We start from the raw sequence: 133,424 nt of genomic DNA, 5'->3' as shown, positions 1-133,424 counted from the left end.
CTTCTTTTCATCTTATTTTCTGCTTTTCCCTGTCTATGTTATTTTATTTTCAATATGAAGAATAAGGTCCATTTGCAAGCACATTGAATACTCCAAAATGCATTAAGAGCTATGGGATTGTCTCTGCCCCAAATGAACTCAGACACCAGATCCTGAATTTCTCAGGGAATAAAAGGGGCCTGAGCCACTTCAACTTTTTTCATATTTCTGAGGATATTTTTTAAAAATGAAGACACACTGAAACAGAATTTAGGAAAATTAAGATACATTTTAAACATTCGCATTTAACAAATTTATGCTTTCAACACCAAAAAAATTACAGAGCGATATAATTATGCTATTCACAAGATAATTACAGGATTCATTAAAAATATTAATTCATAACACAGGCAGAGTTGTCCAGTAATGAGACACAAGCTTAAGTCAGTGTGGTGAATATCAGCTTTGGCTTCTATCGCAACACAGCTGGAGATAACCTCAGGCTTCTAAAGCCTAGGATTTCTGTGGGTATGGTGGTCATGGCATCTGCTTCCATCCTCCATGCGCTCCCGCTTCCGTCCAGAACACCCAGCTGTGATGAGATGCTCCCTGGAACGGCAGTCCCAGCAAAAGCAGTGAGGGCAAAGTGGGGGGAGTAGTAGGCAAACACGTGCCCCATACTCGCCCCTGCCCCGTGGGCCAGCTGGGCTGGCGTGGGCAGCATTGCACTGCACCACAGCAGAGACTCCTCACTCCTGGTGCTAATCACAGGCCCAGGTCTTGCACATGATCGTCTCTGTGGAGCCAAATGTCCCCTGAGCCCTGAAAGGTAAACAGAAAAGGAGTTAACTGACCGACATGGTTTGCCTCCATTTAAGATATTCAGGGTCCCTGGACTCAACCCCAGAAGGGCTCGGATCCTAGTTGGAGTCCTCTCTTCAGCCCACCCTAACACTTAGAGAAATCGTATACAAAGCAGGAAAAAATCACCCACTATCACACTCCTCACCAGCCAGGTCAATCCTCCACATTTACTTTTCCACGTTTCCTTCTTGTCTGTCTGTATCATCATAGGTGGACACACACACCACACTCGTGTCTCTTGAAATAAACACAACCCTGGCTTGGCCATCAGAGCTGGATTGAAATCTTGTCTCCCCTCTTCACCAAATGCACTGTCTTGGGTATGTGACCACTTCTCTGAGCTCTAGTTTCTCACCTGTACAAAGAGGATAATAATAGTATTAACATTATAGGGTTATTTCAGAATAAAATCATGTGAAATAATTTTAGGGGAGGAAGACATTTCCTCTACATGCTGTGGGTTCTTCTGGCCGGAGAGCAAATTAAATTCACATGAGACAGAATAACAGGAGAAAATTAAACAAAGCTTTATAACGTGTATACGTGGGAGAGGCTCAGGCAAGCTGAGTAACTCGCCAAAATGGCTGAAGCCACCATCTTAAAAATCATCCTCAGCTCAAGACAAAGGAGGATGTTAGGTGTGGGGGGAGTCAGTTACGGGAGGTTACCAGACAAGTACAGTAAACAAGATTCAGATTTAAGCCCATGCCTTTGGCATAGATTAAGAGTTTCTAGAGATAAGGTCATCCCTCCTTCTTCCTGGTACAGAGAGGGAGACACCTTTAAAGATGGAGATTTCCTTTAAAATGTAAATGCCTCTTAACAAAGGGTGAGTAAATTCTACTTTTCAGAGTTGCTTTCCTGTCTGCAGTTTTTAAAAGTTACCAGCCCAAAATAATCCTCATGCCAAAGAGACATATCCTGTGGTGGCCAATTCCAGTCCCCCACATAATATATGGGAAGTGTCAGTCACCACATCTGCCACATGGTAGGTGCTCAATAAACAGCAGCCAAAATTATTGTCATTGACTCTTTAATTCAATAAACATTTATCAAGCATTTATTAAGTGCCAGGCAGCAGGGAGAAAGGAAACAGAGAGCCTGTCCTCCCAGAATGCACTATGTAGGGCTAGAGGCGGACATGCAGACAGACAAGGAGTGTCTGTGTGCTAAGACCTTCCATCGCCTGTGTGCTGACAATGAAGAGGCCTGAACTGGGCTGCACTGGGAAGACGGGGAGGAAAGGCCAACCGGTCAGGATTCGGGTGACACAGGCTTTGGGGGGGTCTGGGACAACTTGCAGAGAGACAATTTGGTGTTCTGCCTTTTTCTACTGAACATCAAATTACTAGCATTTTGATGTTGCTACATAATCTTCCCATCATTTTTAATGACTGCATAACATTACACTGCTTCGAGGTGTTGCATTTTCCTTCCCCTTTCCCCTGTCATTTGGTTTTGAGGTTACCAATTTGGAGCTCTTCGAAATATCACCACAACGAACATGCATGTGACAGTTTTTCCTTTCAGGAATTATTTCTGTAGGATAAATTCTAGGTCAAGGGGTATGAACATTTTTTAACAGCTCTTGCAACTCACTGCCAAGTTGCTGTCAAGTGGTTCATACACTGGATCTTGTCACAACTTCCTCTGTTTTGTCGGAATAGGTAAAATTGGGGCTTCAGTGCTGTTTTCATTTCCATTTGTCTGATGTGTTGTTTGGTGGAGGAAGTTGAATCGAAAGGAGTGTCTAGGATGGAAATAAGGGAAGGAGAGGGCAGGAAATTGTGACGGCAGGTCCAGGTCTGGGAGGCGGACTTCCGCCACGCCTCAGCAAGGACGGGAGTGGGGGAGGCTCCCACGCTGACACGAATCGTTTTTCTTAATTGCATTGCTTGTATTTTGCCTCTCTTCCATGGCTGACTAAATGAATAATTAACATCCTAATAACCACCACTGAATGTCTGTAACAGGGGAAGAAATTGTCATGTCTAACCCTGACTGCCTTTTCAGGAGGATGCTGACTCTTAAATAAGGATCCTTTGTTCTGCTGAGCACCTTTCTGTTGAGAGGTTTGGTAAAGCGATTGAAACCAGGATGATATTTGTGGACCTTCCATTATTGATTGCAAGTTGTCAGGTTTGTTGTTGTCTGCCTGTCTGTTGCCTGTCTATTGTGGCCTCAGGGAAGGGCAGGGTGAAGCCCACCCCAGGAGGGAGGAGACGATTAGACTTCTACGAAGTCCAGAGCTGAAGGAGGTGTTCCTTCTGCTCCCTGAGATTGTTCCGCGGAGAAGACGGTGGTGGAGGGATGAAGAGGACAGATGGATGTGTATATGGTTCCCCAGATCAGAGAAGATCCCCAAAGGAGGGCATGGGGGAAACATCCAGGTGGCGTGGAGGACCCTGAGAACACGGGATGGGGCTGGTGAGGAGGGAAGCTTGTGGCTTGCTTCCCCGGGTGTGGTGAGCAGGTGCATAGCTGAAAGGGGAACCCAAGCAAGGCCAGGTCCAGCTGTGAGGGCTAACAGGGCAGCCTACGCAGAAGTGAGCAGCCGGATAAATGAGGCAGCACCGGGTTTGCAAGGTTTCTGCGAGTTCCCAGGGCCCACAGCAAGGGATGCTGAGACCCCGAGAAGGGCTAGTATGAGTGGACTTCAGAACCAGAGGCAAAAGGCTGGACCACGAATTTCAGCGATAGGTGGCCACAGCACCCTTGGCAGGCTCAACTGTCTGTCCCAGGATGCCATACAAGCATGAGCATTTCCGACGTGCAATGTGACTTGACAACGTTTGGAAGCCCTCTAGAGCTGCTGTCCAATTTGGTGGCCACCAGAAACCAGCAGTTAGTACAAACTGAGGCGTGCTGTAAGCGCAAAATACATCCCAGACTGCAAAAACTTAGAACAAAAACAAGAAATTTGTTAATGATTTATTTTATATTGAGTACATGCTGAAATTTTAATATTTTGAATATATTAAATATGATACTAAAATTATTTTCCCTAGTTTCTTTTTACTTTTTTAATGTGGCCACCAAAAACCAAAATTATGTATGCGGCTCTCATTATATATATGCACAGTGCTGCCCCAGAAAGAAAGCTACTATTTTGCAGAACCAAGGGTGGTTTGGTCTGGTCTGCAAGGGTGGTGTGTGTGAGTGTCTATGTGTGTGTCTGTGTGTGTTTCTGTCTGTAAGTGTCTGTGTGTATCTGTGTCTGTGTCGTGTGTGTGTGTGTGTGTGTGTGTGCGTAGTTGAGCCATTGAGGGCAGGCACAGCAGATGCAGTGGTAGGCCAAGGCCCTGAACTTGATCTTATAGGAGACAGAGTGATTCAGAAGCTTTGAGAGGCAGGTTGACCCCACTAGAATGTTTAGAATGACACCAGAGCAGAAGGGACGAGGAACTGGGAGTCTCATGAAAAACGAAGCCCTGAGCAGCAGTGCAGGGGAGTTGAAAGAGAAGGAGCCCATCGACGGTCCCACAGCCTGAGTTCACAGGCAGAGGTAGTCAGGCCCAGGCTAGCCTAGTGCTTAGAGTATGGCCTTTGGACCCAGACTACTCACTTTGAATCCTAGCCCTCCCACTAACTGCCTGTGTGACCCTGAACGAGTTACTTAACTTCGCTGTGCCTCAGTTTGTTCATCGGTAAAATGGAGATCTACATCATTTCTAACTATATCATTGGGTTGTTGTGAGGCACGAATGTGTTCCTAGATGCCAAGTACTTACCACAGTGTGTGAGGGTCCTGCTCGCTCACGTGCTCCTCTCTGATTTTGTCAGGAGGATGTGGTCTTCTGATTCAGTTAGCCTGGGTCTCGTGCTCCCCAGATGGACAGGCCTCTGGGTTTGTTACCCCAAGAAAGGCCAGAGGAAAGAAGTGTGCCAGCAGACGCAAACAGCAGCTCCACCCTCCTGGCTCTGTGACCTCGGGCAAGTGGCTCCATGGATCAGAAGCCCAACTTCCACTTGTGTAAAAGCTTCCTGGAGAAATTGTAAGGACTGCAGCACCCCTGCCCCACAGAAGGTGACCAGCAAATGTCCGTCCCTCCACAGGGCAAACCCCTGAAGGCAATGCTGCCCTTGTCCGCAGGAAAGACCCGGTTCTCCCCGGGGATAGACAATTATCCCCTCTGGGGGTCAGATCACACCTCAAACTCTCAAATCAGTGTCAACAGAAAGGTCAGCTGGGACTTTGGGGCTGAGACCTCCTGTGTAGGCCCTGGCCCGGTGTCATTTAATGAACATCCCCCAGCCTCCCGGAAGCCTTCCTTCATGCACCAAGCAGTCTTGGTCCAACCTGTTCTCCTTTTGTAGCTGGGGTTTTGTAAGAGCCCAAATTCCAGGCTGGGGCAGAATAAACAAGATCGCGTGGCTAATGATTGGTGAGTCGGCCTGGAATGCGATTTACTGCAAATGTCAGTGGAGGAGAGTTTGTCATCCCTGGACAGTTGGCAGGGAGGTTGTTAAAACAGGAAGGGGTTCTAGGCTCTACAGGCTGGGTGCCTGGCATCTTTCTCTACCTGTTTTTTTAAGGAATGGGGACACCTGCTACCAGCTGGGAGGTCTCTGCCTCAATTTGCTTTACAAAGAAATCAAAGCCTTACATTTGTCTAATATTCTGCAGCTTACAAAAGATTCTCAATTCTAACGCCTCTCCAGTTTTGCAGGTGGGGAAATTGGAGCTCAGAGAGGGGAAGTGACTTGCCCAGGACACACAGCCAGGAAAGGGCAGGGCCAGGATTCGAAAATTTCCACAAAGCAAATCAGCCAAAAACAGTGTTTGTGCTCAGTCTTCCGGACCTGCAGCTAACCCTTCGCTCCAGGTGGGGACACTTGACTTGAATACAACCTAGCGGGGAGTGAGAAGGAGGGCCCTGTGTCCCGATGCGGGTAGCAACTCGATGGGGAAAGATTTTTCCTTTTACCTAGCTCAGAATTTTAGAAATCTGCTCTCTTGAGCCTCTGTCCCCCTTTGCTCAAAACACAGCCCCAGCCTCCCCAACTCGACCGTGGTGTGTGCCCATTGCCAAAGGGATTTCAAGGCGGGCAGGTCGGCAGGAAGAAATCTGAGTCCAGTTCCTAGCCTACCCACAACCCCGCTGCCTGACCTTAGGCAACCCACTAACTCTCTCTGGCCCTCAGTTTGCTCATCCATAAAAGGGGTGCGTAGCTCTAGATGAGCTCTGAGAGCCCAGCCATGCTTCTAAAACTTCTAGTCTGACCCCTGCTTGCAGCTCCACCAGGGAAGAGCTGGGGCCTGGGGCAATGTCCGGCCCTTCCCTGCACCTCAGGTGCCCCGTCCTGCTGGGGACATCTGCAAGTCTCCCCAGGCCTCTGACGGATGGCCCCGGCTGCCCTCTCTGGTGAGCTAAGCAGAGTGTTCGTGAGAACCGATGGTGGAGATAAAGATAGACATGCTGACACGAGGCACCTCTCCCTCTGCCCCCACGCAGCCTTCCTCCCTCGAGGCAGCTGGGACAGGCCTGGGGGAGGACTGGTTGCCATCCCAGGACGCACAGAGCTGGGGTGGGCTGGTTCCGTTAGCTCCTTCTCCTAATTGCTCTGGCTGGTTATTGTTTCTCCTGATTAACTTCCAGTTAGCACGGGGGAGCCCAGCTTGGGTTTGATTCTGCAGGTTTTCTGGAGCCAGTTCTCAGCTATTTCTGGCTCGGCCAGAGCCAGGGCCTTCCTGCATCCACGCTAGTGGCCATTCGGGGCCCACCTTCTAGGCACTTGTACCACGTTGCCACCCTCACGACAACACTGGGAAACTGGTCTCATTGTCGCCATTTTATAGACGTGGAAACTGGGCTCAGTGAGGAGAAGCGACTTGCCCAGGGTTCCAGAGGCAGGAGGCGAGTGGTGAAGATGAACATTGCCTTACAGATTTTCTAACGCACGGGCACTCGAGTGGAACTGTGGTCTCTGTGTTCTTCTTTCATTTCACCTCACTCGCTGCCTTGCCGTCGCAGCGCTCGAATCATTTAGAAGCAATTAATCCACAAATAAACCTCGGACCTCGTCTTCCCAATTGGAAACCCAGATCCTGTGACATTCGGGCCATTTCTAAGCTAGCCAGGAAATCTCTTGGTCATATTAGGAATAAACAAAGCCATTTGGGTTTTAATAACATGGTGAGAAAATAGTGTGACTTCAAAGTCTTTATTAGCCCTGGAATGCATTTTCCAAAGCAGGAATTAGCTGACACAGGCAGAGTGTCAGCTGGAAAAACAAGGTCTGGGTTAGGTGGCCCAGAAAAAACCCTGCTTTGGTGCCCAGAGCCTCCCATTGATTTCAATTGCTGGTTAGCACAGGCCAGCAGAACAATTGTCCCATCAGTGAATGTGCCATTAGAAATGACCCCACACAGCTAATGGGGATTTAATACTGGCTTGCTTGGCCCTTGGTATGGTTCCTATTCTCATTTTTAGTAAGAAAATTACCTGTCTGTCATTCCCTTTAAACTTGTATGGCAATAATTAGCCAGGCCCCAAAGAGAAGCTGGTTACCCTTAACCTTGGCTGGATGAAAGCTCAGTGACCCATTAAAGTCTGGGAAGTCATCTGACCGTGGCTGCCGAGGGAGGCAACGTCGTAGCAGACGCTTGGTAGAAAATTGTTATAATAACTCACATTTGTTCATCATTTCACAATCTTCCGAGCACAGGGTAACCTTGAAGTTGTGAGCAAGGACAAACCATGGCCTCCTGGCCAAATCTGGCCCACCCCATATTTTTTCAAATAAAATGTCATTGGCATACCTCTATGCCCATTCATTTATGCATTGTCCACGGCCTCTTTTGCGCTACAGCAGATGAGTTGAGTAGTTTCACAAAGACCTGATGGCCTGCAAGGCCTGAAATATTCACTATCTGACCCTTGACAGGAAAAGTTAGCTGACCTCGGCTCTAACTCACAAAGGCCAAGTTACGGTCCTGGATCAACTGCTTACCAGCTGTGTGATCTTGGCCAAATTCTTTCACCTCCATTCTCTGCTTCAGTTTCCTCACCTGTTAGTTAAAGGTGATAATAGCATCTAGGTGGTAGTTGCTCCACTCCCTTGAACTTAGGCATGACTTGCCTTGAGCAATAAAATGTGAGCGGAAGTGATGTGCATGACTTCTAGACAGAAGCACATAGAGCTGGTATGGGTTTTCCATGCTCTCCTTCTCTGCCACACTCACCAGGCAGGCCACATGCCCTGAACACTGCAACTACAAGATGGTCAGCTGGGTTCCCGAATGATTAAAATGAAGAGAGATCCCGTCGACTCACAAAGACATCTAGCATGAGTGAGAAATAAATCTTTGGTGTGTAAGCCACTGAGATTTGAGCAGTGTTTGTTACTTCAGCCAAACCTGGCTTATGCTAACTAACTGACCAACTTTGGAGGGTTTTTGTTAGGATTAGATGAGTTACATGTGTAAGATCTTTGGAATGGTGGGGGCCATATAGTAATAAATGCTAACTGAGATTACTAATATTATTGCGTCAATTATTATTAATAAAAATGCACACTATTTTTCATAACACCTCATTTTCAACTTCACAATGACTACGAGGTGGTGACTAGTATCTTCATTTACGTATTTATAAGCATTCAATGGGGACCTGTTTTCTGCTGGGTAATATGGTAGACTCTAGGATACAGAAGTAACTCAGAGACACTTTTGGTTCGAATAGGGGAGGTCCACCTAACCCAGACTTTACAGTGGAAGTGATGTTAAAGGAAGGCGTCACAGAGCTGAACCTTGGAATATAAGTAGGGGTTTACCAGCCAGAGGAGGGAAGGAAGGGCATTCCAGGCAGAGGGAGCCAGCATATGCACTGACATAGCAGTGGAAAGTATATACTTTGGGGGAGGAACATTCATGGAATTGGTGTGTTAGAGGGACAAAGCTTTGGTTGGGGACGTAGCAGACAATGTTGCCCTCCGCTCAACAGACATTTGCAACCCACTTCTCTCCCACCAGCTTTACACTTCAGAGAGAAGCAAGATACGTGCTTTACCAGCCTCCCTTGCAGCTGGAGATGGCCATGTGACACAGTCTCATCCAAAAAGATGTCCAGAGGAGTCTCCTGGGGAACTTCAGATTAAAACAAAGAAGCCAATGAAGAGAGCTCTTCACTGTTGTGTGTGAGTGCAATGCCTGGAACTGTGGCAGCCATCTTGTGATAATAAGGGGAAGGCCAAGAGAATTGGGGAGACATGGAACAGATAGCTGGACCTTGAGCTGCTACTGAAGCAACTCTGGAAGCATGCACCCCTAGACTTCTTGATAACAATATACATCCTGGTGATTTAAGTGACTGCTCATCTGCTGTTTGCAGCCAAAAGTGTATTAATTAATGGAGAGTTGTGAGAAATGAGGCTGGAGAGGTTAGCAGGGCCTAGATCATACAGAGTCCCTAAAGGCAAAGGGGGCAAGTGAAGGATTTTGCATAGGGAAGGGACACTCAGGCTTAAAGAGGGTCAGTCGCTACCCAGGACTCCACTGCTAATAGGTGTCAGAGCTGGGATTTGCACTGAGATCTTCCAAGCCAGGACCAAGTGTCTTTTCCACTGTCGCGTAGGGCATTTTACCTCTTCAACTGAATCGTCCTAGCCAACTCCCGCAGGAGAGGCTTGCTCATGGCTTGTTTTGGCCATGGGCCATTTCTAACCACATGCTGGATAAGTTGAGATTTCGCCAAAGCTTCTTCCTAATTTGGGAGCAGATCTGAGAACTTCATAAGTGAGACTGGAGGAGGTGTGTGGAAAAATTGGAGAAGGTGAGAAGGTAAAGCAGTTGACGTGTGAACTGGACTTAGGGGAAAGACTCACAAAGATCCAGGACATGGAGGAAATTAGACAAAAAGGATGGTGCCAACCTTTCTGCCATCTTGGTTTCATCGGCTGAGAAGAAAATTACAGCCACAGTATCCTCTCCTGCCTCTCCATGATTTACACCTCTCTGACACATGTTACTGCAACAGGCTTCTATGAGACTCCAAGCTCCCCAAGGCCAAAATAGTGTCTGACCCATGGTGTTGCCCAGAGACTGGCTCAGTGTGTGACCCACAATGGGTACTTTTCAGCGTCTGCCCGTGTGGACTGAAACTTGAGACAAAGTGAAATTAGGGGTAACCTTATCTCTAGGGTGGCCACCTCCTCAAAAGACAGGGCCACAGCTCATCCCAATTTTTCTTCCTCAGGCTTCTTAAGCCAAGTAAACCCAACTCATGTATCAGCCCCACCCCTCTCACCCCCTCCCTCCGCCGCAGCAAAAAATAGCATCAAAGACCAGCTGATATTCAGTCTAGTTTAATAGTTAAGAGGGCCAGTTCTGAGAACCAAATGGCCTGGCTGTGCCACTTACTAGCTGTGTGCTTATGGGCAAATCGTTCACCGAGTCTACTTCTCGGTTCTCTCATATGTTTAAGAAAGTATTGATTTCATACACTTGTGAGGATGAAGCGAATTAATACATAGAAAACGCTGACATGTACTTAGCCCTTGATAAATTTTATTATTAGGTCAGTTGTTACTATTATTATTGTCATGATTCAAGGCAGCCCTCAGGACCCTGACCCTCCCTTTGACTCCACTCTCACTCGTAGTGCCATGGCACACGGATCTCAAGTCTTCCCCAGTGTACCCGTGACTGCTGACATCTATCCTGCCATTACCCACTCTGGACTGGGAATCCATTTTCTTGCCCCCAGGACTTAGAGCCCAGCATTCTCCTATAGAGCCTGGCATAAGCAGCCCCTCAGTCCCCAGTGTCCCCTGTTGCCCCATAGGACCAGCCCTCACCCCCTACTGCCCCCTCCCCCTCGGGCTTGCCCCCAGCCTGCCTCTTCCTCTGCAGTCTCATCATGGGGGATGCGGGAGGGGAAGTGTGCCCGCAGGCCGGGCTGCCCTGAGCCTGTCTGTGTATTTCCACCTTCACGCTTCGGTTGCATTCCCCCTGACTTATCAGTTAGTTAACCAGCACCAGAGCCATTCCTCGTGCCTGTGGCACCTCATCAAACAGCCCATCCAGCCTGCGAGAGCGCCGGCTCCACGGGCTGTTTCCATGGGAGAAGTTTGCTTGTCTTTTTCTGACATCTGACCTCCCTTTCTCGTTGCTCCAGAGCATCTCAAGGGCAAAGGCTCTGTCTGTTCTTTCTTTCGCGTCTTGTGAGTATGTGCGAAAATTTTGCTTTTCACAGCGGGGAATCATGGGCCATCTGGCAGGTTGATCAGGAAGGTTATTATTTTTAACAGTAATAATAGTAGCTCACATTTACTGAGCACTTACTATAAGCCAGGCAGTCTGTGGAGCACTTATATGAACTACCCTGTAGAAGGTCCACAATAACCTGGGGAGGGCAGGGGCTTCTTGCAATCACTATTCTATAGATAAAGAGACTGCAGCCTAGAGAATTGGTTGCCCAAGTCATGCAGCTAGTAAGCGACAAAGACAGGATTTGATCTCAGCCTGTCTGACTCCAAAACTGTGTCCTAAATCCGTGCTTCTCAAGCTTTGGGGGACATACAAATCACTCAGAGACCTCGCTAAAATGCAGGTCCTGACTCAGGGCCTAAGATTTAGCATTCTTAGAAGCTCTCACACAATGCTGCTGCTGCTGCTGATCCGAGCATGCGCTTTAGGTGGTGGAGGTGTAAACTACCCTGTACTTCCGCCCGCTACGTCAGACTGACTGCAGGACGTCCAATTCAGCTCTTTCCTGGAAGGAATTCCCTGAAATAGAATTATGGAAAAGGTTCATGGCTAGGAGTCCTGGGTTTCAATTCCAGCAGATATTGAGTTATCATGACCCTGGGCAACTTCCAGTCTTGGAAACTCAGTTTCCTCGTCTGCAGGATGAGGCTAATAGTACCACCTGATGGATGATTGTAGCAGACCAGATGTAATGGTGCCCCTGAAAGGGCTCTGTAGACTACACAGAAAGTACGGTTATCACAGTAATTTTTTATTAAAGTAATAAAACCCAAAATAATATTATTATTAATAACAACTCCCGATTGAATGGACCATGGGTAGAGTCCTACATCGCAGTCATTCAATTTTTCATTCGTTCCCCAAAGTGTTTAAGTTTTTTACCATTTGCTGATCAAGGGTTAAAAGGCTCATTGGCGTTTTATTGCACTAATTAGGATCCCTTGCTACCTCAGCATCTGAGTCCCATAGACCTCTCTGTGAAGTGTTGTTTTATACTCACGAACCAATTTTCCCAAGTCCTCTCCATCTGTGGCATAATAGATGAAACAGGAAGAAAGTTTGGGCCCAAAAAAAATGAGATCACAGGGAGAGCTTGACTGAGCAGGAACGCTGAGCAAAGCTGATGCCCACCACGGAATCCAACCATGGAGGTCCAGTGTGAAGAGCGAGAGATGACTACCACAGACACTGCTAGTGGGACCAACTGACAGATTAATGGGATTTTATGTATTTCTCATTGGGTGCCTTAATTTGTCCTTTGTAATAGATTAGATATGGTGGGTTAATGATGGCTACAAATCCTGGGCTGCTTCTCACATTGAGGTGAAGTCTAGTCCCCTCTCCTTGAATCTAAGCCGGCCTAAGTTGGCTTTGAGACTCAAGTTATATTAATAGGACGTGGCAAAAGTGACATTCTGGGGCTTCCAAGCTCAGGCCTTAAAAGGAAGACAGACAGCTTCTGTGTCTTCTCTCTTGGAAGCCAGTGGCATGCTCTAAAGAAGCTTGGGACTGACTACTGAGGGGTAGGAGCCGTGGCATGGAAAGAGGCCTTGAAGGTGAGAGTCCCTTCTCTCTTGGGCACTGCAGCTCCAGCCAAGCTCCCAGGGGAAGGCGGCCTCCTGAGTGCCCTCAGCCACACCATGGGGAGTGAAAGAACTACCTAGCTGAGACGAGCCAACACAGGATTGTGAAAAATCGTACATTATTGTTGTTTTAAGTCCCATGTTTGGGGAGGGCTAGTTACACAACAATTGACAACTAAAACACTAGACGTTTCTTGAATCTACATTTTTTTTCAGATCTTCCCTTCTATTTATACATCCAACTAATATTTCCTTTGAGTTAAGCCAATAGCTGATGGCGTGGTCCAACACCAGCAGTATCAGCATCACTGGGAAACTTGTTAGAAATGCAAATCCTGAGACCCGCCTCAGATCTGCTGCATCAGAAATTCCGGGGAGGGACCCAGGAACATGTGTTAACAAGCTCCTGGGAAATTCTGATACGACACTCAGGTTTAAGAACCACTGGGCCAAGCCAATGGTTCTCTATCCCACCTGTGCGCCGCAACCACCTGTGGACTTTAAAAATATACTCTTGCTCAGGGCTCACCCCAGACCGACCGAGTCAGGTCAGGCCTAGCTGTGTGTGACATTTAAAGAGTTCCATACTGATCCTTCCGTGGAACCACGTACCGTGGAGGAGTTAAAGATGACCCTCATGAAGTTGGGCCCTCTAGACCAGGGCTTCTCAAATTTTAATGCATAATGACTTACCGGAAGCGTTGGCAAAAATGCAGATTCTGATTCAGAATGTCTGGGGTGGGGCCTGAGATTATGCGTTTCTAATAAACTCCCGTGCGAGGCTGATGCTGCAAACCTCACCTGGAGTAGCAAAGCTCCAGGCAGTCACTGTCTCTTCTGGAGGGCAAATGGCTTAAAAGGCAGTTTTATATTACACACACACGCGTGGAAACCCACACACACCCTTCTATAAATGCTTCAGGAGGGAGGCATACAGAGTGCTGCTGAGGCAGCCTCACCGTCCCCACTGCACAGTCTTTAAGCCCCTACAGGAGATGCCGCTTGGACTTTGCCTCGAAAGATGAAAGATGAAAAAGATTTTGTCCAAAAGACATGGAGAAGGACATTTTTTATTTTTCCAATTTTTTTATTGTGGTGAAATACACATAATATAAAATTTACCATCTTAACCAGTTTTGAGTGTAAAGCATAGTTCAATGGTATTAAATACACTTGTAATGTTGTACAACCATCACCACCACCCATCTTTTCATTCTTTTAATTCTTTTCATTTTTTTAAGCTGAGCCTCTACAGCCATTGAACACTAACTCCCCATTCCCGACTCCCAGGCCCTGGCAACCACCATTCTACTTTCTGTCTCTATGATTTAGATTTCTCATATAAATACAATATTTCTTTTTCTGTGACTGGCTTATTTCACTTAGCATAACGTCCTCAAGGTTCATCCATGTTGTAGTATATTGCAGAATCTCCTTCTTTTTTAAAGGTGTATAATGTTCCATTGTATCTTTACACTACATTTTGCTTATCCATTCATCCATTGATGGACACTTGGGTTGCTTCCATATTTTGGCTACTGTGAAAAATGCTTCTATGAATATGGTGTACAAATATCTCTTTAAGACCTTGTTTTCAATTCTTTTGGGTATATACTCAGAAGTGGATTTGCTGGATCATATGGTAATTCTATTTTTAACTTTCTGAGGAACTGACAAATTATTTTCCACAGTGGCTGCCCCATTTTATATTCCTATAAGCAACGCACAAGCATTCTGACTTCTCCACCTGGAGTAGCCATCCTAGTAAGTGTGAGGTTAAGAGAGGGGCATTCTAAGGCCAAGAGAAGAACCCTGTTAAGGAAACTCAAAAAGCGACTCAGCGTGGCTGTGGTCTAGCTGGGGCAGCATGGAGAAAAGGAAATGAAGCCAGAAATGGTTTGTGGCTAGATTATGACCACCCTTGAACATCAGGCTAAAAAGTCTGAATTTTGTCCCATGGGCCATAGGGAGCCATGGAAGCTTCTTCAGCAGGAGAGGGTGACATCTCTGTGCAACAAGAACCCGGTTCTCACACAAGGTGGAAGGGCCGCCCTGATTGTTGTCATGACCGTGAGATTTGTGATGAGGCAGAGAGACACGAGAATGACTTGGGGGCTTGGAATTAAATGCAACAGACCAATATTTTGAAACCGTGGTGGTTCGTCTTCCTTTAGAAAGAACAGTTCTCCAGTCTCTTTGAGGAATTATCCCAAGGAGGAGGAACAGCAAGGTTTCCACTCCCAGAGAGCAGAACTCTGCTCACGTGTTCCAGTAAGTAATGTTCTCCTTACCACGATGGACAGAAAAATGTGCGTGAAGGAATGAAAATCCCCGCTGCCTGGCTCCCCGTGGGCAGCCCCAGTTACTATGGAAAATTCCTGATTAAAGTCAGCAGAAGAATTTCCTAGCTGGTGACTATTATTAATAGGAGCTTCAGCCTTGCGCTGACATTCAAGACTGGGTTCTTTCATACGTCATTGCACAAGCAGATGATTAAACCCCCATGTTTCTTAAAAACAAAGAGAATGCACCCACCTTTGCCAGGCTGACTATCCTTTTTCATAACCCACGCGGTCCTGCTCAGTTAGCATGAGAACAAAACTGCAACCATGAAATTATTTTAACAAGACCATAAAAAAAACAATTTGCTTGAGTGATGTTTAGGGAGAAGGGGGGGGCCACCCTCTCTCTAAACTAATTAAACTGTACTATATGTCCTTGTGTAGTTCCTGACATTTTTCTGGTTCACTCAGTTTGAATAGTTGCACAAGGATCGGCGCCAGGCTCCCAAATGGCTAACTCAAGACAAAAGCAGGGTCTCCAGAGTATTCTCGAGCATCCAGCAAATTGAGGGGAGTTATTTTGGGTTAATCAATGTGCTCCCGTTGCAATCACATCTTGCCTCACAGAAAAGGCTGAAAACAAAGAATCACTGTTTGAAGTCCAACTCAGGATGAACTAGGAAGTGACATTGACCTTACTATGTTCTTTTTTATTATTTTATTTTATTTTTTCTGAAAATCATATCCTGCTTTAGATGAAACCAATGACAGCGGTCCTTCATTTTCTATCCACTCAACCCCACCCCCTGATAATTTATGTCTTTCTCACTCACACTGGCTATTACTGGAAGCCACTGGCAGTTTCCTTGAACATCTTTACAGGCAACTGGTTTATTCTCAGCCTGGTAGGGACTAGACATTGATTAATGGCTGGGAACTTTGGTTTCTGGCAAGACAAGCCTTAGTTTATGCTGTAGAGGCGTCTGGGCGTTGGTCAGACTCTCGTCAAAGCCAAACTGAAAAGCATAATAAGTGTCTTGGACCCAGCACAATTGTGTATGTGTTAGACACGAAACCCCTTCTGAAAATTGAGCCCAAATATCATGCCTTTATACTCCTTCAAACTAATGTTTACCGCCCCCTTTGGAGTTTCAAGGAAATATTCCCTTTTGAAAAGGTCTTTAACATTAACGAGGCAATAAAATTTGCAGAGTATCAGCTCCCTTCGAATTCCAAAGAACTGTGAAGCGCAGATAAAACATATAATTCAATTCATCTCCAGTTAAGCAATTTACAGGGAGCATCTGCCATATGTGAGATACAGATGGGGTACTATTCTTTGGGTGAATAAGATGAAACTGATAGAAGTGCTTCCTGACTTCAAGGAAATTACCATGTCCTAATTTAAGAGCGGAATCAGTACGATAAACGCAGAGCTGCTCCGAGTGATAAGCTCTAACGTTTTCACTACCCTCTATAATATGCAAAGTGCACGCATGTGTGTGTACATGTACACAATTCTACCAGGCTGTTCTTATCTCCTGGCAGTAGATGCGGGTGGTTTCTGACTGCTCTCCTACTGGTTCATCCAGATCAGTAGAGGAAAAAGTCAACTGGAGTCATGGGGTCACTGTGGAGGCGAAAACAACCAGGTGATTGACTAAGAAAGTATGGGCTTTAGGAATGACAGAGATATGAATTCTGGCCATGCCACTCACTAACTCTGAGCTTGTCAAAGAAGAGACACAGGCCCACCTCTTGGGGCCATTGAGAGATCTCCAAAATAAAATATCTAACCATAGTGGCCCAAATGCCTAGTGCATGACCACCAGCTCTCAATGGCTGTCATGTCCCTTCCCCTCTTGCATAATTCTTGGTTTATCAATCCCCAGTGTGCCTTGTACAGAAGCGGTGGGCCATCTGGAAGCTCTGCCATGCTGTCCCTTCCCAGAAGCCCTGTCCAGTGCCATGGCACATCCTGTCTCCTGCCCTAGAGCTCCACAAAGGGTGTTGTCTCACTCTTTGCAGAACAGCTGCATCGCCTCTTTCTCTGAAGGAGGAGCTGCTTGGAAGGGAAGCTGCCAGGAAGAGCAGCAACCCAAGTTGGGCTACTTCCTGTTTTGAAACCCAGGGACCTGCATGCAATCGAGGATGAGTAGTAGAGGTATGGGGAAGACAGTGCCCAGCATGCATTGAGTCTGCTCTGGCTTAACAGTTCACCCTCCCTCTATGGGGTACGTTTTCTTAGAAATCCAAGATGCCGAGAAGGGCAGTATGTGGTGGCCGATCTGGTGTAGGGAAGAGAGCCTGTTAACTCAGCCTTCTGCATGAGCCCATGTAGAGGTTACTCCCCTCTGGCTGTCTGGTGCGCTCCTTCCCTATCCACTTGGATAAGAAGCAGCAGAGCTCCTAGTCCAGCCGGGGGGACTCATTCCTCCCCACCCACAGTTTGCCAGAAGCACAAGGCCTGTTCCTCAACTCCAGTGCCACGGTCCTCACCATCATTTCTTGCCTAGTTACCTGCAATAGTCTCCTCATCTCTGCTTCTCACGCTCTCATCCTGGCCTTCCTGCAACCCCTACTCCGTGTATCTGTCAACATTATCTCTCAGAGTGTAACTGTGACCCAGCCCTGGCCAATTGGAATACAACATCCCCCCGGACAGCGTGATGGGTTCAGGGGTGGGCTGTAGTCCAAGCTAGTGAATAATTGTAACTCTCATCTAGTAAGCACTTGCTGTGTGCCAGACGTGGGAACACTTAACCTCAAGCATCTCACTTCTTCACCCTCACAATAATCCTGTGGGGTCAGTGTTATTATTATCAGAGGGGGTAACTAACTTGCCAAAGGAATCCAGTGAGGGCACAGCCAAAGAGTTGAACTCAACTCTTTCTGACTCCGGAAGCCAGGCTGACACCTAACGTGTTCTCTGGATGTTTTCTCCAAACAGCAGTATTTTTAATTTTCAGTATTTGTCTTCTGGTGAGGCAGGCATTATGATGCAAAATAGACAAAATTGAGGAAAATGTGGTCCCACTGAACAGCCTGGCTGCCTGGGGCTTGTCCCCCTCTCTGTCCTACCAACAATGTGAAGTTGACATATGTGCTGCCTTACTAAAATGGGTATTGTATTCTTTCTGGATAAAATGCTACCACATTATAGGTAATCTGCTGCGTCCAGGCGGAGTGATCAGTTTCTCTCTCTGAAACTGATGTGGACATTCTTGTGCCTTCATCCTGGGATAAAATCTCCTGCAAAATTCTTCCTTTTTGGTTGGATATGAAATAAATTGGCCTTGTGAGCATCACCCACATCCTCAGTACATTTAACAGACTGCCTAGAGAGAGGAAGAGCCTGTCCTCTGGGGCAGGGGTCTGCGGGCAGAAGGGCCAGCATAAGAGCTCTCTGCTGTCCAGCAAGGGATGGCAATGAGCTCAAGCCATCCATCGACGGGATGATAATCCTATCTCCCAGGTCTGGTGGAGGATTGAACTCATTTGGGTCACCTGCTTAACATGGTGCCTGGCACATAATAAAGGCTCAATAAATTGGAGCTCTTTTCATTCATTTCTCTGCTGAGAGGAAATGTTAATTTCAAAACCTATTATTGGATTAATTCATACCCCCCAAATCCAAGCACACGTTGCTGATACATAAGCAGCCCAGTCCTTCTTTGTCCTTATGTCTCCCTTTCTTAATCAAAGTATTCCTCTCATAAAATGATTGCTCATACAACTCGTATCTATTTTTAACTGGAAAAATGCACATGACATCACTTAGTTCTCTCTCTATAAAAACCCATGTAAGACACTTCTTTCCAATTTAGGTGCCAAGAAAAGTTTTTCTCCTGAGATATTGGTGTACCTTTCCTTATTTGATGCAAATAATGTAGCTGGTGATGTTTTCATTTTTGTTTTGGCCACTAGGAAGCTCAAAGCCAAATTTATGGCTCAACTTTGAAAAATACCTAGAAATTTTCGTTTGCTTATTTATGTTCTAACTTCCTATCTAGTTTTATCTGTTAAATCTTTCTTTCCCTAATCTTGATTTGGTCTCTATTTACAGTTTTCTACTTTGTTGTATTATTGCACATACATAATATTGTATGTATTATTGTAAGCTGCATGTAGAAAGGGGTCAATTATATATAAATAGTCATTGGGAAGCTGATTTATCAAAATATTAAATAAATTTTTTTAACCTGCCGTACTCATATAATCTGGTAAACCCAGGCGATAACGGAGTGGGGTGGAGGAGGTGTTTGTGTGTGTGTTTGTGTATGAGAGAGAGAGAGAGGCAGAGACAGAAGGCTCAGCCACAGCATTTATAACTCTACCGAAGACTTGGGTGCCTGGTGACAGTTTGTCACTGGAGAGTGTTGTGAGCTCTGTCTGCTGTCTTCTGAGAAGCCTGAGTGACTCATTCCTCTCTGGCCTGTACTTCTGTCACAGCCTCCCAGCCACTCCCTGGACTCCAGAATGGGCACCTCTGATTCACTTTCTGCTGGATCCCAGAGTGCTTTTCTTCTTGTTTTTAATGCAGATAAGAGCATGTGACTCTTCTGCTTAAACACTTCAGTGTCACCCACAAAGTAAACCTTAAAACATCCTAATTTAGGGCAATCCCCTCATTCTGTAATTGAGAAGAATGAGAGCTACAGAGGTAAACGGACTTTCCTGAAGTCACACAGAGAGTGAGTGGCACAGTCTCGATCAGGACTGAGGCTCCATTCCTTTGTTCATTCATTCCTACGTGCATACATTTATTTATTCAAAAGACATTTTTGAGGACGAATAGGCATCAGGCATAATGCAGGCTGCAGAGAGACAGCGGTGGGCGAGACTGACACAGTGCCCATGGTCTTCAGGCTCTAGAGGGACAGTAGGAGAGAAACAGATTAACACAGCAATGGACAACGTGATTTCAGATCGCGCTAAGCGCTCTGCAGACTACAAAGGGGCGCCGTGCTAGAGAGTAAGTGGGTTGGCTTGGGGAGGTGGCAGAGGCCACTTTGGGCAGGGTGGCAGGCAAGGGCTGCCTTGATTGGGACATCTGAGCCAGCAGCCAGCCCTGGGAAGATCTGAGTCTGGGCGTGTGCATGAAGTCCCAAAGATGGCACCCACTGGCTTGGCTTGTTCTAGGACCAGAGATGACCTCCCTGGGGCTGGAGCACAGGGAGCCAGCTGGAGGGAGGCAGCAGGAGAGGAGGCCAAAGAGGATGCAGGGCCATGGCAAGGTCTCCTGCTCTGTCATCACAACGCTGGTTTCAGAAGCCCATCACAGGCTCAGGTGTGTTTTCAGACCGAAGGCCTTTGATTGAAAAAATGAGGAGACGGAGCGGAGCCTTTCCTTCCATGTCCAGCCCAACCAGGCTTGTCCCTTCTCGCTGGATGGGATTTACACCCGGTGGTATTTTTAGCCTCCTCTCTCCAGCTCAGCAAATGCACCCCGCATGAAAGAGGAGACGAATTTATCTTTGTGGTTGAGAAATGCTCCCATGTGAGAGGCAGCGTGACAGCGGGAAAGACCACGGGCTTTAGAATGTAGGCAAGCTGGGTTTGAACCTCAGCTCTGGCACTAAGCCAGTGTGACCCTTAAGCAAGATTACCTCACCTCTCCACACCTTAGTGTCCCATCTGTAAGATGGAGTTAGTAAGAACCGGTGATGTACAGCACTTCTGCAGATCCAGGCATTGTTTCAGGTCCTTCATAAATAGTATCTCGATTCATCTTCCTACGAACCTCTTATGGTACTGTTACTATTGAGCCCATTTTACCGATGGGAAAACTGAGACCCAGAGAGGGAGACTTGGAATTCAAATCTAGGCAGTCTTGCATCTTATGTGTGCTGCTGCTGTTGGGAGGCTTAAATGAACTAGGGCCCAGCCTGGGTCCTCACAGGATTTAATCCATCTTCTGTTGTTTACCTGAAGGAAGCAGATGGATAGTGTCACAACCAGACGCTCCATGGTTGCAAACGTGAGGCAGGGGAGGGAGGCAAAGCTGGGTGGCTGCATTGCTCACCACTATCCCCAACCCAGCAGCTAGATGCCCAGGACAGTCCTCCTGCCTGTCTGTGCCAGTGGTCCCTCAGCTAGGACCCTTTCCTCGGGATTTCAATATTATTCAAAGACCACTGTGTCACAGGCAGAGCGTGCCCCTCCTCGGGGCTCCCACTGCACCATGTACATCCCATAACACGGCCCTTATAAAGGTGGATGGTAATTGCCTTACTTGCCCAGGGCAAGAGCACAATTAGAGGCCCACATATCATGTGTTTAAATATTAAAAGTGATAAATCAAGCTAACAAATTATTAAATAAAATATGTTCTCTCTGCATACCTTGACAAATATATCTCCCTAACAATCCGGAAGGCCAAGATGGAATTTAGAAATCTCTGATGCCTCTGTGCCTAAGTCTTGGGACATAGGAGAGCTGGTCCCCAGCCCCAGCCCTGGCCCCTGTCCCCACCTTGGTCCCTGTCCTGTACTGAGATGGGCCTGTGTAGGCAAACAGCTGAGAGCACCCTGGCCTCACGGCCAAGCCCCCTCATCCACTCCCTCTCCCCACCAACAGCTGCCCTTTGGCCTCCAGTGGGCTCTGAAGTTTGCACAAGGGCAGCCTGCCTCGGCATCCGGGAAGACAGACCTGGGGGAGGAGTTTATGCAGCCTCCAGAAACAGGCTCTTGGCCGTTTGGGCAAGGCATCCATGGTCTCCATTATGTGTGCATTCAGCATGATCTAGAACAGTGGTATCCAATAGAAACGTAATGTGAGCCACAAAGCCAGCCACACATGCCATTTACAATTCACTCTTAGCACATGTTAAAAAAAGAAAAAAGAAACAAGCGAAATTAATTTTAGCAATATACTTTATTTAACCCACTATATCCAAAATACTACCATTTTAACATATAATCAATTATAACAAAATTATTCATGAGAAATTTTACATTGTTTTTTTGAAATCCAGCACTATCTTTGAAATCCAGTATGTACTCTGCTTTGCCAGCACGTCTCAGTTAGGTACAGTCACATTTCAGGGGCTCAATAGCCCCTCAACAGCTAGTGGCTGCCTTTTTGGCAGTTCAGGTCTAGAACCTTGCCACTCCAGTGCGGTCTGTGGACCAGCAGCACCTCCAGCACCTGCAGAATCTCAGCCCCTCCCCTGACACAGTCAGCACTTTCGCCAGATCAGCCAGTGATGGGTATGAACATTAAAGATTAACAGGGTGGCTGTACAGAGACTCCTTGACCCGCTGACTCCTCTGAGAAAGGGCCAGAGCTGGACTGGGAGCAGACGGGGCGCCATGTAAGGGTGGCTTCACCCGACCATTCCCACTGATCCACAGTGCCTCCCTTTGAGGCCCTTCCAATGGGGCAGAAAAAGACCAGCACAGCCTGAAAAAGGAAAACGTGGAGGCCTTGGGAATAGGAAAAGGATTCATAAGAATCAGAAGTGGAGACAACTGTGAAAAGGATAAAGAGGAGAAAGGGCATGGTCACAGGGGGACAGCAGGCCAAGAGTTCCTGAGGCAGATTGGGGAGGGAGGATCTGAGGAGACTCCGACTATGATGGGAGATAATGGTAAACAGTTTGTGCTGGTTTCTGGGCATGACTAGGTAGGTGTCTAGTAAACGAGAGGAGTCCAGGTGACCCCAGGAAGGACGAGGTGATGGCAGAAAGGGGGCTCTTCTTCCTCAACGCTTTCTTTTTTATCAAGGAGGAAAACATATCTCAGGAACCTCCTCAGCAGATGTCCCTTCTCAACTCATTGCCCAAACCTGGGTCTCTGCCCATCCTAAGCAAATCATTGGCAAAGTGGAATAGGGTCCCCCCAATGACTTCAGCTGAGCACAATTCATGCCTGGATCTCACCACTGCTCCTCCAAAGCCTGAACAAAATTATTTTCTGTTAGTGAGAACCAACCAGGGGCTGGGAGTAGGGAATGGCTGCCTGCAGGCAAACAATAGTGTCTGTTACAATTAGTGTCCCCATTTAACAGATGTGAAGGGTAAGGCTCAGTGAAGACCACATAACTGGGAAATGGTAGAGCTAAGATTCAAGCTCATTTTTTCCTGACTCGCCAAATCCGCCGCTACCTCCTTTCACCCGCGGATTTATTAATTATCCAGAACAGGTAAGGTGTAAAAGTTTGACTCTGTGACCTTCTGCAGTAGCAAACATTCAGATTTGGGTTATAATTTGAAATACATGATGTCAGTAGGAGAGAGGCCACCCACTGGACACCCGTGGGCCTGTGCTTTGCTTGGCAAGAGATGTTTAAAATTTTATAAATTCATGTTCAATATTTAATATTGGGAGATTTCACATTAAAATTCCGATTTCTAGGTCCAGCTGAAGAAACATGAGAAGATCTGGTCACCCCGGCCCGACATTCTCTCGTGGCAAGAATCGGTGGGAACGCCGTGGCGGCTGCTCCATTTAGATGGAGCGGGGCATCCCACTTTTCCTCCTTCCCCATGATTCTCTACCACCTTACGCACAGTTCTCCTGTTTGCATCCCTGGCCTTGTCCCTGTTGGCATTTTACCCCCTCCCCGCACCCCCAGCCCTGTTCCCATGGGTCCAATGCCTGCAATGCTGATGGTGGCATCCAGTAGCATCTATTCCCTGCTCCAGTCCCCTAGACCTGCAGCCAGGAGTCTTGGAGGAGAGGCAGGGAGGGGCCGGTGGGAGCTTTTGGAGGAATCTGAGTTTTCCTACAGGGCTAACAGTGGCGACTCCGTAGGACTTCCCTGCCATCATTGCTCTACAGCAGAGACACTGCCGGCGGTGAGGCCTTGGGCACACCTCACTGGGTGTACAGGGCAGGTGTGGACCCTGAGCCTCCGAGCGTTTTGGGCAAGGGGTCTGGAACTGAGGAGGTAGGGACAAGCTGGCTGCCTTACCTCCCAGAAGCTGGTTTCTGCTGAAGCTCCCCAGCTTTCCCGTGCAATTTCCTCCCCCTCTGAGTCTCCATATGTCCCCTGGGACTTGTTTTAGTGGTACAACACTACCTGGGGACTAATTCTCCTCTCACTTAAACCACTACCAGAGGAAGTTGTGTATAAACGTTGGGCCTGTTCCTTTATTTTGTCTTTCAGTTCGGAAACACTGTTTGTTTGTTTTGAAGCACTTTTATGAATTCATTTGGATAGTGTTGCCCCAGGAGCAGTCTGTTACAAAAGGGGAAGCAATGACAACAGCAAAAATGCCGATGCTCACAGTATAGCTAAGAAATGAGGTAATGCAAGGAAAAGCCCAGCCCAGCTCTGCGCCAGCTCTGAGGACACAAATACTCGGGGAATTCTCCATCTGTCCAGTGGGAGAGCCAGTCACGTAAACAGGCCATTACAAAGGAGTCTGATCAGGGCAGCTCCGGAAGTAAATAGACGGTGTTCCCGGATCTTGGAAGACCTGCACCTACCCTGAGATAGGAAAGCTTCTGGACGGGGTGACCACTGAATCTGGACATAAAAAGGGCTGTCCTTGCAAAAGGAGCCGTGGTAGCAAAGGCCTGGAAAGAGGCAAGAGCGTGCATGGTGCCTGGTGGGACTGCACGTTCCTGGAACTCACAGAGACAGGTTACGGAGGGAGGGAAGGGAGGTGGCTGGAGGAGTACGGAGCACGTCACTGAGAACTGTGGATTCATCCTGGAAGAATGGAGATGCCATGAAGGGTCTTCAGTAGAAGTGTGACATAATCAGACATGCTTATTGGAATAATCACACAGGCTTCAGATGTCGCAAGGGTGGTGGACAGATTGGAGGGTGGATGTGAGCTCATCAACTGCTCAGCACTATTGCCCACTAAGGAAAGAAGGAAGCTAATATTTGCCCTCTGTCTCCAGGGTTCTCTGTCTCCGTAACTGGCACTTCCATCCACCCAGCTGATCAAGTCAGAAACTTAGACAGCCTCCTTAACTCCTATCTCTCTTACCCCCCATCACTAAGATGTAGAGTCTATATCCTCAATATCTCCCCAATGTGCTCACGGTCCTCCTGCCACTGAAAGTTGACACCGTCATCCCCAGTGGCCTCCTAATTGGCCTCCCTGCCTCTTGCTTCTCCCTCTCACAGCTTTTCTTCAAGTCACAGCCAAAGTGGTCTTTCTAAAATGCAGACTTATTCTGATACTCCTCAGCAACGAACACCTCCAGAGGCTCCCGTCAGTCAGGGTTCCTACTGCAATAAGAACTCTAGCCTATTTAAACAGAAAACAAATTTATGAAAGAGTATAAAGCAGCACATGGAATCATCAGAAGTTTGTTGGTAAGCTATTGTGGGGCAAAGGATGTGCCTTATGTTTCGGTCATCTGACGCTACATAATAAACCATCCCAAAACGTAGTGGCGTAAAACCACCACCACCACAGACTACCTCTCCTGACTCTGTGGGTTGACTGGGCTGTGCAGGGCAGTTCTTCTGCTCCACAGGGTGATCACTGGGGCTGCTGTCATCTAGAGGCTCAACTTGGCTGAGATGGCTCTCTCATGGCTGGTCGTTGGTCCTGGCTGTCAGCTGGGAGTTCAGCTGGGCTGCCAACCAGAGCTTCTCAGCTCTCTCTGTGCTCTCTCCATGTGGCATTGGCAGCTGGATTCCAAAAGGGAGTATTCTGGTGTGAAAGTGGGAGCTGCAGATCTCCTAAGGCCCAGGCTCTGGAGTTACACAGCATCACTTCCGCTGAACGCTGGTAATCAGAGCAAGTCACAGGCTGGTCCAGATGTGAAACAGACTCTTCATAGGAGAAGAGGCAAAAAATATGCAGCCATCTTTGTATGCACCATCCCTTATTTACGTATCCTCCTAAATCATCTAGTACAGAGTAGGAGACATAAGAGGTGCTCAATAAATATTTGTTGGGGATTGACTGATCAATCAATTGAGTCAATCATTTACTTATTCATTTCTTTGGGATTCACTGACCATGAAGCAGATCAATAGTTTTCTTGGACCAAGGGAGAAGGCAGGTCCATGCACTGAAGAGAGCCAGCCAGATCCGTGGTCAGACCTGGTCTCCCTTATGACCTCAGGTAAGTCACATGGTCTTTTTGGAACTCAGTTTGCTCATCAGTAAAATGGGGCTAACTATACCTATAGAGAGAGTAACACCACAACGTCACAAAGTATTTCCAGGTTTAGTTGGTCACATGTCGTGGCCCTCCTGGTAACCTGGAGGTGGTATGAAGAAGAAAAGCTTAGTCAGGCCCCAGAGAAACAAGTTTTTTTTGGGGCGGGGGTGTGGGGAAACACACCAATTTCTCATGTTACTTTAGATTTTCATTTGGATCAATGAGAACACTATCAGCCAAGAAGATATTGATGTTTTGTTTTATAAAGATAGTTCATTGAAGAAAACTCGTAAGAGGTTGCCTCTGGGGGACCAGGAATTAGAGATGGAGGGGAAATCTATGCTTTACAGCTAACTTTTTGGCACTGTCTGAATATTCTTCTGACATACCTGTATTCTTTTTCTCTAAAAAAAACCCCCCAAAAACACCCAAGAATTTAAATGTGAGAAATTCACATATGGTTGAAAAAATTTCTTCCTGTTCACAATTACTTGGGTGAGTACATAGTTGGTCTTTAAAATAATTCAGTTAAAAAGGAAAGTGTCAGTCCCATTTTTCCTGTAACAGGAAGTCTTCAGAAGAGCACACGGGCAGGGTCCCAGGGTCCTTCTTCTCTCTCCACCCATGACTCAGTTTCCTCCAGGACCCTCAACGCTTGGAACGCTTTTGCATTTGTTCATTAAATGCTCACTCAGGCTGGAGACAGGCAACGTGGTCATTGCTGAACACGACACATTCTGTGCATGGTTACAGCCTCCTCGCCACACCCCACCTTGGTGGCCCCTGCTTCTGCTTGGCTAAATCATTTCACCTGTGACTTCCAGGCAGCCTAATGCCTAACCTTTTTTTAGCGAGATCACGATATGAGATAGATTGGGAGCCAGCTGAGGAGGGAAGAGGAAGCCTGGAAGAGGACTAGATGGAAGGGAGGCAGGGGGAGGGAGGGAGGAGCTGATTCTTGTGTTTTTGTAGAATGCCTCCAGACCCCTTCCACCTTGCCCCCAGCTTTCCTTATCCGCTCTACCCCTGCAGTCTCCTGCTCTTTCATATTACACACACTGGTGCAGATGAATAAATGTTACTCTGAAAGAGAAAAAAAGGGGATAAAAAAAAAAGCCTACATCATCCCCCAGTCGCGAACACACATGTGCACACACTGAATGCATCCGCAGGTCCCAATAGTTCTGTGAACACGACAATCGTCCAACTGCCGCTTCTCTAAGTCTCCATCCCACTATCCTCGTCACTCCAAATGGGAACATGAGTTGATGACAGCCGATGTGTGTAAACATTTCCTATGGTCATTAAAAAAAAAAAGAAAATGCTGCCCTTAAATGTTTACTGCAGCTCCTGATTGTTTTCTTTTCTTAAATCTTTTTTGCTAAACCAGTCTCCGAGCGGCAGTCAGACCCCCACCAAGTTGATCCCCAGTCTTCAGTGATAGCTCTGTTACAGGTTAAATTGTGTCCCTCAAAGAGACATGTTCAAGTCCTGACCCCCACCCAATACCTTAGAAAGTGACCTTGTTGGGAAATAGGGCTGTTGAAGATGTGATTAGTTAAGATGAGGTCAAACTGGAATGGGGTGGGCCCTAGGTACAACAGGACTGGTGCTCTATAAGAAGAAGAGAAGACACATGGACCCAGAGAGGAGGAGGCCATGTGATGATGGAGGCAGAGGTTGGAGTGATGCAGCTGCGAGCCAAGGGACACCAAAGATTGCCAGCCACCACCAGAAGCTAGTAAGAGGCCAGGAAGGATTCTACCCAGAGCCTCAGAGGGAACATGGCCCTACTGACACCGTGACTTTGGACTTCTGGCTTTTAAGCGCCCATTGTATGTATTACGTTATGGCGTCCCTGGGAAGCTTAACACAGCTCACCGTGGTCATCTTTGAATCTTCAGCTGGACAAGATTCTTTCAAAAGGAATCAGGTGATTGATTTCAGTTGGGTTAACTTGAATAGAGGTTTGGAAGTGAAACGCACATGTTCTCACTGGATTCCACAAAGGCCTGCCTTCTAACGTCCTGTCAGAAACGCAGAGACATTCGAAGATACAATGCAGCTCTCTTTGTCTTATCCTCAAAAAAATAAGCTTCTCAGGATAACAGGGGTGGGAGGGAAGGATGACAGAGACAGTGGACAGATGGAGAGTGTGGAATCTCAGAGCCACCACTCTGTTATCAGCTGCATGCTCTTGGACAAGTGGCTCCATCCCCGTCCTGGAGGAAAGCCATCCACCGCACGGGGTTCTGATGAAGAGACCTCCATTAAGGGACCACATACAGAGGTGCAGAGAGGGTGAGGGGACACGCCAGGGACGTGAGGCAACAGAGGGAAGCAGGGACCAGGCTAGGGTGGAGAGGACACAGGGAAGAAACCGTTTATTGGAGTCTATTGGGAATTGCCGTGATGGAGGGACACAACTCTGTGTAGACACGTGGCGTCCAAGCAGGTAGGGGTGGGGACGAAAGATTTGAACCTCTCTCTTCACTCTGAACTTCGTGTTTTCATCTGTCAAATGGGGATAAGACTACTGCCCTGATAGCCCTGTGAGAAGTTAACCTGGGGAGAGATTAGAAGGGACCCAGCGCCACGCTTGGCACAGAGGCGTGGCCTCGATAAACATCTCGTGAATAAACAATGAATATTTTTATAAGGCACACACACAATCATTTTCTTTTGGTAAAAAAAAGTCTCAAATGATACATTTGGCTAAATTATGCCTCCACTCCACGTGATAAAAGGTACAGAGGGAATTGTACAGCATATTAGAGATAATTAACTCCGAGGTGAATCAGGGCTGCCAGAATTCAGGAAGGATTCCTCTAGTCAATCTTGCCCTAAAAAGGCGCCGAGGCACACATACAGGAAAGAAAATAGAAGCCAATTAATTCAAAACATTTGGTACCTTGTAGCCTCAAGAGGTTCGGACGGAAGCACTTGGTGACTGTGGCTGAAATAGCGAGCGCACTGGGGCGCGTGGAGGCGGCGAAAGCTCACTCGGCCACCGTCCAGAGCAGGCCAACATCATGTCCACTTCTAGAGACTGTTGACGCAAACGCAAAATGCAGGATGGGGCTTCATTAGGGCCTGTGGGTTTGGAAGGGGAGGTGAGACCAGAGGCTCTTTCTCTCCCTGGGGAACTATGTTCGCGTCTTTCCCCAATTAAAAGGGAGATAGGAATGGGACTGACTGGGCACCTATTAACACATTGGGTGAGGGGCTAGAAGGTTCCTGCTCATTGCTTCTGTGAATCCTCCTAGCATCCAGGAGAGGAAGAAGAGGAAGCATGCTCAGAGAGGGCAGGTGTCTTGTCCAGAGTCCCATCACAGCCGAGTGGCTCAAGAGGAATTCAAACTTGGGTTGCTTTCACTCTACGCCATGAATGTTTTCCACCCTACCAGGGGCCAAACATGTCGGCCCTACTCTTAAGTTCTGGTCATAACAAACCCCACAGAACCTTTCTCTCCATACTGGAAGAAAAAGAGACATCAAACAACAACCTAGGGGCTAGGGTGGAAATTCCGGTTCTAGCTCTGTGCCAGAGGTTGCTACCACTGCATTTCAATGATTCTAACATGCGCATTTTTTTTTCACATTTTAACATCTCAGAAATCAGAGTATAATTTATAATCGATAGCATGTCATGGCTTGACAGTGGTTATTCTTTCTTAGTGGTTCAAAAAATAATGGTGTGCCTTATAATTGTTGGTGTCTTATATTTACAAAATACATTCTTATTGTCTTCATTTCTTGTGGATGAGTAACTCGGCCTCTTCTTAAGCGAATCAGGGGTCTCCTGCCCATCTCCCCATCTCACCTCCTCCTAGGACACCTTCCCCTTGCCACATTGGCCTGCCCTTCTCAGCTCTGACTACCAGCTTGTTCCTGTTTATACTGGGTACTGTTGGCTGCCCTGTTCACACTCTCTCCTCTCTTCCTCTGGCTAACGCAACTCCGATTTGATAGGCATGGCCACCCCTGGGGGGTGGGGGGTGGAGGGGTGGAGGGGTTATCCTACCCTGTCCTAATTAGGTGCCCTGTCCAATCATGGATAATGCCATTCTCTCACTTGTGATTGGTTTGGGGCTGGGCTTGTGAGCCAGTTCTGGTCTAAGGAAAATTGTGCTAGGGGCTCCTGGGGAAAGCTTCCTCTCTTTTGAAAAAGACACAAGAGAAGTTTTCTTTCTTCCCCTAGTCACAGGTCTGAATGTGCTTGGAACTATAGGCAGACATCCTAGGACCACAAGGTGATCCAGTCTTGGGATGCTGGGACTGGCAGAGCAGTGACACATGCAAGGTCCCCAGGCCCTGATGACATGGTGAGCACTGCTGTATCTCCCACTTTCTGCCCTTCTACTTGAGAACTCCCAGCTCAGAGGAACCAGAAATTTCCTCATCATTTAACCTCCCTTTGGTTTGGGTCTTCTGTTGCTCTCAGCTGGAGGCCTCCTAAGTTAAGTACACAGCCTTCTCTGCCTGACCCTCTCCCCCTGGCTGGCTGCACCTCATCCGTCAGGCCCAGCTCTGAGGCTCTCTCCATCACCTCCATGTTGGACGTGCCTCCTGCTAGCTGTCCATCCCAGCCTGTGCTGTTTCCTGCAGAACCCTTGGGACTCATTGAACTTCTCTTGTTTAGGGACAGTACCCTCCTCCCCTCCACTAGAATGTAGGCCCCAAGAGGGCAGGGATGTGTCTGTCCTATTCACCTCATGTCCCCAGGACTTAGCTCAGTGCTGGCCTATAGTAGGCACTCAAGAAATCATTTCTGGGTGAGTGAGAAGTGGAGAGCTGGCATTCTAAATGGAAGCACTTCCCACCTTGCTAGAAACTGCCTTTCAGAACCTTTCCCCTCCCTCTTTTCAGATTCAAGCTTCTTGTTTCCCTAGCAGCACAGACTTCATAGCTCACAGATTCAACTTCCAGTCAATTAACCTCCCTGGCATTTCCCCCTAACAAGCATTCTCTCTTTGCCCTTGAACTCTTAAAAAACAGAGAGCCAATACATTAGCAGCTTCCTGGTCTGCAATTCATCTCTCTGCCCAGGATTGATGACTATGTTCTCTAGGCCGAGATCCTGGGCACAGAACTGGAACGGCTTTATCATCCCCCTGGTCCACTCCCTGCTTTCTCTGCCAGTAGCCCCCACCTAATCTGCTGCTGGGGAAACAAAGTCATGTTGGTGATGGCATCGTGGATCCCAAGAATTCCTCAGAAGCTGGAAATGGCAGCTCAGACAGGGAAAGCGATCCAGTTACAGGCAGTAAGTGGAAGACACGGGAAGGGAACCTAGGTTTCCTTTCTCTCCAGGTTCCAAGATCTTTTCAATAATCTGTTACTTTTCTTAGATGGAGAGAGAGAAAACTGGGAAAAATGGAAACCAGAATTTCCATTACCTCCAGGGTAATCCAGAGTACATCAGTTAAGTTATGTGAGCCTCAATTTACCCATTGTGGTGCTCAGCCAGCCCCCTCCCAGTGTGCATGCTTGTACTTCTTAGAAGATCACGCAAGGGCTGATAGAAGGGTTATGAAAACACTAAAGTGGCTTCTCTGCGAAGTCCAGGTTTGAGGGTCCATCTAAATCAGGCACTTAAAAATTTGACCTCTTACAAACATGCGGCCCTGTCCTTAGCAAGAAGCTTAACCTGACGCATGCGTCGTCTGCTTGCCTCGTCTCCCGGGCCATCTCTCCCCAACCCCAGGACATCTGGCGCCTGCGGCTGACCCATGAGTTGCCTCTCCTGCCCCCAGAGCAGAGCGATCTGTCCTCCGCCTCGATTCAGGCCACCATGAAATATTTAAGCAGCCCTGACAGCACATAACTTACTTTGACTGGATTCTGCTAGGATCGCATGTTGGGTTACAGATGAGAGGCCTGACCATCTAAGGCACAGAAGTCAGAGGTCTGGTGCGGAGCCACCTGCAAAATGGGGACCGAACACTAAAAAATAAATCATAACTTAGGATGCCACTTTTTAAACGAATGCAAACTTGGCAAGCTCAAACTTGCTGCAGGCTCCTAAAGAAGTAGCCAAGATCTGAGAATCCATTCCAGGCCGCGGAGGATTGCAGTCTTTAGAGTCATAAAGACCTGGATTCACATGCAGGCTGGCCACTTTCTCGCTGAGTGCCTCCGGTGAGACTCACTTTCTCTATCTGTAAGTTGGGGAAAACAAGCCCTCCTCCCCAGGTTGCCGCGAGGCTTAAAGGCATTAACGTATTTGGAGGTGTCCGGTAGGTGTTTACTTTATGTGAGTTTCCTCCTCCCATCCACCTGGGGGCTTCTCATCTGGATCAGCTTTTGGAGCGAGAGACAGCCAGGCATCGCCTGATGGATACCAGTGGCGTGTTAAAGGTCACCTGGCACTGGAACCAAATTCACTCCATCCAGGCAATTAGATGGTACTCTGGATCCTAGAATTCCTTCACCTCTCACCTCATTCCAAAAAAAGGATCTGAGGCTGTTTACTACGAAGTGTGTTTATATATGCTACTGCTAATAAAACAAGAGTGGGAACAATGACAGCTCCTGTTTGCAGAGAGCTTCCTATATACCAGGCACTGAGTTAAGTGCCTTGCCTACATTAATGTTTTCTCAAAGATTAAGAAAAATGCAACATCCTGGCAAGCAGGTGGAAGCACATCTGCTAAGCACTGACGGCCCTTTCTGGCTTTAAGGCGGCACAACTCCGAGTTCTGGGTCATGGTTATAACATAAATTGTTTCGATGGGAGCCAAAAATAAAAGCATTTGGACTAGAGAGCTCTAGAGTCACAATAACAAAAATAATTTTTCCTACAGGAGTCTCAGCAGTAAAGGTACTTCTGTAGCTAGGAGTTTGTAGCCATAAAACCTAAATGTCAGTCGCTCCCCCAGTGTCACATTACATGCCACCCTCCCCCTACTTATGGCCTCCAGCTCTGACCTTGGTGGATGGCATCTTACATATTTTTTCACCCTCTTTACTATCTTTTCCAGCCAGTGTTATGATAAAGTCAAAGCAAATGTTCCAACTTCAAAGCCTTTCCCCTATTGTCCTCGTGGTCCCTCAGGGGATCCTGTAAGGCCAACTGTATACCATAAACAATCCATTGGGTTATATCCAGTTTGCATAATGGACACTCACACCACAGGAGGAAAGCCTGTGGTTGAGGGTCCGAGGTCTCTCTGAGCTCTCTGGCAGCCCGTTCCCAAAGGGAAACTCAGCGAAGGCTGGAGGGAGGAAGCCCACACTTTGGCTGGTGTCGCTTTGGCTTGGCTCCTTTGAAGGCAGCACCATCTAATAGGCTTTGGGCTGGATAGCTGCTTTTCGCCTCTTTGGCTGTGGCTTCTGCGGGGTGAACACGGGATGTGTCTGCCCCGCTCAGTGCAGAATGCCCGTAGGATCTGGCAGGTCCTAAGCACCCCCCCATCACCCCCAGAATGTGCCGTGCTCTCTCTACATGCATGGACTCCACAAGCTCCATTTCACGGAATCTTGTGTCTACCTCAGTCTCCTGTGAGGTAGGCAGTCCTCCCCCTTTGACAGATGAGGAAAAGGAGGCTCAAAGGGACAAGGCGAGCTGCCTGCAAGTGGCAGAGCCTGGGCTAGCCCCCAGGTCTCCTGAGTCTACATGCACCTTCAGAGAGGCACCTGAGAGGTCACAGTGCCGGGACTCAAACCCAGGACTCTAGACTCTGAGTTCAGCACTCACCAAAGTCTACCACACAACCCCCGGCTTCCAGCCATCCATTCGATCAATATTTACTGCCCACCTTCCAGGGACCAGGAGCTACTGGAGGCCCTGAGGACAGAGCTGTGAGCAAGACAGACAGGATCTGTGTCCCCGTGGGCTCACCTTCTAGTGGAGGAGACAGACTATAAATAAGGAAGCCGATAGGTTGACAAAATCATTCCGGTTGGGACAAGTCTCACGGTGGAAATACGCAGGGGCCATGGAGGGAAGAAGGGCTGAGGCTGTGGGGTCGTTGCTTTAGGCAGGAGGGTCCAGGGAGGCTTCTCTGAGGAGGCGACGCATCTGAGAACTGATAAGCCTCATAAGTAGGAGGCAGAGATGGAAGAGAGAACAAGCAGACGGCAGCCTGGAGGTGAGAAGTCTCTGTGACAGGGACCAGTACAAGGGTGGTTGTGGCCAGGAGGTCATGAATGAAGACAAGAAGGGCTTGGTGAAGTTGGACACGGGTTAGCCATGGGCTTGAGGACATGGAGGCTGAATATCTCCCTAAGAGCAAGGCAGAGGCAAGGAAGGGTTGGGGCCTGGAGGGGACTGGACCAGATTTGCATTAAAAAGATTACTCTTGGCTGCTGGGGGTGTGTGTGTGTGTGTTTGGGGGTTGGGGGAGGGGGGTGCAGGTGGGGATCCGGGAAGCCAGTGAGATGCAGCTGTGGGGGCCCAGCACGCCTGCCCTAGGGTTGTGGTAATGAAAATGGACAAAAGGGGCAGATTTGGGTCATGGTTAAAAACAACATCATCAGGACTTATGGGTGGCGTAAAGGTGAGCAGGGAGGGAGTGGGAGGTGTTCAGGACGACTTCCCAGCTCTTGGCTGAGCACACTGTGTGAAGAACAGGGCGTCTATTTGGGGCAGCTGGAACAGGGCTGTGAGGGCAGGACCTGGGGGAAGATGGAGAGCCCTGTGGCAGGCTCAGGTCTGGAGTCCCACCCTGCAGCAGGGGCCTTTCTAGAAGCAACCAGACCCCTCCACCCACGGAACGGGCAGATAACAATCCCCACCATGCCCCGAGCCTTCCAGGAGCCCCAGCCAGCCAGGCCCTGCTGCAGCCAGGGCCCTGCACTCTCTAGATTGGGTTCCTGGAAAAACTGTTCAATTATTGATAAGGAGCCCTCCTGACATCACTGAAAGATGACGAGGCTCTCCTCACTTAAGAAACGCCTCTCCGTCCTGCAGATCTGGGTCCTCCAGCTCAGCAGCTGGAACACGGGGGAACCGGGGGAGGGAACAGTGCAGCAGTGGAGATGCAGCCATAAGAAAACACTGTGCACACAACAACAATAAGGACACGCTGAAACAGCTGACACTTTCTGAACACGTGCTCTGTGCCAGGCAGGGGTCCAGGCTTCCAGGAGGTTTTTTCAGAAGATGAATGGGAAGATCCCATCCAGAAGACTAATACCTTCCTCTAAGTTCTTCTTCAGAACTCAAAGAGGGATGTCCTATAATGATTCCCACTTTACAGGAGAGAAAATGGAGGCAAAAGGACGTTAAGTAAGTTGCCCCAGGTCACCCAGCTTGGAAATAGCAAAGCCAGGTTTCAAACCCAACAGCTTGGCTCCAGAGTCCCTGGAAAGCCCCACTCCTCAGGATGGTCCGCATGTGCTAGCCCAGCGGGGAGTGGGAGCTAGCAGCAGACGGGCTCCCCGGCCTGTCCTCATTAGAAAGAATTAATGAGATGGAACGACGTGGGGAACTTTTAACTGAGGCCCTGTTAGGGGCTTATATTCACTCCTTTGCTTAATTTGATTTACTAACCCCTTGTGAAGTGAGAAATCTTGTCCTGCCTATTTTACAGATGAGAAAACTGAGGTTAAGAGAGAGGAGCGGTTTTAGCCAAGACTCAGAAGCCAGGAAAGGACAGACCTGGAATGAGAACTTTGGTCGTTTAACTCCAAGGGCAGTGACTTCTCTAATTTTGCAGCACATACACATATATGAATACTATATATATAAATTTCTCAAGTTCATTGAAAAGAATATTCCTGTTTCAGCACAGAGCACACAGCTCTATGCTCCACAGAGCATTCTGATGCCTGATGTTGGGACTACCTCTGAGTGTGTCCATGACCACAGAAAGCCCAGAGAAACATCCACTCTGAAGCTAACATTCGAGCTGCTTCTGTGTGTCTTTCTCTGATCTTGCGTGTGTGCTTTTCTTTTTGTGACCTTAGAAGAAAGTTATACACTACACCCATTCCTCTAATCTTCCACCAATTTACTGCTTTGAAATATTCTACTGTTTCTCTTTACTTGGCTGTCTTGGAACTTTTTTTCAATATTCCTCCTTCTTCCTCTTCCTTGCTTCTTTCCTTTGTCATTCAACCATTGTTGACTGAGCACTTGCTTGCAGCTGCGATGTTGCAGAAAGAACATTGAGTGGGGCAAAAGAAATCCCATCGCTGCCCTTTCCTAGCTCTGTAGCCTTGGCTCTTTCACCTCTCCCAGCCTCGGTCTCCTCATCTGTAAAATGGGCTAATCCTACAATGTATGCCACATGGGTTGCCACAAAGAAGAAACATGGTCACAGCTGTGAATGCGTCTGATATAAAACTTGGCGTGCAATCGGTGCGTGGTAAATGTTGACAGACACTAAGACTCTGGGTGTGAGAGGAGACCGGAGGATCAGACGCAGACCCTGCCCTTGTGGAGCTCCCTGCCTAGAAGGGGAGATACGGCAGAAATAAACAAGGCAGACTGTGACAAGGAAGGGGCAGATAAAGTGTTCTGAGGACTGGCAGGAGGGAGAAAGCTTGTCAACTAAGTGCCTTAGGTTCTCCAGAACAGCCTAGAAACACATTCCTACCTCTCTCTCTCTGACGGGTCAGGAAGATGTTTTTCTAGGCCAGATCCAAATCTGCCCTGAATCCTCAGTAAAATAGGGCAGAAGGTAATGAGAAGGAATCGAGGCGACACTATGTGATTGAGGCCAGCAGGCTTAGAAGCAGCAGAAAGCTCCCTCGGGCTGGACCCACCCATGGGCAAGAGCCAGAAGTCCAGGTCTGCCCTGAGGCCTGGCTCTGCCACCTCCTGGCTGCGTGGCTTTGGACAAGGGTCCCACCACCCTAAAGCCTCAGGCACATCACCTTATAAAATACAGCTAACAATAGTTCCTATCCTCAGGGATGTGATGAAGACTGAGAGAACCATATGCGAGTTCAGGACACATGCAGTTTGCATAATAAGGACCAGCTTCTAACTTTTGTTCTCTTTCTGGTAAGCGGGGGTTTGAGGCTTGTCTGAAGCAGGTGGATTTTACTGGCTGATTAGAATTTTGGTCGCTCTATTGTAGGACAACCAAAGGGTGCGCATGTGACAATTTTCTGTTTTCATTATTCAACAGAGGAAGCTGTCAGAAATATGTGTGTTTTGACTCAACGGGAGCAAACCAAGTATGAGAGAGCCAGGCTCCTGCTTCCAGCTCAGAGCCGAGTTCAGGGGCAGCATCCATCCTACTGGACCTCACGCTTATGTCACAGGGCGGGTTTAAGGCGGACTTCATGGGGAGGATACCCATGAGTGCTCTAGCTGGCAGTGGCCATCAAACAGGGACACGCACTGTGAGAGGCAAACACCGTCAATGATGTCCAGGGCTTCACAAAGCACGCAGACACACAGAGGCTCCGCGGGCTCATTCATGCAGTGAGCTCATGCATATGCATGAAGGAACTGTTCAATGACCAGTCAAGGGACACTTTCTGAGCAGGAAAGGAAAGAGCATCAGACCTGGGATGTAGAACTCTGTGCAAATCCAGGTTTTGCCTCTTCATTTCTCTGAGCCTCAGTTTCCTCATTTGTGAAAATGAGGATAATAACCGAGGCTGCTGGGAATATTAAATTAAAGAATTCATATGAAAATGAAGTGCTCGGAAGGTAGCAGGGCTTAATAAATGCTGGTTAAATTGGAATCTGCCGAGGACTACAGGGACATCAAGATTGAACGAATATTTATTGGGATCCTACAGTATGTCAGCCCCATGTCAGGTTCTGGGCATATGGAGATGAATAAAACATGCCATTGTGGGGTCCCTATTTTAGACAGTAGGACAGATATACACAAATGTCAGGAAAGACATCACAGCAGAAGCGAAATTTATGCCAGGTTTGAAGGGCATGAGTGAGTTTGCAGTCAGAGACACTCCTGAGCTTGCGAAGTCCTCTTTAGCTATTTCTGGCTTTGAAGAGTATACCCATGGAGAAAAATGAGATTCAATTCCAACTGGTTAAGAGACCCCAACCAAAGGGCAGAGGGACAGAAGGTGATGTCAGACTCCTAGCTTGGCCAGCACAAGTCTAGTCATGTACCAGCCATCCCACTTCACAATCCCAGAAACAGGCCACCATCACTTAGATCTTGAACTTCTCCTTGGCTTCAAATCTCCAGTCCCAGGGGGGCAATGACCTCTCTGTGGTTCCCGTTGAGAAGCAACGTTCCACAAATCTTCCCTTTGCCTGTCCAGTCCCACATTCCACCATCTTCCACCCTGCTCTGTGCTTCCGGGGTGGCTGATCTTGGTGGACTGAATCAATGGAGCCCCTTTGCCCTCTGGTTTCTGGTTGGAGCCTGAGAAGGAGATGGGAAGGAGGGAGGAGACTGAGGTTGGGGTATTTATCCCCCTGCCTCCACCTTGCTGGGCCCCTGTCGGTTGGCTGGGTTCCTCTACTAAAGGCCACAGCTCCTGCCAGGTGGACCTCTCCACACAGTGCTCTGTTTCAGGGTGCAGGTTACCACGCCATCTCCTCTCCTTTCAGGCCTAGGGGAGGTGACAGCACCCTATTACCGGCCCCAAGGGACTGCGCTATCCCTGTGGCTCCCGACACCTTTGTAAATAGCTCCTTTATTAAACTCTCCTTAAATCGCCTAATTTGAGTGTGCCATCTGTTTCCTGCCAGCCCCCGACTGACACCTCCAGGTTCTCAGAGACTGCTTCGCTCTGTGCATATATTTTTCTGGACCAGTGGAAAATAAGGCTGGAAATTTGGCCATGACAAGGTTGTCCTTCCAAATCTTTGCTCATCCTGTTTGCTGTTTGGTTTGGGCCAGCCACAGAGTCGCTTTTCCTCCCAGTTCTAAGGGAAAGCGGCTTTCAGGCCTAACCTAAGATCAGGAACCTCAGACGTATACGTGGACAGAATTCACGTGAACCACCAAGGCCTGTTCATCTCCCACACGTGGTGATTCTCAGGGTCAATTAGCAATTACACGTGCCGAGCCCTTGGGAGAATATCCGGCATACAGCAGGTACTCTTCATCTTATTTGGTCATACCATTGGCTTGACTTTGTTCCCTAAGGATTCACACAGATATCGTCCCAAACATCCATTCTGCTCTGTCGTCTTGTCATTTATACATCTGCAATGTGTAGAAATGTACTTCACATTTTTTGAGCTCCTGCTAGGTGCCAGGCACTTCAGACACATGGTAGAGAGGGGGATTGACACAGCGGATGGACGTGCTTCCTCTACTCATTTCCTGCCTTATCCATTTGCTAGCTTGTGACCTTGAACCAGTTACTTAAGGCCTTGTTAATGCCTCAGTCTCCCCCTGTGTAAAATACATACAATAATTGTACCTACTTCTTAGAGTTGCTGTGAGGAGTAAATAAGTAAGATGTGTAAGGCACTTACACACATTTATTATGATCACTCACATTATTGCATTTAATCTTCATGACAATCCTAGCAGTATACGTGACTGTCACATCTTTGCAGGTCTGTCTGACTCCAAAGCCTGGGTCCAGCAGGCTGTCTCTAAGGTCATGGAGATTATGTCGAGGGGAGTTCAAGAAGAGGTGTAACAAATTATTAACAATGGCCACATGCTATGTGTGGGATCAATACTATGTGGCAGGGCTAGCACCTTACATACATTATCCTGAATAAAACTTACAATGATGCAAAGAAGAAACCATTATCAATTTTACATGAGAAAACTGGGGCACCAAGGGTGAAGTTACACGCATAGAGTCAGGCATAGTAAGCGGCTCTGGCAGGATTGAATTCTGGTCTCCCCTGACTCGGAAATTCGTGTTCTTAACCACCAAGAAAAAACGGAGTACCCCACTTCTCAACTGGCAAAATTGGGGGATCCCACAGAAAGCTGTCCGGGGGATTCTGCACTGTGAACGCCATCTCAATATAAACCAGGTTGGCATGCTCTGCTGCAGCGACGAGGAGCATAGTTTAGCGCTGCGACTGGCAAATGCAGCATCTGACGTAATCTATTCCATTACTGAACGCGCAGTGGCTCATGCTAAAAAAAAATGAAAAGGAAAGAAAGAAAGAAAGAAAGAAAAAAGCTATAGAAATGATAGGAAAGCAGGAGATCCAGAACCCGGCCAAATGAAAAGCAGCGGCTGGCACTACTGAAGCTGATCACAGTGGCCATCAAACAGGAAGCTGGGGGGGACCCTAACTGTCCAGGTCATCACCATCCCCGCTTGTGGGACAATGAAGGATGAGGGCACTTTGACAAGGCCTGGTTCAGCCAGGCTCACACAGCCAGGCCCAGCTGTACAAAGCAGTGTCACTGCCTCAGAGGAGACCATCTGGGGGGACAAGAGCCCCAGTATACAGTTGGTCCTCTGTGTGTGCTGTCATCGTGCGGCTCTGCCTTGACTTGCTGCCTGCACCAGGGCAGGGAGACTGCCCTACTTCCCTCTTAAAGGCGTTCACATGGGGAGGAAGAGACAAACGAAAAGCAATGGGAAAATAGGATCTAGCTTCATCCAACACAAAAGAGGGTGGGAGAAAGCATAATGTGCATCAAACCCAGCATGCAACAGACTGGGGATGAGGCTGAGGTGGGGGCTCTTCTGAGAGAGAAAGCCAGAAGGACCCAGCAGTGGGCACCTGCCACTACGGAGTGCTGAAGACTTGCTAGAACCAGCTCAACTGTGGGATGAGAGCTTTTAGTCTGGATGGCTTCAAGGACAGGAAGCCCTGGATTCCACACCTGGCTCTGTCCCCTGGCTGGGCAAACGTGCCAACGCAGCTGTACCCTGTGATCCCGCCCCCCCCCACCCCCGGGCACGTTTGATTGGGCCACGGGATGAGATCAGCTGACCCCAGATAGACCAATCAGAATCTCATTGGAAGGGACCCCCCCCACCCCCACCCCCAAGGGCAGGGTTTGTTTTCTTTTTTTTCCCTATTCGGTGCACCGCTATATCCTAAGAGAATGCCTGGCACATAGTAGGTACTCAGTATATATTTAACTGAATCTTTTTCTGTGCTTCAAATCAGGATTCAGCCAACTGGCCTCTGCGGGGCTGGCACTAAGGTGCCCCCAAACTGGGAGCTGAGGCAGCCTCCTTCTGCAAAATAGATTGAGGGATGTGCAGAGGGAAAAGACGGAGGGCTAGGAAGCAGAAAGGAGAGGGATGGAGGCAGAGAGTCCGGACGGAACTCCAGAACACCTCCCTGTACCCTTGTGATGACGCTCCCCTCCTTTCTCCTTAAGCTAGCTTGAGTGGGTCTTGATATTTAAAACTAAGTCATTCGAACCAAAAGAGCACGTCTCCCTGAAGTCTTCTTTCCCAAAGAGATTGGGGCAAATCCCCGGGAACACTTGAAGTATTCTTAGCTAAGTGCGCTTGGAGGCAGGAGGGCCTTTAGTCCTTCCCCAGATACCTTATCTGATCTGCCTGCTGAGCCACCGTGGTGGGAAGATGAAATGGCAACTCTGGGGCCTAACTGCCTTGCTCCCAATCCTGGCTCCTGCCCACCCATCCTGCAACCTGTGGCAGGTTATCTAACTTTTCTGAACCTCAATTTCTTCCTTTGTAAAATGGACATTTATAATAGCACCTACCTCTGTGAGTTATTTGGAGAATATACAGTGCTTAGCACATGGTTAGTGCTAGATAAGTAATAATAATGTGCCCAATACGTTGAACAAGCAGGATTCTTCTAAAAGCAACTTTGTCTCCTGTTTCCCTTTAAACCTATTCATTGCGTGCAATCTGTTCCTTGCTCTAGAACGAGAATATGGGCAGACCCATGAGTATTCTAATCACTATTAGGTAATAAAAGGTCCTGTGGTCACTGCAATTCATTACTTACATCTTCTCCCCTCTTCCCGCTAGGGCCTGCTGCTAGGATCCTGTGGGTTTGGTGTATTTGCTCCTCCACTAGCTTGCTAATCTCTCCTCTGGTCCCTCCAAGGATCATGTGGGGAGAGAGAGGAAAGATAAGGGGGATTGGAAAGATCTTGTCTTTCCAATGGTCTGGAGCTGTCAAAGGCTGGCTTTGCCCTCTCTGAGTGTGACAGACGTTTTAAGGTGACAGTTCTGCACCCAGGTTTTCTGGAGATGTCCCTGCTAGTCCACCTATGGCTGCAGTTCCCTTCCTGCCGGCAGGCTTTTCCTGTGGGTAATGGATCTCCATTCATTCCTGCTCTTGCCTCTCCCTAACGGTACTTCATTCCGGACAGGGGACAAGAGTCCTCTCACAGTGACCCCAGGCTGACATTCCTACTGCTGTTCTGAAGGTAACAGCCCCTCCCCCCACGTCCCCTACCTCAGACCCGCCATCCTAAGGTCATGTCCCTACTTCCCCTCCTCTGCTGCCATCAGCCTCTGTAGCCTCCGTGAGCATGAGCCAGATCCAGGCCTAGCATATCCCAGCTGCATGGCACACAAAACCAGCCCTCTGACAGTCGCGATGGACGGGCTGAGGGTGGGAACTCCTCTCCCAAAGAAGGCTTCATAAAATCTTCCCTGAATGTCAACAACACAACCCTTTTCTACCTTCCCCAGCGGTGAAGAACTTTGAGAAGAGTGTGACTGGTTGAGTTTTTTTGGTAAAGTCTGCCCTTGGCCAGCCTCACCCGTCCTGGGGAAGGCAGCAGCTGCTGTGCCTTGGTGCCTTGGCTAACACTTCAATTTTAACTTCCTGTCACGTTAATAATAAATCGACATGTACGTTTAACCTTTCTCATTTGCCACATGTGACCAGGTGCATTATCTCGCCTGTCCCTCACAGCAATTCTCTTGAGGTGGCGATTCTGCTCTCCCAGTTTTTCTGATGGGGAAACTGAGGCACAGAGAGGTCAAAAAGGTTGTCCAAAATCACACAGCTGGAGACTTACAGCCAGATTTGCATTGTGTCCCGGACTCCTTACCACTGCAGCACGCAGCCTCCCCAGGAGGAAGGCATATGAGGGCTCTGTGCCCTTGCTCTGGGCTGCCCGGCACTTGGGTGTGGGCCTCTCACAGCCCCAGGGCACTCTTGATTCAAGGGATGTCCTAGAGGCCTGCCTGGAGGGCAGCAGCCTCAATACAGAGCAACAACCCAGATGTGAGACTTCCTTGAAGTGGATCGGATCGCGGCAGCCAGCCCTGTGACTGGCAGCTGGGTTCAGAGAACCAGCCAAAGAAAAGCCTTGCTTCCTTTGCACATAAAGCGTCCATTCTCAGCCGTACACACTGGCACAGACACTCACAGACCAGCGCCTCAAAGGGCTGGACAATGAAACAGACACAGGCAAGAGCAAGAGAGTTTTTTTTTTTCCTTTCCAAATGCAAAACCCAGATAATACTCAACATTTATATATAATTTGCATATGAGCTAAAATTTTTATACGAAAGGCAGAAATTTCTTGTGCCAGAGTTTTTGGGGCAGATGGCTGGGGGAGGTGTCTATAAAGACAGCTTTATAGCCTGTGGCCACTTCCTCATGGTGATCAGCACATGGGCCAAAAATACACCAGCGCCCTTTTCCCCCACATTTTTCATCTTCCACCCATCTTCCTCTCTCCTTCTCCCTCTCTCTCCATTAATGATACCTTCTAGTGTCTAGCCCTGGGCTAGCTACAAAGATGATGGATCCTCACACCTGCCTTCCAGGGGCTCACAGTCAGGTAGGGGAGACAGGCGAGGAAAAACCAACAATGAACATACAGGATAATAAAGATGGAGATACACGCAGGGTGCGGTGGGACCACAGCGTGGCGAGGGGGCAGGAGAGGTCCAAGAGGATTTTCAAGATATTTTACGACTGGTACTGACTGACCAGGCACAGTGGTTGCCCACCTCATCAGAATGGATTCCAGCCTTTACAGGGAACTGGGTGAGTACCAGCTCATGGGGACTGCGAGAGAGCTTCACAGAGGACGTCACGCCTGAGCTGAGTTATGAGGGCGTCTTCATCAGGCAGACAGACTTTGAGATGAGCAGACTCCAGGCTGAAGGAGCGGTAAAGGCAGAGGGGCGGGAGAGACAGTCCTTTAGGGGAACTATCGGGACCTCTTCGTCTCTGATCCCTTAGAGGCCTCGAGTGGTCAGGAGACATTTGTTGAATCTGTGAAAGAATGATGAGTGAATGAATGACGCATAGGCTGTGTGCTGGGGAGTCACAGAGGATAAGTGTGAAGAGCAGGAACAAGGCAAGAATATAGCCACCTTTTATCGTAGTCAACTGTGTGCTAGGCCTTTCTACAGACTGCATTATTCCGTCCTCCCTGTCAGGGGTAAATAAATTGCCAAGATCCGAGGCAACCTCTCGCACATAGGAAGTGTTATATAGCTGTTAGTTATTATTAACCCAAAGTTACAGATACACAGGTTCAAACTCAGAGAAACAACAGTTTGGACAGCCAGGTCTGTCTGACACCAAATCCCTTTCTCTGAGCCTGTCCCTTACGGGGGAGTAGGACTGTTTAACTCAGGTGAATTCCACTACGCACTGTGCACACTTGGAAAACAAAACAAGATGTTAAGAACCTGGGCCATTCCTCTCATTGTAATTCTCAAGGGCCTGTGCCCTGGAGTAACTGGGGCTGTGGGTGGGACTGAATCTGCTGTTCCCCACACGCATCTCTGTTCCCGTGGCCTCGTGTGGTCAGAGCATCTCAGGGTGTTGCGTGTGCTTTCCACATAAGAAGCTTCCTAAATGCAAGCAAGCCTATACTTCATTTTGGGCTCAATCAAAGAAACAGTGATCTGGTCTGACCACGGAAGCTCAACAATCTCACCGAACCCCACACATCCTGGGGTTGACAGGCAAGTTAAGGCATTTTCAAGGGTGGTTTTATAATATACATGACCTCGCAGTGCATGTGTTCCTCCAGTGAGGAGGCAGGAGCGATTTCCTCACAAGGGGAAAAACTGAGCTAGAACCAGTTACACTCGCTTTGTTAGTGGAAGAAAAAGCCTGGGGCCTGGGGGTGGAGGGTAGTGGGAAGGAGTGCTCACTTTTGTTGGCTATAACACACACATACACACACAGACCTCCCAACACACCGCCTGAACCTGTCAAGAGTAGGGTCCAAACTTAGTGGGGTCTAAAGCTGTGGAACTCAATGGCCCAGTAAGGTGCCGCTGTGCTGTGTGCAGCCTCCCAGGGCAGTAATGGGCAGCTGTCTTCCTGGTAAAGGTCCTTGGCTTGGCAGTCATCCCTATGCCCCTTTGTCCTTGGAGTATCTGGAACGTTCTGATTCTATGTGCCCAGAGCACCCAGCTCTTGTCGACACCCAATATTGGTTTTCCGAGCTGTGGGAACACAATGAAAATCTAATAGACCCCACTCCTGTCTTGTGGAGGCCAGCCCCTGGTTCTCCACGGCCCCGGTCTTTCTGTAATTCGTCTTTGCACCCCAGCTATGAAGGCTCCATGACGGCATCGGAAGGTCCTCTCCAGGACAAGCAGGAGCTTCTGAGCTGAGACCTTTGCTCTTGAGAATCTGAGCGTCAAATCTCAAACAAGTATAACAGCCATTGCTTGGATCCATTTTCTATAGCGACCCAGCCTCACAGGCACCAAATTACATCCAGATTTTACCCCACACAGCAAGACAGAAGAAAAATAAAATCAGGTGACTTTGTCATTTGTCTCTGATGAACACGTCTTATGAATATTTTTCTTTAAGAGACTAATGTGCTGAGGACTTGGGAAAATGTGTTTGTGTGCATTCATTAGGTCCCCAACTCAGAAACACATTCTGGGACTAATTACCTTTTAACTAACTAATCAGCATGTTTCATTCATAAATTGGGATTTATCTGTATAGCACATGAAAGGAAAGAACATATTATTATTTTAATTTGGTTAATATGCAAAAACGCGCTGTGTTTGTAATGACCTGCTTTCACTGAATAGAGGCAGGCTGGAAATAGTAGCAGCGTCCTCTAATGAGGGTGCTGGCTCCCGGCCCCAGCTGTTCGCCACCAGACACCAGGCTTGCTCCCTGACCCAGCAGTGCATGTGTTCCTCCGGTGAGGAGGCAGGAGCAATTTCCTCACAAGGGGAAAAACTGAACGTCTTGTGTTTGTCTTGTGTTTGTTCTGCTGACAGAACCAGTTACACTCGCTTTGTTAGTGGAAGAAAAAGCCTGGGGCCTGGGGGTGGAGGGTAGTGGGAAGGAGTGTTCACTTTTTTGGCTCTAACACACACACACACCCTGAACCTGTCAAGCGCAGGGTCCAAATCTATTAATAAGAGATTCCACTGTAATCTAGTGGTTCTTGTCTTCTCTCACCCTATTGTGCCCGCCGTCCCATATGCAGCTTGTCTGCCATCCATGCAAATAAATCCTCTGTTCTGAAGTCCCCTGATAAAGGGATTTATTTATCAGCCCGACCTGAGTATCTCATTTGTTCCTGCAAATGAGTGGCTCCTCCTCGCTCTCCTGCACTCTGATTTAGAGCCATGGAGCCAGGCCCCAGGTTCAGCCAGTTTATCAGGAGCCCGGACTATCTCCCCACCCCCTCCAAGCATCAGGTCCCACGGCTCTGAGCCAGAAGCATGTTGCCCCTCTGGCCTGTGGAACTGCTCTGGCCTCACCTAGAAGTGCAGCGTGGGGAGGGGTGGGGGCAGGAGTCACACTGGCCTTTCTGTGACACACTGGAGCAGGGTCCAACTACATTCTTTCTGTCCAGCCTTGGTGCCAGCCTGCCAAGGTCTCTGCCCGGGGACATCCTGATGTGGCACATTCTATAGCCAGGCGCTGCTTTTGTGTTTTAAAAGGAGAACATTTCCTCTTCTGGGCTTTTTTTTTAAATTTTTACTCTAGGAGCTATTTTTAAATTATGAAGGAAATATACATGCTTATTAGAAAATTTAGAAAAAGCAGAAAACTACCCATTAAAAAAAGTCTACAATCCCACTACCAAAAGACAAGGAGTGTATACACTCCCATTTGGGGTACTTCATTCTGACCCTTTGTGCCTGTGGCAGAGCAGGTCCTCTCAGCAAGTGACAGCAGGCGGGGTTTCCTTTATTTGTGAAGCAATACTAAAGGCGGGTGGAAAAAAACTGTGCTGTGTTTTAAATGTTTGCATGCAACAGTCAGAGTCACGTGATAAAGGGCAAGCGCTATCTGTGACTATGCGTAACTATTCAGAGCACCCCTGCGAGTCTTTATATAACTGCACTTAGAGATCATCTCAAAAGTCTAAATTTGAGACCTGAGGTGGACACGAGGCCAAGTCAAATCGCTCTCCTGGGTCCCTGCCCCACCTCCCCGGGTCTGGTGTATGTGTATTTGGGCTTATATCATATTTGAGATCCTACTACGTTCACATCGTTGTATTCTGACTTCCTATTATTTTGTTAACATTGTTACAAGTCTATAAAAATTCTTCTGCCACAAGGTTTTGAATGGCTACCCAGCATTCCATTATGTAAACTTACCATTTAAGTTTTCACCCATTATTGAACATTTCAGATGATTCCTTTTTTTCTTCACCATGATAAATAATACTGCATTGAACATCTTTATATGAAAATCTTTGTGACTCTCTAGGGTTATTTCCTTTGGATGGATTCCTAAAAGGAAAATCACTGGGTCACAGGGTAGGAACATTTTAGTGTCTGGTTTCATATTGCTCAATGTGTTTCTAAATAGGTGGTACTGATTTACTCTGAAGGTTAGAACATCCTCATTGTTTTAATTAATCTTTAATCGCAGAAGTAATTCACAGACTATACACTCCTTGTAAAAGATTTTAAAAGGTAAGGCCTAGAACGCTTTTAGCCACTTGCTCCAATCTCTGAGCCGCTCAGACGTAGCCATGGTTTCAGTTCAGCAGAAGTTCTCTATCAATGCATTCAATTAGTTATCTGTGTGCTTATAGAAAATGTATATCAATCAATTAATAAAAACTTGCATCGGTCTGTAACTATAGAAAACATGATATTTTTGTGTGTGGATTTTTTTACATGAATGATACCACATTGTATGTATATTATGTGACTTGTTTTTTTCCTTCAGCTATTTGTCTTGGAGGCTTTAATGTGTAAATATAAATACCCCTCACTCTTTCTAACTTACTATACATTTCCATGGGATAGGTATAGCCTAGTTCTGACAGCCATTCATCTATGCATAAATATTTGGGTTGATCCCCAATTTTTTCATTTTTACAAATAGTGCTGCAATGTACACCCTTTCACACCAGCAAGTGATTTGAACAAGTTTTTTCTCTATAGTTGAAATCAAGAAATGGACTTTCTGGGTCATGGGATAGGCACATTTTTAATTTCAATAGATACTGCACATTGTAGAGGATATTTTAAAGAAGATCTAGAGATCTTCTAGAATGACTTAGATTTAGGCTTAATTATCAGGATGGAGTTCTGAAGTGTGCTGCTGGGTAGGATGTCACCCAAAGTTCTGTCCACATATTCCTTCCTTAGCCCTTCCATCTCTGTCTCCTGAGGACCCTGCATGGCCCCTGATACATACTGCACAGTCAATGAATGTGGGGCAGGTGCTCTCCTCTTCACCAGCCACACCCTCAAGGGGCCTCAACCTGACACCCGATTCCTTTCCGCACCTGCCAACTCTCGGCTCAGCTTTCCAGACAGCACTCAAATATCCCTTCTTCTTGGAAGCCTTCCTGGGAGCCCAGGCTGAGTAAGGCAGTCTCTCTTCCGTGTCCCCATGGCACCCTTTCTCATTGGCTTGTCATGCTTATTGCAATTTGGAATGTAGTCATCTCTCCCCTGTTCCATTGGTTAGGCTCAGGATCTCAATGGTGCACAGCATCTGGGCATCACCTGAGCGACGTTTGTGGACTGCCAACCGAACAGCAAGTCTGTCAGCTTCGAAAGGGAGGGGGCCAAGTGTATGCAGCATTCTTCATACAGAGCTTAACAGAAGAAGGCTGAAAAAATTAGATGGCTAATAATTGACCCTGGATGGTGAACATGATGTTGATAAAAATGATGAACAATTGGGAAGTAGGGTAAAACACAAACTCTCTCACACACACAAATTTAGAACCACATCATTCACCTCTCTGGAAAGTGTTTATAACACTCCTCACTTCAATATTTCTCCATGAAATCTAGAAGTTTCTCATGCAATTTATCTTCTAAAATGCATCACAAGGAATGACAAACAGCAGCAAGAAAGCTGCTCCAGTAGTTGGAGTATGGCAGCTTATTGTCATAAATCTCTGGGTAGGACCTCAACTATGAAAAGAAACGTATGAAAAAAGACTGGAAATAAATACATCAAAATGATAACGGTTGCACCAGTGGAGTTAGGGTGACGTGAGATGCTCCTTTCTTCTTCTTTTTACTTTTTTATACCTTTCAGATTATTTTACCATGTGTTTAAATTCATTTTAAATCACAAAAGTAGAAATAACCAAAAAAACCTCTGGCAATTAACAAAACTTCTAAGGAGAAACTTTTAAATAATCTGTAATGCATGTACATATATGACAAGAGAAAATAATTCCAAGAGGACCACTATCAACTCTGAGATTACAGTCACTCATTCACTAGTAGCTGGGTACCGTGGGAGGTGCCGAGGATTGGATTAGGGGCAGAGGATATAGGGGTGAACACCAGGTGCACTTCCCATCCTCACGAAGATCACAGTCTGGCAGGAGCCACAAACTCAAGTACTAATGGGGGCCAGGCAACAAGGAGAAAGGAGTGAAACTATCAGTGGGCCCACTCCTAATATCTGCTAACATTTGGAGGCCCAGGGAAAGAGTATAAATGGAAGTCCATTTACCATATGTCTAAATATTTATGTTTCAAATCAAGTTAACGAGTTAAAGTAACTTCTAGCCTCCTACCTTGACAAATATACCTGTATAATGACCTGGAAGGCTGAATTCAAATGTGTAATTCTCAGATTTCCTCCCCTGAAGATGATGACATGGGGAGAACTGGTCCTCAGCCCAAGGTGCCCCCCGCCCCCAACACACCATCTGCTCTGCTTCTCTTCCCATGTCTGACTCATCTCACACAGCAAGGGGCTTTGTGCAGGTGGATGGACACCCAGGCTGCACATTCAAGCTTCATTCCCTTCCCTCTCCTTGGAAAACACCCCAGCTTTCTCTTGGCCACCCCTCGGGCACAGAGTGTGCATCCTAGCAGTGCTATTTGCCCTTGGGAGAACTGACATGTAAAGACGTCTCTGCAGGCTCCTGAAGCAGGCTTGGGTCACGTGGCAGGGAATTTCAGGGTCCCTGGGCACCAGCAGCATGCTCTGGAGGAGGCAGTGCAGGCATCCCTCAGCTCTATGGGCTCCTGGATGCAGGGGGAAGGGCACATTTGGAGAGGGGCCAGAGCGGGGTTTCTAAACCCAGGGTCAAAGGCAGGGTCCGACTTGCCTGTGTCTTAGGGCAGCACTGTCATTTGGGCGTGTAGGGACTACGGTGAACTGGAGAGCAGATGCCCCATCTTACGAACAGCAGTGGCCACTCAACTCCAGCCTGAACTTGCCATACGTGAGAATCCAGACGGCCACATCTTCCACTTTTTAAAGAGAAGACATAAATCTGGGTTTTATGAAATTGCGTGGTTTTTACATGTCAGCAAGTAATAATTTTTAAAAAATGTAAATTACTCTGCAGGCTGAACCTAAAATATCTGTGAATCACCTGCCTGTGATCTCTGTGGAAGGAGAAAAGAAAATTAAAACTCCATTTACATGTTGCTTGACCACTATTTGGTTTCAAAACTGATATTCACCAATTTATAAATGCCACTTAAGCTCGTAAGTAAATGATGCTATGTCTCCATTGCTGTATATATATTTGAATTTCATGCATCTTCTATTTTCCAGCAGAAACCCAATTTACTTTGTACCTTCCAGTACTGATGTATGTCCCCATAAGCTATCTGGAAAGGCCTGATGTCTGGACCTGCGCATTTTTCCTCCCTGATGCTGACTTCCACCATGTTCTCCTGTGGCCCGCCATAATAACCTGGGCACATGCCTCTCACTGCACTTCCCATAGACTGCTATCGTTAGCTCCTTATATGTCTGTCACTTCAAGAAGTATCTCCATTTCCCCAGGGCCTACCACAGAGCCTGTCACATGGTAGACACCTAGTCCATTCTGTTTGTTCTGAACTGAAATCATTGGTGGTTGGTTCTCTGTGATGACCCACAACTCCCCAGTCACAAATTAATAATAATCATAGCTGACATTTCTTGGACACTTGCTATAAGATAGGTGCTGTGCTAAGAGCTTTCCAGGTATTACCTCATACGGTCGTCTCAACTAATTGCTCAGCAATTTGCATCCCCATTTTCCAGATGCAGGAACTGAGGTTCAGAGAGACAAAAAGACCTGATCACGAGTCATTCAGCTGGCAAACGGCAGAGGTGGGACTTCAACCAATCTTGGCTGATTCGAAAGATCTGTGCTCTTAACGAGTAAGCCAGTGCTTCCCTAAGAGTCCACTGACAGTCCTGGGGATCCTTTCAGGCAGTGCACACAGGAACTCTTATTCTAATTACCAGGCACTGGTTTGACTCAGTATGTATTTATTTCAGTGTGTGTGAGGAAAAAATAAATGACGGCATCTGTTTATGGCATGACATACTGATTTTTCTATTTACATTAGTGATACAAAATTTTCCTTTTAAACCTATTTGGTTAAGTTCTAAAAATTGAGTCCATTTACAAATAATGTTGGGTGAATAATAACTAAGATAGGAAGTACAATATGACAGCAAAAATGATGTGTCTTAGTATATAAAAAGGACTAGGATTTGAAAAACACTGCCTCATAAACCAACATGTATGGATTAAAAAGAGACACACACACACACACACACACACACACAAAATGAAACTAATTTTTAAATTCACCATGCACTTACAAATTTGTAGAATGTTTCTTAAAAAATCCAGCCCAGACCTTGCCTAACGAGAACTCCAACCAGCCTTTAAACTTCTAAATTTGAAGTGTGTTTATTTCTTTTTCCTTTTCTATTTTTGGAACTTAAATGGCTGAATGGATTAAAAAAAAATTGCCTCTAAATAAAAAATGAGCTAGGGGCCGGCAGCTCTCATCTACCTCTTTTCGACTCTGAGCAAATGGTGAATTACAACACCCCTGGACGTAGTGGTTTCTAACTACCAAACTGCCAGGCTTTTAAATAACAGCAGCGCAGAAGTGTGGCCATAACGCTACCTATTTCCCTTGCTAAATTATTTATGCATTTATTATATTTTACATGGGCTGTTGAACCTGAAGTTACTTCCATGGGGGCCAGGTCATTTCAAGACGCCCATTACTGAGAATCCACTCAGTTACATAAGAAACTGGCACATCCAATTGTATGGGATATTGCTCATTAATATTATAGAATTACTGTCTCTCCAGTTGTTTTGGGGGTGATAACTTTGTGTGTGTGTGTGTGTGTGCACTATCCAGTGGCTTCAAGGCAATTCACTTCATTAAGAGGCTGTTTAACATTGAGGGTATATGAATAGAGACTAGCTTAATGCAGTCGTGGAACTGGACCTAAGATGACTCAGCCAAATGAAGCTATTACCCTGTCTAATGTGTTTCACACAAGATTGAAATGATTTACTAAGTTTATAAAACCACACTCCAGGATTTACAGTGACTGATTTGCCGGAAGATCAGCAGTGTGGTAGAAGTTTTATGCCAATAGTAACTTGATGTACACTATTAGGAGATTGCTGTATTTTCCCCAAAACAAGAATAAAATCTGGAGTACTATTTGTAAGATTTTCCAAGTATGCTTGTTGTTAAATTCAACCTAACATTTATTACTTTGGACTTACTTGTGGTTTGTATATAAGACAGACAAAAAAACTAATTAATTTAACCTTAATTCAACAAACACTCATTAAAGGCCTACTATGTGCTGGGCATAATGCTGGGCTCAGGGATACAAAAGAGAAAAGAAAAGAGTGTCTGGTCTGGGGAAGCAACTTTAGTGGGTGGGATCTAAAGAGTCAATTGCATAATAGCCAATGAAGTGGCCAAATGTCTGGTCTGTGCCAGCCTAGAAGATACCCATCTCTGCAGGGGTCAGGGAAAGCCAGTGAGGGTGCTTGAGTAGAGCTCCCCTGGCACACAAAGTAGGTGTTCTTGGCAAACAGACAGAAGAAAGGCCAAAGGAAGTCGTGTGGTGAGCACAGGACACACTTGTGGACTCCTCCAGAGACTGGCCCTGCTCCTTTGCCAGCAGAATCATGATTTTGTTTTATGTTTCATGTTGGAGTTCTTTGGTTGCAGGAAAGGTGCATGTGACCCAGTTCTGACCAAAAAGATAACAGGAAGTGCGCTGGAGGGCCCTTGGGAAAGACCTTTCCCCCCGATCAGAGGAAAGCTCATGACCAGAAACTCTCAACTCTTTGAAGCCCTCTGTTTCTTGCTTCTGAATGCCACGGTGTGATGACTGGGGCTGTGGCAGACATCTTAAGACCCTGAAGGGAAGGCCAAGAACATCCAGAGATTCCAACCCAGAGCCCTGACATCACGGACCAGCCAGCACAGCGACCAGCCAGCAACAGCGACCAGCCAGCAACAGCGACCAGCCAGCACTAGCAACCACCCACCTGTAGACTTCTCGATGTGTGAGAAAAATATCTTATTGTTTAAGGCCCTCTTACTCAAGCATTCTGTCACTTGCAGCAAATGGTATTTATGACTTCATAAGCTTGTGGAACCTCAAGGTTTCCGGGATGCTTGGAACAATGCTCTCAGAGCTGGACGAGCTGATGCTAAAATGTCATGCAAGTGTCAGGTCGTCAAATGCATGGGATGCCATGTTAAGGAGTCTGGCCGTGCTTTTCAGACAATGGGTCCTTTCCCAGTAGGGTACATTAGGCGACTGCGGGTGGCACAGAGACAAGACAGGACGTAATCTTGAATCACACAAGAAGATATTTAGTTCCTTTTCCATTCTCTTTTAGTCTTTCTAATTATGTAAAGAAACTTTTCAAGATTGGGAAAGTAAGTCTTTGGCACCTCTCTAACCTTATTAATCTTCCTTTTTAACAAAGAGAAAGATGCATACAGGATCCAGAAGAATTCAATACCATTATTTTGTTTTCATTGTTTTAAATGTGATAATTACCTTTTGGTTATCAGAAGTGATACTAGTTTTTCATTTTGGGTAGCAAATCAATGTGCCTTGAATATATATTTATTTAAGTTTTTTAAAAAGGTACGTCAGCTTATAGAAAAATATTAAGTAATATTGTAGGAGCTACACCAATATGGCAAAAATTGTGATGCTGGAATGAAATCACTGAAGTTTGAAAAATACAGTTGACTACATCAGGGAGCCACTGAAAGTGTTGAAGCAATGGAGTAATGTGGACTCTCCGTTTACAGAGATTCAGTGAGCAAGGCCAGGTGGTAAATCTGAAGAGGGCTTTTGCAAAAAGTCCAGGTGAGAAATGATCAGGCTTGAACCAAAGCAGAAGATGGAGAGAAAGAGGAGATGCTGAAGAGAGAAAATGAAGAAAACCTACGGACCAATTATAAGAGGATAGAGAAGGAGGAGTTTAGGATGACTCCTAAGTTTGGCTTAGGCAACCAAGAAAATGAATCATGGTACCATTGAGTGAGCTAGAGAAAATGGGAGGAGAACTAAGCTGGGAGGGAGGTGATGCGTTCACTTGGCCACAGTGAACTGAAGGTCCTTGTTAAACGCAGATGGGAGGTACTGTGGACACTGCTTCTCAGAGTGTATTCATCAGACCAGCAGCATCAGCATCACCTGAAAACTTGCTAGAAATGCACATTCTTGGCTCTACCCCACACCTATTCAATCAGAAATTCTCGTTTGTTTTAACTAGTTCTGCAGGTGATTCTGATGTGTACTATAATTTGAGGACCACTTGATAGAGGAAAGAGTTCTGAGTGGAAATACCTGGGCAAAATAACTCATATAGACAAAGCCCTTCCCTGGGCCTCAGTTTCCTCAATTGCAAAAATGAGGGCACTGGGTTGGCTATAAGACCTCAGCTGAGTCACTATACCTCTCTGGGTCTAAGTGCCCCAGCTCCCAATATCCACCTTCCTTTGCTTCTTTGGTAACAGAATGTGATTTTTAATTCACTACATGAGTGTGACATAAAGACCATAACTCCAAACCTCTTTTGCCACTAGGTGTGGCCATAAGGCCAAGTTCGAGCCAATGGGAGCAGAACAGAAGCGATATGTGTGCCTTCTGAAAAGTTTCCTCAAAGAGAAGGGTTCTGTCCTGCATCTTTTCCTCCTTCCTTTGGTCTGGAATACAGACATGATGGCTGGAACTTGATCAGCTACCTTGGATCAAAAGGCAAAAGTTACATTTTGAGGAGTGAAAAGCAATAAGAGAGAAGGAAACTGGTTTCTGATCACTTCCTGGAATGGCTCCACCAACCCTATGCTTACTCTCCCAAACTTCTTTTATGTGAAAAAGGAACTTTTTTGTTTTAGCCATTCTTATTTCGGTTTTTCTGTGCTCTGACATTATTACGAGAAAAACCGCTTGTGCCTTATAACTTTGTGAGAAAACTTTATCAGAATATCTTGGGGGACGGGCCTTGGAATCTGCATTTGACACGGTCCCATGGGGACCAATGCACACTAAAGTCTGAGGTTGGATGCTTACAAATCAACTCTTACAATTGTTCTTTAGAAACATATATACATTCTAAGACTAGGGGAGCAAGAAATTTGGACATAAAAGGAAAGAACTATCTTTTTGTTTTGTTTATAGATGACTTTGAACCTTTACTAATTAAGGGTTCCGAAGTGAAACTCTCGGTGGTAAAAATTCTAGCTGAAAGGAAATCATCAGGCAAACTGGACCAGCGCCTGTGAGTTTATGGCGATGTTGGGGTTAGAATTTTGCTCTTGGACTCCCGGCTCTCTGACCTCTGGACCCTGCAGCTTCCCTGCAAGCTCTGAAAAGCTAGTCTTTCTCCAGCACTGCTGGTGAAAATCCTCCAGCCTAGCCACAGGGCGTGAGATGGCAGCTGTCCCGCAGCATGGGCACGTTTTTCAGACTGAGAAGTGAAGTGTGTCCAAGCTAAACAGCAAGGGGTAATCTAGGTCAGCTGCCTGTCCACATAGGTGGCTGGAGCCACAAAAGAATCCAAGTCATCCCATGTGATGCACGTCAGAGTTTGGAAGGTCAACCCCCTGTTCCAGCTCACCTAAATCCTTGCCAGGATACAGCAATTTCAAGTGAAGCATGTCTGTGTCCTGGACCTTTCCAAACCATTTATTCAGTAACAATGCATCGGAGGAACTGGCTCCGCCACTCCCCACCAAAATGGCTTGTTGACTATGAACTCTGTTAATGATAAGACCTTAAATGAGAAAGCAGGAGGGAAACAGTGTTTCAAACGCAGAGGGCTTGCACAGGTTATAAAACAACAAACCAAAGGAGAAACTGTAACCCAGCAATTAGCTGTAAAAAAAACAATGGTGCTTTCTAAGTAAACACACACACTTTCCAATATTGAAACAGGGAGGAGGTCAGAGGTGGGGTTTAATAAAACGTGCTTTGGGGACTTGGTTTTGTTTCTGTCCAGCTCATCTTCTGGTAGTGAGCTGCCAGGGACTCTTGGAAAAGAGGATATTCCAAAAGTAATTCTACTCTTCTCTCTTCCCCTACATCCACAGCGCCTGCCTTTGAATATTATTAGATATTTTTCAGTTCAGTAAAACAGTCTTCCGCCACTACATTAGAATGCTGATTAACGCTGCTAGGCAAAGTAATCGCTGGGTATTAATCTCGTAGGGGACTGGACCATACACCTGCCCAGACTTGTCTTCTCACTACAGCTCACCACCCAAAACAACACCAAGGACACCGTGTCCTTCAGCTCCATTACAGAAAGCTTCTGGGCCACCAACTCTCAAAGGATCAACTGCTTTAAATATTTCTGCATGCGATGATTGTGTGCTCATGTAATTTACGGTAGTATCTGGTGGCTTTTTTGTATGGGTGTCATATTTCCACAATGTGCCTCTGTGTCTTATGGAAATGAACAGAAGCAGGGTCACTGCATTATACAACTCCAGGGGGTGGCATTCACATAATAGTCTGTGGTGCCTTATGGAGTTGCACAGTGCACAACCCGGGCGGCCTTGGGTGGTGGCCCTGATTGCTAAACTCATCAGACAGGCCCCCGGGGAGCTTGAGTGTGTGCCATTTAGAGAAGGCTGACAAGGTCTGCTTCAAGGGCAGTGGTGGAGGACATCAGAGCTAGAGTGGGGCAGAGTTGACTCTGCGTGATTATGGGGTGAGATTTATATTGCCTGCCAAGCTTTCAAGGAGGCTGGTGAAAGAGATATTAGGGCCCTGCTTCCTGGGAGGCTCCGGGTTTGGGGTGTGGTTGACCTCAAACCCCAGAGGGGGCTGGGCAGTAGCCAGCAGGGTACAAGCATTCTCTAGCCCACAACTTCTCTGAAGGGTGTCAGCCCTCCCCAGACAGGGAGGAAGTTTGTTTGTTTGTTTAATCTGGTAGCACCTTAATGTTTGGGCAGAGCTTGCTTTCTCTGCAACCCTAAAGCTTCCCAGGGAGCATGCTTCCTGGGAGGGGCTCTCTTCTGCCAGCAGTGTTCAAGCCAGCACTCATCTGCAACTGTAGATCCCTTTGGAGATCCTAAATGGAGCTGCTGAATTGTTGTCATGGTTACCTGGGACAGTTTCTGAGGCCAGCGTGTTTCCAAGGAGGGCAGCCCTGAGCTGGATAGCCTGGGTTTCTGAGTAGGCAACTGACCCAAGAGAACTGCTTCCCCTCCTTCTCCCAGGCTCCTAGTCCCAAACCAGGAGCCTGACGTCTACAGCGAGCCTCTGAGCTTCAGGCCAGCCCAAACCTACTGCCCATACTTGATTTAGCCTTAAAAGATCAGGCTGACTCGGGCGTGCCTCCTCCCTCCACAAGCCAACAGAGGTTCCTGGATTCACTCATGCACACAGCTGCTTCTAAGCAAAAGACACTTGTGAAGTAGCTCTCTGCACTTACCATGTTAATAAGGAACTGACATTTTGAAAACCTCCTTTGAGCCTACCACTTCATGTGCATCTCATGTAATTTACCAACCTAGCGAGGGAGGGAATATCATTCCCATTTTATCTATGAGGAGCCAGGGGCTTGTAGGGGTGATGCCGAGGGCTGCACAAATAAGAAGTAGAAGAGCGAGGATTCAAATTATGCTGTTTGGTTCCAAAGATAGTCCTCTTTCCTCCAAGTCATAGCTGCCTTCGTAGCCCCTGAGAACTGGTAGCCGCAAGAGATTCTCAGCCATCTACCGGGCACTGAACACTCATTTGTTCATTCCATAAACGTGACCTGAGTCCACTCTGTGCCAGACCCTCTGCTGGCCACTGGGGACACAAAGATAAATCAGACGCAACCTCTGCCCTCAAGAAACTAACCTTCTGACAACCAGCAGTAATTAAAAGAGAGGAATCTACAAGACGCTAGAGAGAGGGGCAGTCAGGGAAACCATTCTGGAGGAAATGACATCTCTGTGAACCACCGAAGTCTCAAGGTATGTCCAGTGTGGGGAATAAACAGCAGAGCAAGACCCCATCCCTGCCCTCAAGGGCTGCAGAGACAAGAGTCATGCTCATGATACCATGAAAGAGAATAAAATCACTGATTAACGCCCCAAACAGGTGTTCTACATGGAAGTGCTGGAGGACTGAGAAACCGAGGCAGCAGAAGTTGGGGTCATTGAGCAAAGGCTATAGAAATGAAATGGAAGCTACTTTTGTTCATAAGGTGCTTCTTAAAAGTCTTTGAGCTCTCTTTCTTTCTCTACTCTTGCCATAGTCGCTTCAGGCTCTACTCTGATTTATTTTCCTTTCTCATTTCCTACTAAGGGAAAACATTCACTTACACAACATCTTTAAAGCTTGTGCTGAGAGCAAGGCATTACCCTAGGCCCTGGGGGTGGTCACAGTGGTGGAAATGTACAAAGATGAACAAGAAGACATGGAGTGCCGGAGCAGCAAATGAATAACCTAAATGATGAAAGTTTGAGAGAAGTGGGCTCCAAACCAGGCATGAGGAATGAAATAATTCAGTCTTGGAAAGGGAAAAAGACTTTTCAGGAAAAGACTTCATTATAGTTGGTTCATTCATTTTTTCGGCTTCCGTTCACTGATGCCTCTTACCTGCAAAGTCCTGTCCTCAAAGAGCCCACAAGTGAGCGCAAGGCCAGGAGATGTAAGCCACCATTACAACAGAGTGTGATAAACAAGCATGAGATGTACACACAGCCATGGACGCTCCAACGTGAGAACTTAGAAGACAAAGTTGGTAGCTTTTGAACTGATTCCTAAAACAAAAATGTTTACCAAGTGGAGAAGAGAGGAAAGGGAAAGTAAAAAGGCACTGAGGGTATGTCTAAACAGCTTGGTGGGGGGCGTTCATAGGGACATGAGGTGTAAAGACACAGTGCCCGCAGAAATGGCAAGCCCTGTATACCAGACTAAAGAGTTTGCCTTTTTTCATCAGAGTAATGGGGAGCCATAGAAGAGATGTGAGCAGGTGAAGACCACGATGAAGTTTTCGTTTTGGAAATATCCCTCTGGTGCAGCGTGTAGGACGGACTAGAACGGGATGGACATGAGGACTCAGCCACGGATGCCTACAACAGATGTATCTTTGTGGCTGAGAGACTGCACCAGAAGGAAGCCTAAGGCAAGCTGGGCGGGTGGAGGGGAAGGAAGGAAAGGTGAACGGAGGCTCCCGCGTGAGGTCTGCATTCAGAACAAGGACGTACGCAGTTCTAGGCACCAAACAGCAGCTGGGAAGACCCGCCTCCCCTTCCAGATCCCTCTGGGGCGGAGCTCGGGCCAGAGCACGTGACGCCTGGGGACCCACCTTTACTATGGGCAGTCCTCCCGTTCATCCGAGGTTTGACGGGTCGCCACTCTGATCCCCAAAACCTTGACTCTTTCCCGTGGTGCTCGGGACATCTGTTCTCTTCCGCGTGTCTCTATACGCATCTCCTGCAAAGAGTGGTTGGGGCGGATAAACAGCGCAGCTGTCCTTTGCCCACACTAAAGATGGCGATCCGCAGCGCTCACTCGGGGTGGGGAGCGGGCGCCGGGCCTCCCCGGGCCAGGCGCAGACGGAAAGGCAGTCTCTCGAGGCGACTTTCCGACCTTCCTGGGCGGGGATCTGAGCCGGGGGCGTGGCCTCGCCTAAATGCTAGCCGCGGACTGGCCTTCCGGCGGGTGGGCGGGGCGTCGGCGGCGCCCCGCCCCTCCCTCCTCGAACCGGAAGTGTCTCTCGGTCTTTCCAGCTGGTTGTCATTTCAGTCGGCTCGGTCCTGAGGAGAGGGACTCAGCCGCGGCTGCGGGACCCGGCGCCGGGAGGCGGCGGCGGCGGCGGCGGCGGCGACAGCAGAGGAGGACGAGGGGGAAGAGGGAGAGAAGCAGCGGCGCCGGGCGGAGTCCGCCACCACGACAGCGGGGACTGCGGGACCGGGCGAAGGCGGCGGCGGCGGCGGCCCAACAACCGTGAGGAGAAACAAAAGCCTCCCAAATTGTAGTTTTAAAAAAAACCTGGGGGGGCCAAGAGAGCGCGCGCGCGGGGGGGGCGGCCCTTCTCCTTTAGAATCACTACACGAGTGGGCTTTCCTCTTTTCCTCTTTCTGCCCCCGCCGAGACTCGAACTGGGAGGACCGCACGGACCGCGCCTGGGTCCCATGAGGGAGAAACACCTCGGAGCCGCCGAGAGGGGAAGAGGCCGAGCCCGCGGGCCCGTCCAGGCCGCCCCCGCGCCCCCGGGCCGCCCGCTCGCCCCGCGCGAGGCCCGCTGAGCCCCCGATCGCCACCCCCCGAGGGAGAAGCGGGTGTCCCCAGCCCATTTCATGGGGGAGAGGAGGCCGGGGGCAGCCCAGGCACAGCGACCGCAGCACGATCTGCACCCAGAGCCTCGGGAGCAGCCCCGCAGGCCCGACGTGCGCCCCGTGGAGGAGCAGCGACAGGACCGGGAGCGGCGGAAACCCCGCTGCCGGCGTCTGCCCATCGGCCGGCGCTGACCGCCTCCCCCGCCCAGAGCACCTAATAGAATCTCTATATATAGATATATAATATATAATGTTAAATTATTCCTGATTCTTCTTAACCAAGCTGCCGAGAACACAACGTCTTCTCCCCTTTCGCCCTGTTCTGATTTTTATGTGAGTGAAGCTGAACTGCTGAGGAAGACCATATGTGATTGTTAAATTATATATATATATTTTTACTCCGCGCAGTTCTTACTCTTCTCCGTCCGTAGACGCTTGAGAAGCTGTGTTTTTGTCATTCATGTACATTTTCCTTTGGAAAAAGAAAGCGCCTATTTTACTAACCAAAGACTTGATTTTTACCCCCTTCGTTTTTATTCCCTCCTAGAAATAAGCCCAGTTGGATTCATGTCAATGTTTTAAGAGATTTTTTTTTTTTTTTAGCTTTTTCTTTTCTGTCAGAGACCAGAATTCCAAATCAGAACTATTTAAGGTGATAAGCTGCGATCTTTGAGCTAGCTATAAATAAGACATTTCAAACAAACGACTTAAATTGGGGCTAGAGGATACAAAGGCGTGAGACATCAGGTTGTCCTTTTTTATCGTAAGATTCTGATCCTAAAAATAATAAATGGGGGATTACGGGTTTGGAGTGCTAGTGCAAAGCAATACTGGGAATAAATCTGCTTTTCCAGTCAGATTCCATCCGCATCTGCAGCCTCCACACCATCACCAAAATGCCACCCCCAGTCCTGCTGCTTTTATAAATAATAACACAGCTGCCAGTGGCAGCAGCGCCGGCTCAGCTTGGCTCTTTCCTGCTCCGGCCACCCATAACATTCAGGATGAGATCTTGGGGTCCGAAAAAGCAAAAGGTCAGCAGCAGGAGCAGCAAGACCCTTTAGAAAAGCAGCAGCTCTCCCCCAGCCCAGGTCAGGAAGCTGGAATACTACCTGAACCTGAGAAGGCGAAATCTGAAGAAAATCAGGGGGACACTTCTTCGGAAAATGGCAACGGGAAGGAGAAAATAAGAATCGAATCACCAGTGTTGACAGGGTTTGATTATCAAGAAGCTGCGGGGCTAGGGGCTTCGACCCAGCCCTTGACGTCTAGTGCATCGTCTCTTACTGGTTTCAGTAACTGGTCAGCAGCAATAGCACCTTCCTCCTCTACAATCATCAATGAAGATGCAAGTTTCTTTCACCAGGGAGGGGTCCCGGCTGCTTCGGCCAATAACGGTGCTCTGCTGTTTCAAAATTTTCCCCATCATGTCAGCCCTGGCTTCGGAGGCAGCTTCTCCCCTCAGATCGGGCCTCTCTCCCAGCACCACCCTCACCACCCTCATTTCCAGCATCATCACAGCCAGCATCAGCAGCAGAGGAGGTCTCCTGCCAGTCCCCATCCGCCACCTTTCACACATAGAAATGCTGCTTTTAACCAGCTGCCTCATTTGGCCAATAATCTCAACAAACCCCCCTCTCCGTGGAGCAGCTACCAGAGTCCCTCTCCCACACCGTCGTCTTCCTGGAGCCCCGGGGGAGGCGGATATGGTGGCTGGGGAGGGTCCCAAGGCCGAGATCACCGCAGAGGGCTGAATGGAGGAATAACGCCCCTGAACTCCATCTCGCCTTTGAAGAAAAATTTTGCAAGCAATCATATTCAGCTCCAGAAGTACGCTCGCCCCAGCTCTGCCTTTGCTCCTAAATCCTGGATGGAAGATAGCTTGAACAGGGCTGACAACATTTTTCCTTTTCCGGTAAGATTATGTTCCATTAATAGATTAAGATGAATAAGGAAATGGTTTGGCGTTAATATCTATTTAAAAGTTTGAGTTGTCCACATTCATATCAGAGCTCTTCTTAGAAAATGAGTTAATTACTAGACATTATTTTGGCAGGAGAGGAGTGTAATTTGGAGCAAAATATTCAACAGTTTCTTTGGTAAATTTCTAATTGTAGTCTTCCCGTAGATAATTGTATGAATTGGCATAATTATGAATACCAGGTAGCTAGTGATGTGGTAATTATTAACTGTAGCACCTTTTTAGCCTGACAAGAGAATCAGAGTTGGTTTTTTCCTGCTTATTTAGGTGAGAATAAATAGTATATAGATATAAATATATTTCATTGTGGAAGCTGATGAGCATTTTCTCCCCATATGCAGTAACTATATAACCAAAAAAATTCATTTCTTTCTCCACTGTAAGGTATTGAGTCACTGAAAACCAACTATTGAATTACAGTTTTCTCACTGGTTACATTTTAAACCTGGAACCTCTCTGTACCATGCAGTCTAAACAGTCTGAATTCATCAATTTGGCAATTCCTCCTTAAACCTCTTTGCAAATTCTGGCCTGCCTTATCAGTGAGGATTGCTAGAGAAATGATCTGAATGTTTTCTTCATTCCCCTTTATTTTTGAATACTATGAAACTGTTGATCTCAGACTGACTCTTTTATGATGCCTTTCACCCATTTGTTTATTTTCCAGTGTTAACACTAGGGGTGCAGATAATTAAACCATTCCTAAAAATAGATTCAGGCAAAGATCACTTGTGTTTCTTGCTACCAGTGTATCTATATTCTGCAAGAGTCACATTGTTTTATGTTTTTGAATTAATGAGCAGCCAGCCTAGGTGATAGATATGAGAAAAAGGGAATTTCATAGTTATTTGAACATCAGATTCCCCACTAAAATTGTATACTTTGAGGGTATGAGCATTTATATGTGTTTGGGAAATTTATATGGGATAATAAGCTAACATTGAGTCAGTCCCCACAACAACCCCACAAGGTAAGTTCTATTATTATCCCCATTTTACAGCTGAGAAAATTGAATATCAGAAAGATATAATAACTTGACCAAGAGCACACAGCTGGTAAGAGTACAAACTCGAGATTAAAAAAACAAGGATTAGAAATGTATCTGTATACGTGTATACATACATGTTTGCACGCACACATGTGCTACAGCAAGAGGGTTATTTTAGAGAGCTTGCTGCAAGGGCCAAAACAGATTACAAAATAGTTGCAGTGTCCCCAGATATGATGTCAGCACAAGCAGAATTATCTGTTTTAATTAATAATTTGCTTAGTGAGAGAGGAGGTTTGCTGAGAGAACCCTGCGTCATTCCAGGGAATTAAATATCCCTTCTCTAAGGACTCAGGTGTAATGGTTAGGATGTATCTTAAAATATTTGGTTAAATTTAATTTTAGATTTTTAAAAATAATTGTTTGCCTGAGTATCAAAAAGCTATTGGCTTTTGTTTTCTGAAAGGGTTTTTTTTACTCAAACTGAAGAGAGTAGTTATTGTGCTTTAGTGGTCCCGTAAAAGGCTTTTTAGGACATTGGCGATCCCATGAAGTCTATTTTTAAAAAGTTGCTTCTGATATTCCTTTAAACATAAATTTAAGGGAAATTTAATGCAGAGGTAACTTTTGCGAATTATTCATATGTTGCTAATTTAAAAAATCTAAGATGTTATTCCATCCATTTTAACTGGATTAGGATTGGCTCAGAATTGAGTATATTTTTCCTTTTTATTTTGCTGCTATACACTGACAGAATGAACTTATGTGACCTTGTGGTTTATTTTCCATTCTCACGTTACTGACTTTTGATGAAGATTTGCTTTGGGAAAAATGAAAATTTCAGAAAAATGAATAAATGATACATATATGCACATTATTAATATTTTTATGGGGCTAACAGAATGTGTTTAACCTGTGAAACCTTTCCATCAGATGATTTTTGAGAGATTAGGCCGATTTATGAAATAATATAATAAAATAAACTAAGGTTGATACTAAAAGATATTGTTAGAAACTAACTCTTCCCTTAGAATTATTGTCTGTCATGCTGAGGATGGAAAAAGGACGAGTCAGTATACCTGTATCAAATATGGCAGGATTAGAAAGAAAGTTGTTGACTTCTGCTCACCTTCCCGACTGTTTTTTTAGGAGACTGTGTGTGTGTGTGTGTGTGTGTCTGTTAGAGAGAGAGAGGGAGATGGGGGATGAAGGAACCCAAGAGCAAGCATTGGGGTGATCTGAAATTGAAAAAATCTTTATGACAAGAAATTCCTAATTGGGCTTTGAAAACATCGTAAGAAGTTATTAAACTGATTATTGTGGTGCTTACTTAAATGCAGTTCTTTGTGTGTTTTTCACAATTATTTTTCTGAATCTTTTGGCAAAAAAACCAGTACCGTTTTAAGTTGGTATGAATTACTTGGTTAAATTTGATATGAAAAATCTTGACGGTACATTTATTTGACTGAGTGCCGGGAGCCCTAGGTTGTGGTCTTGCCCCTCTCAGTATCACAGCATTTGGGGGCCTCAGTTTCTTCATAAAATGTTGGAGGTGACCTAGGTGATTCCTGAGTTCCTTGTGATCCTAATGCAAGTTCCTGTGAAATTTGAACTGCTGCAACCACAATGCACACCCTTTTTCTAAACACTGCTATCTTCTTTAAATTTATTACCTTAAGCGCTATTAATTTCAGGGAAGAAATTTTATAGATATTAGTAATTCAATTTCCATCACTATTAGAAAGAATTCCTTAGGTGTTTTGGAGAGATCTTGAAATTTACCACAGAAAATATAGGATAGAGCTTACGTGGCTACATAATCATATTGGTGATCAGTCAAAGACTAGTGTGGTATTGTTCTATTAAAAGGAAATAATTTACCTGAAATGAAATTAATACTGGGCAATGCTTATTTTAATTTGAAATGAATGAGAATGGTTTTTACGTTTGTTTAATGCAAGTTTGGGTACATACAGCGAATTCAGATTAATGATAACATTTTTAATTAGTTTTTTTGGCCAATCTTACCCTTCTCTTTTATCTGTGTTTATGGAGCAGGAGCAAAGATTCCAAATATGTGAATAATCCTCTAAATAATTGATATGGCAAGGCATTATATTTTGGGACTTTTTTGTATTAAAATTTGTTTCTAAATTATTTTTGCTTAGCGTAAAGTTTTCATTATGTAAATTTGGACAACATGCCTCAAATCCAGTTTTCACATACAACTAAACTAATATATATTTAATAGTAGCTAACATGCCTGTGATATTCTAAGTGTTTTACATGTATTAACTCATTTAATTCATTCAACAATCCTATGAGGTAGAAATTATTGTTATTGTGTTTATTATTACTATCCACACACAAGATTTGGCTCTTAATCCTTATACTACAGTGCCTCTTAATACATAATACAGGTGACGGTGGGGGAAATGCCTCCTGGAAGCATGTCAAATGAGAGGAACATTTTTACAGTGAATAAGTGATATATGATGATCAAAAGCTGATTATAGATGAAGTTTTGAGAGTAGAAAATAATAGAATATCTTTATTTATCAACTTTAAAATATTAAATAATTTTCAAGTCAGTACTTGTTTGTTTTTAGTTTTTACTATAGACCAGGCACTGAGCTAAGTACTTTCACATATGTTATCTCATTTCTCTATAGGGTTTCTCAACCCTAGGGGGTTTGTCTTTATTGTCCCAGTTTCAAAATGAAGAAACAAGGCCCATATTCATGTAACTAAAGGCATGATTTGACCCCTACATTAAGGGGAAAAAATCCTACCCATCCTGCAAACACATCCTGGAATTCTGATATCCAAACCAAATAATAGATTGGGACACCTGCCAATAATTATATTTGAATATAGCGCTTTGGAGGGGTGCCTCGATCTTCTGTACTTACAGGAAAGTAAAGGAGAATTGCGCGGTATATATTCTGGTACCCTCTTATCTTCAGCTCAGTTATGCTCCCACTTCCACTAGCTAAGAAGCAGCAAGTAGAGAGGAAAAAAAAGACAAAATCTGTCACAAAGATGATCCTAAAACTTGTTTGATAGGGAGACATTTTAGGACTTAGAGCCCATTTGCTCCTACTTTAGACACAGTCACCACAGATTTAAGTTGTCTTACCCAGGCAAGTAATTCATGTCACTTTAATAACTCTCCTTGTGTTGTCGGTTTATTGATCCTTAAAATTATATATGGCATCTTATATCTGTAATCAGAAAGTTACTACATTGCTTCAGTTCTGAAAGTCATGGTAAACTATTAGAATTGTCTGAAGTGCAACTTCATTACGTTTTTTGTTTCTTAATATAGTCCCAAGAGGGATCTTTGCATAGGAAACATTTTCTTTGGCTTTGTATTTATTTGTATTAGAAGAGGGGAAACTAATTTTTTTTAAATTGGGAAGTATGCATTGGATAGTTCTGGCTCCAGCAGAATTGAGATATTGGGAAAACTTTGGGAGAAGCCTATCAGATACGATCTTCCCCCTTTTGGTAGAAAGCCTTTTAACTAGATGGAACCGAAACTTGGGTGGGGTAGAGTTTTTTTTTATTATTTTTTGTTGTCTTCAGAGAAGCCATGGAATATGATCAACTCATTGTTCCATCATCTTTCAGGAAAAACCTGTTTATTGCAAGCCTGATGAATGTGGTTGTTGCTAGTTTCAACTAGAAAGATGCTACTCAGTTCTGGAGTTTAAGCTTTTGAGAGGAATCCCTGTTAGTGTTCATGAGAAAGAAATGGAAAAAGTAGTATTAAAATGAACATATCCCTAGTTTGAATTTTACAGTCTGAATTTGCTTTCCTTATGACTTTTCTCTAGCTTACTATATAAGGAAAATAAGCTTGAAAATCCGCTATCACAATTTTCAGCACTATGTTGTACCTCAGTTTTTGGTCCCGTCATAAAGAAGACAATGTATATAATGTGTTTCTTTTTAAGGCAGAAAGCCCATAATGTGAGCACTCATTTTAATTTTTCCTGACGAAACTCATTTTGTATTTAATTGTTCAAAAAAATTATTCTTGCAGAATTTAAGCGTATTTTTACCGTAAATTTATAGTAATGTATAATTTTTTTTTACTTCAAATTTACTGTAGAGTATCATCATTTATTAAAAAAAGTTTTGAAACAGGAGTTCCACTTTCAGGTTTTTAGAAAATTCTTGGTAGATAGAAAGATATAGGGGTAGATCCTATTTTTAATCAGTTTCTGAAGGTGAAACTTGCATAATTACTGAGAAAGGCTATTTTGTGAGGCAAAAATGCAGTAGAGTGAGGCACAGGCTCTGGATCCAGACAGATGTAAGTTTGACTCTGAACTCTAATTAGCCGTGTGACCTTGAGCAAATCTCATAAATTCTGGAAGACAATACCTCATTAAGATAATAATACCTAACAGTGAGGGGTTATTGTGATGTGCCTTAGAAGTATGTGGCCATATTAGCCAGCTTAACTTTTTTTTTTAATTTAAAATATGGCTCTCTAATATTGAGTAAATTCATGAAATTCAAGTAATTACGAGTATAGCTTGGGCATCTATGAAAAATTTTCAGCAGTCCTTTGTATTGCTTATCTTATTATATGCACTTTACTTTTCAGAGTACCTTTTGATAAGCTAAATGCAACCCAGGACAGATAAAACATTTAGCAGAATTAGCAATTTTCTTGAAGAGATGTTTTATAATTATATATATGTATATACCTAAACTTTCACTAGCATTGGCGGCCTATTTCTTTCAGTATTTTGTAGAGTTTTGCTTATAATTGTTATTTTAAGAAATTAGAACATTTGATTCCTTTTGTATACATTAAAGGAGACTGTATTTTAATGGAGAATTTGTGATTTTCTTTTGATAAGAGAGAGGACAAGCTACCATAGATTTAAATTGAATATATTTTAGTTTTTATCCTGGAATTGTTTTGGTTTTTTAAATATTTGAATTTATTTAGTACACAGTTATTGAGCACCTGCTATGTTGTGGACTAGACACAGACTACATAGCTCTTAAAAATAGTTTGTATTTGATTTATAATGTATTTCTGATTTTTGCTAACCTTTAAATGATACTGAACATGCATTTTTTTCTCATTGTAAACAAATTAGCAACTAGCCCAATACTTTCATTTCATTTTAATCCATGAGCTGTTTAAATTTTAAGGCAAACTAACTAACCTTCAATTTTAGGTATAACAAAAACAGTGTAAATGGTATTTTCCAATATTTTAGTAATATTTTAGTATGTATGTAGTATTTTAGTGATGGTCACATTTATAAATATACACTTGTGTAAGCTACCTTGTATACTTGTACACAACATGTGCTTATTTAAATTTTGTGAGAAAATGATACTACACAAAAGGCAAACTTTAAATTCTGGGTAGCAGAATTCAGGTTCCATTACATGTCAAGGAAAAAGTCCGTCAGCCACTTACAGGTCTTCTCTCGTGTTTACGAACTGAATTATTAAAATTTAAAGCCTTAAGCTGTACAAGGACTTTTCGTATTGTAGAGTAATTAGATTGGGCAGTTTCTTTTTACTAAATATTTACCAGATACATCCCAGTCATTTTTTTTTTTTTTTTTTTGCGAGGAAGATTGGACTTGAGCTAACATCTGTTGCCAAACTTCCTCTTTTTGCTTGAGGAAGATGATCCCTGAGCTAACATCCGTGCCAGTCTTCCTCTACTTTGTATATGGGACACCTGCCACAGCATGGCTTGATGAGTGGTGTGTAGGTCTGCGCCTAGGATCTGAACCTGCAAACCCCAGGCTGCCAAAGTGGAGTGTGTGAACTTAACCACTATGCCACCAGGCTGGCCCCCCCAATCATTATTTTTTAATAGAGCTAAACTAAGGTATAGTTAATTCCTGAGTATCATACATATTAAAGCCATGTTTATATTTAAATAGTGTCTAATAACTTCTAATAGTTCTTCCAGGTTTTTTTGAGGAATGCATCTGGTGCTAGTCAGTAAAATAGCTGTTGTCATCTTACTGTCTGTAAGAACCTTAAAAAACCTCAATATTAAGAACATGCTACTCAGAAAAATCTCCTAATTATAATATGGAAGCCACATTTGGGTTCCAAATACAGCTCTGCCACTTGCTAGCTATGTGACCTATGGCAAGCTATTCAACCTTCTTGATCCTTCATTTTCTCATTTCTTTTGTCTGGTCTTTTTCAGGATAAAATGAAATATGTCTAATATTCAGCTTCCAAAAGATTCTGTTATTATAAGAAAGCAATTCATCAAATAGAAATATTAATTAAAAATTTTGTGAATAGCACAATTTCTTAAAGTGTGAAAACCATTGTATAACTGGTGTATGGTAATTTGAGCTTAATTTTAAAGGAAAATTTTATTAACTGAACTATAATTTTTTTAATAAAGTCACTGTACTTAAATAATAGTGGGAGTCAGGCTAGATGATTCTCTCATTTTCTTGAACACTGCTGAAAAATTTAGTGACCAATAGATTTTTTATTTTTTGTCTTTTGGTCAAGTTTTTTCCCCCCTTGTCTTTTAACTTCTTTATTATGGAAAAATTTAAATAGCAGACAAAATAGTATAGCAAACCCCCATGTACTTGTCCCCTGGCTTCAACAACGATCAGCTCCTGGACAATCCTTTTTCTTCTATCTTCCTAACCCTCTCTCTTGCCCTTTGTGTTATTTTAAAGCAATTCCCAGAGATCGTATCATTTCATCTGTAGATGGTTCAGTATGTGTCTATAAAAGATAAGGAGTCTTTTTTTTCCTTAAAAACAAATATTTTCTAGTTATTTTTTCAAGAAAGATAGAAACTGAAGCAAGGCCCACATTCCTGGTGCACCTGCTCAGCCTGTTTCACCACTTAACCTGGTGCTAATCTCTAAGGAAACCACTGTTGGCCTCATCTCCTCCCTTCTGGGTGGGGAAGGGAGTTAGTGGTCACGTGGCCAGCAAAAAAACCGAGATCCAACAAAAGCACCCAGACATCAGCTGGTGACCAAAAATTTGGCAGGCAGTTGTCCGGTTTTCCTCTCTCTATCTCAGCCTTCTCCCAGATTCAGGCTCTGGGGACGTCTGGAAAGGATCTCTGAAAAAAGAGAGAACAGGGCAGGACTGAGAGCTTCCTGGTTGTATTTTTGTTTGTCTGGTTTTGTTTTTTAAGAGGAATTTAGAGATTTTGGGTCTTTTGTGGGTCTTTGGATTGCATCAAACTTTTTCGTCTCTTGTTCTCTTTCAACCCACAAATGTTCGATGCTTTCAGTGGCCCGTGTGCTGAGAGCAGGTGACAAGACAGGTGTGCTCCTTCTCACGAAGTGTGCAGTCTTGGGACCTCTTGCTCTGTGTCTATGTATTAAGAAATTCCTTCCGCTCAGAAGACTCTGGAGAGCTAAGGATGTGGGGATGGGAGCTGTCAGGGCCCAGAAAGTCTGAAACTGGGCACAGGCTGCTTTTTGACATTGCTGTCAAGGCTCCCAAAAGAGAAGAAAGGTCGTTATAGGACGCAAGCCTCAGTTTAGGAATAAAGACTGTGTACTGAGTGGACCATTCTCTCTGCTGACTCTGGACCCTCATCAGGCCCAGCAGCCATGGAGCAGAGGAACCTGGATGGCTACTTAGCAGCCAAGGATAGAGGAGTGGCCAGAAGGGTGTTCATGACTTCGTTCCTTAGGGCTGAGTTTTAGTAGTTTTTTTACCAACTTTCTTTAATGACCTCTAGCCCTGAATAGTTTATTAGGTAGGAGAAATCTTATACTGATATTTTTGGGTTCACAGGTTTTGGCCCATTTTGATTATCTCTATTAAAATGGGCTATAGGAAATAGCACAAAACAGCTGAATTCTTCTGATACAAATAATACCTAATTTAAAATGTTAGTTTCAGGCTCTTGCTCTTGTGCCAGAGAGAAGGGCCAGAGGGAATGTATATTGAATGGGTCTACTAACTTCTGGGTCGTCACATACATATCTCATTTCTCCTTACTGCAGTTTTATAAGGGAGGTGTAGGCCTCCTATTGCTGATGAAATCCAGGTTCAGAGAGGCTGCAGTGTCAAGATCATATGTGTAGTAAGTGGTGATTTAAACGCACGTCTTAGAATAGATTTTGATTATTTCTCTTTGCCAGGCAAGGTGAGAATGAATAGTCAACAAGAAGGGGTCTATTGATCCAGCAACTGAGTAATCAAGTCTAGAATGCCGGTTTGTCTGTTTAATACACGTAAGGGATGACAATAAATGTTTACCACTTTAAGGATTTCTAATGTTCAAAACAAGTATGGTTTATTTAGTGAAGGTGGAGTAAAAGAAAATTTTCTCAAAGGCTTTCTGGAGAGGTCTGATTCGTCAATTCATATGGAACAAATGGAGCTATTGATCCAATCAGGGTAATGCACTGAAGACATTCTTTCATTTATAGTTTATTATTCTGTTAGGGAGTATTTGGTAGCCTAGGATCTGTAAGACTGTCTTTATTATAAAGCGGTCATAATGAGAAAGTACTGACTGAAGAGGGAACCTGCTAAGAAATAGGAGATGCTGCTAAATGTGGTTTCTCCTACTTCAGATAATCACCTCTTTGACTTTAACCTCTGACACTTGTTCTCTGCATTCAGGCCCCGCTTACAGTGAAGGATTTCATACCTTGCAGGTGTTAATAGATTGAAATTTCTAAGTCATGACAAGGCTTATTTAAATGCAGTGCTTTTCTGAGCTTCTGCTCTGAAGTCAGACTCTGCCACTTACTGTGTGACTTTGAAGGCAATTAGTTAACTTCTCATACCTTAGTTTGCCTAAATGGGGTTGATAATTGTACCCACTTTACATGATGGTTGTGAGGAACTAATGTATGTAAATCATACATAATTCATGTAAGATGCACAACACTGAGCCAGGAGTAGCCACTTTAATAATGGTGGTGACGACGATGATGGACTTACTGTATGCTACTTATATGCTGCAGTCTGTGGCTATGGAGATGGGTGGAGCTCGCAGTCCAGTGGGGAAATAGCTATAACAGTGCTTGTTCATGTCATGTGGGATGTCAGCATGTTAGGGGGACACGGAGAAAAAGGGACTTGGGCCTGCACAGGGATGTGAGGGTCGTCTGGAAGTGGAATCTTGAAAGTTGACAAGGTGGTCAACTTTTGATGTCTGTGGGTTTAAATAGTTAATCCAAGAAGAATATTTACATTTGGCAAATCTTGGATTAAAACTCCCATAGTTACCTTTGATTAATTATGGGCTCTACTGGCATCTCAAACTTCCTGTTTATTTTGGCAGCTGACACGTTGGCATAGACTTTCTTTTCAGACCAAAATATTTTCCTTTCCCTTCTTTGCCAGGGAGAATTTAAGCCTGAAAGAGAAACTTCATAGGCTGATACAGATACGTAGCAGTCTGAGAAGTGACCATCACAGTAATGTCTGTCTTTATAGAAAGAATGAGTAAAGGGAGTCCCTGAATTTTGGCTTTGGTTCTTAATAATGTGGTTACATTGAAGTAATTACATTTTGTGTTTTAGACCCAGTCTGATAATCTAAAACATACTAAGTCAAGTATAAAAGGACAAGAACCAGTAACAGAGTGGTCGTGGTGGTTGATCTGTCAAAATTGAACTTGACTATAATCTTGTTCCCAGTTATGCCCATTAGAGCTTGGAAGAGAGGGCTTTGTTTTGGGTTTGAAAGCAAAGTCCTTCTCTTCATAAGGAAACCTTAAAATCGTTAATGTAGAATATTTAGTTACGCTGTACTGCATCACGACTGGGCAACCAGGATGTAAACGACAAATCACGCCCCCAAGTATCTAATGAAGTTAACCTGATGAATGGACTTGCTTAACTCACTGGTCCCCAAAGTGTGGTCCTTCACTTGGAAGCTTGTTAGAAATGTGGATTCTTGCACTCTACCCAGACCTGCTGAATGAGAAACTTTGGGGGTGGACCCAGTAATCTACGTTTTGCCATGACCTCCAGATGATTCTGATGTACTCTCAAGTGTGAGAAACACCAGCTTAGATTATCCATCTGGATGTTAAAGAAGAAGAAAGCCCTGAATGATGATTTTAGTTTGTGACATAATTGCAATCTAATTGTTCTTTCTGATAGTAATTGACCAACAGGTTCACGTGCTTCTTGTGGGTACTTGTGGAATGTTAGGAAAAGCCACGTCATCAGTATATGCTGATGTAAGTCTTCCTATTTGCCATGGCAGTCAGGATTATTCATGTATATGATAAAAGGACAGGTCCTGCTCTTTGAAATACTCATTTGTTTTTTCAGAAGGTTATTTTTATCAGCTTTGATTTTCATAGTGGCTTGTGTGGTTTTTCCTTTAGAAATTGTCCTGTGAAGTAGAGATGACAGAAACTGAAACCAACCAGTTACTCACATGCAACTCAATATATTAAATATAACAGTTAAGATTACAAAATAAAGTGAGGTCTATTAAGCATTGTAATCAAGTTTGCTTTGCTGAGCTTTGAAAATAATTGGTGCTCTTTTATTTTCATTCATGATTATTAAGCTCGTATGTTCTGGAGTCAGAGGCCTGTGTTCAAATTCTGCCCCCTCCAGTAGCTTGACATTGATAAAGTTATTTAGTCACTCTAAGCTTCTGTTTCTTCACCTGTGAAATGGGATAATAACTGAATATACCTAATTGTATAGGATTTTTGTAAGGAATAAATAAGATTATGCATGTAAAGTGTTAGAGCTGGATAAATGTTAGCTACTGCTATTATTATTATTATTATTATTATTATTACTACTACTACTACTTCCACTTCTACTCCTGGGGTTGGCAGTAGGTAACCTGGAGATGCATTTGTGATAAGTCTCTAATTTGTGCACCACATCTGTCTGTCATCACAGCAGAAAGAAGGAAGATAAGCCTTCCTTTCTTATGTTTTCAGTGTCTCTGATATCATCCTATATTACTCTTAATACATACATTTTTGTGCTTTCTCTCATTTATTGAGTAATATTTGAGCGCCTGCCATTTGCTGGGCACTACCCAGCACATTCCTGCCCCCAGGACCCTTACAGCAGAGGCTCTCGTTTATTCAAATGTATGTCTCAGTTAGTGTGCTCCCTTGACTTACCTTACCCAAGGAGGCATTGCCTGCTTTGGAGTGAGACTTGGGCTTGAATCCTAACTGAGCTGCTGAACTGTGCAGTAACCTGTCTGTGCAGTAAACTTTGAATTTCCCTTAGTCTTAGTTTTGTCATTAAAATGGGAATAGTGCAGTCTAACTTATAAAGAGGTTTGAGGATTAATTAAGACAGTATTATTGAAGTACTAGACAGTATTAATAAAGTACTAGAATAATGTCCGGTACTTAGTAGATGCTCAATAAGGGTAGTTCTGCTTTTCTACCTTTTCTCTCTGTGGGCTGCCGTGAGAAACCGGCAGTGGTGGGTTGAAGCAAATATAGTTGTCGGTGTTGCTTTCTAATAGATTCTTTGACCTTTTATCTGAAATCAGGACATCTCCCTTCAACAAATTCTTTTAAGTAATTTTTTTCAAAACTTGTTATTTTCCATTGTGTAAAGCATAATAAAAATGCAATGACTGTCCTCTTAAGACTATAAGTGTTCATTTTCTTATTTGTCTCTCATTGACTTCCACTTTTTTGTGGGCAAAAAGTGATGAACTTTGGTTAGTCATTCTCATTCACAGTTTTGGTTCCTGCTGTAGTTTAAACTGTAAATCTTGAAAGAGCGTAGACTACCTTAGAATATTGGAAAGTTAGAATACAAATGTATTTTGGAGCTAGGGAAGGAATGTTAGAGATCTAACCAAACTCTTTCCTTTTTCAGATCAGGCAAGAAGTCTAGAGATGAAAGTGCCCACGCTCAGGTGACATGCCAGTGGCAGAATTGGGGCTTCCTAGGGTCTAATGCTTGTTGCACTGATTTATGCTGATGTTCATATTTTGGTCATCAGCTCATGCTCAATCAAGAAGAGCTGTCACTTAGCAGGGTTTCTATTTTATAGTTAGTTTACTTTCTGGGAAATGGATCCTAGAAAATATATTAGTGGTCATGATATTTGACCCAATTAGCAACCCAAAAAGGCAAAATCATGGAATGAAATACCGAAATCAAAGCACTCTCGGTTTGACACTGGTTGCTGGGTAGGAAAACTGGCGTTGTCTGTGTCGTTCTTATTCTTTGGGTTTATTTGTGTCTCTGCCCCTCCACCTACTTCCTAATTGCACAGACACTTAAAATTTTTTTAATTAGATGTTTAAAATGGACAGAAAAGATCAGTGAGGGAGTAATTCAAGAATGATAAACTTTGGACCCTCTCTGAGAACAGACTGTACTTGACAAAATATGTGACTTTTGAAGTCTCTGAATTACCAAAGCATTATAGGAAATAAAATGTTATACAAACGTAACATTGTTTATAAGAATTATAATTGCTAATAAGTTTGGATTGTAGGGAGGAGTACATATTAGACCAGGGTTGGCAAGTATGTGATACCTTTTGCCATTGAGTCTTGTATTTTGTACTTAGTAATCATCAGCAATCTGTTAAGACCTTGTCCTTCTGAATCCTTGCAGAGCCTGAAAATCCTTCTCAGCACATTGCATCTGAGAGGCAATACCAATTGATCAGAGTTTGTATGTTGGTATTTGTCACCCTTGTATTAAATCATGATAAATGAAAGGAAAGTTAGCGTAAGTATAAAAATGATAGATGATTTTTTTTTATCCCACAGAGCATTACAGAAAACTTTAAATTTCATTTAGCCTTTTAGTTTTAATGTACTTCACCAATTTGAAGTCAGTGGTTGTTATTTTAGCAAAAACCTATATGTTCCAGGCAGTATGCTGGGGAGAGGATATGAAGGGGCTTCATAAATTCTAGTACATTGTTTAGAAACTTATAGGTACAAAGGAGCCTTCTTTACTTACTGGAAACAGCTGTCATAAAACAAACCAAAAAACACCATGTAATATTCTTTATCAATTGCTTCTCTTCGATACTCTTATCATTCGATGACTGGCAAAATGCAAGTTCTGGAAATTCACAAGGTTGCTACCGCTTTAGTTGCATTAAAAAAATTAATAAAGTGTCCACCTCCTTCCCCCCCTGATTACAGTTATTTTGGCAAAAACCTACAACTCTATAGCAGGAAAGGGGAAATATAAAAATAAACCCTAAGATAAGGAAGTAGGAGAGAAGAAATATTTTAAATATTTAAAAATTACTTGAAGGAATTCATTCATTGATTTAGCAAACATGCGTGCTTTCTACCTGCCAAATCCTGTGTGAGGCACAGTGATATAGAAGTGTAGGATAAGACTTCTCAATTTGTTGCACATGATGGCACACGTAGAAAGTGGTAGTACTGAAGCAGAAATCGTCTGCCGGGGAGTTCCTGCCACCCCAGGCCCTCTGGGCAGTACTGTGGGCTGAGGGGATGAATATCTCGGCACAGTCACCCTTTGGAGTGATGCGTAGTGGGAACATTTGATGTAAGACATGCTTCCTGCCCTTGGGGAACTGACAGTCAGAGGACGTAGGCAAGTGGACTGAGGCGCTGAGAAGTATTGCCTCCAAGACTGATTTATTGGACATGGAGATAGTGCATGGCCCAGTTATGGGTGTGGTTCATAGACTGCTGAAAAGAGGACAAATCCAGCTACTGTAGATTTGTAGGGTTTTGATTTAAATTCAGTGCTTGAAGTGAGGAAGGATAAAAACAGAACAGTCTCTCCCTTTTGTGAATGCTAACCCTTAGAAATTCTAATTCTGACCAATGTCCTCCTGCCTCTCTGTAGACCATGTTGAGGAGATGAGTATGACCAGGAAAGAATCAGGAGGAAAAGTGGGAAAGATGTTCTGGAGTGAGTTCTACCACTTTCGAGAAGAACAGCATGTTAAGGCACCAGCTCCCCAAACCATCTTCATCACCCCCTGTCCCCCAGAAAAAAACCTGTAATACTCTCTGCTTTAAATATCCAAATATAACTGCCCTTGATCTCCTCAAGTTACAGAGAGAAAAAAGTTTGTGTCATAAAACAGTTCATTCAGTGAACATTCCTGAATATCTGTGTGGTGGGGTGGGGTCAGAAGGAATGGTCCCTACTTCAGGTAAGTTTAATAATAGCACTGGGTGAGTGGTGTTATAGGACAGAGGATAAATGTCAGATTGATCAAAAAATACTCTCTCCTGAGTGGAGGACATCCTCTGTCAGCCTTCAGGTTCTAGAAGTTATCTAGGAAAGTGGAAAAGTAAGATCCCAACAAGTTTTTTTAAAAAAGGATAAAATTAGGTGAACTTTTTAAAAAAGCCAATCCTTTGAGTTAAAAAATAATGTAAAAGAACATATAATTGAAGAAAAGCTCATAGAATCCTGTTTGTCAAATTCCTTTGAGAGCCCCTTTTTCTTTAATATTCTTGCTGTGGTTTTTGTGTGTGTACATGTTTATTCTTAAGGTGGGTCGGAAACATGTATTAGTGCTTCCTTTCAGAATTTAATTTGAAAGTGTTTTCATCTTCTACTTTTCACTTATCAAGCTAAACTGTAATTTTAGTTATCGCTGGTACTTTTTATCCAGAATTCCAGAGCAGTTGGGTGGTTGTATATTTTAAGATTCCTCACCCACTTTTCAAATGCATTTTGTTAAGCCAGGGTTTAGACCAGCAGAGTTCTCCACACCCTTTCTTCCCTTTAATTTTAAAGGAAGCAAAACCGAGAATACGTTGCCGCTTAGTCGTCTTACTGACATTTGATGGCTATTTTCAAACCTTGACTTGTAAGAAAATTCAGCTATTCTAATTAGCACACGTGGCTGCCGCTTTAGTAGATAACTGCTGAAACAGGTTTGGAAAGCTTTGCCCTGTCACTGCAATATTAAGTATCAGAGAAAGAGTATAAATTTTATTTTTATATTTATTTCTTGTCCTTAACTATATGGAAATTAGTTGTTTCTGCTTTATTAGTAAAAGTAATGTTTTTATTGAAATTATTATTAGAAATCAGATCACTCGTTGCTGAGCCCTGGGTACTTACTTTTGTGGTTTTGATGTTTTCTAAGTGTTAAAAATAAAATGTAGTACAGTTGTCCATCAGTACCCGAGGGGGATTGGTTCCAAGACTGCTGCGGATACCAAAATCCAGAGATGCTCAAGTCCATTATATAAAATGGTGTAATATTTTCATGTAATTTATGCACATCCTCCTGTATGCTTTGTCATCTCTAGATTACTTATAATGCCTAATACAACGTAAGTGCTATGTAAGTAGTTATTAGACTGTATTGTTTAGAGAATAATAACAAGAAAAAAAGTCCGTACATGTTTGGTGCAGACACAGCCATCCTTGGTTAGTGGAATCCACGGATGTGGAACTCGCTGATATGGAGACTGAGTATAATGTGCCCTACACAGAGAGGGAGTATAATTGCCACTTTTTGTTCTATGTCCCATAAAATGCAGCTTATTGTCTTCTTTTATAATTAAATGCTATTTTAAAAGTGGTTTGTGGCTGTTTGTGTTTACAGGATCGCCCCAGGACATTTGACATGCACTCACTGGAGAGTTCACTCATCGATATAATGAGAGCTGAAAATGATTCGATTAAAGGTAACTTTTAAAATGTCACTATTTGATTTTAATAAATAGTTAAAATTTGTATTATCTATGTGATCTGATGAGCAATATGGCAGATATTATGGATTCATATTTTGTATCTAGTCAGTTCCATCAATTTTATACGTGTATCTCTTTTTGTTAAAAAATCAGACGTATTTGATGGACATCCACTCTGGGCCCATCGCAATACCAGTTAAGAGAACTACAAGAGTACTGATTGCTAAGGGTGAGCAATTAACTGAAAAGACATGAACCATACACTTCATTTTTTTTATATCTCTGGCAAAAACTGCTCAGTGCTTCAAACCTGTATGTCTGTCCATCATGACATTGACTATGCACTAGGAAGAATTCAAATGTTGATAGATTTTTTGGCCTAGTTTCACATTGTAAAAAATGGCCAACAGTTTCAAAGTTAAAATGAAGTTTTGTTGTTCTTGAAATATTTTCTGTGTATTATGTTAAGAAAAACAATAGTGCTATTACTACTTGGATTCTGGCTCAGTCCTCTTACTAACTACCTATGTTGTCTGGATTAAGACATTTGAGTTTGACTAGGCCTCAGTTTCTTCATCTTTACAAGAAGGAACTTAGAATCACCCTTGTAAAAAGAGACTTTCAATGCAGAGCTTTACAAATAAAATACTGTTGCCTGGGCCCCATCCCAGGTGTGGGCTGGGACTTGGCCTGTTGGTTTTTAATGTTTAGGTGATGCTCATGCGCAACCAGGATTGAGAATTACCAGACTAGATGTTCTTGAAGGGCCCCTCCAGCTCTGATTTTGTGAAAACTACCCCACAAAATACAAAGTGTTTCTGCACAAAAATCTCCAGTTTACTGGAAAGCAGGGGGTTTTTTGTTTGTTTGTTTGTTTTGAGTAATTTGAAATGTTTGGTATATTTTGTCATCCCACTTAAGTTGTTTGTTCCTTCCTTCATTCATTCACTCGTTCATTTAGTATTTGTGAGCCTGCTCTGTGCCAGACACAGCTCTGCACTGGGGTCAAAGGTAGCAAAGGCAGCCTGTTGCTTCAAGTGGGCACCAGCCTGGCCTAGTGTTCCTTTGAGTTTGGTTTATCATATTATAGATGCACTAAAACTAAGTATTTTTCAACAGACCAATAATGGTAAATTTTTTCACTAGGAAAGCTTTTTGAGGTCTAGAGAGATGAAAAATAAGGTGTGAAAAAATACGCATCCGTCTGATGAGATAACTTTGAAATAAGAATATTTTGAAGGTCTTTGCTGAATTCCTCGTGGAATTCTGATGGATGGCTCTAATCCAGATGTGCGCTCTCTTTCTGAGGAAGGATGATCTCTCAGACTTCACTTGAGTTTTGCCATTTCTTATACTCTGACTTTGGATAGTCCTTCAGCCTCTTCGACTCTTCTTTTTATTTTCTCATCACAAAAGCGAGGAGAGTCTAAGGCCCTTTCTAGCACCAGAAAAACTGTTCACTCTTAAAAAGTAGCTAAAGGAGAAATCCGACTAAGGTCTGTGGATTGTACCAGTTCCGTTTTCTGATTTGGTACTATAGTTATGTAAGATGGCACCGTCTGCGTGGGGGAACTTGATAAAGGGTACACAAGATCTCTCCGTACTATTTTTTTTGTTACTTGCTGTGAATCTGTAATTATTTCAAAATTAAAAATTAAGTACAGAAAAAGTAGCTAACGGACATTTGTTTATTCTTAATGTATTTGATTCCTTTAGCAACCTTTTTTTTTCTTGGAGAGCCTCTTATGTACTAGATACTAGGGAGAATAAATAATTAGAACTCATTTTCATGAGTGCCTATTTCTTTTATCAGAGAAAACACAGATTACAAACAGCAGCAGATATAAATAATTTCTTGTGTGATGCTTCTAAGGAGCCTCTCACTAGTACTTAGGTTAGATATAAAAGTTTGCACACATTATTCTAACAGGATTAACAGTAGCGTTTCCTTGGTTTGTCAGATACAGCCGGGACATCTCTCTCAAGTTTATTTCCTCTCTCCTAGTTTGTTCAATTATTGTGTCAAGTCCTGCATTTATTCTATATTCCCTTTTTAATTTCTTCTTACTAATTTTTTACCTAAATTAAGTTTCTTTAGGTTGATTCTGTAGGGGTAATCAAAATTAAGTCTGATGACAGAAAAATTAAACCTGATTAACATAAAGGTTTTGTAAAATTGTGATTTATAAGAGGAAGAGTGGCAGAATGGAAAGACCTATGAGTTTTAGAGTCAGAAGGCTGTGGATTTAAATTGCTCTTTTGCTGCTACAGTTCGTGGTGGTTTGAGGATGAAGTGATATATGATGTGTCTGTAAAATCCAGCATACTTCCTAGTTCATGGAAGACACTCCATAAATGGCATCGATTATTACTAAACATCTGTTAAGTCTGTTCTCATGCTTATCAAATGAGAAAGCCAGTTTCAATTTAAGTGCCAAGGTGACTTAAGTATATTAAGTGAACTTTGTGTATTTTTGCCTTCAAAGAGCAATGAAGAATTCACAGATGAATTCGTGGTCCTAAAATGCCAGACTAAAGTTAATGCTTGATTTTTTTTTTTAACCGAGATGATGAACTTTATATCACTGTAGTCTATTGCTACCAAAATGTAGTTTTACTGAGGGGAATACTTTATTTCTTGTCAGACTCTCTTCTGATTTAGATAGCTGTTAGGAAAACTATGCTTGATTCTATTGTGAGATTGTGTTTAAAAGTGATAATAAAAGTTGAATGTATTTAAAAAAATAACACACTGTCCTTTGATCCATTAAAACCTGCTTAGCCATTTTGAAAATAAATAGCCTCTCCATGTGCTCTGCTTCTTTAGAAACAGAGAACAGAAAGTGGGCATTAATTCTCTGAGACTAGTAGAGAATAATATGCCTTTCAGAAAAAAAAGTATAAAATACAAAAATTCAGTTAAAAGAATTAATTTGAGAATTGTTTAAAAAACCTCTACCATATGGAGGCAAATTTTATATTTGAGCTCATTTTCTCTTAAAAATAATTTCATAAACTATATTACGAATGACATTTATTTTTACCTTTAATTTACATTTCCTCATAGAAATGTGATCTGTGTGTTATGTATTTAAATAATAAAACCTAAAATTAATGTAAGAACTACAAGTTGAGTGAATTGATATGGCTATATTATTTGTTTAAATTTAAAAAAGACAACCTGGAAACTGAATTTGTCCTTTCCTTTTGGGAAAAAAAATCTTAATACAGTGGAGTTAAAAAATTTTATTTTTGCCATCAACAGACAAGATGCTTATATAATATGCTAAGGAACCTTCAAATGTAGTTTTTTAGTTTCTTTATGAATGTGTTGTTGATTCCAGCTGGCTTGTTGGAAACCATTTATCTTTTTTTTTTTTAACATTTTAACAAATGTGCAAAAGGAGTACCTAGCCTTCATTTCATAATTTATATTAGCTTTTTCCAGTGTATTTTAAAATCGTTTTTCTAAGAATTTTAAGGCTATTATCATTTTCTCCGTGTCCAGAGGTTTAGCTCTTTGGGAGGAAAAGGGTCCTCCCTCTACCTTATCGCCAAGGCCTTTCTCTGATCAGCTGGAATGTCTGTGTGTTATTTTTATCTGCGAAATTGTGTTGCCTTCTCCATAACCAATGCCAGTGACAATCTGCAGAAGCTCTTCCCCAGAGACCATTTCATTTCTTTACTGCACATCCAGTCTCATAAGCTAAGAGCCTCTGCTACAGACCAGTTTTGAATTTTGATCTCCCAGGTGGCAGCTTGCTCATTGCTACAATCTTATTAGGCTTATCAAGAATTGTTTTCACCTGGACAGAAAAATCTTTTATAGATGCTCAGATGATTATTTGGGGAATATTGTATCTTACTGTTATTTGTGTTTTTTCTCACCTGTGCAATTGGTACTTATTTTTTAGAAATGGAGCAGCATGAAATAGATTAAGACCAAATGCGAATACGTCTGTTTTCAGCCTTCTGAAGCATAGGCTGGACACAGTGAAATAAAGATTCATGAAGCAGTATTATAGTCAGTGTTAGTAGGAGAGACCTCTGAAGACTAAGGAGCCTTTTTTTCTTTCCTGAGTGTGAAGGGAATAAAGGAATATACATATAAACCAAGAAGTAGTCATTTATGGAATGAAAGCAGAGGGAGACAGCGCTGGAATAGAGAGACAAAAAATAGTACCTGAAAATGATCAGATGTCAGACAGAGTAGAACAATCCATGGTTTCATAATAGTGGTTGAGTATTGTAAATCCTATATATGAAAACAATTTAATATCCAAATTGCTTCATTTCACTAAAAAGCCAAATGAGACATCAAAATTATTGAGAGAACAAAGGCAATCTGTAAACTGTCAAAACATTATGGTTGTTCTTCAGATATTAATTAACTAAATTATGAGTCAGAATATCTTCTTATTTTTCCTCAGAATATTGTGAAATTGGAGTCTTTTTCTCTTCATATTGTTATGAAATGTGTCTTGCTTTCAATTTTTGGAAGGAGAATTCAGCATATCTACCTCAATCCCTCTGAGTTTCAGGCATTTTTAAAATACTTAATTTGAATGTAAGCAATAATGATTGCATTTAGAAATGCAGGTTGTTTAAAGTTCCGGTCTTTTACATATCCCCGTGGTGCCCAAGAAACCTATTGCATATGGAGAGTAAGTAGTGGAGTATGATATACAATTAGACATTACTGCCTCCCTTGCTGTTCATGCATTCATTTAATAAGAATTTATTTTTAAGAGCTAGATCTACTCCAAAAATACTACGTATTTAACTCCTGACTGCTGAAGGTATTGTGGCCTTGCATCTTAAAATACTTTTGATATTTTTTTTCTTTCTTTATCTACACATTGAATTTGGGAGCCCTTCCGCCACTATTTTTCATTGCTGTGGATTTGTTTGAAACAAATGCTTAGATGAGCAGGCAAGTGATGATTCCATCTGGGCCTCTTTTCTTTGTTGCTAAGCAAAAAAATTTATAATAATCTCTCTAGAAGAAAATCGTGAAACTCACTTGAAAGTTTAGTATACAAAGTTTGTTTCATTAATTTTATGTGAGATTTTTTATGTCACTGTAAGAGAGTGACTGTTGGGATAATTATTTAAATTCTGTATCTTTACAGTAGGGAGAGAATGAAGTTAGTGCTACTTAAAAAAAAGATACCATAAATAATAACCAGGAAACCTTAAATTTTCCTTTGATACACAGCTCTCTTAATATTCCTGTAAATTGCAGTCACGTAGTTCTCTATTTTAAAGAACAGATGTCATATACTGATACAGATGTTTTAGAACAGACATTGTACACTAACTTTGTGTATACTGAGATGGCTCTGGAAATCTATGAGAGTTGCTGAAAATAAGACTAAATTTTTAATATTCAGTCATAAATTTGAATTTGAGTAAATAAAATTTTAAAAAACAAAAGGAACTCTTAACTACGTAAGTTCTGTTGCTATAATATTAAAATGATTTATTTTAAGTAGTAGTGGGGGGGAATCTAATTTCCTAGAGGATTTAACCTTTTTCTATTTCGATCAGTTTGCCTGTGGCAGTTTGAGTAGTGCTCATGCGACACTGACCCCACTCCTCCCTCACCCTTTTAAAAGATTAGATGCACACTTTTCTTTAAGTATATTTAATGGGGCATGATGCAAAGTACCGTAAAGAAGAAACTGATAATGCAAACTAATTTTACTTTTTATTTTAATACTTTTAATTTTACTTGGATTCATAATCAAATTTGTCCTTCCAAGTAAATTACCATTATGCGGTATCAAATGTCTTCTGGTGAATTGGGGGATCTTTAAATATTAATGTCTTAAAGATTTGGGGTCCACCAGGACGCTGCCCTGCAAGGGGGCAGGAGCCTTCGAGAACTGGCTGGTTCTTTCTCGCTCTGTTTGGATGATACCAAGTAATTCAAAGCAGCATAGCAGGGGAGTGGCTGAGGTCTCTGGAGAGGAGAAAATTGCTTTACTTGTTGAAGCCTCGTGAGTAATGGAGCAAGGTACATAGCAAAGAATACAACTTAAACTCGGCTGCAGTGACCTTTGTGTGTGTGGCTATTCAGAAGTGGAGTGGTTTCCTCTCCTGCAGTCTCCCTTTCCTGACTGCTGACATGGAACATCCTGAACAGTCTTTCTCTTTTGCTTGGCTTAGCTGTGCTGTAGGATGGGACCTGGGCTTCGTGTTGAGGTAACTTCCTTTGTGAAGAAGGAGAGGGCAGAGTAGCGGGCATGATTTCGTCGTGTTCCTGGTGCGGGGTCTGTTCTTAATTTTGAACCGCAGTCTGCTTTCTGGTTTACTGCTGGTCAGAATTTGTTGGATTCCTCACAGCGCTGTGTAGGCAGAGTTTTCAAGGGTGTGGATTTTGAACTGTGTGACTAGACATTTTCAGATTGAGGATTGCTGTTGTTTTTGGTTTTGTTTGTTTTGTTTTGTTTTTTAAGGGGAGGAGAGGAAAGGGAAATGCCTGGGAGAACAAAATGTGATGTTCGTGAACGCTGCTGTGCTCATAGCACTGGAGTGAAGTCTTCCTTACTCTAGCCCCTGAACTGAAACCAACTCGGTTCATACTAATCGTTTCTTGTGCCTTGTCCAGATCCTTGTCTGCCCAGTTTGTTTACATAACGTACTGGTGCACAGAAAGGAGGGCTCCTCTGCCCTCTACCCTCCACACATTTGTGATAGAATACTGACCCTTGTTTTTATTTGTTGTGAAAACCATATAAGCAGTTGTCACAAAGGGGGAATCTGTCTTATGTCATCTATGATGTGGGTCCGTAATTACTTAAGCAGACCCCTTATCTTAGTCCTGAACACTGAGCACAAAAAATCTTATTTTGAGTCCATGAAAATTGAGTGGTCATCTTAAAATGTTGTTGCAACTCTGATTATACCTGGGTGAGACGTGAGGGGAAAGGGGGGCAGGGAGGAAAGTGACAGGAGACTTTTCATGTTATTAGAAGGCTAAAGATCCTAAACATTTCTTTAAAAGATTCTTTTAACTCATGAACTTTTTTTCTGTTACAATTGCGTTAAGGCTCACATATTTTATGGCTGTTGTGACTTAATTTTATTTGGCACATATTCAGGGTGGAGATTGGTAAAGGGATAAACTATATGTGATAGTTAACACTTAGAAATAAGAAATCCCCAAAGAAGCAGCAATCAGGTAGTAAATTAATACATGCTTTTCTAAAATGTTTTACATTTTCGCATTAAATATTGTGTACAACTTAAGTATAGGTATTACCATATGGACAGACAATATTATTTCCCATTCAGAAATGAAATCTCAGTGACATTTAAGTAGCAGGGTTTTCAGACTTTGTCAGCAGTTTGTAAGTATTACATATTAGGGCCTTCCCTATGGTATAAAAAAGTAGGAGGTCCAGAGCATTTCTAGAGATCCATTTTATTTATGCTCCACATCCAAATTAACGATAGTATATCGTGTACCTTTTGATAGTGTCACTTATTATTTTTCTCTTTTTTCCTTCTATATTATGAAATTATGGACAAGTGACTTGCTATCTCGTTTTCTGAGAGCTCCTAGAACAGCCCTATGTACTAATACCTGCATAATGAAAGCCCTTTTGATTATGGAGTCATATAGAGGGAGTTGACTGTGAAGGTCTTAAGACTTTCCTTGATCCTATTATGTAATCCTGGACTATGTTATTTGCTGACTTTGAGGGAGGGAAAGCAATGCCATCTGATGCATAGCTGATACAAAAATATCCAAGATTCTCTTTGCATTCAATTTAGCAACAGGAAGGACAGAATAGTTGCACAGTTGTGCCATTTCTTGCTGATACACATGGAATTTCTGCCTGAATATTATATACAGTTGATTCATTTATCAGCTGATATGCCTGATTTGTGAATTTCTCTACCCTCTGCTACTTATTTTTTCCCGTTGTGTTGCCACTGTCTTCACTACCAAAGGTAAGAGAAAAGAGAGAAAACTCAGTGCATTGTTGCTGTTCAGCGGTAAAAGTTTGCAAAAGGAATAGTTTTTAACTAGTTTTAAACTAGTTACTACTTTTTGAATCAGATCTTGTGATGGCTAGGCTGCCTCTGAGCTTCATTCTTTTGTCTAATTGGCTGATTCTGAATTCAGTCCCACACCAGTGCACTCCGTTCTAAAGCAAGGCTTTGTTTTATTCCGGGTATTACCTGGTAACCAGTCAATTAAGAACATTAGTGGAACTCTGAAGGGAAAGCAGTTTCCATTATCTCTTTGGAATCCGCTTGGGCGGATGCCAGTTGCTATACATTGGGAGAGAGAAGGAGGAATCAACTAATTAGAGGACCCTTTTTTAATTCTTGAGAAACCAACAATAAAGTGCAAATCTTAATTCTGAAGAACAGCCATGATTAGTTGAAGTATAAAAACCTAAAAAAAAAAAAAATCTAACTTCTACTAGCCGTAATATTCCAAATAATAAATGTCTGATATGGTTTACATCAGCCACCTGATCTCTATTGTAAATGATCAAAAGTTGTTAGATTATAACAGACTTTCCCAAATTATAAGAAATAAAAAAAAGAAGCATTTAGTTAGGGTGTGTTCACACCGCGCTCTGCCATTAGCAGTTCCGAGGCCCTGGGTTGGTCACTCCTCTCTAGATCGTGGTTTCCTCACCTGTAAACAGAGGGATGAACTTAATAATCTTGAAGTTACTTTCAGCAGTTCTATACAGTCTTTTTGGCGTGTTACTCCTAAGTGACAAAATTGAAGAATTTTATAGTTTAATCACTGAAAGCAGCGTATGAATTTCATGAATGGGTATGGCAATATTTAATAGTGAGTAGTGTGTAGAAGGGATATAACTAGAAATCAGTGAGCTTTAGTCAGTTGAGTGAAGACTGCGTCTAGACTGCATTTGTTCCTTTTGAGATAGGCCTAAAAATACTGTTTAGGAAGCAGTTGTTTAAACTTGGCCTCATGAGGTGTTTCTGTTCTCAATTTGTGGACCACAGGCCTCTTCAGCCATGGGAATTATTTGATGGGCCTATGAACCCATTAGGACCACACATGCCAGTTAGATGATAGATATGACATTGTTATACATGATTGTCTTCCAAAAACCATGTGGATGCTGATGTCATGCAATTCAATACATTTAAAGGTGTTGCTGAATTCATAGTAGCCTTTTCTTATTAAGGTTTTCTACTGTTGTTGTTTACCCTGTAGTATTCACTGGAGTGGGGGTTGGGGCTCCAGTTGTTGTCATGGTGGGGAGCCTCTCTGAAGTATTTTCATCAAAGTCGTCTTAATAATTATAAAAGGTTATGAAACACTGCCCTAGAGAACTTCTCCAAGTGTTCTGCTTTAGACCTCTGCATTAGAATGTTCCCCATTACCAAAAAGAACGTAACATAAAAAGGAATTTAATAGAGGAAATGGTGAGGAGGAGGCCAGAGAGGACTGAGGAGGTCACTTACCATATCCTAGATTATTTTTCTCCACTAAATAGCATTTTGGAACTTCGTCTCTGACATCTGAAGCTGTCTTTTTGCCCTTTGAGGAGCATAGGCTGTTTAGGCTACATCTGGCACAATGCCAGGAGGCAGGGGGAGCCATATGACAAGAAGAGTGCAACCCGGAATTGGGTAATGTGGCAGCCCTTGTTAGAAGGAGAGATAGCCGCCTTTAAGCCATGTGGTTTGGAAGTATCTTATATTTTAGCTTCTGCTTATATTCCGGTTCCACAAACATTTGAGCATATTCCATGTACCAGGTAGTAGTAGATCAAAGAACACCTTTGATGCTGGTCCACACTTTTCTTTTTTGAGGTAGATCTGGACATTCTGTATAGGAAGCAGTGTTAACAACCAGTCCCAAGTGAAAGAGCACTTACTTGTGATACCATCTCTCTGATTTTTATTTTGTGCCCCTTCTGAGAATTATCTATGACTTAAATCCTTACACTAACCTTTTGGTCTGAGTTTTGTGGCTTCCGTTTTACAGTTGAAGAAATTGAAGTTCAGAGAGATACAACAGCTTCTGTAGAGTCACTCAACTAACTGGTACCCAGAGGATTAAGTTAGGAACACTCAGCTTCTGACCCCTGGTTCAGTAGCTTAGGTATTTATTGTGTAGCATTTAAGAGGGAAACAAACATAAAAAAAACTTAAACATTTTTGTCTTAGTATGCTTTAGACAGAGAGTAGGCATTAAAGTTTCTTAATTTCTATTTAGGAGGCAGGGTACAGAATTTAAGATCTGTATTTTAGCATAATGTTTTGTAAGAGATTCAGATCTCACACCTGCTAGTTTCTTATTGAAGGGTGCCTCACTGCGGTGGAGGTCAAATGGAACCACTGAGGGAACTTTTCCAAGCTGGATTATTCTTTTTCCTGATTCTGATTCACCACATCTGTCATGAGACGTGAGCATGTGTATTCCCAAAGTGATTCAGCTATCCTGCCCTCCCTCCACACTCCATCTTCACTTCACTTGGAGAACCACTTTGGATATTTATGTCAAGTCTAAAGCTATGGGAGGCCATTCATACAGCAAATACATATCAAGCCTCTACTGTGTGCCAGGCACTATTTTAAGCTGTTGGGATATATCAGGGATTAAAAACAAAGACTCCTGGCCTCATGCAGCTTATCCTCCAAATAGTTAGCAGATATCTTTGAGCAGCCTGTTTACTATTGTGTTTTGAAGGCTAATAAATAAGACCAAGACTCAATGCCTTGAGTACCAACAGGAAAAAATAGGAACTGGGCCTTCTGAGAAATAACAAGAGGTGAAATTAGATCAGGTATGAAATTCAAGTACATTCTTCATTAAGCTTCAATGAAGTCATCAGAATTTATATTAAATAAGTGATTAGAGTTGATGATAGGTGTGTATGCAGAAGGCCAACTAGTGACTTTGCTGGTTGCTCTTTGGGGTTTGGACTACAGTAACCAATTTTAAGAGCAGCTTCTCTCTCTTTTCTCTGATTCGGAATCATTTGCAGGCAACATAGCTGATAGTCCCTTAGGATTTCATAAGTTTGACTTGATCTTCTTATATGTTCATGTCAGTACAAAGAGCCGTTTCTCAAAATCATTTTTACCTTGGGGCCAGTCCTACAATTCTTTATGTTTATTCACTGGTTCTTTTAAAATGTGTCTCTTGTAACACATTTCTTTTAATCAAACTTTTTGCAAGGCAGGAGAATTTTAATTTACTGCTTTGGCTTTTTTATAGACTACTTAAAACTTTTCTACTACCCGTTGGTCTGTTTTTCCACTTTTCTTTCCATTTTATTATCCATTTCTCTTTTTTTAACTGGCTTTGGCTGGTTTAGTTTAGACAAAAACTATGCCTCGTTTTTTAAAGCTTAAAAAATTGCCATTAATCTCTGGTATCATAACATCCTCTTAAGGCGAGTTATCTTGTTGCTCTGTCCTCTAAATGTAGCATCCAGAGTCAGAAGGCCTCTGGCAGGGATAAAAATAGCCTTCCTGCTTGCTGGTTTGTTGTGAGGTTTACTGGCAGTAGGAAATCTTTTGAATTCCTCAGTTGGGTCAGCTCATTGCTAGTTTCTCTCTAGACCTTCCCTTCTGAAATTCTTAGGTGCTTTTATATCTTGCAACTTTGCACCTGCCCTGAGTTATAGTCAAAGCCATCTTTCTTTGTATGAAACCTCCCACAATCTGTAGAAATATGTCCCTGTTGACTTGACTTATAGATAAATGATATTTTCTTTTGCCACTGTTACAGTCTGTTTTTCAACTACCATACCACAATTGAAAAATTAAATCTGAGCTTTTGGCACAAAAGGAAGATCCTCCCTGGCTTTATTAAAAGGAAAATTTTTAAGCTGAATTTCCAAGTTTTCATTTCCTAAAATCCTGCTGCTGCTTTGCCAGTTTGGCTATTAGAAAACTAAGGAATTAGGTTTTTTTCCCTTCTCTCTCCCAGAGAAGAATTATATCCCTGTTTGTAACCAAGAACACTAGCAAACTCTCATTTCTCTGAAGCTGAAAAACCCCCCAGATGGCCACTCCCTTCTCCAAGCTTCCAGTTTGGGTCTTATTTGGCTGAAAGGTATCCTTCCTCTTTCTTTCTCTCACAAGTGGAAAATTGTTGGTTATCTCTGGTTTATAGTTGGAGAGGGAAAAGAAATTAAAATTAATTGAGCACTTACTGTATACTGGGGACTTTTCTGGACTTTCTGCAAAAATTGTCTCATGAATTTCTCCCAACAGCTTTGTGAAGTAAGTGGAAATATCTGTTTTACCTGAGGCTCAGAGAAGCTAAGCAGTGTGCCCTGCCTCACAAGATGGGATTGATCTGACTGCCCTTTTCATTGCATGCTCCATGGCAGAGAGACCACCAGTCGCTGGCTTTGCTTCAGTCATTCATTCAACAGCTATTCACTGAGCACCTTGGTCTGCCTCGAGCTCTGGGATGCAAGACCCGAAATCAGTCCTCAAAGATCTTGTTGCCCTAGAGGTAGAGAGTTTAGAAATAGGTAATTTAAATGTAATGTAATAAGTGTAAAGGATGTTGTATGGAGCACATAGGAACCGGGGAGCAGGTGGCTTGGGGCAAGGAGGACTTTACATAGGATGTGAGGCTTAAGAGAGAAGCTATCTGGGCATGAAGGTGGAGGCTTGAGGGTTGAGACATGGTGGGCAGAGAGAGAGGAAGGCGTTCCAGACAGAGGGAGGAACTCAGAAGTAAAAGTTAATGGGCCAGTAGTTTCGAATGCCTGGAGTACCTAATGTGGGACGGCAAATGGTTGTGTGAAGAGATGAACTGGAGAGATAGGCAAGAGAATTCCGGTATTTTTGTAGGCCTGAAAGACAAGTCTGCCCCCACAGAAGAGTTTTGTTGAGCCTAAACTGTGTGTGTATGTGTGTAATTTAAATGGCTCTGTGGGAGACAGGGCAAGACTTTCCACTTGATGTCAGTTCTGGCCAGTTCCTCCTTTGTGATTTTTTTACATGAGACTGTCTTCACTGGAAGTTGGTTGTATCACAGATTGGTCAGCAGGTGGAATAAGCTTGCTGATTTTGATTTGGGGAGTTATTTTTAGGTCAATAGAATAAATTATTAAAAATAATTATTTATATCATTAAATGATAGACCATATTGAATACATTTTTATTAGTTCATATTGATATGTGTTCTGTATAAGTATAAAGTTGATATTCAGAAACTGAATTTATTACACGTTTCTTGAGCTTTGCTATGCGTTGTCCAGGTCCCCACAGCGCCATCTTGCTGCAAGGCTCAGGCAGTTTTGGTAAAAACAGCATATGCGGAAAGGCAGGTGGAACGCCTCCTTTAAGAAATTCTTTATGGCAGTATAGCTTTGACTGACTTAGACGTGAACTAAATAAATTAGCAGGAGCAGAAGCAACAGGAGCACCTCTAGTTAGGCAACAACAGCAAGCATGTGTGTATGTAGATATACGTGTGTGTATATTGTGTGTATAAATCTTTGGTCTACCTTAGAAATGGACCTAAGCCCATACTTACTTTTCCCTATTAGAAGTTTTTAATGGTGTCCTCTGAAAACCCCTCCCTTTTCTTTGGACTATCTAAGTTTTTATAGTAAGTCAATAAAAAAAATTAGAATTTCACACTACTTGTCACTTTATAGGACTACGTGGCTATATTTTGGACAACCTTGCAGAATTATCCCCTATTATTGGTCCTTGGCCTGCACCATGTCACCAACAATGCTGGCATGACTCTGAAGAAGAGAAGGTCATAGCATGAAATATAATAGCACTGTAGAACATTTGATATTTCTCGGTGTGTGTTTGAAATGGCGGCATTTATTGTATCATTTCTTGCTGAATCATCAGTAGCAATAATATCTGGGTTACTTTTTAGGAAATAACTATTATTTTATCTAATTTTAAAAGCAATACATACACATACTGGTAATATATTAGAGTATTTCCTTCTAGTCTTTTCTCCTTTCATCTCATTGACTGGGATACTTTAGTTAGTGTGTTAAAAGAATATGATAGTCCGTACTGTTCTTTTGAGCACCTCCTCCCCCCAGCAGTTCTTAGTCTCGTTAGTAAATATTGGTTCTCTCCAACTTGCAAATGCCTGGCATAGAATTGCCTGGTTGGAGTGTGGATCTTCTAGGCTGTAGAATTTGGTAGTGTAGTTCCCCAGACTCACACTGTATCACTTGCCTATATTTGGCTAGGTTGAGTCATGTCACCAAATATAGTCTATGCCTTCTGCATGATGTATCCAGGCTTCTGGCTCCAGATGCCACAGCTGGCCTCCAGAGACTACTGCTTTCCCGTCGTAAAGTCCCTTAAGATTAGGACTGCTGATCAGGCAGTATTTCTTTGTATTTATAACACAGCCAATACAAAGAACCTTCAAAGAGTGAATTTTATCCACCAGATAGGTTAACTTGCCTGAAATCCTAATGCCTTCCTTCTCCCTTGAGGAATTCAATTCTTAATGTGCCAAAACCTGGGTTTTGTTTATAGATACATGAGTTATCAAAAAGACAAAACCCACGAACACTGGGTTATATTCATATTCAGATAGCTCAGTTATTTTTATTTTACTTCTTTTTATTCACTTGTGAAATGCTGATGTTTTAAGTTCCATGGAATGAGCTCATTGAATGCTTACCTGGTGCCCAATCAAGAAGCTCAAGGGACCAGGGGAAAAAAGCTCTAGTTCCTAAGGGGGCTATAATGTACAAGAGATAAGTTAGCCAGTAGCTGAAATGATTACCTAAGAAGATTGGCTGTTGCAACATAGCTAGAAATAAAATTTGGTGACTTAATCTAAAAAGGAGGTTTCCTTTTTGGGGAAGGTACCCTGGAAAAAGGTGAATCTGAAAAACAAAAAAAAAAGATTTGAAAAATATCCTCCAGAAAGAGGGCCACAGTCTCAGATGAGGGAGGAGGGGGATTGTCAGCAGTCTAGCCATGGAGTAGAAAATGCAGAAATGCCAGCACAAGCGGGTATGCAGAGAGCACAGAGGCTGGTAGAGCAGAAGTGAAAGGACTGCAAGGAGAGTGTGAAAGGCTGTGGGAGACTTTAAAGGCACCTGGCACTGAGAATGGGAGCTGATGGAAGATTTCCAGAGAGGAGGTGACGTGTTATCTGTAGTAGATGTGGTGAATGCATGACTCTAGATATTTTAGCTATAGAAAGAATTTACAGAAGGATAGGGCAGACAGGTTAAGGAAGCATTATGAAAGTTAAAAAAAAAAGCTTTTTCAGTATAACTGTGTATATTTTAAAATTGAAGTAGAAAGCATTACTGATTGGTTAACAAAATGTTAAACCAAAATACACAGGTGTATTTGCTACTCAGAGGCCAAAGTTGGTTCTAGCCTCACAGGACTCATATCACAAGACCAGGTCAAAAAAATTAAAAATAAGTATCACTTTCAGAGTTAAACTATGAACTTTGCCAGTGCTTCGTCAGCGCCCTATTGTCTTAGTGGAAGGATAGAATTACTGTATTCAGAAGTCTAAAGAGCAGAAAAAGGTCACCTGCCTTGGGGGGAGAGGGTGGGATCCCTTTAGGACACGTACTTTGAGGCAAACCCTGAGAACTGAGTTAAGGGACATTTTTGTGCCTGTCAAGTCGAAATAGTCTTCTTATCTCCCTCCTTAAAAGGTACCCAGAAGTGAGTTTCTGATAAGGTGGAACTTGATTTGTTAAACTGGACCACCCAGTTTGGGAATTTGTCTTTTGGATCCTCATTATTAGTTATCCCTTCCTGGCGTCAAAATAAGAGGCATTATAGTTTATATGGAACAGCCCTGGTTTCAGTTGGAATGTAAGCGTTAAAAAATTGAATATCTTCTTGGAAATAACAAAACATTTCCTCTTAACTTTGGTTAATATGGTTAAATATTTTTGTTTCTGTATTGATTTACTTCATCTTTTTAAAAAAGTTTTATGATAAATAAAAATGGTACGTGTGATAGCTCTGTTAGTTCATTTACTAGAGGGTTTTACAACTATAACATTTATACATATGTTCCATTACAGAAAATCACCTGCTACTTTGAGTTAACTGATTCGAAAACAGTACTCACCCCTCCTAAGTTTTTTTTGTGTGTGTGTGAGAAAGAAAGATTAGCCCTGAGCTAACATCTGTTACCAATCTTCTTTTTTTTTGCTTGAGGAAAATTAACCCTGAGCTAACATCTGTGCCAGTCTTCCTCCACTTTGTATGTGGGTTGCCTCCACAGCATGGCTGATGAGTGGAGTAGGTCCACACCCAGGATCTGAACCTGCAAACCCGGGCCACCGAAGCGGAGTGTGTGGAACTTTAGCCACTTGGCCACGAGGCTGGCCCCATCCTAAGTTTTTAACAGTTAAGGTCATGTTCTTATTCCAGCGTCTCAAGTCTGTGCTTTTTTAAAAATATACTTGTGACAGGTCATATGATCAGGACTTGTAGTTAAAACAATTCATATGGAATTCACTGGATTTGGATACTTGGATGTGTACATTAGTATTAAATAATGAAGCTGATTTTTAGGCAGCAATTTAAATACCAAAATTAACTTTTACGTCCACTCTCTAAATAGGAATAAGCCTAAATTTTAAGTGGAACAATTGACAACAATAGTAAAAACAATCCTTGTGTTTGGTTTTAAATTGTAGAAAAATTATTAAGTTCAGATTTTGTTTCATATTAAACTCTAAGTTTTGGATATGGGTTAATTAAAGCTATTAGCTATAGAGAACAATTTTCTCTTTGCATGGCATGAGTTCATTTCTTTGAAGACTATGTCGAAGAAGCAGAATTTTGAGAAATTGAAGGATAGTGAGGCCTGAAGTTCCTTTCTAAACAGTTCTAAATACTCGGCTATTGGATTGATAGGACCCCGTATTAGCTCTGATTCCCACAGTGTTCAGTGGAACTAGGTAGAGTCTTCCTGGCATCTTGGAAGGCTTGCCCCTTCTCATGCCTCAAGGCATGAGAACCTCTGCTAACCCACTTTTTCATAGCCTTGGAGAGTCTGCTATGATTCTATGGGATTGTAGTTTAGCCTGCTGTTTCCTAGTGGAGTGTTTGTAATTCTGAGTCAATTTTAAATTCTTACAGTACTTCAGATTTATAGAGTGAGTGCTGGACTATGGTAGATAATTAACAATCAAGTTCCCCTATCCATTCCTTAGGTGAGCAAGACTTGTCGAGGGTTCTTCATTGTTCTTATGAAGGTGGGTGTAAATGGGCATGTGGAATATGGAGACTTAAAAATGTTGCCATGATGATTTTTATAACGTATAGCATAGAACTTGGTACATTGTATGCACTAAGAAGTAGGTGCATGGTATGTGGTCTGTGTGCCTTAACTTAGATGGAGATGTTCTTCCAAAACAGAAATGTAATTCCTTGTAAATGGAGAAATCCCAGTGCTCTTCCCCCGCTTATGGGTGGTTACCCATTTGGAAGATGGCACATCCTCCAAAAATTTTAGTACTTTACAAATTCTTTTTTTCTGGGCATCCTGGGTGCTCATTTTAGGTTCAAAACTACATTTTGAACCACTTCAAAATTCGAAGGAAACTAACCCAGCATTTATTGAGTACCTGCTGTGCTCTGGGCATTGTGCTGTGTGCTTTGATATTTTCCGTCATGTGAAGCACAATGATGTGTTTTTCTTTACCTTCTATACTTTTTCCCCAAAATGTGAATTTAAACTCATTAATGTGTCTGTACATGTAGGCATAAGCCTGGCACTTTTGTTATGGATCATATAGAAAAATATTCCTGCTAATTACATACATTTAAAAAAACAACAGCAAACTACACACATGCAAAAAATTTTTCACATTTGTGGGGCCAAAAGATGGAAGATTGTTATTATGAGTTGGTATTAGAATATAATGTTATGAAGAAAATTACTTTGTATGGGCACTTGGAAATTAGAATGATCGAATGGTTAAGTATGAAGGATATTTTATTTTCCCACTTTCAAACTTTCTCTTTTTGAATGTTTGTGAACATGCTAATTGATATGTCCTCTGACTCATTGTGTTCATTAGCACAGCAAAGTTTTATCTCATATCTTTTTAAATACCTTTCCTATTAAAGCAATTAATTCAGCTTTGTTATTGAATAGGTTTAAACGATCTACGAAAATAAATTTAGTAACGGCCTTCTTTTACCTTCAGGTCGTCTAAACTATTCATATCCAGGATCCGATAGCTCTCTGCTTATTAATGGTAAGTGATCATTGGTTTACCCTAGTGAAGTTCGCAGAACTGAAACACGGTAGTACTAGGGGAGAAAATGCAGGAGTTGTGCTTCAGCAAGTGGGGAAATGATATTCATTTGTTCTGTAATGGTAATTGCAAGTTGCTGTTAATCTGTCAGCTATTTTATGAATAATTATTTTTCCTCCAGATTGTGACAGGAACTTTTTTAAACTTCGAGAGCCAGCTGATTCTGTCTTGAGATTGGTGACAGTGAGAATAAATGAGAATCCCATAATGATAGGAATGGCTTAATCCACGTTAGCTTCTGTGGAGTGACCTTTGAAATGTCAACATAAAAACCATTTCCATGTAGTTGGAAAAGTGTTCCAGGAGAAAGGGAGAGTAATCAGAGATCTCAAACCAGAAAAAGCAGCCTTAAGACCACAGGGCCTGACATTGCAAAGGGCAAGGTCATTCACTGTTTGCTGTCTAATGATTACAAGAAAAGTGAAGTTTTATTGGCCTTTACAGTGCCTTCAGTAAATTCTCCTTGCCTGTTCTAAACATTGCCATTGTGTCATCGAGTTCTCTTTTTATGAGTGTGTGCTGAAGCAAACTGAAGTTCACAGGGGAGGTGGGGACAGCTACTCACAGAAAAAACTCAAGAATCAAAAAAGTGTTTTAGACTACTGTAGTTGAAAATGATTGGGTGGAATACAGAGGTCTTGTTTACTTCTTTTCTGCTCATTTACTATTGAATATGGATTTCAGATTTCTGTGTTCTTGATGCTTTCCACTTGCCAAAACTCATTTTAAGTCCCACCACTTCTAAGAAGTGGTCTTAACTAGGTAGCTATATTCTCATCATTCCAAAAACAAAGTAAGACCAAAAAGCTTTCTAATTTTTGTCTATGGTATATTATGAATAGCGAATTAAAAATTATTTTAATGACTGGATCTCTTTTTGGTTAGTGTTTGAAATCCTTGTTCTGTAGAACGTAAGATGGTTGGGCCAGGAAAATTAGAAGGAAATTTGATTTATGAGAGTTGCTGACTGCATTAGATCCTCTGGAGATTGTACAGTTTATAAAAACCTCACTTGTTCATCAGACTTTGGTCTTTTCATGCTACAGCTGCCAGAAATAATTCCAAAATATAATATTTCAGCGTAAATGTGTGTAGACTGAAAACCAAACCCAGTGGTGACAATGGCATCAGGATAAGGGAGAATAATATAACGGTTGCCATTGTAGCGTGGTTTTAGCTTTTCCAGTGGAACGGGTTCCAGTCAGGTCTATGTGCTGGAAATTGTAGTGAACAAAAATTTGAGACACTCTGTGGGATCTTAGGCAAAGTGATCAACTTTTCTTTGTCCCTATTTCCTCATGAAGTTGCTAAATTAGTTCACTTCCCTGTGGAGTCTGTCTTTTTTGAGGTGAGAAAAATAACACTCTTTAGTAGGTTTGCCTTAAAGTTAAGTTAACTTTTTTTGTAGAGTCTATTATTACGAGATTGTCTTTTCTTTTATCCCCTTTTTAATATCCTTTTTTTAAATGAAGAGATGATTTCTAATGACCCTTACTTGGCAAAGAAAAAATAAACTTTTATGTTTTGAAGTTTTAGTGGTCCATAGACTCTAGAAGGGGACTAGATGGTTTTTACTGTTGCATACATGGAAATTTTGTATATTATAAAAGTACTGACTGAGGCTAACATTGTCTCAAACTGAAAGATAGGAAGATAAAGAAAGAACAAAGAGATGTCGAAGAGGGGAAACTTGCTGGCTCCTCAAGCAATATCCAAGGTATGGGGTTATGGCTGCCATGGTCTCAGATCTAGTATTCAGCTTTGCAGGGTCCCAGAACTAGATTTTGTCGTGTTTGATCAACTGTTAGTTCTTAATTACCAAGCACCTAGGACCAGATGCCAATTTATACGTTTATAATGAGCAATAAAACTTCTAGGTAGACCAGATGCTGGAGTTGACTGATAGACCCATTCTCTCTCCAATAGCAAAGTCCAGATTATAGAAGATTGCTTAAAAGTCATGAAATTAAAGCAAGGTAAGGGTGGAGGGGTGTTGAGACAATTCCTTCACTTAGGCATAGGCATTGCCATTCTCTTCAGTCAAATTTATGAAACATTTTCTGTGATGGATTGCTTCTATATAGAAATTCATCTCATTCGTGTACTGATTCTTAGTAGCTTTGTTCTCACTTTAGCTCAGGTTTTGGGGGTACCCATATTGCAAATCTGGTGTAATGCATTAATTGTGCTTGATAAAGACAAACACAAAAATCAGAAATACTACCCATCTCATAGGGTTGTGGTGAAGGTTAAATGCATGTAAATCATTTAGCATAGCACTTGGCACATAGTCAAATTAAAATAATTAGAATGTAATTTTTTTGGCTAGGAATAATAGTGCTAAAGATTTATGAGGAAAAAAACAGAAGGGATTAAGATGAGTTTGTAAAAATTGTAGTTGAACATGCTTTCTTTGTTTATTAAGATAGATAACCTAAAACTTACTATATTATTGACTTTTAAATGCAGTCCCTTCACATCTTATATCCATGCAGGCTTTTCTTAAAACTGAAAACAGAAGCCTAATATACTGTGTTGCTTGGTATTCATTATTCAATTTTAAGACTTTTAGGAACTACAAGGAGCTGTTCTTCCCTGTCCATCATAAATAGTCTATTCAGGCTTTTAAAAACCTTTAGAAAGGTGATTATATAGATACTCTATTTTGTTTCAACTGTAACTTTCAGAGCTTTTTCTTCCAAGCCTCTAGAAAGCCATTTCTTGTTTTGTTTGGATAAAAATATGAAAGAGCTGTTCTTTCTCTCTCACGTGAACGTTTGAATTTCAACTGTGATTTTTATTGTATAACTTCTTTTGAAATTTTCAGGCAGTCTCAAAGCTTTTTGGAAAGAAGTAGGGTTTAAATCCTAAATAAATAAAAAGAAAAAAGACTCAGAGTAGTCTACCACCTTCAGCAGTTTATATTGGAAAATATTGGAATTTGCATGTACACAGGTAAAAAGGACTTCCTCATCCAGTGGATCAAATTACTTCTCTTTCCCCTGGCTGTGCTCTATCAGTAGTTGTTACGCTGTACAGTGACCTTCATATAACACTCATGACTCGTAAAAGACATTGCCAGTATAATTCAACAAATAATTGATGACTATGCTAAGAATGTTGTAGTGCACATTCTAAGGAATTATTCGATGTATTGCTGTGTTGTTAGTTGTAGAGATTTTTTTGAGGGGCATTCTTGGGGGAAATCCTTGGATTTTAAATGTATAAAAACCCCAAACTTTCTAGCTACTTTTTAGATACTGGATTGGTTTGCTGGGGCTGCCATAACAAGTACCGCAGACTGGGCGGCTTAAACAAATTTATTTCCGGTCCTGGAGGCTGAAGTCTGAGATCAAGGTGTCAGCAGAGTTGATTTCCTCTGAGGCCTCTCTCCTTAGCTTGTAGATGGCTGTCTTCTCTTTCTGTCTTCACATGGGTTTCCCTCTGTGCATGTCTGTATCCCAGTCTCTTATAAGGACGTCAGTCATATGGATTAGGGCCCACCCCAGTGACCTCATTTAACCTTAATCACCTCTCTAAAGACCCTGTTTCCAAATACAGTCACATTCTGAGGTTCTGGAGGTTAGGACTTCAGCATGTGAATTTTGCGGATGTGGCATAATTCATCCCTTAATAGATACCTTTTCCTACATAATCTTACATAATAGGAATATAGTTAGAATATCCATTTTATGGTTATGAAAAACAAGCCTGAAACTTAACTCAGTTTCTCAGCTCAGTCAGAAAGGATCGCTCAGCGTAGGCCAGACTTACCTCCGATTCATCTGGTGTGTCTTGGTTTAGCTCTGAGATAGATATCAGATTAAAAGATTAATTTTGCTTTTACCCAGCTTAAAGCTTTTGCCCAAGAAAACTAACATGCATCCACCCCCACCTATGCATAAAAGTGCTGTGCATGGTACTTTTTCCCCAACTTCCCCATTCCACTGCTTTGGCCCTTGGCATTAGCTGCTTCAAAAATGAACCTTGTGGCAGGGAAAGTTATAGAAGAACAACAAAATATATTATATTTCAACAGATTCATGTGTATATTTCCTTTCCTCTGTGGATGTCTTTCACTTTGCAGCATCAACTAAAATATTTGCTTGTCCCACAGGAGGAGATCAGTCAGATATCTTTTAAAGGTTAGCATAGAACAGCATCTCTTAATTATAGTTCTTTGAAATGAAAGGAGGAAGATTATTTGCTTAAGGAGGGAGAGGTGCAGAAACCTATGAAAAGGGAGGGTATAATTTACCCAGAAGAAATGTAGATTGTAGTCACTTATTGAAAATGTATATAATATGGTTCTAGTTGCTATACTAAAGAGCATGTTGAAAGAAAGATCCCTTCATGAAAAAGATAATATGAAAACATATTATAAACTCTAAAGTGCTCTACAATTGTTAGCCTTAGAATAGTAATGAAAAGCCGAGAGTGATTGTTGAAGACCAACCTAACCATATCAGTTTACTTTTTAGGAAAGGAGAAAATTATTGTTTACTGAGCATCTGACTATCTGACCATCGTATATACATCTGGTATCTTTCATTATTCTCTTGTCAGCTCTCTGTTTTTATAAATAAGAATCTGAGGGTTAAGGATATACAGAAACTAGCGATACATTTTCTGCCCTTCTCTAAGATAGCTCTTTACAAGTCACAGTCTCATATCTTGATTTTATCTTATCAACATTCTTTTCATATTGTTGAACCAACAAGATAATATAAATACAATCCAATGTGACATAGGAAATTCTAACTATTAAGCATATATCTAAAATAATTTTGTGACAATGAGTCCATTAAGTTAGGGGTTGATTTACAAAATCATTTAAAATGACTCCTTGCATCTTTGTTGAATTGTCTGCCTTGGTCTTTGTGATGATTGTCTGCTTTTTGGTTCAACCATCTTTATTCTTTTAACAGATTAACTCCTTTTAGCTTCCAGGTCTTGATGTATATCTTTTTAACTGATTTACTAATTTGACTAATTCCCCACATACACTTTTTCTTTATTCCCACTGGAAAAATCAGTTATTTGATAACATCTTTTAATGTGAGCTCTCTTCCCTTGTTTTTCCAAATAGCACTGCTATTTGTCTTCTCATCATGGAGGCAATGGGAGGTAGATGGAGAGCCAGTGGTAGGCCAGAGGAGCCCGAATAGGATCAATCTTTCATTATATACTAAAGCCTAGTAATATTTTATCCCTCATGGCCTAAGTCCTATTCTTTACGGAATCTATTAGATGCCTTCATTTAGGAAAGGATGCTTTTTTAAATATATCATTTGTTTGTTTTTAATATAAGTACCAAGAAGAAAACCAAAAAGGAACCATTAACGAATATAGTAATACAGTGTACACAATAATAATAAATTTAATAGTACAGAAAGGGGTAAAACAAGAAGTGGAATCCTTTCTTTCCCCATCCCAGTTCCTCTCCCCAAAGTTTCTTGTGGTTGTTTCTAGAAAAAAGATATATGCATCTTCCCACATATCTACTTATATTTTCTTTATTTTTAAATTACCCAATAAGAATCATATAATACATACTTAGACACCTTATGCAAACTACATCTTCGAGAGCTTTAGTGTCAGCCACAACGTGTGCTGTAGTTTTAAAACAACTGCATACTACGTATTTCTTCTTATGAGTATCACTGTTGTGACTACTTTGTTTCTTTTTTAACTATAATGAATGTTAGAACAAATGAGAAAAAGATACCGTTTAAGAGATAAATAATATTTTCATTTTTATAATGAAATATATATATATATAATGTATATTGAAAAAAACATGAGTCTTTCTGTACCTTCTTTGCAAGTCTGGCATCCCAGACTAATGGACTATTTACTAGGGGGGGAATTTAATGATGAATATAGGGCATTTTTAAGCAATTCTGTAAAGACATTTTGGAAATAAAGTATTTATCAATAGATCTAACAACAACATGCATCCAGAAGTTATAAAAACTTACAGCCATAATGTTTCCTGCCCTTTTAGAGCATTGTTGAATCATGTCAGTACTGAACATTTAATTAGTGAGGACTTTTATAAATCAAAACTAAGAAATAAAAATAAAAGTAGGTAAACTTTATGTAAATAGTATTCATTTTAACTCTGATGGACACTAGAAGATTTTTATTCAATAATAGCATGCATTTTTTAAATCTTTTAGAAATGTACTCTTTGGTAATTAAAGAAATGTTCTAAGCAGAGCTTATTTCATCTGACTTAGCTAGAAGTTTTCCAAAACGTAAATTTCTTTAAACATATTTGAAGTGATTTTGTTTTTACTTGCCACTTCCTGGGATGTTTGAGAAACATCAAGTAATATGCAACACTTAATAATCATGAGTTGGAAATCTGTCTGACATTTTCCTCAGGAAAATGGTGAGGATCTGTGTTACAAGTATTTCATGATAATATGTTTGCACCAAGTATAATTTGAAATAGATGAGAAAGGGTGCTTAGTATGTCTTTCATACATGGGATGAAGTGGCACCATTTACCATTCTGTTGATATGGGTTCTGGTTACATAGGTGTGTTAATGTTATGGAAATTCATTGAACTATACACTTAGGATTTGTGTGCTTTCCTGTATATATGTCATATGTCAAAATCTACATTCACAATAATGTATAGTATTAACAGTATTATAGTAAGTGGAAATCAAAAATTTAAACATTTCCATTTTCTGTGCTCCAGAATGTCATTGTTTTTATTTTTTGGGTACTAATTGATATTAATTTCCCTGTTTGATTGGGCAGTTTTTATAGTTATAAGCATTCTACACCTATAACCTATTTTCCCTTAATGTGGGATAATGTTTCTAAATAGTTTTCAGAATTTAATCTCAGACTTTAACCATGAATTCTTTTCTATCACCAGCTTAATTTTGTGGCACAAAATCAAAGTTTGAAAGTACACATTTGAAGACTTTGAGAGTATTTGATTTTTACTTTTGATCTATAGCCTTTACTCTTCCTGAAACTATATTTATTTTTGAAATAATGGAAGCTATGAGAGTTTTTATGTTAATTTTATAGCTTTTAAAAGCCTACTCTTTTCAGATATCTGTTTTCTCGGAGGTTCAAGCAGCATCAACTTTTTAAGATTGATAGAAGCAAGATTGTCAAAGCATTCGTGTCCCTGGACTCCCTTGTTTTTGAAGCAGTTCTATGAATAGAATGTTCTTAAGCATCTGCTTTTGTGGTATCTTTGTCTTCCTAACTTTTGTCAGGCTGACAGAAAATACCTTTCCCTTCCCCACACTTAAGACCTAGTAAAGTGGAAACCTGACAGCTGAAGGAGATTTTATGTTGTTTTTAATCCATTTGCCCAAGTACTTTGGTGAGATCCAATGTTATCTAGTAATGGTAGAAATGTAGTTTGGTATCAGATGTAATTTCATTTTGGGAAATACGCACACAGTACTTCTAAATTATATTTATAACTCAGTAATAACTGAGTTGTGCTTATTTAGCATTAATCTAGGGGGCTAAGAATTAAAACCCTGACCAGATTTTGTAATGATTTCTTAAAGATGCTATACCTTCTAATTTGAAAACCAATCCCAGCTTTCTCTTTAAACCGAATCTCCAGCCACGATCCCACTTGTTCTGTATGCTTCTGTTCTGGGCACGTTTCCGTGAACATTACAGCACCCATTTGCGCTGTTCCCAGGCCTGTAGTGCCTCTTCTCTGTTCTTTCTTTAAGGTCCATCTCTCATGCCACCTCTTCCTCCCCTGCCTCTTGAATCAGAACCCGTTGCTCCTCCTCCTCTGTTTCTGTTGCAGCTAACACATAACTATTCTAGCAATAGGCATGCTGCGTTATCATTATTTGCTTATACGGCCATGTAGTCAGGGCCATGTGCTATTTATCCATGGTGCCTAACAAGATCAGGCATTCAAGAAATGTTTGTTGAATAGAATTCAGGTATTTGGACAATCTGGGCTTATAAGTGCCAGTTTGTTTCAGGGAAGATTGTTTTCTCAAATGTCTCCTGATTTAAATTTATACTGCCATTTTCTGAGTATTCAGGGAAATATATATAATTATATAAGTTTATTATATACTTTCCTCTTCTTCTTAGCTGCAGCCTACTTGGTGATAAAATGCCAAACCTTCTACTTTTCAACATTTGGGACATAATGGAAGATTTGATTAGGGACAAGATACCTTTGGCTAAACGCAAGTTTTATAAATTGCCTAAAGATTTGTTATGATATTCTTTATTAGGGATTAATTGAGAGATAGTATAAAATTACTGTTTATCCTGTAGTGGTGAAAAAGCCATGAATTAAATTTTGCAGTAGTTATTGAATCACTAGTTAGCAGAGAATGGTGAGAGAAAATAAGACTAATGTGGTGGTAGTTGTTTTAGATCATGTTATATAACATACTCCCTTAGTTTCATACTAGTTTGGACCTAGGGTTATATTACAGCAAAAAACTTCCCTTAAAACAACTAAGATTCAGTACAGTCTACAGTATCCCTGAAGAAGTTAACAAAAAGAAGGAAAGAAAGAATGCATTAAATTGACCTCTCACCATCCAAATTATTTATTTTTGAGGCAAAATTATATATAGCCAAATTTCTTCAATTTCGGAAGCTGGTAGATGAAATCACAGTTGATTATTTTGACAATGTTTGAAAGGTTGTTTTTTTTTTTTCTCATTTGACATGCAGCAAGGACATATGGGCGCAGGAGAGGTAACATTATTGTTTCTAACTTTTGAATGTTATCAGTTTTATTTGGAGAGGACCCAAGCTGGCTCAGTTTCTAACCCTTTTGGGGAAAGGGGTGGGGGGCATGATCCCTACATACTTTATGTGTGATAGTTAACGTTATAGACATTCTAATTTGAAGGAGTCAGAACGGTGGGATAATCTCCCTATATTATATTATAAACTCATTTATACCTGAGGATTTGTTTCCTTTTTTCCTTTCTGAAAAGTAAATTTCTTAGGAGAAAAAAATTAAGAATTTGTAGAAAGGAAAATATGAATCTGACTGGTCTCAAAATACCTGATTACAACATATTGGAGGTTCAGTTATACTTGAATACCTTATGTCTCCTTTTAAAAATTGTCAGCAAAATATATTTGGTTTAAAATGAGATTAGGCAAATGAATGACTAATCCTGTAAATTTCAAACATTGGGGGAAAAAGCTCTAGAAATTTTAGAGAATTTCTAAGAATCATTTCCTAGAGGTGCCTGAATAAACCTTGTTTTTGCCTCCTGTAGTACTTTTGCCTTTTTACAAGAAAGTAAGTTAGACAGTCAAATAGCGCAGCTTTATACTGTAAGTGATTTTTGAAGATGATTCAGGAAATAACCTCCAATTTTACAGTTGTTTTTATCTTCATTATATAACTCTTTTAAGCTGTGGTTTTATAGGATAAATTGGTAACAAATATACTGTTATCATTTGTGTTTAGTAATGAAAGTTGAAAGAAAGACAAGTGTGGCAACAAAAGGACAGTGGAATGTTTCAATAAAGGAAGAACACTGAAGATGCATGTCTGTGGGATCCATTAACAAATTCCCTATGTAGTACCTAGAAGTAAATTGGCAGTCTGAAAAGTGACAAGACGGTGCTTGAGAGATTCTGCAGTTATTTGTGTCTCTGTGTTTTGCTTATGATTTAAAAGTTCGTATTTTGCTCTCAGTTAAATATGGGAAGAATATTAACTACATTGGCATCTCTGGTCTTTTCTGCTTATATATTCTATATGATATGATTTGCAAACCACAAACTTAATGACTTGTTTTTAGAATTAAATAGCACCTGTAGCAGCTGATAAGTACTCAACTAAAAGAACATAGATTTTCAACATGCCCCCAAATCTTAAATTCTATGAAACTAGACAGTGAATTTGGATAACAGCATTAAATGGATTTTGATTATATCCCATTAGTTAAGGTAAACTAAGCTGAGTGCTCAATTTAAAAATTGACTTGTTCGTTTTGAGGACCTTCTTAGAGGCTAATTGTGCAGGCTATATTATTCGATGTTTTAAGGGAATTTAAGTGATCTAACATCTGATAGTCCATTTAATACTTAGTGTACGTGTCTAGGTTGCCAATGGCCCAAGGGCCCTGCCAAGGCAGTGTGCTGCCAACTGCTTTCAAAAGAGTGTTCTCTCCTACTGTACTTCCATTGTACCTCACTGAAGTTTCTGGATCCCAGTGGGATAGTTGAGCAGCCCTCTGTTTAACCATGTGCTTTCTCCTGAGTCAATTAGACCTTTAAGGTGATGGAAATTCAAGAGCATATCTAAGTGATCCTATTCAGTGAGAAAAGTGAAAGCAGCAATTTTATTGCATCTGCTATTTTCCTTGTTTTTGTGTGAGATAACTAGTGGCAAGGAACATTTTCTGTTAGCTTTTTTCCTGCTTTCTGTTCCAGGTCAGTCTTCACTGTTTCCAATGGAAGATGGATTCTTGGATGATGGCCGTGGGGATCAACCTCTTCATAGTGGCCTGGGTTCACCTCACTGCTTCACTCACCAGAATGGAGAAAGAGTGGAACGATATTCTCGCAAGGTGTTTGTGGGTGGATTACCTCCTGACATCGATGAAGGTATATTTAGAAAGCACTGTTTATAGCACCGTGCCCAGACTGTGGCACATAGTAGATAGACAGCTCATAGATAGTGGTTGCTTTTATTATAACAACAATCTTATCTGCTCCTGGTGTTCAGTTTTTTGTTTTTTGGATTTTTTTTTTTGAGCAAGATTAGCCCTGAGCTAACATCTGCTACCAATCCTCTTTTTGCTGAGGAAGATTGACCCTGTGCCCATCTTCCTCTATTTTTCTCTGTGGGATGGCTGCCAAAGCATGGCTTGATAAGCGATGCATAGGTCTGCGCCTGGGATTGGAACCATGAACCCTGGGCCACCAAAGTGGAGCACGCGAACTTATCTGCTGTGCCACCGGGCTGGCCCCTCCAGGTGTTCAGTTTTGGTTGCATTGTTCTCTTGTCATATCTTCCTATCATAGCATGTAAGATTAGTTCACAGAAGGAAGAGGAGCAGGACTTGGGGAACCCACTGAAGCAAGTGATTGGACTAAGTGAAAAAGAGAAAATGTCACTGGGAAAACTTCTCAAGGGTTCTATTGTGGGCAAAGATAGATGCTAACTACGTTTTTGTCTTGTTTGCTGCCTTGGCCAAATTCACTTATGTATTTTCCTATTTCTTTCCTGCCTTTTTTCAGTGCTCTGTAAGTGTAATTGTTTAAAAGCTTAAAATCTTATATTAAGCATGAACTTTTGAAAAGTATTGCCTACAATTTTAGGGGATCTTAAGAGTTCTATCACTTTGTGAGTATTTTTTCACTTCGCAAAATTTACATGCTTTCTAAATTCCACGCCCTCTTCTTAGGCTCGTTTACAATAGTAAGCAAGATAGGAAGTCCCTGCTCTCATAGAGTTTACGTTCTAGTGGGGGAAGGCGGATTAAAAAACGTGGTGTAAACAGGCAAGAAAATATTAGAGAAGCAGTGCTGCAAACGGAGTGATGTGATAGACGACGCAGGGAGTCTTCTTAGAGTAGATGGTTGAGGACATCCGCTGAGGAAGTGGTGTTTGAGCTGAGACCTGAACAAGGAGCCAGCCGTGCGAAGCTTTGGAGGGCTAGTTGTCCAGTAATAGTTTATTCATCTGTGGGTCTAAGTCACTCTAATAAAAATCAACATATCAGACCATATAGCAACCATATACTCCTGGGTTGCTGTTTTCCGTAATCTCTTTTTCGTTAGTTTCCTGAGTGGAACTGGAAATAAACTAATTAATGTTATGGAGAATAGAAGAGTTTTCTCTAAAAATCTATAAAGTCTAATAATAAAGTTTAATAACTTCCTATTTAGACTGAAATTAACCTTATCGAGCCACTACATTTCCTTAAGATTATCAGTCTTTTGGAATGTTGAGACAAAAATGGTTTCAAAAAGCCAAAGATTGAAGTCAACACAGGATGTTTTTGTCTATGGTAAAATGTCTTGAAGAAAGCTGTGCTGCAGTTTCAGGCTAGACTGAATCAATGTCCATCCTGTCCGCAGAGGGCATAGCTTGTGTTCAAACTGTTAGTCCTGGGCTGACCATCTGATCACAATGTTGTCCACTCTAGTAAGCTCCTGGGTGTGGTCTTCTCTTTTCTTTAGCTGGAATCCTCATTTTCCTTAGTATTTTGTATTCTAGGGTTTTTGATGCTTTAAAGTCAAATCTTCAGCATTCCTGAGCCTCAACTGGTCTTTGATGAGTAAATTACATGCTTACATACGAAAGGAGAAGACTGAATTTTATCTGACCTTGCATGAGATAAACTCCTTCTCTGGCCTAGATAGTCTGTATCTTTTTGGAAAATTACTGATCACTCTTAAATGTACAATTCCTAAAATTCTTAGAGGCTGGGTAAATTTGACCAGCTCGGCAAAGCAGAAGTGGTTAGATGGAGCAAAATTAACGGGAATTGCGTTAGTCATCTTGCCTTATCCTTAAGACCAACTATGTTGATAAGTCAGTAGCAATTTAGGTAGGCAGTCCTTTCTACTGTAATGTAAAATATGTATTCCTGTAGAACATTGTGTTCTGTAGAATTGTGCGCTAAAAATTACAGAGTTTATGGGAAAAATAGAGTTAGAGGCAGATCTTTTAGAACCTAATGAACTTTGTACCAGAAGCACTAACAAAAAGAGAGTTAGTACCTTGGAAATAACTTGGACAGTTCAGGCAAGTAGCTCAGCATGGTTAGAAGCTGCCACAAGGAATGCTGAAAATGCACAAAACCAACAGAGTGGAAATGCTGGTCTGTGAGCTTGGAGGCAAGGCGGGTGGAAGTGGACCCCTGAGCACCTGAGGAAATGTAACCTCTCAGGAGATAAGAGCCCTCCAAGGTTGGGAGGACATGTCTTTGGCGAAAGAGCCCTGGTCACTGTGCTCATTTTTGGTTTTCTTATAAGAGAGCTGAGAGGGCTCTTGCCTGCACATCAGACAAGCTGGGGGTTTTTCCTTTCCTGATAAGGGTTATAATTTTGTTCCCACTATGGTAGCTCACCATTTGTGAACCATACAACTTCCAGGTTACACTGACATCATTCCACTATTTAAAAATCTCACATGAACTAAATGGCACTACAGAAAGCAGATCATAGCAGGACACACTGTTTCACAATCTGGAGGAGACAAAAACAGTTCTCCCACACTGGAATTTAAGCATCTTCCCCATCTCACTTTCTGTTCCTCTATTCTGCACTGCTCCCAGATCTTACTTACACGTTACTTACTTACTCTTTCCAGGGATTCCTTGGAAATTGATTTTCCTATAGTTTACTCATTAGTTGTCCAAATGTATAACACAGTATCATTTAAATTATTGGTAAAATACGATCAGATCTTCCCTGCCTATCCTATCCTGTGTGTCCTTCCTTTCCCATCCTCACGAGACTCAGAGATATTGGCGTCCAAGGAAGTGGATTGGCGAGGGGGAATAGGGTGTCAATGGAGGGTGTGTGTGTAGGTATGTCTGTGGAAGGGGCCTGCTCCGAGGCTTCAGCAGCAGTGTGTGTGATGTTCAGTAAATTAGGGCAACAAGGGCTGGGCTGCAGAGGCGGAAGGTACAGGAGTCCCCCAGGGTAGCTGAAGATTGCTGACATTGAACAAGTAAATAAACACAGACAGTCCCTGACTTATGATGGTTCAACTTACAATTTTTCGTCTTTACGATGGTGCGAAAGTAATACGCATTCAGTAGAAACTGTACTTTGAATTTTGGATTTTGATCTTTTCCTGGGCTAGCAATATGTGATCTGATCCCCTCTGGTGATGCTGGGCAGCAGCAGCGAGCACAGCGCCCAGTCAGCCCCGCGATCACAAGGGTAAACCACCAATACACTTACACCCTTTCGATACCCACACACCCATTCTGTTTGTCACTCTCAGTACAGTAGTCAATAAATTACATGAGATATTCAGTACTTTATTATAAAATAGGCTTTGTATTAGATGATTTTTCCCAACTGCAGGCTAATCTAAGTGTTTTGAGCACACTTAAAGTAGGCTAGGCTAAGCTATGATGTTTGTTAGGTTAGGTGTACTAAATACATTTTCAACTTACAGTAGTTTCAACTTACGATGCATTTATTGGGACATAACCCCATCGTTAGTTAAAGAAGATCTGTATTTTGAGGCTAATGGGAGCTAACTTTCTCACAGTGAGAGGAGAATTTACAAACATGACAAGGGGGAGGGCTAGAAAAAACATGAAATGTTAGAGTAGAATTGGAAGTATCAATATGAACTCACTTTTATAAACATACACACAGCGAAATAGTTATGTGTATATTCATGTATTTCCTAGCTTTGTCCACTGAGAACACTTGGAAATAATAAATATCCACTAGCAATGAGCATATGGATTACCCAAGTCTTAGTTCTAAATATCTTATGTCACTGAAAGGAAATAGGACTTCTTGAAAAAAAAAAAAAATGGCTGATTCTATGGCTAGGGCAGAGAAAGAACAAGATGAAAGCCTGGAGTATCTTCTTGGGTCAGAAAGTATTGAAGTGCTTAAAGAATGATGAGGATAGGTCAGAAGGACATGGGAACTCCCACTGGCCGAATTAGGGACAATTTGGTGGATAAATTTATCAAAATAAATAAGGAGAGAATCAGATTACAACTCATTGAATAAAAGGTCTATACTGATGTAATGAATAAATACATGACTAAATGAATGGGAGAGAAGGGAAGACTCTTCCTTATTGTATAGTACTAACTAATAGATGTGGAAGAAATGACGGAAGTAGATAATCACCATTTCACAACTATCATTGTAGCAGTTGATATAGGCAGGAGTCTTCAATGGATGCCAAGGCTAAGGAGGGAACAGGATATTGATGGATAACACAATATCCCACTACAAAATACTAATCAAATACAAAGGGAAAAATGGTTTCTTTTTGGTAGAGAAACCAGGCAGATACCAACTTGATGAGGTGATCTAAATTAAGATGCTAGTAGTAGGACAGGATGACATGGCATATTATGGCAATATTCCTCTTTAGAGTGCATAGCATGAGTCTGGTCATGCGGAAACAGAGTACGGACCAAGGCTGAGAGTCATCCTACAGAATGAATGGCCTGTCAAAGACGTAAAAGACAGGAAAGAATGAGGAGCTGTGCCAAACTGAAGAAGGCTGCTGCCCTAGGGACATGACAACTAAATGTCACATGTGTTCTGAATAGGATTCTGGATCAGAAAGAGAAAAAGAGACGCTGTTGGGATAGTTTGAAATTTGGATGGAGTCTGTGAATTGGGCGGTAGTAGTGTATCAATGTTGATTTCCTGATTGGGAAGTTTATATAGTGGCACATAAGGAAGTGACCTTGCCTTGAACAGGCAACAACAGTTAGTTGTGTTTTGGGGTCACAGAGTGTCGTGTCAGAAAACGATGGTAGATAGATAGATAGACTCATGCACACATACCGATAGGAGGAGGAAGGGGAAGAGAGAAGGAGGAGGGGGAAGCAAATGTGCACAATCTTATCAGTTGGGAACTCTGGATGATGGGGATACAGGAGTTCTTTGCACTGTTCTTGTAAATAGTAGATGTAAACTTTTTTTTTAAAAAAAAACTACTTCTAAAAAATAATCATAAAAATATTAATCTACTTTTTTGCTGTTATTCATTAGATGAGATCACAGCTAGTTTTCGTCGCTTTGGCCCTTTGATTGTGGATTGGCCTCATAAAGCAGAGAGCAAATCCTATTTTCCTCCTAAAGGTAATTCTCAAGATTCAAGATTCAATATACATGTATAATTTATCCTTATATTGTTTAATATTTAGCCTTTTCATAAATGTTTACCTTCATTATAAAATTTTCTATTGTTAAACTTTTATTTTCCCAAATGCATCTTTAAAATTTCTGCCTAATATATGCTTTCAATTCAGATACTCTAAAAAATGTTTCAAGATAGCAAAATGAACTTAATGTTGATATGATCAGACTTTGGGTAGGAATATAAAGTTTTCATTTTTTACTTCCTTTTCCTTTCCTTAGTTTTAGTTTATGCTTCCTTTCTCTTGAAGAATGACAAAGAAAAATTAGGAAAACATATGCTTTTTTCCCCTTTTTATCAGGCTATGCATTCCTGCTATTTCAAGATGAAAGCTCTGTTCAGGCTCTCATTGATGCGTGTATTGAAGAAGATGGAAAACTCTACCTGTGTGTGTCAAGTCCCACTATCAAAGATAAGCCAGTAAGTGTAGTCCCGCATGAAAATGGCTTCTTGTTTTTGCCGCCTCCTTTGCTTTGTTTGAAAAACCCACAGATGTCTTGATGTGTCTGTTAATTGACGCATTTGTAAGTAGAATCGAACCAAAATTTTGTTGTTGTCAGGCTCCTAACATTGACATTCTGTATACTTGTGCACATTATTTTGATACCAAATTTTTGGTTAATTAAAATATTGGTAAATCTTTACTATTAGAAGTCTTCACTTGATAATACATTTGATAAAGATAAAGTAGCTGAATTTCCTCTGAATAATAGAACTCAAATCACAAATTTATGTCTTTCTCTTTCTCCCCTCTGTTTGATGAAGATTTTACCCAATTCTATCCTTTAGGATAGAACCAATTTACCCTTCTATCCTGTACATTTCGTGTTGTGTTTTGTTTGTGAAAATGTTTTTCTTTATCATAGAATTTAATCTTTAGGGATGGTAGCAACTGGCCTGTTTTGATGAATCTGGAAAATCAGCAGTTTAATATCACTCAGCCAGCACCTAGTGATGGGGTACAGTGCAGAATAGAGTTGTGAATGGGCTCATTTCAAGCAGTAATTTGTGGAGCTCCCCGTGGTGTCTTGGGGTTGTCATGGAGTTCCTATCACCTAGACTCTTTCTACTTGACTTGTTTATGTTCCCTGCCAGTCCCCATAGGTATTTGAATTTGGTACCTCTGACCTTAAGACTTCGTTGATGTGCGTGTTGGGAATACCCTACTATCAACACATAGCGTTTGGTGTGGGCATTTGTAACAATTAATAAATGCCAACACTTAAAATGAGGTACATGATTCTTGGCTGACTGATCTAATAGACACACTAAATGCTTTACCATAAGTTTACTGTAAATATCAGTAATGTTTTTATTGTGAAATAATGCAACAGACTTGTTAGTGTCAGGAGTAGTTTGCATTTCCTGGACCTAGGATTGGGCACACAATCCTAGTTTAGTTAGCACTGTGTACTAATCAACATCAGCTCCCATGCTAAATTTAAATTATGTAGATAGTGGGGTATTGGGTGGGATAGAGGCCCAAATGAGCTGAAAAACAGCTAATTAGCTTACAGATAATTAAGGACATGTTAGTGATTTGGCTTATAATAGGCAATTAAATTGAACTTTCCATCTTGGTTTAGTTTACTCTTAAAAATAAAATGAAGAGTTCGGATATGCTATTTTTAATTTTTTTCTAATTTCAGAGTTTTATTGATTTGTAATGGTGTGGATTATTGCTTTTAAAAGTAAAATACTCTTTAATAATTTTAAACTTCTTTTCCCCATAAATTGTCTGCATTGAGAATGAGACCTTTTGGTTTGCTTGCTTTCTAGGTACAGATTCGGCCTTGGAATCTCAGTGACAGTGACTTTGTGATGGATGGTTCACAGCCTCTTGACCCACGAAAAACTATATTTGTTGGTGGTGTTCCTCGTCCATTACGAGCTGGTATGATTAAACAAACCAAAAAAGCCCTCTTTATCCTTTAGTGTAAGAAATATGAAGATTTTTCAGGATAAATTCTCCATAAGCATTCGAGTTATTGTCTTAGAATGAGAGTTCTAGAATCAAAGTGTGTGAGTTTGAATTCATGTATTCTGCTCCCAGTTAATAGCTGAATGACCTTGTAAAAATTACTTAATTTCTCTAATTCTCAATTTCCTCATCTTTCAAATGGAATAATAAATATCTACTTTATATAGAGTTGCTGTGAGGATTAAATGAGATAATCAATGCGAAGTGCTTAGTGTAGTATCTCATGTTAATGAGCATCACTCTCATCATCATCCAAAAAGAAATCTCTTCAAGAATAGATTGTGTATTGAGATATTCAGTGTTTGTTTCCATGTCCTCATTTGCTCAACAGCTATTTACTGAGCTCTGAAATATAGTAGGGTTCTCAACAGTGCAGCATGTTTTTAGAGGAGTACTTACAGAAGAAATTACATCCCTAATTTCAAGTAATTTGAGGTCTAAGTATAAGTGAGATAAAGAACATAAACAAGAATGCAGTTTCAAAATTATAACATTTCATAGAGAAGATAGACTCATTATTTCAACTTTTTATATGAAAAATTGACAGTTAGCTAGACTGTGGGGAAAGGTAACAAGGTTTTGATGGAGATAAGCTGGAAGGACCCCCTAAACAAAGAGTCTACGAATCAGTTCTCTAGTGTTCAAATGATTATTTATATGAAGCAATACATTGCTAACTGGTAAATATATGGCGGCAACATGGTACAGAGCAGACAGACCCGGGTGCCCAGCCCAGCACTATCACTTATCTGTTTGTGACCTTTGACAGATTGGTCATCCTCTCCATGCCTCATTTTCCTCGGGGAGTTAGTACCTACTTCATATGGCTGTGAAGATTAAAAGAGAACATATGTAAAACACCCAAAGCTCCTGCTCTTAGTTAAAAGATTAAAGATGAGCATAGTGGACAACTGGTTGTAATAACAAGTTTGATTTTTTTTTTTTTTTGCCTTTTCTCTCCAAGTCCCCCCAGTACATAGTTGTATATTTTAGTTGTGGCTCCTTCTAGTTGTGGCATGTGGGGTGCCGCCTCAGCATGGCCTAACGAGGTGTGCCATGTTCGCGTCCAGGATCTGAACCAGGAAAACCCTGGGCCGCTGAAGCAGAGCATGCGAACTTAACCACTTGGCCATGGGGTCAGCCCCCAACAAGTTTGATTTTAATAATCATTATGATGACGTGAGCTCAGAGTTCGGATGAACAGCTTTTGATGAAACTTTTGGTGAGCCAGATGGATTTTCCCGATTTCAAATATCCCCTCTGCTCCTGTCTTTTTTAGTGGAGCTTGCAATGATAATGGATCGGCTGTATGGAGGTGTGTGCTATGCTGGGATTGACACCGACCCTGAGCTGAAGTACCCAAAAGGAGCTGGGCGAGTCGCATTCTCTAATCAACAGAGTTACATAGCTGCTATCAGTGCCCGCTTTGTTCAGCTGCAGCACGGAGAGATAGATAAACGGGTAAGTCCTAGACTGCATTCTGGAAAGTTCTACAAATGGCCCTCTAATGTGTCATTACCAAGGTTGGAATAGGGGAATTTTATACAACAATAAATTGACAGCAGATAGTTAGACCTATGGGACCAATTAGATGCATGCTCTATAATATATCTAAGAATTTCCTCTGAATTTCTTCTCTCTCTTAATTTTTTGGGTAGCCTAACCAGAACACTATAATCAATTTACTTGAGTCAATTTAATCCTTCCTAAGCTGTCACCTCCATCCATTCATTTATTCAGTTAGTCAATCATTCAATAAATATTTACTAAATCCTTTGTACTATGTTATACTGAGTATACAAACATGAATGCCCTTGAGATCTCCTGACCTTTTTTTTTTTCTCAATCCTGGGACATCATGAATACCTCAACAAGCCCTATTTTCCAAGATACTGTGTAACAAATGTTTGAATAAATTCACTTCTTGGACTGCATGTCTTAGAAATATTTCATTTATAACAGATTAAGTAGAAGAAATCACAATCTTTCTATTTGTAATCTGTCCTACCACCTGAAATTAGGTAGTAATTAGTTTGCATTATTTTCAGCACTTGTTAAATTCCTCTTGGTTTGGATTTATCCTCTGAATCAAAGGCTGGAGAAACCGCAAAGATAGCTCTTTCCTCTGTTTTCTAATGTGTTGTATTTGAAACTGTATGTTCCATTATAAGTCTTGTTTCTTTGCCCTCACAGATTTATTTCTCATCTTTGTGTTTCATGCATTCAACAAATGTTTTAGTGCCCCGGACAAGAAGTCCCGTCCTCAGAAGTTTAGTTCTGGTAGATAGAACTCTATCTTATACCAATACTGCTCAAAGTGTGGCCTGTGAACCGACTGCCAGAGAGCAAAGAGTTTGTTACTGGTTTGTGGTGAGATAGGAATTTACACCAGAATGTGAATCAACTACATTAGTAAGCACAATGTTTAGGTCAGGTGACATTTTTTTTTTCATAGAAAGACCTTGATGAAGGAAGCAGTGTGTTGATTTATATTCTGCTGTCAGTTCCACACGTCACGGCAGACTGGCACGTGTATTAGGACTGACGTAGGTCCCCTACACCCTGAGGCGCTGTGCTCAAAAAAGTTGTGATTGATGGATTGTGTTCAGCTGTTCTCAATTCAAGTTGTAGAAACTATCAAGTCAGTACCTCGTGGCTTACACTTATGTTTCATGTCATGTGTCTTCTATTTTAGTAGCAGTATAAAATTTAAGATCATAGTGGTCATCATACTATACTGTGACTATATGAAAGAGAAAGGTGTAGATTCCATTATAAACATGGAGTAAGGGGGCAAGATTAGTTGCATAGTACGTTAACATGCCTCCTTGTGTTTTATTCACACTAAAAAATAGGTACATCTGAGTAATAGTCTCTCATGCCTCGCTGCTTCATCCCAACGTAGGTTTCAGAGCTGTAAGGTTAGTCGTTAGGAGTTCAGACTGAATTTGTACTCCTCTATGATCAGGTTCTTTGACCAGTGTTCATGCCAGTCTGTAGATGTCACGAATGGCCTCAGGGCCAGAAGCCTAGTGCTCTGGTTCTGTCTGCGCTTTCTGCCTTCCATGTCATTCTTTTGTTCACAGCTAACCTTTGTCAGGATTCCTTGTCAGAACTGGATGGCACCACTGGTAGTGATAACCTGGTGTAAGGGATTTCAACCATGAGTCTCTCCAAGACTAAAAATAAACAATTCTTTCCCCCGGTAAATTAATAGCCAGGTTATTTTGAATGCTCCAGAGGCTCAAGTGACAGGTTGGCCCATTGAACACTGGAACAGCCCCAGTTTCATAAATTCACGTCTGACTCTTAGGCTGAAGTAAACCATTCTTACTGACTGACAAAGAACAAAGCAAGGCTTTAGATTGTGAGTACCGTGCATCTCGTTTTTGCAGAGTTCCAGGTTTGTGGTTATAACCCAAGATGTGTTCACTGTAAATAGAAACCGTGACCCCAGGCATTATTACAACTCAGAAGCTTGTGACGCAGAAGTCAGGCGTCTTCCCTCTGGTTTGAATATTTTGTGGAACTGGGAAGCTCTTAGTTGGTTTTGCTTAATTTGTAATTCTGCATGTGACAAAAAGCCAGATCCTCTAATTGAAGCGATGATTTGTGTCTATGAAAACTCTCTGTGGGTTTAATCTCATACTGTTCTAGTCTAAGCAGTTGGCTTCACTTTATTATTTCTGGTGGAATCCTTTTTTCTTTTGAAAAGTGTTTAATAAGACAAAAATGTAAAGTGATGGGTATAAAAACCTTACCAGAGGGGGCCAGCCCGGTGGCGCAGCGGTTAAGTGCACACATTCCGCTTCAGCGGCCAAAGGTTCACTGGTTCCCGGGTGTGGACATGGCACTGCTTGGCACACCATGCTGTGGTAGGCGTCCCACGTATAAAGTAGAGGAAGATGGGCACGGATGTTAGCTCAGGGCCACTCTTCCTCAGTGAAAAGAGGAGGATTGGCAGCAGATGTTAGCTCAGGGCTAATCTTCCTCAAAAAAAAAACCTTACCAGATTCTTAAAAGATGGACTATCTTAGTTTCAGTAAAAGAATTATCAACCCTTCCTTTTGAGCACCTTGGCACAGATTCATTCACACAGTAGGTGGAAATGTACACACACAGTAGAGTTGCCCGGTCCATTCACTGAAAAATGTGAACTCCTTTTATTTTTGGTTGCAGGTGGAAGTTAAGCCATATGTCCTGGATGATCAGCTGTGTGATGAATGTCAGGGGGCCCGTTGTGGGGGAAAATTTGCTCCATTTTTCTGTGCTAATGTTACCTGTCTGCAGTATTACTGTGAATATTGCTGGGCTGCTATTCATTCTCGTGCTGGCAGGGAATTCCACAAGCCCCTGGTGAAGGAAGGCGGTGACCGTCCTCGACATATTTCATTCCGCTGGAACTAAAGGATAACTACAGTGCTCATTTTCAGGCCTCAGAATAAGTGCACTCTTCTGTTAATTCTGACCCCTTCTGCAACCTCTTCACGCTGGCATGTCCTTTTGTAGCAGTCTGTTAACTTAACAATAGTATAATGAAAAGAATGACCTATAATATAGGTGTTTTGTAGATTCTTGTGTCACTGAAAATATGTATGAACTCCTTTTTGGTATTGCCATAATGTTGCATGGAAGTTTTATTCTCTTGTTTTGCTGGAGACCAAGAGGATCCAAACTTCCTGCAACATTTTCTTAGAGGAGAGAGAGAACTATTAAAAGAGAAATGAAACAATAGAGTATTTTGGGTTTTTAATTAAATTATTGTTAATAATATAACATATAAGACTACTTTTATGAAAATAACCATGCAACAGTAACACTATCAGTCTATCCTGACCCAGTTTCTCCCCCAGGGAAGTGCTTTGGCCTTTTTCTTTTGTTCCCTTTCATCTTTTTTGCCTCTCTTTTTTCCATCCCCTTTTTATTCTTTCAACAGCAGTGGAGGAAGTTAACAATCATTAACAGGAAAGAGCATGTTAAAGCAAACACAAATGCACAAATGCATGAGCAAGATTGAAGCAGCATTATAACTAAGTCTAAGGGTTTAGAGGCTGAATATCATTTCATTGTGCCTCACAGTTACTACCACATCAGAAAAAAATTAGAAAAGTAGGCAGAAAAGTAGGCAGAGCTAGGTTTATTTTCTTTTACACGCTTTTTAAAATTTAGAATGTAAAAATTGGGTAAATGTACTACTGAGGGGAGTGCACTTATTTATTTTTAAACTTACTTATCTGGTCACAGCCCCAGGAAACCTACCAAAGCTAGAATTAACTGGTGGGAAAACTAGCATTTCCTCTCCTGAAGAACAAATGTATAAATTTTATTTTTGATGTTATATATAAACTCTATATCCTAATTTACTAACACTCATCAGGTGGTCAGCCTTTGCTCTCCATTTTGACGTTAAGAAAAACAACCCAGACCTAGAGATACCTCAAGGATATCATTGTTGATTTCGTGCTATAGTACACTTGTAGCCAGAACTGGAAGACAGACCCATATACAGATCGGCTGCTGATTGGCTTCCTTTCAGATTGAAAGTTCCTTTGGGTATCCTGTAATTTAGTTGTAACATAGAAAATGAAAAAAAGTTAAGTAGTTGCAAAGTGTTTTGCACTGTTGAACTAAGTAACTGTGTAAATCTGTGCAAAGGTACGTATGTTTATCTTACTCTTCCTATACAATAAAATAACATTACAGTTTCAGAACTTAGCATGGGACATAGTCAGTGTTTGAAGTGCCAACTTCATCAAGTAATGCATGCTTTATTATAAATAAAATTCTAGCTTTGAAAGGCGTTCTTATGTGTTGAACAGTATGCTTCAGGGGTAAATTTAAAATAGTCTCTTGAAGCCCTGGTCATGGAAGTAACTTTTATTTTAATCGACATTCTCTTATTAAATGCCCTATCCACCATTAAGAGGATTATCATCAGTGTGCAAAACTTTAAAGAAAATCGAATGGCAATCTTGCTAGTTGTGCTACCTAACAGTACCATCTCGGATCCTTCAAAACCAAAGACTTGCCCCAGCACAAGGGTGGGACCACCTGGCTGATGACCCCACTGACTCTTGAGGAGAAGCAGCCCTTTCTGTGTAAGTCAGGCTTTAATGAACTGCCTGTCTGTTCAGTTCCAAAGGTCAAAATGGAGGCATTTGCTGTCTGATTGTCAAACCTGGAAAGGGAGCTGCTTCTTTAAAGACTCCCCTGCAAATGTTGAAAGCAGTCATGCGAACGAACGGAGGGTGCTCTTGTGTAGCTGGTCAGGGACTTTTTTTTCTTTTCTCCTGAACTACATAATTCTAATTGGAATATTCATTTGCCTCTTTTTCATTCTTTTCGATGCTTGTAGGTGGCTTGGGGTGTGCTATTGTGCTGTTCCTACTCAGTAAACAGGTGTGATGAGTTAACAAGAAATAACACTGTTTGAGAACTAGCTTTGAATAATAATTTTTCCCTTTGTACATGACCTGCTGAATTTCGGTACAGTGTTTTTGTAGCTAACTTATTTTGTCATGCACATAATGTATATTTGTTATGCACTACTTTTGTATATCTTGTTTTTCCAACAGTGAACATTTTTAGGCACACTTTTCACTGACGGGATATCTCTTTATGCAATACCTCAATTTTTCATATTGCAAAGAGTAGCTTTTTGTACTTTTATTACTGAGAGATCTTCATATACTTCATTTTTTAATATAAATAATTTTAATAAATTTTATTTTCTTATATTCTGCTTTTTATACATTTCAGTGCTCTGCATACATTTTAAATTATGAATGTTGTGCACTGGCAATGCTATTTTAGAGTCTGCAGAGAAGAGAAAGCATGTTGCTTAAACATCCTTCCCCAACACCAGCTATTGGTGTACCTATAATTTAAGAAATAGTCTATGTAAAGTCACAAATTAATGAAAAAAATTCGCATGAAAATGACAGATAACACTGTAGTTCCTAAAAAAAAAGAAATTAAATGCATAAGCATAGGGTGATGAAATTTAAAATAACAAAATTGTCTACAGCTTCTTACTAAGTTTTTAAAATTATTCATAACGCAGACATTTTTGGTGAATGTTTAGCCATTTTTAATATTAATAAATTGCTGTTAAGTGTTTGATTCAGAGATGTCTGCTCTTTTAAATTATATATAAAGAAAAAAAAATTAGCCTGCCGTGGGACAGGTGTGTAATGTTAGTATGCATGACTAATGTAAGAAATTGTTATTCTACTAATATTTACTTGTGATTGTGTGACAAGCGTGTTTACAGATTATTTGGTTACACTTCAATTTACAGGGCATAAACAATTATTATCTATTACTCTGAACTTTATTGATTACATGTCCTTCAGATTACATGGGATTGTAGTTGGGAGTTACCATGTAACTCAAAACATAATTAACATGTAACTAGTTTACAGATTTTAGGGTATCACTTCAATTTACCAAGCATGTAGTTCTAGCGCACTAGCATGGCACCAGCCATGTACTTACAATGTAGTTACAGAGTAATTACATGGTTATTTTTGCAATGTAAAATAAAGTGTTTCTGATTATTTTCTATGTAAAGGAGCCCTTCTCCTTCCCCCCCTGGTCCCCACGCTTTGGTATAATATATATACTTCTCCATACACAGACCTCTGCAGAATGCAAATAAAACTTGCAGTGAATGAATTTCGCATTTTCTGAGAGTGCTGTTGGAAAGACTTGATAACGCACCCCTTTTGTGTTGAAGAGTTGAATCTTCTGTTAAAAGGTGATTTAAAACTTGAATGTGATGAATTGTGGCAAGTTAACTTCAAGTTATGTGCAATACTTATTTCAAACTTTTGAAAGATCTTTGCAGTGTAATTCTTTGTTTTTAATTGCAGACATTTAAAAATGTCATTTTCTACTGTTAAGAGTAATCCTCTTTCTTGCTGGTGTTTCTAAAGAAAAGAATCAGAAATCAATCTTTCTACTAATGTAAATTTGAGATTATTTTTAAAAATGGAATAAAAGAGGTTTTGGTCATTTGCTTTATTTTATTATCTTATTTTAAAGCTACTGTGATTGATAGCATTGTAAGAATTGGGACAATATTGTATTCAACTGTTTTATTTTTTATATTTTTAAAATTTAAAGTATAATTAGTTTTTATAATTTTCATCAGATTTTTGTTATATTTTTTGGAAGTGAAACTTTTAGCAAGTGGGTGTCTAGTTTTTACTAATCCCTAATGTGTTTTTTTTTCCAGTGTATTGCTCATATTATCAGAAGGAAAAGTTATTTAAGTATGTCAGTTAATTGTACTACTTGGCTGAATTTCCATATAGTTTTTACTGTGTATGGGGAGGTTGTAGTATTTATTATAGCATTTTAAATAAGGGTAATTCATTTTTTATTAAAGTCATTTTCACGTTAAGTTCCTATTTTTGTATGTTCTACTCTTAAGTTATATAACACAGTTCCTTTTTTAAAAGAGTTCATTTGTTGAAGTGCTAGTGGAAAATTAATGTTATTAAATAGTTTGCAAATGACTATTTATACCAGTATGCATATAATTTTTAAATATTTGTAATGTGAGATGTTGAATGAATAAAACTTTTAACTCAGCTTTCTTTTAATATACTTATTTATTTTCAACATAAGTAGATTATGCTTCCATGATTGGGAATATAACATTGAAAAAATATTAGGAATATTCTCCTGGGCCAGGGCAGAACAAACCGGTATGGAAAGACGTCGAGTCATGTAAGTGCCGGTAGCAAGTGTGCCTTGCTCACGTAAGCCCCCAGATCGTCAGGCTCTGCTTGTCTTTGCCCTGCACCGCTGGTTCGCATGCTGCCCTGCAGACATGGTTGATTTGTAGCCTTCAGTAAGTGTGCGAGGCCCAGGTCCAGGGCCCAAGCGCTCAGTCACCTGCATAAGGCCAAATATCCAATAAAAGGGAACAAATGCTTATTTAATAGGGAAGGTCAATATTTGGGAGGTTTAGTTTTGGGTCTTTGTCAGTGAAGAGCCTTGATTTTGGGCCAGTCAACAAGAGCATCTTGGTTAAAAGTCTCCCTTGACATTCAACCCCCAGTTCTTCCCTGGATCCTGACATCACAGGATGTGGCCTCTGGGATGATAATCTTTATAGCAGGTGAAGTGAAAGTATTATCTTTGATTTGGTCCGTTAATCGTGTGGACTACTGTGTACTATGATGTATTAGTATTTGTATTTTAAATTGCATGTTCAAACTTTTAACCTAAGGATTATTATAATATAGATATCCCATTTTGTTAGATTTAATTTCTGCTCTTTCTTACCTCGAGTGTAGTATTCTTAAGACTAGAAGAAGCAGTTCTTGCCCTGAGACAAATGGACTGTCGAGGTCTTTTGCTTCTAAACTGTCTTTTCCAACGTGCAACTCTTCCAAGTAAAGTGGTTCCTGAGGGTATGGCTGAACCAGCAGTGCTCAGGATCCCCCAGAAGGGTATAGAACCTTTGGCTGGCAATAGCCAAAACTTCTGTTCAGTGTTCAGTGAAGGGCCTCTGAGGAAGCCCCAGGGATACTGGAGATGTGAGTGGCATCTGCCTGCCACCTCTGTAATACCCCTGGGCATTCTGGGATGGTTTCACCACTGAGGAGAAAGAAGAAGAAAGACATGAGTAGATTTGTTTTCTTCATTTCAGGAAATATTTATTTACAACTGTATCTTGAAATAATACTCTTAGTGTTTAAATCACAGTATAGTGAATCTGGAAAGAGTGGGAAAGGCTGTCTGGGCTGCATTTCCTAATTCACTGGCACTTCACCTAAATCCTCCCAGAAAGGAAAGCTCTCTACCCTGTTCTGAACCATCCTTAACAATCAAGTTATTTCAAACCTCTTTTGGTAATGGGTTCATATCCACACCCGGTTCAGAAGGAAAATAAGGAATTTTTTTAGTTTTTTTTTTTTTTAAGCTTAAGAAATACTCCCTTAAAGTCTGATCAAAAGTCTGGGGGAAAGTAAATTCCTGATTTTAAAAATTAAAGAACAATGAAGATGTCAATGAAGTGAGTTAAAAACATTTAAAGGGTAATTTTTTTCCCCCTGAAGTATGTAATGAGAGTAATAAACAAGAAACTCTAATATTTATTTCCCAAATTATGATCTTCAAAGCACTAAGTCCTTACCACAAGAAAAGGACAAAAAATAAAAAATTCTGCCATTAAGTAAGCTTAGAAACTAAGGCACCCTGTGCCCTGGGAAGTCAAGATAGGAATTAGCTGATTAAGGCTTTGAGAAGTTCCACAGTGAAGAAGCCTATTGACTTTGTTGGAAGTGTTTTACCCCCTAAATGTCTTTGACTCTAAACTGTTTACAGGTAACACAGGATTCCATGAACAGACGGTGGGATACGTACACTGCTCTATTTTAGTATGTTTACCGGGGTCAGGAAGCCTGAGAACCCCACTTTGTTTTTGGTCTGCAAGGTTCTTGGTCCCTCCTTAGTCATACCTGGGTCTGTTGCCATTGTCTCCATTTAACTTTACTGGGGTTCTACGTAGTTGCCTAGCTTCTAATCCCTGTCCCATTTTCAGTTCAGCTCCTTAATTCCCTTCTTCCTCTACTCTACTCCCACCCCGGAAGCAAAAAAGAAAAGTTGCTCCGCCAAATGAACCATCTCCTTGCAAAGCTATTTTGATGAAGCTCCTCACTGGCTCAGATCAGCCCTTACTTCTCACGAGTGCCACAAATACCATTTCACACAAGCAGCCTGTGCTTTGAATCTGCCATTCCATAATAACATTCTATTTTTCCAATAATTCATATCATTTCCCTCCTACAAAAATTTTCCTTTGCAAATATCCTCCAGCAGCAGCCCCCCCCCCCATGCTCTGAGAATAGGGACCACAGACTTTGAATAACTCTAAGAATTCAGAAAATGAACATTTCTGCCCTCCTGTGAACTCTTTATCCAGCAGTACCAGTTCAGCCTCTCTTACTAGAGAACGTTTTGATTTGGCGTGCCTCAGTCTTGTTGGGATATTTTAAGTTTGAATCTTATGCTAGTCAAATTGGGTGTTGTTGGCTGGCTGGAAAAAGTGTCTTTGTGATTCAGTGTGGTTACCAGGGTTGGAAAAGGACAGTTTGTCTCAAGGAAGTTAAAAATGAAGAGCAGCCTCCAAATCCGGTGTGTGCGCAAGCCGCCAGTGTTTTCTATTGCACACGATCTGATTAAGTGTCAGTGAAAAATCGCTTGTGGGTGGATGGGGGGTGGAGCGTGGTGAATCAGTGAATACAAATGCCAAGAGCTAAGCCCGAGCTTGCTTTATCCTTTTCATTGAAGTTCTATTTCAGTAAGCAGGCCTTCGATACCATAAAAATGTCAATGTGATCAAGCAAATGTCACCATTTCAAACAGATCATTTTCAACTCTTCTCCCACCCCCAGCCCCCAACACCAAAAGAGAGAGAAAAAAAACAAACATACCCAGGAACGAACCTGCCAGAACTCAGTAAAGGCAACAGGGCATTTAAGATTTATTCTGAAATAATTTCCCCAGGAAGAGAACTGGTGGCAATGTGAATCCGTGAAGCTGCAGGCAAGGCCTCAGGCGGGGTCCAGGCAGCTACCCTGTGTGAACAGATGCAGGTGTAACTCCCCTCTCAGATCTGGGGGAACAGTGCAGCGGCCCCAGGTGTGTTTGAAGAGTGGATTCCAAAGACCGCCTGCGGGAGGTGTGTGGAATGGCCCCCATGTCTCAGGGGACTCAGCTCTCCTGACTCTGCAATGACGGAACAGCTTGGTTGTGGAAGAGGAAACTAGTAACTGCTGACCACCTGTGGGGTGTCAGGCACTTACATACACTAGCATGGTTCACACCCCGGCCGTGCTGACCAGAATGTGGAACCATCTCATGGAGCCATTGGGTGACTTGCAAGGCCACCCAGCGAGCATGGGGGAGAGCCTGGATTCCAATCCCCAGCCACCAAATCCCACATTTTTCCCCTTTAAACGTCACTGCCACTAGAATAGCAATGGACAGGATTTAAAAAAAAGTTAGGTTTTGTTTTTAAAACAGAAGTTTCATTCCTAAACGTAATCTGGGTGCAAAGTATCATATTTGAAAGTATAGAATAGGATGATGAAACAGAATTTGCTAGAGAGAGTGTGAGTTTTGATTGTGAGTCGTAAAGTGAGGCCACCTGCTCCCTAAGAGCTGACTCTTGGCTAAAGGATTCGCTCAGGGTCATAGAGTTGGGTAGCAGAGGCCAGGGAAGGAGGCCAGATGGAAACTCTTCAGTGGGTCACGCCCGGTGGCTCAGGTCTACCTCCGCAGCTCTCATCTGCCTTATTGGCCTCCCGTGAACGTGTGTCTGTGGTTCAGTGGCCAGACTGGGGCATACATTTCCAGGAGTAGGGGCAAGGGAGTTGACATGTCATTTTTATTCACTTTCAGGAACTATGGGCTTCTTAGTGCATATCCTTTCTCTTTGACTTCACCACCAGGGAAAGACACATATCAGTTTGGGGCAGCAAACAAGGAAAAAGGAGGGTCCTTTTCTCTAGTACTGTGAACCCCCAAATTCCAGGAACACAAACAGTTCTGGGAGTGAGAAGAAGAACTGCATGGATGGAGTGCTTACTTAGTGCCGGGCACTGTGCTCGATAGGCTTCTCGCCTTTCAACCACACCACACCCCATGAGATAGGTACTGTTCATACGGGCATGTTAAGGTGGCCAAGGTTCCGAGAGGTTAACCAATCTGCAAAGTCAGGATTCAAACCCAGGCACACAGAATCGAGGTCCTGTTTCACCTCACCCCTTAGGAGGTTCCAACCAAAGACGGAGAAATTTCATTAAAATTTCATTTTCCCCCTGCATTGACTAAGAAATCACCAAGAAGATATTCTGAAAGGATACCTACCATTTTACAAACCCATAAAAAAATCATTTCCCTTTACTTTGTTGACAAGGATGGATTTTTTCTCCCCCTAAAGATTGGCACCTGAGCTAACAACCGTTGCCAATCTTCCTTTCTTTGTTTCTGCTTTTACTCTCCAAATCCCCCCAGTGCATAGTTGTATATTTTAGTTGTGGGTCCTTCTAGTGTGGCATATGGGACGCCGCCTCAACGTGGCCTGACGAGCGGTGCCATGTCTGCGTCCAGGATCCGAACCAGCGAAACCCTGGGCCGCCGCATCTGACCGCGCGAACTTAACCACTCGGCCATGGGGCCAGCCCCAACAAGGATGGTTTTAACAATAATGTGAGAGCTGTTTTTTGTGGTAGTTATGTTGTCTCCTAAATTGTCAGAGAACAAGAAGTGTCCCAACCAACCAAAATCACGTGCGTGCCAAGAAAGGATATCCAGGGAACTAGGTGGATGGATGGATGGAGGATGGATGGATGGATGGAGGGAGGATGGATGGATGGAGGATGGATGGATGGAGGATGGATGGATGGATGGATGGAGGATGGATGGATGGATGGAGGATGGATGGATGGAGGATGGACAGATAGGTGGACAGGTGGATGAGTGGGTGGAGAGGTAGATAGGTAGGCAGACAGACAGATGGATTTAGATACATATATACATCTGTCCATCAGGGTTTTTTTTTAAGATTCAAGGAAAATCCCACCAAGGAGAAGGGATTTTACTTCTTTCTATAGAACTATAATTGAACAACACATTCTATATAGAAATCAAGCCTCTTCCTTCTCCCGCATCTCATCCTTTGAGACTCTGCACAGTCTCTGTAACTCACAAAAATCTCCCGGAAACCGAAGGAGCAGGGAGAGGCTTTCTCACTGATGAGTATTCCTGGTGAATTTTTAAACAGCGCTTAGATATTCTGCTTCTGGACTGAGATGTCAAAAGCATTAAAATAGATTTCTTCAGAGAATTTATGTTCCTGATTTTATATATATATATTTAAAAAAAGAAAGAGAAGACGTGTTTGCCGCTTTTAGAGCACCGGAGCTCTGGAATGCAAGCTCTGCTCCTTGCCGCAGCCTGAACAGCTGGTCCTCAACAGATGTGATGCTGCAGAGCCTGGAAGAACCAACTTAGAATGTTTGAACATAGATTTGCAGCAAAACATCCCTCCAAGGGAGAATACTGTCATCAGCAACTTCCTTTTTCGTTACCACCAAAGAATTCAAATCTAACAAAGACCCAACACGAAATTCTAAAATTGGAAAGGATGCAAATGGGGATTCAGTCCCCTAAGGTGTCCTACTTACGTCAGGATCCGCATCAGGATCCACAGCCCTCCCCGAGGGGTATCAGAGGGTAGGGAGAAGGAGGGTGGGTTAAGAGGGAGAGTAGGAGGAATGGGAAGGACGGGGAGGGAAGGGAAGTGGAACTCAATTATCAAATGCAATTTTGTGTCCAGGAACCAATAGCACCTCCCTCCACACCCCCGCTCCCCCCCTCCACGCCATAACCGAGGACACGGCAGAGGACACAGCCTTGCACACGCCTGATCAGTTTCCTCTCTCCCCCAAGGCAAGGCCGTTTTGCAGTGATGCCGTAGTCACCCACGAGGGGGGAGAACTGGAATCCTGTTTGGCTTCCATTATACTTATTTTATATTATATTTTCCTTTGAACTACATACGGAGAGTGGAGCTGCATAATCTTCGGATATTGGGGTCTGCACGGTTGTTTTAATCTGTTTCTGACAGCAGTTAGCTCGCCTCTAGCAAAGTAAGCACTCAACCCATGTTAACTATTATTAGTAGTGTCGTAATACCGTAGTTGCTGCTATTACGATTATCTATGCACTCACAAAGTGCCGGGCCCTGCGCTGGCCTGTGGGCAGGAGCGTGCGGAGGAGCCGCAGCGCAGCACGTGGGAACGCTCTGCTCCTCCTCCCAGCCCGTTTCCCTCTGCGCATCCTCAGGGCTGCGCCACCTTCAGCCTGAGTTGCCGGGGCGACTGGCAGAGAAAGCTCGAGACTGCAGGCTGCGCGCCCGCGGCTGCAGCGCCCGCCCGGGCCTCGCTCTGTTTCTTTCCGCCTTAGGAACAGCGTTCCCGCCACGATGGGGAACATACACGGCAGCACAGGGGGTTGAGACTGTATTATTTGAACGCAATTTGAACTCAAACTCCAAAGGAATGTGTCCTGGGACCCTGGTTTCCTGGAGCCTTTTAGATGAGCCGAGAATCATTCTCTCTAGGGAAAGTAGCAGGAAAAGGAGGGTGGGGGCCAGAAATCAGGCCTCATGTCTCTCTGCTGACAGCCCAGTTATGCTGTCTGAGGAAATAGGATTTTCAATTCCTCAGTGATTTCCGCTCTGCCCTTATAAATGGTGGACCCAGGCACGGGGTGGGCTAGCAGAGGCAGCTTGGGTTTGGCAGTTACGCGAAGCTGGGCTCATACCCAAAGACAGGGGTTGATGAGGATTTTTAGGCTGGTTGCTTTTAAAACTGCAGGTGAGAAGCAGGCTCCAAGGAGCAGAGTTTCCTTGCCCTTTGTTGGGAGGCATTTACATTTGTGGGGGAAACCCGCATCTGTGGGGATTCCTCCCTCTCTGTGCCAGGAAGAAGGGAGATGACCTTATCTCTAGAAACTCTTAATCAATGCCAAAGGCAAGAACTTAAGTTGGTTGCTGTCTGGCAACCTCATGTAACTGATTTAGGGTAGTGGCTTCTTGCCTTTACTTAATCCGATTTGATTCTTATCTAAAAGTTGTGGGACCACCCAGTGGCCAGTGCAGGTGCACTGATACCGTTTTAACTTTTTTACGGGTTCTTTCCTTTGTCTTGTAAAGAGATGGCTCACATACCTATGCCTTAAATTTAGCCTTACTCTCCACCTATGTTGGGAGCAGCAGCAGCTCTGACTGCCCGTGTGTCCTCTCCCCATGCAGCAGCTCTGACTGCCCGTGGGTCCTGTCCCCATGCTATTCCACACTATTCTCTAAATAAAAGAGCACTACTGCCAGATCTTGAGAGTCCAAGAAATCTTTCTTTCGACTCCTCGGCTCACCGACCCCGCATCAGGGTCACTGGGGTCAGGGACATGTCTCTGGGGTGAGACCCCCAGGATTTCTGCCGCTTTTCCACCTCTGGCCGAGCGACTTTGGCCACATTAGGTAAACCTCCAGTATCGGTCAGAAAGGGCAAATAACATCTCCACCCATCGTTGGGCTGAGGTAGACCTGAGGCAATCACAAGGAAAGCAGTCAAACAGTAACCACTAGGGACTCTCACTATCATGACCATTCTGGTCCCACGGCAGCCATTGCTGGCTGGGACTCCTTGGAAAGGTTCTTCCCTCTCTGAGATGTTCCATACACCCTCTAACCCATCCCGCCACCTCCGCACAGAGGGGACAGTGACACACCTCCCAGAACTGGGGCGAGGATCAAATCAGGTGAAGGCCCAGCCCCCTGCCCGCCCGCTGCCACAGGGCCCCCTCACCGTCACCTCGCTGCTGCCACCCTCACCTGTGGCAAGGTGCAACAGAGATCTGACTTTGCAAGTGCCTGTGGAACCCTCCCACAGCTTCCCCTGGCCCTGGGGATAAACTCTGGTTTGCTTTCCATGCCCCCAGGTCCTGCATGCTCTGGCCCTGGACCCCGCCCCAACCTCCTCTCCCCTTCCTCTCCCTCTGTCTGGAGCTCCAGCAGCTCTGCTGGCCCTCTCTCTGTTCCTCTCATGCAAGCCCCCTTTTCCTGGGGCGGGGTTTTCTCACCCGCTGTTTCCTCTGTGAGAAATTATCTGCCTGTCCTGCTCCACCTCTCCCCTCCTTCAACTCAGAACAGAGCTGGCTCCTCTTCAGCCTTCAGGACTTAGTCATCACCTCCTCCAAGACAACTTCTGGATCATTCTTTCTAGAGCTCACTGCCACCGTCATCACACTTTGTTTGTTATCAGAAGCACTCCTCTGACTAGCACTTATTACAATGTGTAATTATCGCTACATATCATTTGTTTATCTGATTTTTTTTTGAGGGGGGAGAAGACAAATATTATCTCATTCATATTTGTGTCCTCAGGACTTGTCATGTGCCTTGCACATGATAAGTGCTTAATAAATATTTGCTGAATGGGTGACTCACAGGATCCTGATGTTAGTTCTCTTTCCTATGCCTGCTCTCAAAACTGCCACCAAGAGGATTGCTGTGCTTCTGGATTGCTGACAGCTCAGGGGCCCCGAGGCTCAGGTATTTCACAAGCGAAATAGAGATCGGAATGCTGATAAAGGCAGCTCAGGCTTCCAGTGCTAACTTCACGAGGTCACCTGGGGATATTGCTCAAAGGCGGGTCCTATCAGCACCGCTCGCTCGCTCGGGGCCTGAGACTCTGGTCTCCAGCCAGTTCTCCTGTGAACATGATTCCTGCCACTTCTCAGACTACACGGGACGAGTAAGAACTTAGTCCCTGTAAAAGCCATGGATTTGTGAAACTCGGAGTCAAGGGTGGGATGAGTGTGGGTGCTGGAGAGCTGAACCTGGCCAGGGTGTGGGTGCACCTTCCGAACTGGAAGGTGCTGGACCCTGGCCCCAGGTCCAGGGAGGGAGGGAACAAAGAGCTGGCTCCTCTGACGCCAAAGCAGACCAGCCAGGTGGGGCTAGAGGCTGGAATCGGCAATATTTTAGAAATTTGCCTTAGTCTCAGAGAGAGAATTCTGTCCAGGAGTCTGCTCATTCATTTATTAACAAATACTCACACATTATTAGGCCCTGAGGATACTGTGGGGACAAGACAGGCAAAGCCTCTGTGTTCTTGGCGTTTACATTCTGGAGACAAACACGTGGATTCGAGTCCTGGTGTGTGTGTGTCTATGTGACCTGTGAGTCACTTCAGCTCTCGGAGCACCAGTGAGATGTGACGCCTGTGCCCAGCACAGGGAGTTGTTGGGAGTGTCTCAGGGGATCAAGCCAGATGAACATAAAGCGTCATGATTATTCACAGAACCACCACCTAATCTGAATTTTGAACTCGCTGTCTGCTCCCCCAAGGCGGCGATGT

At 42.5% G+C, this 133,424-nt stretch overlaps 1 protein-coding gene and 2 long non-coding RNA genes across 5 annotated transcripts; 1 reads left to right on the top strand and 2 right to left on the bottom strand.

The window, feature by feature from the left end:
- Positions 1-352: 352 nt before the first annotated feature.
- LOC124243043 (uncharacterized) lies at positions 353-5,070 on the bottom strand. Its single transcript, XR_006889576.1, has 3 exons — positions 4,575-5,070; positions 989-1,198; positions 353-801 (listed from the first exon to the last, which is right to left on the bottom strand). It is a non-coding gene; the product is annotated as an uncharacterized LOC124243043 (long non-coding RNA).
- Positions 5,071-61,569: 56,499 nt separating this feature from the next.
- CPEB4 (cytoplasmic polyadenylation element binding protein 4) lies at positions 61,570-124,077 on the top strand. Of its 3 annotated transcripts, XM_046666006.1 has the most exons (10): positions 61,570-62,696; positions 79,279-79,360; positions 97,528-97,578; positions 106,340-106,363; positions 108,065-108,238; positions 113,351-113,440; positions 113,800-113,918; positions 115,278-115,392; positions 116,759-116,940; positions 119,659-124,077. In XM_046666006.1, exons 1-10 carry the CDS (start codon positions 61,572-61,574, stop codon positions 119,884-119,886), a joined length of 2,190 nt encoding a protein of 729 aa, XP_046521962.1. In that variant the 5' UTR covers positions 61,570-61,571; the 3' UTR covers positions 119,887-124,077. The 3 variants fall into 3 exon arrangements, with proteins under 3 accessions (XP_046521962.1, XP_046521963.1, XP_046521964.1); XM_046666007.1 differs by lacking the exon at positions 106,340-106,363; XM_046666008.1 differs by lacking the exons at positions 97,528-97,578; positions 106,340-106,363.
- An 837-nt stretch (positions 124,078-124,914) lies between these two features.
- Positions 124,915-132,262, bottom strand: LOC124241773 (uncharacterized). The gene is made up of 3 exons (XR_006889321.1): positions 132,145-132,262; positions 126,930-127,073; positions 124,915-125,091 (listed from the first exon to the last, which is right to left on the bottom strand). It is a non-coding gene; the product is annotated as an uncharacterized LOC124241773 (long non-coding RNA).
- Between the last annotated feature and the right edge of the window lie 1,162 nt (positions 132,263-133,424).

This window comes from Equus quagga, chromosome 7 (genome assembly GCF_021613505.1).
Source record: "Equus quagga isolate Etosha38 chromosome 7, UCLA_HA_Equagga_1.0, whole genome shotgun sequence".
In the NCBI taxonomy this organism is placed as follows: domain Eukaryota; kingdom Metazoa; phylum Chordata; class Mammalia; order Perissodactyla; family Equidae; genus Equus; species Equus quagga.
Note: the sequence above shows the minus strand (reverse complement) of the source record. Positions and strands in the feature narration are given on the sequence as shown.

Bases quoted from the DNA above. Each gene is read 5' to 3' on its own strand.
- CPEB4 (XM_046666006.1), top strand. From the start codon at position 61,572: ATGGGGGATTACGGGTTTGGAGTGCTAGTGCAAAGCAATACTGGGAAT. The intron at 97,579-106,339 runs GTAAGTGATCAT...TTTGACATGCAG, and splicing joins TAGCTCTCTGCTTATTAATG to CAAGGACATATGGGCGCAGG. The intron at 116,941-119,658 runs GTAAGTCCTAGA...TTTTGGTTGCAG, and splicing joins ACGGAGAGATAGATAAACGG to GTGGAAGTTAAGCCATATGT.